Source organism: Salmo salar, chromosome ssa06, assembly GCF_905237065.1.
Source record: "Salmo salar chromosome ssa06, Ssal_v3.1, whole genome shotgun sequence".
NCBI lineage: Eukaryota > Metazoa > Chordata > Actinopteri > Salmoniformes > Salmonidae > Salmo > Salmo salar.
Genome location: NC_059447.1, coordinates 21,677,906 through 21,822,084, shown reverse-complemented (window position 1 = coordinate 21,822,084; position 144,179 = coordinate 21,677,906). Strand labels below are relative to the sequence as shown.

Below are 144,179 nucleotides of genomic sequence, written 5' to 3'. Positions count from 1 at the left end.
AGATACAAAGAAAAGGTTTTAATAAATCATAATGTGGTTCAAGTGGTGAGATCTATCTTTAAGAATCCAGAGACACTTAGCTAAGGGCCCATGTTGACTAAGCCAGGGGTCATCCACCACTAGTGGGTCCGTATTAGGACACCACTATTAATGTTTGAAGGAGACAGCACAGGCTTCGTAAGCACATATAAACCATATAACTAAGGACAGTTCAGCAGACCTGTGAATGGATTCCAGGAAATCATTATTATTCTGCCCGTACACATGAGAGATAGACGGGAACATTTAGATTTCAACAATAAAGTACATTGGAACACTGACGCTTTAAGTCGTGGAATCCTTCAGTTGCAGGTATATAATACATTTGTACCATGGTCTAGATTAGGGCATTAGAGGTGCTTCCCAAATGGCAGCCTTTTCCCTATGGGCCATGGTCAAAATTGGTGAACTATATTGGGAAAAGGGTTTCCATTTGGGACGCAGCCTAGGTGGTACAGTGGGAGAGATGGGGAATGTGTTATTGATTGGACACTGGTGAGAGGAGAGAGGCAATGGAAAGAGCCAAGTTTGGAATAGTGGGGGTGAGAGTCACTGTTTTAGTGTAAGTAATGAAAGGTATTCCAGGTTCTCTAACCCTTATGCTCGGCATATCCTCAGCAAAATGCCTGGGGGTTGAGGCAAGCTCTCTCCCTTTCATACATGGACATCTCACATATATGATCACAACATCTTAGAGGTACATGTGAATTGACACCATTGATCTTTTGAGCTTTCTGAGGAAGGGCCTTCTCTGTGATTGGATCATGGCATTTTGAGAAGGAGTCTCACAGAATTCAGACATCAGTTCGTGCTTGTGTGAAGTGTGTAAATTGGTGTCGGTACGTGGACAACATTCTCCGATTTCTTTCCTCATAACCATCAGTCTTTCTTTCTAGTGAAGTTTGGGAGACCGGAGACCCTTTGGGTGGTAACTCAGTGATGTGTTTAAAATGCATAATGTTTCACATTGATCTGTCATGATCAGATCGTATTTCCATTTTAGCTGGCCGTCTGCTGTGCTTTCCATCCGTTAAAATGGTGTGTTTTGGCATCAAGGCAGTAACTTGTTAGACTGCACAGCGGGCAACACAGTCTTGCTAGCTCTCTATTCCCTTACCCCAAAGACATCCAACATGTGATTCATATCAAAGCCACATTGATGGAGGGAATGTGATCCAGGTCTAATTACATTGTCTGCAAGGATAATGTTCTTACCCAAGTACATGATTGGTTTGGAAAATAGAGAGGAAGTGAGGAAAAGACACCAACTGTCGACCAACTAGGACATCCTCAGTCTCAGCAGGATTTGTAATACTAAATAGATAGAATGTCTGTGTACTTTGTGTACAATTACTGTGTTTTACAACTGAATGATTACCCTTTGTAGCTGTCTTATCAAGGTCAACGTTGGCATTGCAAAACCTATAGGAAAGCTGCATTGACTTCCTGTTATGCATTTTGTCCCCCTTGAAATCATTGGCCCATGGATATTGTCTGTCCCTAAGCAGTCCTAGAAGCAGGCTCCTTTATCAGGTATGGATAGGAAGTGGTGACAAACACCCCCCCCCGAACACTGAACACTGGAATAGTCAGCCTTGTCACTAGGATAGTGAGCCTGAACACTGGAATAGTCAGCCTTGTCACTAGAATAGTCAGCCTTGTCACTAGAATAGTCAGCCTGAACACTGGAATAGTCAGCCTTGTCACTAGGATAGTGAGCCTGAACACTGGAATAGTCAGCCTTGTCACTAGAATAGTCAGCCTGAACACTAGAATAGTCAGCCTTGTCACTAGAATAGTCAGCCTGAACACTGGAATAGTCAGCCTTGTCACTAGGATAGTCAGCCTGAACACTGGAATAGTCAGCCTTGTCACTAGCATAGTCAGCCTGAACACTGGAATAGTCAGCCTTGTCACTAGGATAGTCAGCCTGAACACTGGAATAGTCAGCCTTGTCACTAGGATAGTGAGCCTGAACACTGGAATAGTCAGCCTTGTCACTAGAATAGTCAGCCTGAACACTAGAATAGTCAGCCTTGTCACTAGAATAGTCAGCCTGAACACTGGAATAGTCAGCCTTGTCACTAGAATAGTCAGCCTGAACACTGGAATAGTCAGCCTTATCACTAGGATAGTCAGCCTGAACACTAGAATAGTCAGCCTTGTCACTAGAATAGTCAGCCTGAACACTGGAATAGTCAGCCTTGTCACTAGAATAGTCAGCCTGAACACTGGAATAGTCAGCCTTATCACTAGGATAGTCAGCCTGAACACTAGAATAGTCAGCCTTGTCACTAGAATAGTGAGCCTGAACACTGGAATAGTCAGCCTTGTCACTAGAATAGTCAGCCTGAACACTAGAATAGTCAGCCTTGTCACTAGAATAGTCAGCCTGAACACTGGAATAGTCAGCCTTGTCACTAGAATAGTCAGCCTGAACACTGGAATAGTCAGCCTTGTCACTAGGATAGTCAGCCTGAACACTGGAATAGTCAGCCTTGTCACTAGAATAGTCAGCCTGAACACTGGAATAGTCAGCCTTGTCACTAGAATAGTCAGCCTGAACACTGGAATAGTCAGCCTTGTCACTAGGATAGTCAGCCTGAACACTGGAATAGTCAGCCTTGTCACTAGAATAGTCAGCCTGAACACTGGAATAGTCAGCCTTGTCACTAGAATAGTCAGCCTGAACACTGGAATAGTCAGCCTTGTCACTAGAATAGTGAGCCTGAACACGAGAACCATCAGGAGGTTAGCATTAGCAAGTTCTCCACTGCAGCTTTCAGAGGGGAAAAACAATGGCACTGAAAAGCTGTCCTGGTCCCATAGAGGTAGGCTAAACTGCCCCTGCTGATGAGTTCTCCATGGCTGTTGCTCTAGATGTCCCCGTGTGTACATTACTTTGGGCTGAATCCAACTGGAGAAATTTTCGCTTAACTTCAGGTTTGTTGTAAATCCTGTTGTACATTGATGTGAATTAACGATTTATGCTTAAATTATGCTGGGATTACCATAAGGTATTTTATAGTAAAAGCCAAAGACAGCCTCTTATAGCATATGAGTTGCTTTGCTTCTGTGCATCTGCTAGAAAACTGACATGTGAAGAGTCCGTGCTGAAATGGGCAGTGTGCCTGGCTTTTGGCTATACAGGCTGAAGCATTTGATTTCACAGGCAGTTTTAGCCATTGCAACAACAAAAAACAAGCCACAAACACACAAGCCACAAGCAATAATAGATAAGCACAGAGAGTGAAGACCAACATAGAAGGGCTGTTTCAGTTGCAGGGAGCTCTATTTCAGTGTTCACAAGAGCACAAACCCGTCATAATGTGGCGGGGACTTGATGATGAGGTATTCTAGGTCTCTATTCGAAGTGAGATTGTATATAATCCATATATTCAGAGAGTGCACCATGTCAATATGAAGCTCAACGTATGAACACAGATAAAGCTGAAGGCTGATGCATGGATTTACCTGTCTATCAGTAACACAATAGAAGTCAGTAAGTTTACATACTGTTTAACCCATTTCATATGTGTATACTGTATTCTAGTCAAGACCTATCCTATTTAACTATTGCAGTAGATGTACTATTCTATCCACGTATTCTTCAGATATATTATATATTCTATTCACATACTGTCCATAATGTCTATACATCCCATCATACAAGCACACACACTCGTGTTAGCTTCCGTAGCTGAGATGGGGTGAAGTTGTATATTTGCATTTCCTCTGATGTGGGAAACCTGTTTGTGTAGGGAGCCTGGAGAGAGAGAGAGAGAGAGAGAGAGAGAGAGAGAGAGAGAGAGAGAGAGAGAGAGAGAGAGAGAGAGAGAGAGAGAGAGAGAGAGAGAGAGAGAGGAGGGGTTGATAGGGGAGTGAGGAGGAGTGGAGGGGTTGATAGGGGGAGTGAGGAGGAGTGGAGGGGTTGATAGGGGGAGTGAGGAGGAGTGGAGGGGTTGATAGGGGGAGTGAGGAGGAGTGGAGGGGTTGATAGGGGGAGTGAGGAGGAGTGGAGGGGTTGATAGGGGGAGTGAGGAGGAGTGGAGGGGTTGATAGGGGGAGTGAGGAGGAGTGGAGGGGTTGATAGGGGGGAGTGAGGAGGAGTGGAGGGGTTGATAGGGGGGGAGTGAGGAGGAGTGGAGGGGTTGATAGGGGGAGTGAGGGAGGAGTGGAGGGGTTGATAGGGGGAGTGAGGAGGAGTGGAGGGGTTGATAGGGGGGGAGTGAGGAGGAGTGGAGGGGTTGATAGGGGGAGTGAGGAGGAGTGGAGGGGTTGATAGGGGAGTGAGGAGGAGTGGAGGGGTTGATAGGGGGAGTGAGGAGGAGTGGAGGGGTTGATAGGGGAGTGAGGAGGAGTGGAGGGGTTGATAGGGGGAGTGAGGAGGAGTGGAGGGGTTGATAGGGGGGAGTGAGGAGGAGTGGAGGGGTTGATAGGGGGAGTGAGGAGGAGTGGAGGGGTTGATAGGGGGAGTGAGGAGGAGTGGAGGGGTTGATAGGGGGAGTGAGGAGGAGTGGAGGGGTTGATAGGGGGAGTGAGGAGGAGTGGAGGGGTTGATAGGGGGAGTGAGGAGGAGTGGAGGGGTTGATAGGGGGAGTGAGGAGGAGTGGAGGGGTTGATTGGGGGAGTGAGGAGGAGTGGAGGGGTTGATAGGGGGAGTGAGGAAGAGTGTGCTAGATGTACACACACCACCCCAGAGAGAAGATGGGGGATAATTGTCTTTGTGGAGGCTCATAAAGCTGCAGACATTAGCGTTAATCACGGCAGGCTGTCACCTGTGCAGCTGTGATTATCTCCCTGTTATTGTCACTGGCGCGCTGTCGGGACCGGCCTCTCAGGGCTCGCTCTCTATGCTGTATATCCTTCTCTTTCTCTATCCACCTCTCTCTCACTCAATTTCTCTATCTATCCCTTTCTCAGTCTCTTTGTATGTCTCTCTCTGGCCTTCTCTCTCACTCCATTTATTGCTTTCTCTATCTCTCGTCTATCTCTATCCATCTATCCGTGTCTCTCTCTCTATCTATCTGTCTCTCTCTATCTATCCGTCTCTCTCTATCTATCCATCTCTCTCTCTCACTCTCTCTCTTTCAGACGTGCTCCTCCATTGAAACAAACCTCTCACTGCCCTGCCTCTTCAACGAGCCACGTTCTCACCCTCCACCTCAGAGGAATCGACCAAAGGCTTCAAGTGCCCCGTACTCTGTGGACTTGCGTCACTGTGTCCATTGACCACGATTGATCACTCTTGAGCTAAGTAATGATAAGTGTTCCCAGGCTATTACTGTGCTGTGATTTGGTGCTATGATGTACGGTGTCCATATTAGGACAATCACATGTCCATGGACACAACTGCCATGAACATGTGACTTCCTTAATATGGACACCATATTGGGTGACGTTGAAACAAAACAAACTGTTGGGCCAAAACCTGAACACATAGTATTACATACTACAATACTACACAGCTGTATACAACTACAACAACAGCATTGCAATTCATATTTGGATGGCTTTGTTACTGCGTAAGCACTGCAAAATAACTGTATCATCATGGAGGATGACACATCCTGACCAGCCATTGCTCTGTTTCATCCAATCAGCCCTTTCCTATCATAGTCTGTCTATACTCACGAACATGTTGATTAGGTAAGCAGTAATCTAATGTCTGGTCCTGACGAGAAACAAAACACTTTTTGGGGAGGTTCTCTTCTGCACTGTTGAATCAATCCAAGAGGATTTAAGATTGAGTGTCGCCTTGTTAACATCCAAAAGCAGAAGTTGAGTCGCAGGCTCTCTTTCCATTTCCTGGCAGAGGGTGGGTAAGCAGAGACAAGGCATGCCTGCTCGGCTAGCTGCTCCAACTGAACAATACCCTTCTCTTCCTCCCAGTCCTCTCCAGCGAAGATGAGAGAGAGAGAGCTAAGCTGCAGACAATGGAGTTAACAGGATTATTAAGGGCATCGTATAGTGCCATGAGGAGCACAAAGCTACAGCAATACACTCCACTCACAGGACAGGGAGAGAAGGAAGCACACAATCAGCATCACCATAGATAAGTCTGAGGGCTGTACTATACCGTGCTGCACTGTGCTGCACTGTGCTGCACTGTGCTGCACTGTGCTGCACTGTGCTGCACTGTGCTGCACTGTGCTGTGTGCTCGTCCATCCCATAATTTGCTGACCAGACTTTCTGACATCCCGATATCCATCCAGTCTGGCTGGCGTAAGCAGCTCGGGGACTTAGGGGCCTGTATTAGGGGTCGGGGAGACAGTCAGGGTCCATGTTCCTAGTTGGCTGAACTAAAAACTCAATTATCCAGGCATTTCAGTCAGGCTTAATTAGGCTTGTCTGATGTACGGCAGATTCATTATGTTTCTAATTAAGGACCCTATCAGCACCAGTGAAATAATGGGTTTATGGCACATCAAAACCCGCCATTACCACCCTGACAAGATTACGCAACTATCTCATCATTGCGATCTTCCCACCGCCTACTGCCATGCAGGTTGGCGCGTTGGATGTTGTCACGTCCTTCAAGCGTGGTTTGAATGGGTGAAGTGTGTGTGTGTGTGTGTGGGGGGGGGGGGGTACGAGTGTGCGTGCGTGCGTGCGTGCGTGTGTGTGTGTTTGTGTGAGTGGACGACTTCACACGCCCAGGATTGAGTGGGGACTTATCTTCAGAGCACAGAAACAGGACCCCATCACTCTCGTCTCTCGTCTCAGAGATAGTAAAGACAGGACGTGTTTGTCGGCACGCTTTTACCACTGAGAAGTACATGTCCAATTTGATGCGCAGTGCCAGTTGGCTTCGGAGGGGAATATTGTCAGTGACTCTCTCTCTCTCTCTCTCTCTCTCTCTCTCTCTCTCTCTCTCTTAGCCTCTCTCTCTCTCTCTCTTAGCCTCTCTCCCTCTCGCTCTCTCTCTCTCTCTCTCTCTCTCTTAGCCTTTCTCCCTCTCGCTCTCTCTCCAAGCCTCTCTCCCTCTCTCTCTCTCTCTTAGCCTCTCTCCCTCTCTCTCTCTCTCTTAGCCTCTCTCTCTCTTAGCCTCTCTCTCTCTCTCTTAGCCTCTCTCTCTCTCTCTCTCTCTCTCTCTCTCTCTCTTAGCCTCTCTCTCTCTCTTAGCCTCTCTCTATCTCTCTCTCTCTTTCTCAATTCAATTCAATTCAATTTAAGGGCTTTATTGGCATGGGAAACGTGTTTACATTGCCAAAGCAAGTAAAATAGATAATGAACAAAAGTGAAATAAACAATAAAAAATGTTCAGTAAACGTTACACTTACCTTCTCTCTCTCTTAGCCTCTCTCTCTCTCTATTTCTCAAATGTCTACCCGGGGGTGGAGTAGTAATCCATTGGCCACATAGTGAAACAGAGGGAAAGCTTGAGAACATATGAGTACTTGGTATTGTCAGAAGGAAGGTACAAGAAACTATTTGTTTTATTGGACTGCACAATATCTATTCCATCAAGACTCCATGGGTGGGTTTCAGATTGCAAATTCATACACAGTGGCTGCAATAGCTTCAACAATGCTTTGTCAATGGGGTCCAGGACCACCTTACAAAGGTGATACAGTAATGTAGAGAAATCCGCTGTCATGGTATTATATTGTAGCTATGTTGCAGCAGATCTCCTGTTCGCTCGTGTGTTCATAGCACAATGTGAGCTCTGCTTTAAGATATAGCTACAGCAACTCTGTGAACACACACAAACATGTCACAACCACTCAAGAAAACATGGCAGCCGGCATGGGCCTTTGGCCTGTGTCTTCCTCATTCATTTCCGGGTCTTACTGTAAACAAAACAGTGGAGAGACACATTGACTTAGTTCAGGGCTTCAAGTAAAAGCAAAAAATCCTTCTCTGGTTGAATGAGTACGAGCTGATACTGATTTAAATAACCCAGAGGAGAGGCAGATCTTGCCCTAGAGGATATGAGAGAGGGAAGAGCGTCAGATAGTGTGCAACACAACATGTATGAAAGGGTTGGCTCACCAACAGAGAGAGAGCAGACTCCTATAGGGCGGAAGGAACCATCTGACAACCCAGAACAAATCACATCCACCACCATGCTTCAAATTGACACTGAAACCAGTCAACATAACATATTATGTAAACACAGAATGATAAAATGGGATTTATTCCATAAACAGTATGTTTTTGTTGAAAATAGGTGACACATTCATATTCATTTGAATAATTTTGAATATTTTCTATAGTGCACTATTATATAAATCATATCAGAATTGGAGTCCAATGATAGGACCATACTGTTATGTAGGTCAGGATAAATGTTTCCTTTGAGTTACAACAATAAACTGGTCCAAGGCAAACCAAACAACACACTGCACAGTAGAACCGTACATGTAAACAGTGAGGCCAGAAATGATTGATGCCCTTGAACTGTGACCTCCCAACTACTCTGACTGTCTTCATCCAATGTTCCCAACCACTACCACAGCTGAGGAAACTGGATCTATGGCCATATGGAATGAGAGGAGCTCAACTACACTGTTACTTGATAAAGGAAAGACTTCACCAATGAGGCTATCATCTTGACCCTACTGTTATGTACAGTATCGAATGAATGATGTTTTTTGTATCAAATCGCCAATTGGCAACCCATCCCTAATGGGATTAATTGACACAAACAAACGTTGCAATAATTCACTATGGTAATTTAATGATTCTTCTTCCGGTGTTCTCTGCAGTGCGCATTAAAGAGTAAAAAAAAAAAAATGAAAGAAAAGTAAGGGAAAAATCAATACATAATTGTCAATTACATCCCTGGAGCTGTAAAATAATGTACATACACACTGTATCAAGGCACAAGGCGAAACCCAGATGCAGACACAGGAGGCAGATGGTTGGAGTCTTACAATGTTTAATAATCCAAAGGGGTAGGCAAGAGAATGGTCGTGGACAGGAGTCCAAAAACAGGCAAGGGTCAAAACCGGGAGGACTAGAAAAAAGGAGAATAGCAAAAGGAGTATGGGAAAAAACACGCTGGTTGACTTGACTAAAGATACAAGACGAACTGGCACAGAGAGACAGGAAACACAGGGATAAATAGACTGGGGAAAATAATCGACACCTGGAGGCGGTGGAGACAATCACAGGAACAGGTGAAACAGATCAGGGCGTGATACACTGTATATATACACACACATATAACATATACAGATTGTCACACGGAGTGGGACAGGTGAACCCAAGAGCAGACCCAGACTGGGATGAGGTAACCAAGGTATTTATTGAAACACGGGGGAGAGATTGAGTGCAGACCAGGGGAAGCACGGGCATGTTGCCGGAAACCAGGTGCGGCAGCTGAGGCTGGAGCGAGAGGTGTTGGGACAGGGTGAGCAGGTCCAGAGGGGAATCCAAGGGAGCATAGAGTGGGGAATCCAGGACAGAGTAGCAGGACTGACGAGAAGTCGGACTGGAGACAGGGACCAGAGTCAGAGCGGGCAGAACTGTAGCAGAGAGGTAAACAGCATCAGGCAAGGGAAAACAGGCACAACAGGAACAAACGGCTAGAAACATGGACTGACTGAGCAGATATTACTATCCGGCAGTGTGGAAGTGGCAGGACTGAGTATTTGTAGAGGTCTTGATTATGGAACAGATTGCAGCTGGTGGGGATCTGCTCTGACTCCAGCACACCTGTTTCCACCCACCCACACAGACAGACAGACAGACAGACAGACAGACAGACAGACAGACAGGACAGACAGACGGCAGGTCATGGAAACACAGGATGAGCACTAGGGGGCGTGGCAGGAGCAGATGTGACAGATAAATAAATACAGAAAAAAAAGAAACCAAAGTCATTTCCACCCAGTCTGGCACAAAGAGAAGATTCATATGGAAGACAAGCCTATACACAATCTATATACACACGCCATTAACCACATAGAAGCTAAATAATTTTACAATGTAATTATAGGTCAAAATTGGACACATGGAATCATGTAGTAACCAAAAAAGCGTTAAACAAATCAAGATATATTTTGTATTTGAGATTCCTCAAAGTAGCCACCCTTTTACTTGATGACAGCTTTGCTCAGTCTTGGCATTCTCTCAACCAGGTTCATGAGGTAGTCACCTGGAATGCATTTCAATTAACAGGTGTGCCTTGTTAAAAGTTAATTTGTGGAATTTCTTTCCTTCTTAATTCTTTGAGTCAATCAGTTGTGTTGTGACAAGGTAGGGGTGGTATACAGAAGATAGCCCTATTTGGTAAAAGACCAAGTCCATATTATGGCAAGAACAGCTCAAATAAGCAAAGAGAAATGACAGTCCATTATGTGAGCGGACCAAGTAATTTGGTGTCACTCTAAAGCGGAAAGGTGGAATAAACGAGTCAAGAGTAGGTTTTCTTGATTGAACACAGTTCTCTATTGAGAGATTTCTGACAATACAAACACTCCGACACAGTCAATGAGAATCTCCAAAGGAACAACATACATCTTCTTTAGATGACACAGGATCACATTACTATTATTTTCAAACTATAACAACAATCACATATTCGTCACCGTCTTAATGGATCTTCTTGGATAGCACCTCTCTCCTGTAGCCATTCTCCAGAGATAGTTTATCTTCCCCCCTTCTTGCTGGTTCCATCCTCCCTCTTGTAGGGGAAAGAGAATATCTCATTAGTACCGTCAGCTGTGCTTAATTGTCTCTGGTTACCTTGTCTCACATGCCTTGTTGGGCTACTATCTGTGAGCCCAGCCTGCCCTCTGGTGGTCCTTCCACAATTATTACTTTAAGACGTGAAGGTCAGTCAATGCGGAACACTTCAAGAACAAACACCATCAAGTGCTATGATGAAACTGGCTCTCATGAGGACCACCACAGGAAAGGAAGACCCAGAGTTACCTCTGCTGCAGAGGATGAGTTCATTAGAGTTAACTCCACCTCAGATTGCAGCCCAAATAAATGTTTCGAAGAGTTTAAGTAACAGACACATCTCAACATCAACTGTTCAGAGGAGACGTAAATCAGGCCTTCATGGTCAAAGTGCTGAAAAGAAACCCTTACTAAAGGACACCAATAAGAAGAAGAGACTTGCTTTGGCCAAGAAACACAAGCAATAGACATTAGACCGGAGGAAATCTGTCCTTTGGTCTGATGAGCCCAAATTCTAGATTTTTGGTTCCAACCGCCTTGTCTTTGTGAGACACAGAGTAGATTAGTGGATTATCTCCGCGTGTGTGGTTCCCACCGTGAAGCATGGAGGAGGAAGTGTGATGGTGTGGGGGTGCTTTGCTGGTGACACATTCAGTGATTTATTTAGAATTCAAGGCACACTGAACCAGCATGGCTACCACAGCATTCTGCAGCTTAGTGAGACTATAATAATGACCCAAAACACAACTCCAGGCTGTGTAAGGGCTATTTGACAAAGAAGGAGAGTGATGGAGTGCTGCATCAGATGTCCTGGACTCCACAATCAACCGACCTCAACCAAATTCAGATGGTTTGGGATGAGTTGGACCGCAGAGTGAAGGAAAAGCAGCTAACAAGTACTCAGCATATGTGGGAACTCCTTCAAGACTGTTGGAGCTGGTTGAATTATATTATTTTATACTAATACAATTGTTCAGAAAAATAGATTTTGTTAAACAAGTCATATTTTATTCTCTCAAAGGTAGGTGTCAAACTTATTGAAACCCTCTAAAGATTCTTCTAAATAAAGTAGTGAAATGTTTCGTATTTGGTCCCATATTCCTAGCATGTAATGACTCCATATGGCTCTTGTGAATCTACAAACTTGTTGGATCTATTTGCAGTTCGTTTTAGTTGTGTTTCAGTTTATTTTGTGCTCAATAGAAAGGAATGATCAATTCTGTATTGTGTCATTTTGGAGTCACTTTTATTGTAAATAAGAATAGAATATGTTTCTGAACACTTCTACATGAATGTGGATGCTACCATGATTACAGATAATCATGAATGAATTGTGAATAATGATGAGTGATAAAGTTACAGTGGGTCAAAGATCATATCCCCAAACCATCCTAACCTCTTACCAATAACATGGGTGGTTAGCATGTCTTCGGGGTATTATCTTTGACCATCTGTAACTTTGTCACTCAACATTATTCACGATTCATTCAGGATTATGCGTAACCATGGTAGCATCCACATTTAGCTGAACTAATTCTAGTTTCAATCAGAGGACCTTACCTCTCTCAAACAGTGACACATTCGGCCACATAATTATATTCTAATCCCCCCTGCTCCACCTGAATCAGTGTTGTACTTACCTAGCATTCAGTGTTGACAAGAGCAGTGCATGTCACTGTGGCAGGTAATTGATCACTCCAAGACTCTGCTTAGCAGTCAGCATGTCCTCAATTGTAAAGCCTTGCGGTGTGTGTTATACCTGTAGAATGTTACACCCTAGCCTGCAGAGCGGGGCTGAAAGCACTTCATGTGGGGCTGGCAGGATATCTATTTAACCTTCCACTGGAGCAGAAACATGGGCGCCAATGTGAACCAGTTAGAGGCCTAGGCTCTGCCTCAGAGTGACATTATGTTGAGCAGCAGGGGTGCTGTGTGGGGGCTGGGGGGTTGTGGCTGAGGGGACTCCCTGGGGGTGAGAGGAGCTGGGTGACGGGTGACGGGTGAGATGGGTGACAGGTGGGGAGGTGCACTCCTGGGTGACTCGACACACGGATCACGTCCCGATACTCCTAAATGGCATCCTTTTCTGGTGTAATGTTATTCAAGAATAGGAAAGGATTTTTTTTTTCTCATTGTTTGGCCGTAGCCCCTAGTTTACAGTTTTTTTTAAGCAACTGTCATAGCGACAACAATATACCTGATAGAATAGAATAACAAACACTGTGACTTCCATGTGTACTTCATAACGTCCTTGGATGCAGTAATTCAAAGCTAGCTGTCAATGTCAACATATTTTCCACTTAAAAAATGTATCAAAACAAGGCCAAACTACACATTGGCATTGGTATCACATTATTCTAAACTCTCAAAACACATTATGCACAGCAAATTCTCCTCATCCCTGAAAATCAGGATACAAGCTTTTTACTACAGTGAAAGGGGCAAAATACAATATGTCAGCCCACTCCTTTATGCAGTGCATAAAACATTCTCATCCAGTCTTTTTTCTATTCATTTTTATTCAACACGTGTTGTTCTCTGCTATCTTGGGTCCCACTCTCTGACTCTCTGACTCAGTGCATGCATCATTCATGACTACATCTAACACTATCGTACCCCAAGTAGATTTCAAGATAAAACATGCTCATCAAGTTTACAACAACTGCTTGCAAGACCTGTCCTTTTCTTTCTAATTGAAGGAGAGCAGAGGTCCACGTTTTGTTGTACCAAGCTGGCCGGATTTACCGTTGCTTCTTCTGTTAGGAACAAGGTACTAGCTATATGTCTCAGGTGAAAAGCCAGTTGGTTTGTTTTCACGTGTCATTGCCCTACATTGGCAATTCACTGTAACCTTTCCCTCTCTGCCAGGAAATCAAGTCTTGTAAACCGTAAAGGGTGTTATCAAGACATTTCTCATGTTTTTCAGAGGCGAAAGGCTGCCAGACAGACTCTGGCGTGGGAAGATACAGAGATGGAAGAATCATATTTCTTCGGTATTGACCGCCTCGTCCCTCATCTGACATGTGCGTTAAACATTATTACAAATACATCGGCCTCAAAACCTGGCCCGGTTAACTGATGGCTTTTCAATAGCAGCAATTGTACACCTCACCTCGTGCACTTGCCCTTTAAGTTATTGATTGTGATAATAGGACGTTCTGGTTTCAAAGCTTTTGAAAGCATATGAGACTGGATCTCGGAGCAAGACAGGCCTTGCTATTTAAAATGGTCAACTACATGAAATATCAGCTAGAATATGATATTATATGGTATCAATGAACATTTACAAAGTAAATCAAGTTGTGAGGCATGACCTCACGATGCATTTACTGTCCCTGCTGTAAAACGGGAACGAAACATGACAATGTCACATAGAAATAACAATTCCCCACAGGGATATTCCCAGTTGCCTGATCCAGCACTATCCCTTTACGTCGCTCATTGAAGTGAATTGTGATTAACTCGAGTCAATAGCAGAGTTCACCCATAGAAACGACGTTCATTTTGATTTATTAAACCAGCATGGCCACCTTTTACTTAAAGGCCAAGTGCATTCAAAAACATGATGTTCCTGTGTTTTAGATACATTTCCATACTATGAAGTTGGAATAATACTGTGAACTTGTGAAAATGATGATAATGCCCTTTTAGTGTGAGAGCTGTTTGAAAAGACCACCATGTCTGCCTGTTTAGTTGGGTGGAGTTTTGCCTTTCCATGGTAACATGGCTACATTTCAGTTTTCCCTCCCAACTCAGACCATTCCCAGACAGTTCTAGCTAAATTCTTGTTTTACCATTTTTAATTCAAAACAATCACAGTAAGGTTACTTAATTGTTACCCAGAAATGATTTGAACCTTCATTTACAATGTATCTTATTTCGGTTTGTGTGTTTGTTTGTTTAGCTTTCTCTAACTTTGTAGCAGGTATGGTCTGCATGTGTAGGTGCTTATTGCATCGTGATTTCAAGGTGTCCCAATATCTTTTCCAACTGTCCCCTTATATGGTTTTAATGCCCGTTCTAGAATGCCCTTCTAGCCAATCAGAAACTAGTACTCAACAATTCTGTGGTATAATTAATCAATAAGGCACGAGGGGGTCTGGTATATGACCAATATACCACGGCTAAGGGCTATTCTTAGGCACAAATAATGCAGAATGCCTGGATACAGCCCTGAGCCATTGGGCGGCAGGTAGCCTGGCGGGTAGGAGCATTGGGCCAGCAACCAAAAGGTTGCTGGATCGAATCTCCAAGCTGACAATGTAAAAATCTGTTGTTTTGCCCGTGAGCAAGGCAGTTAACCCACTGTTCCCCAGGCATCGATGACGTAGATGTCGATGAAGGCAGACCCCCCGCACCTCTCTGATTCAGAGGGGTTGGGGTAAATGCAAAAGACACATTTCAGTTGAATGCATTCAGCTGTACAACTGACTAGGTATCCCCCTTTCCCAATATTGGCCACAAACCCCTGAGGTGCCTTATTGCTATTATAAACTGCTTACCAAAGTAATTAGAGCAGTAAAAAGTAATGTTTTGTCATACCTGTGGTATTCGGTCTCATTTACCATGGCTTTCAGCCAATCAGCATTCAGGGCTCGACCCACCCAGTTTATAATTGATATCGAATACTGTAAAAACAGCTGCATTCGACCTTTAAAGTATAGCTGCAAGTATGGAAAACAAATCATGTGCCATTTAATTTAACACTTCATTTAGCAGGCTAAGCAGATAACCCATGATTTCTTTGTGGCAGAAGGCTGGCTGCCTCCGAAGAGAATGTTGCCTCTTTAATGGTGACGGAGTTAACAGAGCTAAGTGTTTCACACTCCGAAGGTCAGGGGCTTACAGTGATGGAATATTAGCTTGTGTTTCATTTGATGAAATCAATTATCTCTGTGCTCATAAAGGGAGATTATTGGGGACTATGAGTAAGAAAGAGGGAGAGAAAAACCTGAATGTTGCTGGACATGTTTGCCTCAGAAAAAGCAGAGGCGTTTTGGGGTTGTTGGAATGTACCACCTCACACGCCGGGGTTGTACCGGGTTGGATCGGACCATCATAGCCCACCAAGTATTTATCAAATGAATTTGTATACAAATGAGTATACAACTTAATTACACTAGAGCCTAAGTATATCACTACAGTAAGTAGCTCTGGGTAAGACCGTCTGATAAATCACTAAAATACAAATAAAAAGTGTACCCACTGAAACAGAATGAGCTTAAAACAAACAATGGAACAAAACATAAAATACATCCTCGTAATGGGATGTTTCAGACCCTGTTTCCTTAGTATCCTTTATACAATGTACAACTGGAATGCAATACAAAGAAATCCCAGTAACTGCCCACATCGTTAACAATTTGTGGTGTGACTATAGCCGTAGCTAGCTGCGTGGGCCCTATGCACTCAGCAGGATGCCACTCCAGGAAGGCCATTAAGCATCAGTAGTCAAGACCCTACTTCCTCTTCAATCAGAGGAGTGATTTTGTGTGGCAGTCTCTAACCTTCCCTCCAGCTAGTGAGAGACTGGGAGTGACACAGCTGATCAGAGCATCAGAGCCCATTACCTGACAGTCAGTGTCTGGCCATACACTCCACACTGCCTTGTATTTGTTCTGTTCTGTGTTCCTGTACATCAAGCCCCTCTTTAGGTACAATTCATCACAATTGAATTGAAATGAATTGCATTTGCTCAATGAGTTGGGTTTGAACTATATATGAATTTGTGTTTGCGGTCAAATGGAAATTAGATGGGTTTTTAAGACTGTCACAAGGTGGTTTTTTTGGGTGTGACCTAATTCAGCACAATCAGAGCCATGTATATATATCTCTAAACACATGGCTCTGAGCACAACTAACCTAACGTTGCAGGCCTAAAAAGACTCATGAGCGGAGTCCCCACATTCGTTTTTCAGGGGAAACAGGAGTTAGGTTGAAAATATTGTATCCCTGAAAACCAGAAGCATACGCTTTCTGCCCACTCAAAGGAGAGGAGAGCACAACCAGCAGCGATCTTGCTTTTCACTGGCCCTGCAACCAGGTGGGGGAAACTATACACAACATTAGGAACAAAACATTAGGAATATTGAGTTCCACCCCCTTTTGCCCTTTAGAACAGCCTCAATTCGTCAGGGCATGGACTCTATAAGGTGTCGAAAGCATTCCACAGGGATGCTGGCTCATGTTGACTCCATTGCTTCCAACAACTTGTGTCAAGTTGGCTGGATGTCCTTTGGGTGGTGGACCATTCTTGATACACACGGGAAACTGTTGAGCGTGAAAAACCAAGCAGCGTTTTTATTTTATTTAACCTTTAACTAGGCAAGAACAAATTCTTATTTACAATGATGGCCTACCAAAAGGTAAAAGGCCTCCTGCGTAAACGGGGGCTGGGATTAAAAATAAAAATATAAGACAAAACACACATCACGACAAGAGAGACCTAAGACAACAACATAGCGTGGCAGCAACACATGACAACAGAGCATTGTCGCAACACAACATGACAACAACATGGTAGCGACACAACATGGTGGCAGCACAACATGGTAGGAGCACAAAACATGGTACAAACATTATTGGGCACAGACAACAGCACAAAGGGCAAGAAGGTAGAGACAACAATACATCACACGAAGCAGCCACAACTGTCAGTAAGAGTGTCCATGATTGAATCTTTGAATGAAGAGATGGAGATAAAACGGTCCAGTTTGAGTGTTTGTTGCAGCTCGTTAAAGTCGCTAGCTGCAGCAAACTGAAAAGAGGAGCGACCCAGGGATGTGTGTGCTTTGGGGACCTTTAACAGAATGTGACTGGCAGAACGGGTGTTGTATGTGGAGGATGAGGGCTGCAGTAGATATCTCAGATAGGGGGGAGTTTTATAAATAAGCATCAACCAGTGGGTCTTGCGACGGGTATACAGAGATGACCAGTTTACAGAGGAGTATAGAGTGCAGTGATGTGTCCTATAAGGAGCATTGGTGGCAAATCTGATGGCCGAATGGTAAAGCACATCTAGCCACTCGAGCACCCTTTCCTGCCGATCTATAAAGTACGTCTCTGTAATCTAGCATGGGTAGGATGGTTACCTGAATTAGGGTTAGTTTGGCAGCTGGGGTGAAAGAGGAGCGATTACAATAGTGGAAACCAAGTCTAGATTTAACCTTATTTTGCAACTTTGATATGTGCTGACAGAAGGACAGTGTACCGTCTGCCATACTCCCAAGTACTGCGTTGCAGTTCTTCACACAAACCGTTGCGCCTGGCACTTACTACCACACCCCGTTCAAAGGCACTTAAATCTTGTGTCTTGCCCATTCACCCTCTGAATGGCACATATACACAATCCATGTCTCAATTGTCTCAAAGCTTAGAAATCCTTCTTTAACCTGTCTCCTCCCCTTCATCTACACTGATTGAGGTTAATTTAACAGGTGACATCACATAGCTTTCACCTGGATTCACCTGGTCAGTCTATGTCATGGAAAGAGTAGGTGTTCATAATGTTTCATACACTCAGTGTACAATGTAGGCTACACTCTTAGAAAAAAGGGTTCCAAAGACAGGAGATTCCCAACACCTCTGTATTAGGGTATAACTAGGCCCTCAAAGAAAGGCCTTGTGACATATGGACTGTTTTATCATAAATAATAACATTTTTAAGGCTAATAAGGCTGGTGGAACCCTTCAGAGAGGGTTCTACCCTGAACTCATATATAAACGCAGCATGTATATATTCCTGAGGACCACAGAGACAAATATACTGAGTAAAAAATATAAATGCAACATGTAAATTCTTAGTTCCATGTTTCATGAGCTGAAATAAAAGATCCCAAAAATGTCCTATATGCACATGAAGCTTATTTATCTCAATTTGTGCACAAAATTGTTTATATCGAAGTTAGTTAGCGTTTCTCCTTTGCCAAGATAATCCATCCACCTGACAGGCGTGGCATATCAAGAAGCTGATTAAACAGCATGATCATTACACAGGTGCACCTTGTGCTGGGGAAAATAAAAGGCCACTCTAAAATGTGAAGTTTTGTGTTCCCACTCGCCTCCGCCACCGATTCTAAGTTCAATTGCTTTCTAACTCCAACATTGGAGTCGTGTGAATGGACTGGAGTGAAACGAACACAACGTCATTTGACAGACGCCCCAAATACATACGTATATCTGATTCTCCAACCTGTCAGTCAAACCAGGATCCAGCCACTGAGCCTCTGCAGGCAGCGATGTTGCAATCTCTTCTCTAAGACAGACTAGTGAAAAAACAAGCATCAACAGAGAATTGTATTATAACAGACCTTGTATTGAAATGGAGTGACACAAGCCTGACAAACAAGCGTACTATCGCTACTTTTGAGGAGCATATTTGAAATTGTTCTGCGGCCGCATGCTCGTCTAGATGTAGTAGATTGAAAACAGTGTGTTTTCTTGTCCGGACATGACAGCTGTTTTCAAAGCAAGTCTGGTATCTGACAATAAACAAAGATGGAGACATTGAACCTGTTGCGATACGCAGTATCTTATAAACTCTTTCAAGATAGCAGTGTCCTATTGAGGTGACTTTAAATTACCAACAAATAAGAACTCCTGTATTTGGAAGGTAATTTTGTTTTGTTTTCTCATATAATTCACAGTGTAATATTAAATCACATATTGCACATCTGTCACGAATACAGGTATTCACTCTCATCTACAACGGGTCCAATACATCATACCTCACAATGTATTGAAAAGTTGCTCCATTGAACACAGTTAATGGAGATAGATATTCAAATCATGTTGTCCTGTACCCCATCCCAAATCATGTTGTCCTGTACCCCATCCCAAATCATGTTGTCCTGTACCCCATCCCAAATCATGTTGTCCTGTACCCCATCCCAAATCATGTTGTCCTGTACCCCATCCCAAATCATGTTGTCCTGTACCCCATCCCAAATCATGATATAGATACACTTTCTGTCCTTTAATCAGGAGTTATCCATTTTTATCTGTACCCTCGAAGGTGAAAGACACACTAATGTGCGGTAAGTCTTTTTATTGGCACATATCAGGGAAATGAATTCTATATGAAACGAATATAGGAGCTTAATCTGCTCTTAGACTGGCCTATAATGGGATGTTGCTGTAAATCTATACACACCTTTGCAGAAATGTAAGCAATAAAACTTTTTAATAGGACCATAACATTATCAAATTGTACCAATACCGCCATCACATCCCCTTGTGAGAACCATTTTTCTTCTCTGTTAGACCAGGGAGGGCTATGTACAAAAACACACACACACACACACACACACACACACACACACACACACACACACACACACACACACACACACACACACACACACACACACACACAAACACAAACAATGAAGAGCCAGATAACATTGCCACGACAAATAGAATGTCCTGTGATTTCACCCAAATCACACACTCTTAGAAAAAAGGGTTCCAAAAGGGTTCTTCGGCTGTCCCCATAGGAGAACCCTTTTTGGATCCAGGAAGAACCCTTCTTGGTTCCAAGTAGATCTCTTTTGGGTTCCATGTAGAACCCACTATGGAAACACAGAGTATTTAAAAGCATCCCAGAGATTTTCAGACACAGCTTGATATGGCATACACTTAGAGATAAATGGCTTTTCAGAATGTACTGTTTCATTTTCACCAGTCACACCTTGAGTCTAATTTCCATCATCAAACATCCCACTCTCCTTTCTTTGCGCGTCAACCACTGCAAAGTGAGTGGGCTTGTCAGCACTTGGTGTGCCCCAGCACATCACCTCTCTGGAGAAAAACACATAGTGACATTTGGGCCTGCCTGGTTCTGTAGGCCCAAAGCCAGAGGCCACGGTATACGGGCCAGGCAGACGGAGGCACTGCGCGTGGGATAGAAATGCCAGACTGCAGGGGTGAGGCACGTCACTCACTCTGCACTCCACTGTGTAATTAAGGAAAAGGCTATTGCCTGGGCAATGGACTGCATGGCTGCTGAGGCTGGGTGAATAAGATACTTTTCAGTAAGTACCTGACTCCTTTGATTGCCATTAAGTCTGGCACCAGTATGTTATTCCATTAACTCTGGCACCAGTATGTTATTCCATTAACTCTGGCACCAGTATGTTATTCTATTAACTCTGGCACCAGTATGTTATTCCATTAACTGTGGCACCAGTATGTTATTCCATTAACTCTGGCACCAGTATGTTATTCCATTAACTCTGGCACCGGCATGTTATTCCATTAACTCTGGCACCAGTATGTTATTCCATTAACCCTGGCACCAGTATGTTATTCCATTAACTCTGGCACCAGCATGCTATTCCATTAACTCTGGCACTGGCATGTTATTCCATTAACTCTGGCACCAGCATGTTATTCCATTAACTCTGGCACTGGCATGCTATTCCATTAACTCTGGCACCGGCATGTTATTCCATTAACTCTGGCACCAGTATGTTATTCCATTAACTGTGGCACCAGTATGTTATTCCATTAACTCTGGCACCAGTATGTTATTCCATTAACTCTGGCACCGGCATGTTATTCCATAAACTCTGGCACCAGTATGTTATTCCATTAACCCTGGCACCAGTATGTTATTCCATTAACTCTGGCACCAGCATGCTATTCCATTAACTCTGGCACTGGCATGTTATTCCATTAACTCTGGCACCAGCATGTTATTCCATTAACTCTGGCACTGGCATGCTATTCCATTAACTCTGGCACCGGCATGTTATTCCATTAACTCTGGCACCAGTATGTTATTCCATTAACTCTGGCACCGGCATGTTATTCCATTAACTCTGGCACCAGTATGTTATTCCATTAACTCTGGCACCAGTATGTTATTCCATTAACTCTGGCACCAGCATGCTATTCCATTAACTCTGGCACTGGCATGTTATTCCATTAACTCTGGCACCAGCATGTTATTCCATTAACTCTGGCACCGGCATGTTATTCCATTAGCTCTGGCACCGGCATGCTATTCCATTAACTCTGGCACCGGCATGTTATTCCATAAGCTTCTATAGGCTTCAGGGTTTCTGCAACAGGAAATGTTCTTGGTACAGTGGATTGTAAAGCCTATAAAATTTCATAAGGTACCAACCAAACCAGGCTGATCAATTTCCTGCCAGACATAATGAATGAAAAGCAAAAAGAAGGTGACTATAGTTCCTTGAGGGAGTGTTTGTTCTTTAGAGTGGCTACTGTCCAAGATAAATAAGAGTGGTTTGTGTAAAGCTCAGTTTGTCCATAACCATAGAGGGTAAATCCACCAAAGCTGACTGCTCACACCCACTCGTCTGCATTCCAGAGCACAACCTCAAACCTCCACAGCAAGTCAACATGACCCTGGGAGTACACATCACACATACTGTAACACACACACAATAACCTGCCTGCCACACATACACACACAGACACACACACAAACACTCACACACATACACAATGAGACATACCTGCCTGCCACACACACACACAGATGCACACACACACTCACACACACACACACACACACACACACACACACACACACACACACACACACACACACACACACACACACACACACACACACACACACACACACACACACACACACACACACACACACACACACACACACACACACACACACACACACACACACACACACACACACACACACACACACACACACTACCGTCCACCCCTCCCTCAGCTCCATAAAATACTTCATACAGATATACTCTTCTCTGGTTCTCATGAATACTGAAACATGCAGAAAACTCTCTGGACTGGGCACAAGTACACAAAGGCACAGTTGCACATCTTCATCCATATACAGTGAGGAGTACAACATGAAATATGCATGTTTTCGCATGTCCACATCCACTTACACATGCATGAATACATACTGTACATGGAGATTCACAGCATTCTCTCTCTGTCACACACACACACACACACACACACACACACACACACACACACACACGCACACATGCACACATGCACACACACAGACACACACACAAACACACATTCAAACACACACTGGTCACTAAGTCCCCTGACATCTGTCACCTCTCAAAGTTCAAAGTCAGCACTTTCTACAGTGAGTACAAACCACTGGGGGAATACAGGGGTCTCTATCATGGCCTTACGTTATGTATGAATGAGCATACATTTGGACATTGGGTGTAGGCTCATACATAGAGATAGGTCTATCCTGGTCAGGTAAAGCTCTGGGCCCTTGCTATAGCCTACAGCTGGGACCCAGAGTGGTTCCTGCATGGCTAGGTGACTTGGTCAGGAAAAACTACTAGCCATACTTGTACCCAATGATCGACACATCTCAAGAAGTTGAGAAAGATACACACTTCTCAAGTTTCAGGATTCGATCTCAAACTTTGATTGGTGCATTGTGCAGTATTGTCAAAGTTATTACTTGTAATGGGTTTATAATGGGTTTGGAAGGAAGTTGGGAGTTCTTTTCTGGTTCTGGAGTTCTGCTCTATTTCTCATTGGTTTGTGTTGTGCGTGTCCAGCCCTCCGTGACTGAGTGGCCTGCCTGTGATGTCGGCCTTCTCACCCATGGGATTCACACCTTCTACACACAACAACATCTTTTCCGCCTTACTGAAGAAGCTAATGGCTTTTATCACAGCTCAGGTGTTTTCTCCTCTCTCTTTAATACCCCCCTCGCTCTCTCTCTCTCTCTGTTTCTCTCTTTAATACCCCCCTCGCTCTCTCTCTCTCTGTTTCTCTCTTTAATACCCCCCTCGCTCTCTCTCTCTCTCTGTTTCTCTCTTTTTATACCCCCCCTCGCTCTCTCTCTCTGTCTCTCTCTCACTCACACACTCTCTCATCATCTCTCTCTCTTTGTCCTCCTCACTCTCCCTCTTCCTCCATCTTTTGAGGAGATGTGAGAGATTCTCTGATGCCTGCATGCGGGTGAGAGTAATTTGCACAAAAGGGCCTTTGAAAACGTGTTTGAGGCGGCGAGGAGTGGGGAGGAGCTGGGAGGAGTGTCAGACCCGATGCAGTCAGTCTAATGCACATGATTTCCATTGAGTAACACGTTGCCTGGCGGAGCCACTGGACCCCATAGCCAGGGTAATGGCTTGACAAATCAGATCTGTCAGATCTGTACTTACCTTTCTCATTTGTCCTCCAGATAAAGAGCTAACTGGACAGACTTCTGGGGGATCGTGTGTGATTTACTGTACCAAGAACTGTACCAAGAACTGTACCGAGTCAGCCACAACAGAGCTGGAGATATTCTGTGATATCGTCTTGGAGGGGAGCGTATTAACCATATAATTAAACATTTAGTGGTTTTAACTGGGTAGCTTGTAATAAGGGTCCGTATTCATAAAGCGCCTCAGAGTAGCAGTACTGATCTGTGATCAGGTCCTCCCTATTATTCATTATTATCGACTACAGTCTTGGAAAAATAGGTTCCACCTGGAACCAAAAAGGGTTCTCCTATGGGGACAGCCGAAGAGCCGTTTTGGAAACCTTTTTTTCAAGAGTGTAGGCAAAACAGATCCCAAATCAGAGATCCTACACTAAGATGCTTTGTAAATACGGTCGTATCACAATGGACTCCCTCTGTCTTTAAGTCACACTTCCTTTGGATCGTCCCATATAGATACTCTACAGATGGTTATACTATCAACAAACTATCTGTTGATCAGCAACTGCATGGTAAGGCTACGGTTAGGGTTAGGTTTAGAATTAGGGTAAGGGTTAAGGTTAGGGTTAGGGCTAGGGTTAGGGTAGGGGTTAAGTTTAGATTTAGGATAAGGGTTAAGGTTAAGGTTAGAGCTAGGGTTAGTGTTAGTAGATAGTTCAAATCTTACTGATAGTCTGTAGAGCATCTACAAATGGACTATCCAAATAAAGTTTTACCTGTCTTTCTCTAAAAGTGTGTCAGGGATTAGAGAAGCAACTCTGCTGCTGAGAGGGGGGGGGCTGCCATGGAAGAAGAGAGGGAGGGAGGCTGTCATTGAAGAAGAGAGGGAGGGAGGCTGCCATGGAAGAAGAGAGGGAGGGAGGCTGCCATGGAAGAAGAGAGGGAGGGAGGCTGCCATGGAAGAAGAGAGGGAGGGAGGCTGCCATGGAAGAAGAGAGGGAGGGAGGCTGCCATGGAAGAAGAGAGGGAGGGAGGCTGCCATGGAAGAAGAGAGGGAGGGAGGCTGCCATGGAAGAAGAGAGGGAGGGAGGCTGCCATGGAAGAAGAGAGGGAGGGAGGCTGCCATGGAAGAAGAGAGGGAGGGAGGCTGCCATGGAAGAAGAGAGGGAGGGAGGCTGCCATGGAAGAAGAGAGGGAGGGAGGCTGCCATGGAAGAAGAGAGGGAGGGAGGCTGCCATGGAAGAACTAAGGCTGGTGAACAAGCGGAGCTCCTGGAACAGTGGAGCATACAGGGTTAGCCGTGTTAGCTTAACTCGCTATCGCCAGCCGTGTTTACTAGCTATCTATGTGCTGTGTTAGCAAGGCAGCTCCAACCATACTAACTAGCTGCTGTTACGCTGTGCTAGATAGGCAGCTCCAGCTGTATTAACCAGCTCCAGCTGTTTTACAGTTTTTTACGATTGCTTACACACTAAAATTTTACTTTTCCCACAATTAGCAAAACCTTACACTCAAGGAGCAAAACACAAGGCTAGATTTGCACAACTGTAAGCATATTGTCAGCTTCACACTATTTACAAAACATTACACACAGTGATTTGCAAAACACTAAACACACTTGTATACATCAGACACAGAAGTATATCATGATGTCACTTCCTTGCAATTCCAAAGCACTGACTGTCAAATTACCACACCTATGAGCCAATCTGTTAAACACAGCCATCAGGTGCACAAACACATGATTGCTAAATTGTAGACACACCAATCAGGTTTAAGCACTATAAAAATGCAGCAGGTAGGTTCACCTGCCTTCAACCAAAATGGAAGGAGTCAGAAGAAGAGTGAGGGTGAGAGGAGGAGTACACAGAGGAGGAGAAGGAGGTAGATGAAGAGGCAGAGGCCGAGCCAGAGGTCGAGGAAGACCTGAAGCAGGAGGAGAACGTGCACAAAGAAGAAGAGGACCAAACTTATCAAATGACATTCGTGCAACACTAGTGGACCATGTTGTGAACCACGGATTGATGCTGAGGGAGGCTGGACTGAGAGTTCAGCCAAATCTTAGCAGATATACAGTGGCATCTGTCATGAGGACTTTTCAACAGGAAAACAGGTAAAATATCTGCCTAGAGTTACAGTAATCAGCCGCTTATTGTATGCACCATATCAGCACTTGTGATACCCCTTCCTGTGACATTGTACAGTCAGATACATGTATTATTCTCTACATAGGATTGAGGGTCGGGAACGACAAGGAGGAAGGGGGCCCATATTCACGCAAGAACAAGAGAGAGAGATAATAAACATGATTTTGGCCAATAATGCTATCAGGCTCAGAGAACTACAAGCCAACATTATCTGTGACCTGCCATTTTCAATAATGTCCATCAGGTCTCAGTCAACACTGGCACGCATTCTGAAAAGACATCAGGTTCAAATGAAACAACTTTATCGAGTGCCTTTTGAGCGGAATTCAGAGAGGGTCAAACGGCTACGGCATGAGTATGTGGAGGTTTGTATTGTTCACTTTAGCACTGTGATGTTGCATACTGCACACATGACTTTTTTACATTGACTGTATACTAGACCTATCCTGAACTACACAATCTTGTCTTTCACTGTATTTCAGGGAGTTTTGCAGATGGATGCTGAGGAAATCCTGCATGAATTCATATATATTGATGAGGCAGGGTTCAACCTCACAAAAGCAAGAAGGAGAGGGAGAAATATCATTGGCCACAGGGCTATAATCAATGTCCCAGGGCGACGTGGGGGGTAACATCACCCTTTGCGCTGCCATTTCACAGCATGGGGTTCTCCTCCGTCATGCCAAAATGGGCCCTTACAACACACCTCACATTCTCGCATTTTTGGACCGATTGCACCACATCGTCACAGCAGGTAATGAAATGCACCAGATGCAATACACTGTCATCTGGGACAATGTGTGATTCCACCGCTCTGCTTTGGTCCAGAACTGGTTTCAACACCCTCCAGTTGACAATACTATACCTTCCACCATAGTCTCCGTTTCTAAACCCTATCAAAGAGTTTTTCTCTGCATGGCGGTGGAAGGTTTGCGATCTCCAGCCACAGGCTCAGGTACCCCTCATTCAGGCCATGGAGGACGCCTGTGACCAATCCGACGCCGCAGCTGTGCAAAAGTGGATGGATATGACATTCAAGACGGTTCTTCCCGCGTTGTCTTGCTAATGAGGATATTGCTTGTGATGTTGATGAAATTCTCTGGCCAGATCCAGCTAGGCGAAGAGATAATGTATAGTATGTTTACTGTAGTATTTTCTGTACAATATTGTCCGTTTTTTTCAGATTATTTTTAATGTTTGTTGTTGTTATTATTTACTGTAATTGCAACCTGTACTGGATACAGTATTTTACGTTTGTCTGTTTGCTGAGCTAACAGTGTTATGCACACTACTGTAGTAGCATGAAAACTGGGACATGTTTTGTTGTGATTCTCCATGTTGACATGTTGACTGATTTGGGTATATGGAGAGAAATAAATGATATTTTCCTCAGTCTGCAGCATTGGTCTTGTGTAGTGTTTGTATAGTTGCACTTTCTCTGTGTACTTCATTTACAGTACTCTAATCACTGACAATTAGACTTGCTTAAAGTGTTTTAGGTTAGCAACAGCAGTGTGTAACTGGTTCAAAAAGATTGAAGTCATATGAAATGTGTGTGTTTCGTATGGTAACAAAATATTGTTTTTATGAAGTCGTGTATAGTTTTGACAAAAGTGTTCCATTTTGCAAATGATCTGAAGTGTTGTGCTACTTTGGTGTAGGGTTGTGCTAATTGTGTGTAGTGTTTTGACAAACCGGGCCCTGTTTTCAAAATTGTGCTTAAACAATTGAAAAAAACTGTAACTAGCTTTGGCAGTGTGAGCTAGCTAGCTCCAGCAGCCCATATGGAGCTAGGGAAAACTGAAACATAGCTAGTGATGTGACAGGTCAGTTACAAAACAGATTATATATGGCTGGTTAGCGTTGCATTTCCAGGGCACAGATATATTATTTATACCCTCCCATGCGTGTCCCTGACTCTATTACGGGCCTTAAATTCCAGGGATAAAGGAACCATTCTCATGCGAGGAGTGTGTGTGTGTGTGTGTGTGAGAGAGAGAGAGAGAGAGAGAAAGAGAGAATGAGAGAGAGAGAGATTGAGTTAGGCAGGATTACAGAAGCATTTACTGGTGTGTCCATGTTAGAGAGAGAGAGAGGCCCATTTATAGAAAAAAGGGGCTGTGAGAAAGAGAAAGAGAGGGAGGGATAAAATAGAGAGTACATCAGAGGGAGAGGTGGAAGAATATGGAAAAGAGGAGAGCAGAGGGTGAATTAGTAAAATAAAGTCGAAGACAGCAGGAAGAGATAAATAAAGAAGGATATAGTGGGTAGAGGAGAGCAGGAAGAGATAAAGTATATAGTGGGTAGAGGAGAGCAGGAAGAGATAAAGGATATAGTGGGTAGAGGAGAGCAGGAAGAGATAAAGAAGGATATAGTGGGTAGAGGAGAGCAGGAAGAGATAAAGAAGGATATAGTGGGTAGAGGAGAGCAGGAAGAGATAAAGAAGGATATAGTGGGTAGAGGAGAGCAGGAAGAGAAAGAAGGATATAGTGGGTAGAGGAGAGCAGGAAGAGATAAAGAAGGATATAGTGGGTAGAGGAGAGCAGGAAGAGATAAATAAAGAAGGATATGGTGGGTAGAGGAGAGCAGGAAGAGATAAATAAAGAAGGATATAGTGGGTAGAGGAGAGCAGGAAGAGATAAATAAAGAAGGATATAGTAGGTAGAGGAGAGCAGGAAGAGATAAATAAAGAAGGATATAGTGGGTAGAGAAGAGCAGGAAGAGATAAATAAAGAAGGATATAGTGGGTAGAGGAGAGCAGGAAGAGATAAATAAAGACGGATATAGTGGGTAGAGGAGAGCAGGAAGAGATAAATAAAGAAGGATATAGTGGGTAGAGGAGAGCAGGAAGAGATAAATAAAGAAGGATATAGTGGGTAGAGGAGAACAGAGCAGATGGCAGGTAATGCTGCTTTGCTCTCATTACTTTTCTCTCCAGCATTATTGTTTAGAAAATTGATATTACTGGGGACATAATAGCCTTTACTGGCAATTTCCTCTCATTTAATTCCCCTAGTCCTGCAGTTTCAATCAGCTTCAAAGCCAGATGAAACGCTTTGCTGGGTCGGGGAAGGTAGCATCTATGTTTCGTCTAGAAGAAAAATAGCACGCCTTGGCAGTCACTGAGCGTGGTTTATTCTCCAAGCAGTGTGCAATGCATACAAAATCAATAGAGCAGTGTAAAAATGCATGAGGGGTAAAACTGTACACTGTTTAATGATGTACTGTAATAAAAACAAATCTGTCATTGAGGGCGATGTTTCATTTCCAGTTAGAGCAGGTAGGACAGAAGTTTGTCAGTGTATCTGTTATGGGCTACTTGTAAGACCCCATCTTAACCATATGATACGGTGCTTACGGTGTAATGTATCTTTGAGTATAGATCTCCTCAGATGTAGAGGCTATAGTGAAAGCCTGTTTTCAACCTGTTTACCATCCGTCCCTGAGCGTGGCAGGATCAATCCCCTAGAGCCACTTCCCTTTAATGTCGTCAATCCACTGGAGATTTACCTTCCAATGTATTTCTTAATCCTGGCCAACCGGTAGTGCTTACAACACGTTTCATTTTTCTCTTAAGGAAGGATGATAGGCTAGGTTCACACTTTCATCAGCAGACTGCTACAAACAGTACACCGCTGCAGGCTTAATTGGAATAATTCAACACTGTACTTTGAAGTTAAAAATATGTGTGCTAGCTGCATGGGGTTCCAGGGAGGTCACAGTGCTTGAGGTAGTTGCTGGTAGGGAGCCGAGAGAAACTAGGCCTATGATGACATCACTATTCCCAGCTATTGTTTACAGAGTGTTGTGGTGGTAAGCAGCAGTTTAGGACTGCAACATTTCAGCAATTCAGATGTCCTGCTCATTCCCTCCTCCAACCGAGATTCCTCCACCCGAGATTACTGGAAAAAACTGCACATTTTGGTAAAGTTACAGGAGTTTTGCAACCTTACAGCAGCTCCATGTGTTTTTCACTACTGGTCTTGAAATGCCCTTGTCTATGCTGATTTTAGTGTCTTCTGTATACCACCACCCTATCCGTTTCCACTTGTTACACCGTTGAAACTGAGTACATGTGTTGTAAGTAACATCTCAGGAGATTATTACATTGGTTGAAATACATGGGGAAAGCATGAGAAAGGCCCTACATAACATAGCTAGAAGAACTGAGGCAAAGATCTTCAATGTGCTGTCGCTTCTCTGGCTTCATTTCATAGGTTTAATACCAATACAGGGGTGAACCTTCAGTGTGACACCAGATGATAATAACACATGTGGGCTGAAAATATACAGTATATAAGCATGCTTTGATTTGTATTTTTCCAACATGACTTTCGAGAGTAGGCATTGCAATTCAGGACACATCAGCACAGTATTCCTCAAAGGCATGTCATTTTTGCATTTGTCCTTGAATGCTGACTCTGGACATTGTCACCTCTTCGCAAACAACAACAAAAAAGCATTCTACTGGTATCTGCAACATTTAATTTCCCAGAATGCCAGAGGAAGAGTAGAGTGGAACGTTACTCTGTGTTGACAAGTTAGAGAGCGAGGCCCTGACATTTCAAATGCTTACACGTTTTGTACGCTATTGAACTTCTCTTTGCCTACAGAAATGTTGAATAAATCACCAAATAAGTCAAGGCAAACAACACAACATATTTATTCATTCACTTTGTGTCCTGCGGTGGATTCAGAGACAAGAATAATGGCAACAATTGTGTTGTGTTTAAAACCTGAGCTGAATGATAGAGACAGAGACTAGCAGATAGAAACAGAGTGGGCTGGTTTTCATCACATGCTTCTCATGACGGGCAGACAGTACGAACCAACCATTGCAACAAACACCAACTGCCACATTTCCAGATGGCCGGAATTCAATGGCCCGGGATTCAATCACAGGCACATTGTGGTCCTCTGTGGCTCAGTTGGTAGAGCATTAAGCTTGCAATGCCAGGATGGTGGGTTTGATTCTCATTGGGGAAGCCTATATGAAAACTGTACGTCTCTTTGTGTAAAAGTGTCTGCTCAATGGCATGTGTAATGTGACAAGGGCCCTGCATTTCCGTGACGTTCATGAAGATGGTATTCACAGTAAATGCTGTGGATGTAAGCATCATTTACAAGTCAAAGCTATGTTCTACATCCCATAATAAACAAACCATCTGTTATTGGTAGAAGGTAAAACAGCTTCAGTTTTGTAACTATAGGATCCCACACGTTCTAAGTGGAATGTTTGCAAAGAGCATCGTTATTATGTGCTCAAGTCTCCAATCTGGGGTATGAGTTTGTACTGTATGTTGTATTTTTCTACAGGGTTGTGTAGGTAGAACAAGAAAACCCTGCAGACAGATATTTTATCCTGTTTGTTGTGAATTTTGTGAACTCCTTGAGGAAAACACCTATTCTGGTCCAAAGCAGGGAACCATATAGGGAATAGGGTGCCATTTGGGAAGTATGCCATGTCAGCAAAGTCAGGGTAAAACGCCAGACATGGTCAGTATCAAAACCCCTCTTATAAATTTGGCTCAACGTCGTCCGGGTTAGGGGAGGGTTTAGCCGGCCGGGATGTCTTTGACCCATGCGCTCTAGCGACTCCCGTGGCAGGCCAGGCGCATGCACGCTGACACGGTCGCCAGTTGTACGGTGTTTCCTCTGATACATTGGTGGGGCTGGCGAGCAGTGTGTCAAAGCGCAGTGCGGATTGGCAGGGTCGTGTTTCGGAGGACGCATGGCTCTCAACCTTCGCCTCTCCCGAGTCCGTACGGGAGTTGTAGCGATGAGACAAGACTGTAACTACCAATTGGATATCCCGAAATTGGAGAGAAAAAGGGGTAAAAGGTATTTTTTCAGGAACAACTACTGTAATCTGAATCATTCTAAAATATCAGATGCCACACCAAGGATCCGTACCTGAGTAGTACTGTATGTTGGAATGACAATGAATGAAAAGCAGTCGAATTGGAAGAACAATGAAAGAAGTGATAAACAATTTAAAAACTGTAGAAGGAATAGAAGGAATATTATGGGAGTCTGATAGCATTGATGCATCATTGGGGAAACTCTTTCTCTCTTTCCCCCCTCCACTTTTCTCCCCCTCTCTCCCTGTTTCAACTATTTCTCTCTTTCCACCCTCCCCTTTTCTCTCCCTCTCTCCCTGTTTCAACTCTTTCTCTCTTCCCCCCTCCCCTTTTCTCTCCCTCTCTCCCTATTTCAACTCTTTCTTTAACTCTCACTCTTTCCCATCCCCTCTCTTTCTCACTCTTTCTCTCTCTCTCACTCTTTCTCCCCAATCCCCCCCACACCCTCCTCTCTCTCTCTCTCTCTATTCCCACTGTGTGGTAGAACCTTACCGAGGGCAGGCCTGACTCATAGTGGGGGTTTACCCTGTAAAACAGCAGTTAAAAGCAGCTATGATGAATCAAGACTTCTCAGTACATCGGAGAGAGGAGAGGAGAGGGAAAGGGAAAGGGGGATACCTAGTCAGTTGTACAACTGAATGCCTTCAACTGAACTGTGTCTTCCGAATTTAACCCAACCCCTCTGAATCAGAGAGGTTCGGAGGGCTGCCTTAAGAGAGCTTCACTCATTATGGACAGCTACTAAGCGCTTCAGCACTCGGCGGTCCTGTTCTGTGAGCTTGTGTGGCCTACCACTTCGCAGCTGAGCTGTTATTGCTCCAAGACGTTTCCACTTCACAATAACAGCACTTACAGTTGACCGGGGCAGCTCTAGCAGGGCAGACATTTGACAAACTAACTTGTTGGAAAGGTGGCGTCCTATGATGGTGCCACGTTGAAAGTCAGTGAGCTCTTCAGTAAGGCCATTCTATTGCCAATGTTTGTCTATTGAGATTGCATGGCTGTGTGCTCGATTTTATACATCTGTCAGCAATGGGTGTGGCTGAAATAGCCCAATCGAATATTTTGATAGGGTGTCCACATACTTGTGTGTATATAGTGTAAATAGAATGGAAATGATGGGGGAATGAATAGGAGGTGCATCCTCCCAGCCTCCCGGATCCTCCCAGCATTCAGTCTGATTGCACTCTCGCTGTCAGACATAGCTTGAAAGTAGATTTTTTTATCCTCTGACATTTGCACTGACTTAAAAAAAAATTGATGTTGTAAAGGCTTCTTGTTTGGTGGCCAAATATTGACAGATCTTCCTGAAATGAGCTCATTTCAAACAGACCCTCCATCACCTCAGGGCATGCAGCTGTAACTACAGACAGAGCTAGCTAACTCAGCTAACTCCAATAGGCACACAAACTGTAAACCAACCGCACAGAAGACATGTTGTATATGGATAGGATATGTTATCGTGGCTTGTCTAGGATGTCAGAGGTTTGAATCCTGTGGTGGATGAATCAGAATTAGTTTGGTAACATAGATAATTAAGATGTTTTATTTGCATAATATGCTTATGTGAGATACTTGTCATATGTGAATGTATTGTTAAACCATGTGAAGGGATGGCGTGATTAATGGGGAACAAATTATTTGTCTCCACAATGTCTGTGCGCAAGTCACTCCCCTCAGTGAGCTTGTCCAGGAGTGGAGTCAAGAGGGAGTTTTCTTGAGATGGGAGTATCTAGAGTTGTCAATTGATTTATGCCATTGGATGAGCTAATGGTTTTGTTTTATACCGTACCAGGGAGAGACGGTTCCAGTTTGGGGTAGGAGGACCAGATACTGGTCTATACAATGAAAACTGTTGATACAGCAGTTGCTGTCTGCTATGTTTTATAGATATCTTTCACACAAAACTTAACCTTTGTGAACTGTTCCTACGATCTGTTGTTCGTCATGTACGTTGAGAGGGGTGGATCTTGAGTATAAATGATCTTTGTACTTTTGTGTAATCACTTTTTCAATGGTTCATTAGAGATAGCGCATCATTGAAGGTCAAGTGCTTTTGCAAAAGATGTAGTTTTAAGTATAACTCTGACTGGTGTGTGAAGTTTGTAACTCTCCTCATTTGGTAATGCAGAAATTAGCCACCACAATCCGGCCTACTGGCCTACTGACACAACCTCTCTGTATCTTTCCCCACTGTCGTCCTCTATCTCTATCTGTTCAGTCAAATCAGAAAATACATTCAAAACAGGATGTTGCAGGCACAGTACTCTGCATCCTAGGTGTTGTTTGAGCTTCGAAGAGGTGAAAACTAGTCATGTGGAGTCATTGTCAGAATTTTGTCCTTTCTCTGAACAAAATGCTGTTTGTCACTTGTCAGTGTTTTTAATGACAACATTTCCACCTTCCACTAGTTCTTTTCCTCTTTTATGTTCCTCCCTCACTAGAGCAATTTGGCGTGTTCTCACTTCTTCCTCTCCCGGGTTGCATTGCCTCATATGTGACAAGTCATTCTCTGTATCCACCGAGCTGTCAATCATACATTCAGGTTGCATCCCAAATAACACACTGTTCCCAATATAGTGCACTGCTTTTGACCAGGCTATGATCAGAAGCAGTGCACTATATAGGGAAAAGGGTGCCATTTCAGAAGTAGTGCACTATATAGGGAAAAGGGTACCATTTTGGGCCCACACACTCAATCAATCATTCAACGCTGTGTTTTTTCCATCTATCACATAGGAAGAAGGCAATGAGGGGGCTGCAGTACGTTGGCATGGCCAAACACGGTGTGGAATTAGAGTTTCAGGCATTAAGCTGCACAGGTATGTACATATTAATATACTCATTACCTTGCCTTTGGTGGGCAAGTGGGAGGTAGAGGGGGTATGTGACCTGTATGTACAGAGGACACTGGAGGAACTAGAGAGGCCAGAAAAACCTCCAGACATAGGTTGTATCCAAAATGGCACCCTGTTCCCCATGTAGTGCACTACTTTTGACCAGGGCCAATAGGGTATGGTCAAAAACTAGTGCACAATGTAGGGAATAGTGTGCCTTTTGGGATCACTATGAACTGGGATCAGTCTAATGGAGTGAGTCTGTTTTCTTTTCTTGTAGATGTTTTCCCTTGCCCATTTGCCATCGACTCTCTTTTTATCAATAACAGCATCTCAGCATCTCAACACCTCCCACCCCACCACCCACCACCCCTCTCCCCCAGGAACACCCAAAATACACAAGAACCCGTTTTAATCATGTTCCATTTTATTAATTCTCACAGCCGACGGAGAGCGACAGCCTTATTAATCATGTTCTGCCCTCACCGAAAAAAAGGCGGGTGAAACGACCGCGGGAAACATATTGTCGCTTGTTTATGCACCAAATTAATTTCTCTCACAACCACGTCTTGTTTCAGAATTAGATGAAATCCGCCCCAGGTTAAGGAATATTCATGGTTTGAGTGTTAATCCTTGTTTCGTCTTACTCCTCTGTGTATTTCTGTAACGGTTGGTAGCAGCAGGCCAGATCCAGATATGGTGATGAACACACTCCATGCAACATTGGTTGAACACAACATGTGTTAGGAGAGTAGAGGAAAATCTAGCAAATTATAGTACAGAAGAGAATAGAATAAATCAGAACAGAATAGAATTTGATAGAATAGAAAAGAATAGGACAGAATATAATAGGATAGAATATGATATAATAGAATACGATAAAATGTAATAGGATATAATTGAATAGAATAGGATAGATAATAATATGATAGAATAGAACAGGATAGAATAGGAACAGAATAGAACAGGAACAGAATAGAATAGAACAAACTAGAATAGTATACAATAGAATACAATGACTTTATCTTCCTTCTTAGAGTGTATAGTTGTCACAGGTTTTCAAACAAAGAAACAGCACAACAATAGCCATTGTTGTGGTACAAATGAACTTGGAATGTACTATGTGGTTTGCCTTTCAGCATTTGTAGATTATGTACAAATATAGATCCTATTTAAATGCATTTGTGCAGTGTTCAGTATAGTTTTCAATGTAATTGTGCATTTCAAGTCATTAGCAGTGCCAGTGTTTTTTTGTTGTTGATAGGTATGACATGTATTTTTTCAGCAATATGCTTTCCTGTTAATTGTGTAGTCAGTGGTAGTGCATTCTTGGTCAGTTATTCACACACACACATGCACATACGCGCATGCGCGCACACACACACACACACACACACACACACACACACACACACACACACACACACACACACACACACACACACACACACACACACACACACACACACACACACACACACACACACACACCTCCTGCAGCCTACACAGAGGACTCTTCTAGCTGGGTCAGGTCACTGGGCAGCACCATGCCCATTCAGCCCTGGCAGGACTGTTATCAGGCAGCCTGTAAAGCTTTGAGCTCAGAGGTTAATGAGTTACTCTTGACCATACCTGGGCCTAGGGAGACGCTGGGGCACAGCCAGACTGGCATAGACTTGCACGGTGAAGTGGCATGGGGAGTCTGTGGCACCAAGAGTATTTGTTATTTCCCTGGTGCATCATCTCAGGGATCTCACTATCGATGAACAGCATCATTGTAGGCTGAGAGAATATAAGAATATGCATTTAAAGGGCGTGGAGTAGGTTTAATGACCACCTAAGCTGATTGACCACTTGAAATACCATATTTAAATGCCTCTGTATTCAAGTTGTTTCTAAACCTGTGATTTTTGTATGCTTCCCAGTGGAAGTTTTGTCATTGGAGTCTCTCTACAATACAGTGGATGCCAGGTAACTAGGGACAGGTGACAACTCTAGCAGGATATTCCTATGTTCTCTCTGGCTCTGTATCTCTCTCTTTCTCTCTCTGTTTTAGCACGGCCTCTCCCTCAACTGGTTGGCATCCTACTATGGCTGTATGACAGTTATCTCCATAATTACAGTCATTGTCAAATCATTAAGAATACACATTGTGCTCAACATGACTCACTTTGCGTTAAATCAGAGGCTGTCCCTTGGGCACCACACAATAAGGATTGGGACAGCTCACTCAGTTAAGCAGTAAGGATAGGACAGCTCATCTACATGGTGCTGGAGGGGACGGCATACATGGGGAGAGCAGGGTGGTGGACACAGGGGACCACCACAGGGGCTGAGGATAGAGGGAAAGAGGGGACGAGGGAGGGATTGTCTCTCTCTGGTCAATCACCAAGGGAAGGAAGAACAACTTTATTAGGGCCTATCCAGAGCCATATATAGAGGATGTTGTATAGTATGGTATGGCATATCATAATATAATATAGTATAGCATAGTATAATACAGTATATTACAGTATAGTACAGTATAATATAGAATGGTAAAATCTAGTATATTATAATATAGTTTAGCATAGTATAATATAGTATAGCATTGGTTAATATAGTATAGTACATTATAGTATAACATAGTATAATATAGTTAATACAGTATATTATAGTATAGTACAGTAGAATATAGTTTTTTATAATATAGTATAGCATAGAATAATATAGCATAGTATAATATAGTATATAAAATAATAGTATATTATAGTATATTGCAGTGTTGTACAGTATAATAGATTATAGTATAGTAGAATATAGTAGAATTTAGTATAATATAGTGTGGTATAATATAGTATGATATAGCATAATATAGTATAGTAGAATATAGTATAGTAGAAAATAGTATAGTATATTACAGTATAGTAGAGTAGAGGATAGTATAGTATAATATTGTTTAATATAGTATAGAATAGTGTGTTATAGTATATTACAGTGTAGTAGAGTATAATATAGTACAGTATAGTAGAATATAGTATACTTTAGTATACTATAGTATAGCATATTATAGTAGAGTATAGTATAGTATATTATAGTATAATATAGTATAGTATAATATAATATGATATAGTATAATATAATATAGTAGATAATAGTATAGTATAGTATAGTATATTACAGTATAGTAGAGTACAGTAGAGTAGAGTATAGTATGGTATAGTATAATATAGTTTAATATAATATAGAATACTATATTATAGTCTAGTCAAGTCTAGTCTAGTATAATAACAACCTCAATGTGTGAGTTTGTTCTCAACATTAACCTCCATTTGACGGTGGGTCATATACCGTATCTGACATTGACTCTGGGCTTATCCATCCATTCTCATTGCTGCTGCTCTTCCCAACCCTACAGCAGCAGTCAAAGTGGGACCATCACACAGTCATACATGTAGCGCAGCATATCATTACAATAACGGACCAGGGCATACATAGTTCATCATCACCATTGGCGTTGTGAGTGTGAGTGGATGAGACATGACATGGCCTAATGTTGTCATGTTCATTTGGTGTGATTGTTTTTGCATGTGTGCTAAATCATGTTCGATCTAAATCAGATCGTCATCAATCAAAATGATTCCATGTAACTATGTTTGAGAAGTCACGTCATTCAAATCAACTCATCGTCATTCCATAACTTGTAACTGTCAAGTACATTACATCAAGCTAATGATGTCTCTTTTCACTGTTATTATGTGTGGTCATAAGTATGCTAGCCTGGTTAAATGAGACCGAACGCTGTGCTCGCCATTGAGGAAAGCATTCAGTCTGGTTTAATCAGGCTATAGCCACGCAGGGTGGACAGTCAGATGTAACGCAATATAATTCCATCCAACGGGACACAAGTGCAAGCCCATCGTCAATCTAAAAACAAAAACGAGATATGTTTTTACAGTTGTTCCTGTACTATAGACAGCAGAATAGTCCAAGATACATTTTTAACTAGAACAAACAGAGGATCTTCTAAGTAAAATGATTTGACCAGTGGAGGCTGGTGAGGGGAGGAGGGCTCATAATAAAGGCTGGAATGGAGTCAATAGAATGGTAACGACCACATGGAAACCAGGTGTTTGATGTGTTTGATACCATTCCATTCACTCCATTTCAGCCATTATTATGAGCCGTCCTCCCCTCGCCAGCCTCCTAAACAACACAAGAATCAGTCAGCAGCAGTCTGAAAGGCTTGAGGAGTTAGCCTGCAGTGGGCCTTTCCAAAGCTCCCCATGCCCACATACAGACAGGCTGACATACTGGCTGACCTAGCCTAACCTAACCCTCGAAGTGTGGGGTGAATCCTCTGAGGAACCGCCCTCTGACTAAAACCACTTGTTTACCCTGCACTCCCATGTTGACATCCAGGCCACAGTGACCCAAGACCAGGTTGACATTCAGAGCCTTACCCACCATGACAATACTGTTCCCTGGTCAGGGATGAAAGGAGGGCTGGTCTTTCTGGAGAGAGAACCAAGAGGCGGGGACAGGGACAAGAGCTCCATTGGGAGGTATGAAGGGAGGCAATGTATGTTGGCAAAGAGGGAGAGAGGGAGGGAGGGGTTTGGTTAGTGTAAAGCTGAATATAGTCTAGCGTATAATGATATATAGAGGTAAAATGCAGTCAGCAAATACAGGCATGCATACCTATTGTTCTACTGTAGTTGACATGATGTATTGTGTAAATATTGTGCATACATCCCTTAATAATGATACACATATACATTATTCCTCTAGGGGTGAGTAGAAGACGGGTTGACTCCATGGTCCGTATAGAATGCCACCGGCCCAGCACACACAGACGGCAAAACCCCAACACCTATCTATGCACGGAGGTTGTCCATTGTGACATAAGGTTGACATGAATTGGCTTGTATTGGCAAAGCTGTAGGTGCTGTAAGTACTGGGATCGACTGGCGCAGGAACTAACTTCAGCATGGACAATAGGAGAGACAAACTCATCAGAGATGGGTTAGGTCAAGATGTGTTTATATTATATTGCCTGGTCCCAGATCGGTTTGTGCTGTCTTGCCAACCCTGGTCCCAGATCTGTTTGTGCTGTCCTACTAACTCGGCAAGGCAGTACCAACAGATCTGGGGCTAGGCTAGATGATATATCGTGGGTGTCTTTTTTCCTGCATTTTGAATGAGGGCCAGTGTTTTCATCAAAGCTGATAGGAGATTAGTGAGGGTGTCACACAGGGAGACAGAGGAGGGCCATCTGCATACCTCACACCTTTCAGCGACAACACACAGAATCACGTCTGTAGTGTCGCTCAGACAGGGGTGGAAACATCTGCAAAAACCAACACAAACACCACACATATATGCACACATACAAAAACACACATACACACACATACACGTAAACACAAACACACTTGTATTACTTCCTGGAAGCCACTCATGACGAAAGAGCCACCTTAAGAAAACACACGAGATTGATTTCATTAAACGGGTAGTTAATGTTTTTCACAACTCATTAAAGATAATTGCAATCCTTTTCTCTTTGAGTGACACTAGTTATTGACTATCAGGCAGAAATAGCGGTTGATGTTATTGACATGCTTTACCGCTTCTCTGCAGGGACGCTACCAGACTCTTCAATCATCAATGTTGAATTATTCAAATGTAATTACACTGAAATTCACATCTCTTCCCCGCAGGATCAATAATGATCAGTTCCTTTAATCAGAGGAAATGTATAATTTGGTCCAATGGGGGTGTCATCTGCCCTAATCTGCTCTCATCGGCCTACAAATGTCGTCATCCTCATGGTAACAAAACCACAGAGCAAACAGAACGATAGCTCACAAATGCACGCAGACACACACTTACACACACACACACATCCTTAACCATATCCTCCTAGTGTGTCGTCATCCAGTCATCCGGCCAGCAGGCCTACTTATGGTCTTTCAGGAAGGAGAGTCAGAGCCAAACACAACACCAGGCAGAGAGAGGCAGAGTCACAGCCACACAGACTGCTCCTGTTCCTGGGTCAAACACACAGCCTTTCCCCCTGGCTGGCTGTTTCTCTTTCAACTTCCAGACTGAGCTGTAACATGCAGTGTATGTCAGTGGAGGCTGGTAGGAGCAGCTATAGGAGGACGGGCTCATAGTAATGGCTGGAATGGAATAAATGGAACGGTATCAAACACATCAAACATATGGAAACCACATTTGACTCCGTTCCAACATTCCATTCCAGCCACTACAATGAGTCTGTCCTCCTATAGCTCCTCCCACCAGGCTCCACTGGTGTGTGTGTGTGTGTGTGTGTGTGTGTGTGTGTGTGTGTGTGTGTGTGTGTGTGTGTGTGTGTGTGTGTGTGTGTGTGTGTGTGTGTGTGTGTGTGTGTGTGTGCGTGTGTGTGTAGCTGCCCTAAACCTTAACAAGACAGGGGACCAGGCATGAACAGCCTACGAGAGACACAGCTGACCATGACTGTTACGCAATATGACCGCTCTTTACATGACCCAGAGGTGAAGGGAGGAAGTCAGGCTGGTTTCATCACACTGCTATGTGCCCCATCCCTGTTAGGAGTTTTATTAGTCGTATGTATGGTATACACCGGCAAATGGAATGCTTACTTGCAGGTTCCTTCTCAACAATGCAACAACAATAAGAAATAATAAAAGATAAGAATATGAACATAAAGGAAATGGCTCAGTAGAATAAACATTTTATACAAGTATAATACAAGAAGGCACAATTTATGGTCCAATGTTTACACGGGTATTGGGGAAAGGTCTGATAGCAGCAGTTGTGATGTGTGTGTAGCATGAATGTATATGTGCGTATGTCTGTGTGGGTGTGTGAGGGAGTGCATGTGTGCTAAGGTGTGGAGAGTCAGTGGAGGTGGTCAGCACAGTTCAAGTGTTCAGCACTCTAATGGCTTGTAGATAGAACTGTCTCTGAGCCTGTTAGTATCAGACCTCATGCTCTGATAACGTCTGCCCGACGGTAAGTGAGATAACAGCTCGTGGCTGAGGTGTGTTGGGTTCTTGATGATGCTGCATGCCTTCCTCAGGCACTGTTTTGAGTGGATGTCCTGGAGGGGTGGAAGCACGGTCCCATGGATGTACTGGGCCATCTTCACCACCCGCTGGATGGCCTTGCGGTCGTGGACAAAACCATTCCCGTGCCAGGCCGTGGTGCAACCGGTCAGGACGCTCTCGATGGTGCAGCGGTTCAACCAATCCAGTAAATGTGGAGTAGGAGTTAAGACGGAGTGTCAGCTTGTTTAACGTCCAAAAGCAGAAGTCGCATCACAGGCTCTCTTTTCATTCCCCCTGAAAACCAAAACGTGTGTGTGTGTGTGTGTGTGTGTGAGACTCTCCATGACTGCTTTTGGGACATTGGGGACATTATTTCAGCTAGTCTGTCCCACGAGCCTTGATATTGCAGGAGCGTGTGACCTTATTTCCATGACCTTTGATTAGAGTGCGACCTTAGTCTCAGTGGCATGGCTATATGAGATGGAGTAGGAAGACGTTGCCCCTAGAGGCTGATCTTGGGTCAGTTTTGCATTTCCCCACTAATGGTTGAGGTTAGGATAAGGGAAAGCACCCAGGAGCTATGTGAGATAGTGTTGTGACGCTCAAGGACCCATTCACTGCCCTTATACTCTGACCATTGATTAGCTATAGATTGATATACTTATTGATTAATTATTGGCTTTTTTTATGCATAGCAATAGTAGCCTGGTCCTAGATCTAGTTGTGCTGTCTTGCCAACTCCTATGGTCATTGCCATTGTTTGGCATGTCATGACAATAACCTTACGAGTTGGCAAGATAGCACAAACAGATCTGGGACAAGGCTATAGAAATGCATCTCTTTACCACATCCACACACACCATGGTAGGAATACTATTATCAAATACAGTGTGTTGAAGCCTCAGGGCAATATCGCAAGTATCTATTACAGTACATACTGTATGATAGCTTACTGGCAATATCACCCATCTGTCTGCACACGTTACTTTTGTTCGGGTGCACATTGATCCAATATCCCTCTTGCTGGAGAAACGGCTCAGAGACTGTGTCCCAAATGGCACTCTTTTCTCTATAAAGTTCACTACTTTTGACCAGAGCCCATAGGAAATAGGGTGCCATTTGGGACACACATCAGTCGCCTCCCTGGATAGCAGCAGATCTAGGATGACATCCAGGGAAGGCTAATGAGACAGAGAACCACAGGGCTTCCCAATAACCCTCCTCATGACAGCGTATTAACAGCAGAACCATAGGGCTTCCCAATAACTCTCCTCATGACAGCGTATTAACAGCAGAACCACAGGGCTTCCCAATAACCCTCCTCATGACAGTGTATTAACAGCAGAACCACAGGGCTTCCCAATAACCCTCCTCATGACAGCCTATTAACAGCAGAACCACAGGGCTTCCCAATAACCCTCCTCATTCTCAGACTCAACCCTAGTGAACTGAAAGGACCCACCCCTCCACCCTGTGTTATTGTAGCTTTACTTTGACTGTCTGACATTTTAACCCTCACTGTTGACAAGCTGGCAATTGAACCCTCTGTAAGCCCATTGGTTCAATGGGGATATCTTCAGCTCCACTTCGATGATGATAATAGAGCAACACGGTCTCATTTGAATATGTCAAAATTGTGACATTCAAGCCTTGTAGATATATGCACGTGACTATTTTTCCCCCCTACAAGCACAGACTTTTCTGATAGATACTTTATTAAGAAAAAAATGTACCTACAATAACTGAGATACGGTGCATTCAGAAAGTATTTAGACTTCTTGACTTTTTCCACATTTTGTTACGTTACAGCCTTATTCTGAAATGAATTGAATAGTTTTTTTCCCCTCATCAATCTACACACAATACCCAATAATGACAAAGCAAAAACAGGTTTTTGACATTTTAGCAAATTTATAAAAAATGCTAAACTGCAATATCACATTTAAATAAGTATTCAGACCCTTCACTCAGTACTTTGTTGAAGTACCCTTGGCAGCGATTACAGCCTCAAGTCTTCTTGGGTATGACGCTACAAGCTTGGCACACCTGTATTTGGGGAGTTTCTCCCATTGTCTACTAGCCACTCAAGCTCTGTCAGGTTGGATGGGGAGCATCACTGCACAGCTATTTTCAGGTCTCTCCAGAGATGTTCGATCGGGTTCATGTCCGGGCTTTGGTTGGGCCACTCAAGGACATTCAGAGACTTGTCCCGAAGGTTTCCATCAAGGATCTCTCTGTACTTTACTCCGTTCATTTTTCCCTCGATCCTGACTAATCTCCCAGTCCCTGCCACTGAAAAACATCCCCACAGCATGATGCTGCCACTACCATGCTTCACCGTAGGGATGGTCCCAGATTTCTATCTGTATCTATTCCAGAGATAGCACACCTGATTCAACTTGTCAACTAATCCTCAAGCTCTTCAATAGCTAGTTCAGAGCTAGAGAAAAATTGTGAAATGACTGGAGTATGCCGAGGAGAGGTTTGAGAACCACTGCAGTAGAGCACAGCAGAGTGCAGTACATTACAGTAAAAAAAAGTATAGAAAGTTTTTTCAACATTCATTCAGAACCGAAAATGAACCTGATTTCAACGTCTGGAAAATGTGGATTTTCAACTTCCGGAAAATACCAATTTTCAATGTCCTAAAAAAAAAACATGTTTTCAACATCCAGAAAATACATATTTCAAACTTCCTGAAAATATGTATTTTCACCTTCCATTCAGAACCTAAAATGAAGCCAACTTCAACATAATTTTGCTTACTGGAAACACACTGAAATGTAACTTGACACTGTTGCTCAATCAGTCAAATTTGGATTAAAATGGCATGAAGTAAATTGCATTGACAGAGGAGGGTGTACTGAATTAATGCAAAATAAGGTAAGGGCTAGAATTTGTTCTAGTGTGTTGATCTAGCTAATTAGCTAATTAGGTAGCTAGCTAGCATGTGTTGCAATGCACAGCTACTTGCATGTGCATTGGCCGGGTTTAGATTTAACATAGCTAACTGTTTCTTAGCAAGACGATTAGTTTGACCAGCTACAGTTTGTTTGGTGAGAGGCTGATCTTGGTTGAGTTAATGTAGGCTAGCGGTGTTTGTGCTGAAATTGACATCTGGCTGCACACATAGCTACCTGGCCAGTTTGACAGTCATGCCAGAGTAAGTAACTGAGCAATGCCCATTGAATATATTATAAGTTAGCAGCATGGCAGTTTCCCAAAGTTTGATGTTGACTATGCACTTTACATAGCTAGCTATGCTTTATGGAAGAATGTAGCTAGCTATCCAGGATATATTGTCAACAATGGTACAGTCAGTCTCCTTGGCTTGATGCTAACTGGCTATAATAGCAGCCAAGTACTCTGTGATTCGGCTGAAAATATGTTAACATTGTCAGAAATGCTATAAAAAAGGTAGAACATCGTTGGTTCTTAATGGACAGAAATTACCTGGGGAGAGCGATAAATTATACATTTTTTTAAAACTGTTTTACCTATAAAACTCAGTCAATATGGCATTTCTTAAATCCAATGGTCAATTTATGGATGCGATAACCTCGTTTTAATCCGACATCTAGAATATGTGCTAGGAAGGCGCAGAGAATCCCCTTAAAACTTAATTGCTAACGACCCTGTTAAAAAAATCTGGTATGTGGTTCTCGGTAACGGCCCAATGGCTCATGACGAGAGGCGGGGAGTGTGTTGTGTACCTCCAATTAAGTTGATTTGTGAATTTTCATTGAGATTGGTGTCATTGGTTTAGATATGATGATAGGGAGATTTGAATTTAACACTGAGCTTCAACCAATGCCTATACTATTGTGGAGGCCACGTATCATGTCATGTGTAATTTACTAAGAGTGAAAGGAAACACTGGTTGATGAGGGATTGGTTGATGAGAGATTGGTTGATGAGGGATTGTCACCAAAGAGAAAAGAAGAACAAATCATTAGAGTTGTGGGTGTGATTGGACCAGTGTTTGTTGACCAGAGTGGTTCTGTTAGTTTTCTTTTCCCACTGAGGTACACACACACACGATCAAACCACCCTCAGTGCTCCATTATCTCTATTGGCCATTGACGTCAGCCACTGATACGGACGCCGTGTGAGACGACCAGATCTTGTCAGAAGGAGGAGGGGGCCTCTCTCTTTCTCTTTTTCTCTTTCTCTCTCTCTGATAGCGCTGTGACAGCCGAGGATTTGTTCTGTTCCAATATCACTGTGGCTACAGCTTAAAGTAGGTAGGGGCTGGCTGTAGATAAGCCTGGTGTTGTGTAAAAATGTGCATCTGTCCCCGCTCAGGGGTGTCTCTTTCAGGGATTAGGAAGAGGCTGAGAGCCTGGGTCAGACAGTATCTCCTCTGGTCCTTCAGATTTACATGGCAGAGATGGAGGGGTGGAAGAGGGTCACTGTCACTCACAGGGAGAGGGGTGGTGGGAGAGGGTGAGAAAGGGGGCTGGGGAGAGGGAGGAAGGGGGATGGTGAAAGTGCAGTAGATCAGTCGACGAGAAGGACTTTTGACCTCAATTAACCAGCTCGATCGCTCGTTAGCGGCAAATGAGAACCGGGGGTGAAACTGAGAAGTAGTGTTTTTAATTGGGATTATTGGCCTTAGTCTTTCAGCTTGGAATGGGGAATTGGTATCTGTGTGGGAGGTGACCAAGAACCCGATGGTCACTCTGACAGAGCTCCAGAGTTCCTCTGTGGAGATGGGAGAACCTTCCAGAAGGACAAACCATCTCTGCAACACTCAGGCCTTCATGGTAGAGTGGCCAGATGGAAGCCACTCCTCAGTAAAAGGCACATGACAGCCCACTTGGAGTTTGCCAAAAGTCACCTAAATTACTCTCAGACCATGAGAAACAAGATTCTCTGGTCTGATGAAACCAAGATTGAACTCTTTAGCCTGAATGCCAAGTGTCACGTCTGGAGAAGATCAGGCACCGCTCATCACCTGGCCAATACCATCCCTACGGTGAAGCATGGTGGTGGCAGCATTATCCTGTTGGGATGTTTTTCAGCGGCAGGGACTGGGAGACTAGTCAGGATCAAGGGAAAGATGAGCGGAGCAAAGTACAGAGAGATCCTTAATGAAAACCTGCTCCAGAGCGCTCAGAACCTCATACTGGGGCGAAGGTTCACCTTCCAACAGGACAACAACCATAAGCACACAGCCAAGACAATGCAGGAGTGGCTTCAGGACAAGTCTCTGAATGTCCTTGAGTGGCCCAGCCAGATTCCGGACATGAACCCGATCGAACATCTCTGGAGAGACCTGGAAATTGCTGTGCAGTGATGCTCCCCATCCAACCTGACAGAGCTTGAGAAGATCTGCAGAGAAGAATGGTAGAAACTCCCCAAATACAGGTGTGCCAAGCTTGTAGTGTCATACCCAAGATGATTCAAGGCTGTAATTGCTGCCAAAGGTGCTTCAACAAAGTACTGACTAAAGGGTCTGAATCCTTATGTAAATCTGATATTGCAGTTTTTTTATATACATTTGCTAACATTTCAAAAAAACGTTTTTCTTTGTCATTATGGGGTATTGTGTGTAGATTGATGAGGGGGAAAAACTATTGAATACATTTCAGAATAAGGCTGTATACATTTGCAAACATTCCTAAGAACTTGCTTTTGCTTTGTCATTATGGTGTATTGTGTGTACATTTTTACATTTACATTTTTGTTGACGCTCTTATCCAGAGCGACTTGCAGCAGTGAATGCATACATTTTTTCTCCATACAGGTCCCCCGTGGGAATCTAACCCACAACCCTGGTGTTGCAAACACCATGCTCTACCAACTGAGCCACACGGTGTAGATTGATGATGGGGAAAAAATGATTTAATACATTTTAGAATAATGCTGTAACATAACAAAAAGTGAAGGGGTCTGAATACTAATAGGTAGAGCATTGGAATTGTAACCGAAAGGTTGCAAGCTCGAATCCTCAAACTGCCAAGATAAATATATTTCGTTCTGCCCCTGAATAAGGCAATTAACCCACTGTTCCTAGGCTCTCATTGAAAATAAGGATTTGTTCTTAACTGACTTGCCTAGTTAATTAAAGGTTAAAACAACAATTATTTTAGCGTCATCTTTATTGCAAAAATAGATAGAAATGCACACACAACTTTCAGTTACATATTCATTTGACAGAGGTAATGAACTGCCCGTTGATCAACACAGCAATTGATAAAACAGGACCATGTTTGCAAGTGTTTCCGATCTTATATGAATATTACACAGGTAAGCCAATGGTTACAGAAATTAGGAATAGGGAGAGGCTCTATAGACCTCTATGTACAGTGTGAGTGTCTGTATCCAACGCACCACCACCTGTTGTTATACTGGGCACCTACTGACCAAAAAAATATGTTATGAAATATATTTTTTCTCAATGACATGTATTGCTAACATAAAGGTATTAAGGAAATACAGGCAGGCATCACATTATTACAAGAAAAAACAGCTCGCTCAATCAAGCATGATGGTCTTGTAAGTATATAAGCAAAGCTTGCTTTCATATAATTAAAAAAGGTAGAAAATGATTTGTGGAATGGGATTAGTGTGGTGTGTGAAGAATCAAATACTTTAACCTGTATGTGGTACAAATCACATTATTGTGGGAGCACCTCCTCTAAGAGTATGAATTAGAATGTTTGAGAAGGTTTGAATCCTAAGAAACCTGCATACACATTCTTTAAAGTACAATATACCAACATAACTACTTTAGTAGGTCAAAGCTGTGTGCTGGAAAACCTTGGTAAAGCATGGGTGGAGTAGGCATTGTGGTGCTGGAAAACCTTGGTAGAGCATGGGTGGAGTAGGCATTGTGGTGCTGGAAAACCTTGGTAGAGCATGGGTGGAGTAGGCCTTGTGGTGCTGGAAAACCTTGGTAGAGCATGGGTGGAGTAGGCATTGTGGTGTTCATGTGAGTTTTCTTTCTTTTTTTTCTTTCTTCAGACCAATGCCTACTTCTCACTTTAAACGTAGGAGTTTTTCTATAGATCAATTCATTTGTCTGCACTGTACATTACTTTGGGAATGTTGTGTGCATCCCAAATGGCACCCTATTCCCTATGTTTTGAGCAGGGCCCATAAGGCTCTGGTCAAAAGTAATGCATTTTATTTTATAGGGAATAGGGTGCCATTTGGGATGCAGACCTTCTATGTATCAGCCCACATTCTCACAGCACCAAGAGCATTAAAACCTGTTACGGCTAGACGTTTCGCTAGCGAAATTGCAGAGCGCGAAATTCAAATTAAATTATTAGAAATATTTAACTTTCATAAAATCACAAGTGCAATACACCAAAATAAACGTAACTTCTTGTTAATCCAGCCACCATGTCTGATTTCAAAAAGGCTTTACGGCGAAAGCAAACCAATGTGATTATCTGAGGACAACACCCCACCATACAAACACATGAAAATCATATTTCAACCAAGCAGGTGCGACACGAAAGTCAGAAATAACGATATAATTCATACCTTACCTTTGAAGATCTTCTTCTGTTGGCACTCCAATATGTCCCAGAAACATCACAAATGGTCCTTTTGTTCGATAAACTCCTTTTTTATATCCCCAAAATGTCAATTTATTTGGCGCATTTGATTCAGAAAGACACCGGTACCAACTCGCCCAACATGACCACAATTGATCTAATAAGTTACCTGTAAACTTTGGGCACGCTTACTTTGGGCACGCTTTTCATCCGGACGTGAAAATACCGCCCCCTATCCCAAAGAGGTTTTAATTGAATGTATGTCAGATTAACTGGTATGCAACTATAGGTAAAGACAACTGCTCTCTGGGTTATGTTTTTTGTATTGATAGAATTGCTGTGAATATTGCATGATGTGCACGGTTAGTATGTGAGGGGGAACTAGGGTGTGATGTCCTTGGTTCTCTTCAAGCATGTGCAAGGTGTTGGTTCCTACAGGGAGAGTGACATAGCTCAAATCAATGCACACACACACCTACACACAAACACACACATGCACACGCAGGCACAGACACACACACTTTGACACACACACGCACGCATGCACGCAGAGACACACACACACACAAAACACACAAGACAACACATGCCAATAACACATCACTTATATCATCCGTCCAGATCTATCTATCATCTCTAGCTGAGAGCTGGAGTGATGATGCCTCATGCATCCATCATACCCACAATGCCCTGGTTAGCAGACAGACACTGTCGTCCTCACTCCTCCAAGGTCTCCTTCAGACTGCTATCAGAAGACACATAATAGATGAACTCTGTCTGTCTTTCTGTCTTTTCTTTACCGACCTCTTTGAGTATTGCAATATGCATCATATTTACCTCAGACACTGCTTGTGATGTAGACTTGTTTTGTGTAATTTCTTATAAATGATTTCATATTGCAGTGAATGCTCTACAGACACGTGTGCAGACTGATGTGTTCAGTTTGTTGAATGGGAGCTGTTTCAGAGGTTAGCAGAAGGAACAGAATACACCACCTATCATCGACCCACAGTAAAGCAGACAGTAAAACGGACGGGCGGACAGACATACCCCTATGCAAGCACACACACACACACACCACACACACAAACAAACTTGGTTTAGCAAACTATATAAGTACACTCGCAAAGAACCTCGCACTCAGTCAAATCTTTTAAAACACTCTAATTAATTAACCCTTCTATTGAGCCAAAGAGGTCCAGTTCAACATTCTACAGTGAGTATCCATGTAATCGTATCCCCTTCAGTCAGTTTACAACAGTCCAGCTCAGCCCTCGGGGCAAGATGAGCACTGCTGCCTCAGTCACACCCACACTCCTTTGTGTATACAGTGGGGGGGAAAAGTATTTGATCCCCTGCTGATTTTGTATGTTTGCCCACTTACAAAGAAATGATCAGTCTATAATTTTAATGGTAGGTTTATATGAACAGTGAGAGACAGAATAACAACAAAAAAATCAAGAAAAACGCATGTCATAAATGTTATGAAATGATTTGCATTTTAATGAGGGAAATAAGTATTTGACCCCTCTGCAAAACATGACTTAGTACTTGGTGGCATAACCCTTGTTGGCAATCACCAGGTTTGCACACATCTCAGGAGGGATTTTGTCCCACTCCTCTTTGCAGATCTTCTTCAAGACATTAAGGTTTCGAGGCTGACGTTTAGCAACTCGATCCTTCAGCTTCCTCCACAGATTTTCTATGGGATTAAGGTCTGGAGACTGGCTAGGCCACTCCAGGACCTTAATGTGCTTCTTCTTGAGCCACTCCTTTGTTGCCTTGGCCTTGTGTTTTTGGTCATTGTCATGCTGGAATACCCATCCACGACCCATTTTCAATGCCCTGGCTGAGGGAAGGATATTCTCAGCCAAGATTTGACGCTACATGGCCCTGTCCATCAAACCTTTGATGCGGTGAAGTTGTCCTGTCCCCTTAGCAGAAAAACACCCCCAAAGCATAATGTTTCCACCTCCATGTTTGACGGTGGGGATGGTGTTCTTGGGGTCATAGGCAGCATTCCTCCTCCTCCAAACACGGCGAGTTGAGTTGATGCCAAAGAGCTCCATTTTGGTCTCATCTGACCACAACACTTTCACCAGTTGTCCTCTGAATCATTCAGATGTTCATTGCCAAACGTCAGACGGGCATGTATATGTATTCTTGAGCAGGGGACCTTGCGGGCGCTGCAGGATTTCAGTCCTTCACGGCGTAGTGTGTTACCAATTGTTTTCTTGGTGACTATGGTCCCAGCTGCCTTGATATCATAGTTCTGGGCTGATTCCTCACCGTTCTCATGATCATTGCAACCCCACGAGGTGAGATCTTGCATGGAGCCCCAGGCCGAGGGATATTGACAGTTCTTTTGTGTTTTTTCCATTTGCGAATAATCACACCAAATGTTGTCACCTTCTCACCAAGCTGCTTGGCGATGGTCATGTAGCCCATTCCAGCCTTGTGTAGGTCTACAATCTTGTCCCTGACATCCTTGGAGAGCTCTTTGGTCTTGGCCATGGTGGAGAGTTTGGAATCTGATTGATTGATTGCTTCTGTGGACAGGTGTCTTTTTTACAGGTAACAAGCTGCGGTTAGGAGCACTCCCTTTAAGAGTGTGCTCCTAATCTCAGCTCGTTACCTGTATAAAAGACACCTGGGAGCCAGAAATCTTTCTGATTGAGAGGGGGTCAAATTCTTATTTCCCTCATTAAAATGCAAATCAATTTATAACATTTTTGACATGCGTTTTTCTGGATATTTTTGTTGTTATTCTGTCTCTCACTGTTCAAATAAACCTACCATTAAAATTATAGACTGATCCTTTCTTTATCAGTGGGTAAACTTACAAAATCAGCAGGGGATCAAATACTTTTCCCCCCCACTGCATATCCAAAGTTGGACAGACCAATGTCTAGAATCCGGAATATGCATTGATTTCTCCCTTCTTCCATTTTCCATTTTCTATAGAAAAAGAGTGTGTTTGTGTGTGTTCCCTCCTTTATTCTTTTATTTTTTACAGAAACTGAGAGGGATTGAATCCTCCAGCTCTTCAGCTCCAACCAATCAATGGTGGGAATAATTCCAGTCCCGCCGAGGGTAACTACTCCTGTCTGAGGTCACCCCATCTCTTAGGAGTTAAAGGCCACCAACCTAGGGCAACGTACATAAGTATTCACACCACTGAGTCAATACTTTGTAGATGCACCTTTGGCAGCAATTACAGCTGTGAGTTCTCTGGATGAGTATCTAAGAGTTTTCCACACCTGGATTTGCAACATTTAACCATTATTCTTTTCAAAATTCTTCAAGCTGTCAAATTGGTTGTTGATCATTGATAGACAACCATTTTCAGGTCTTGCCATAGATTTTCAAGCGTATTTAAGTCAAAACTGTAACTTGGCCACTCAGGAACATTCACTGTCTTCTTGGTAAGCAACACAAGTGTAGATTTGGCCTTGTGTTTTAGGTTATTGTCCTGCTGAAAGGAGAATTCATCTCTCAGTGTCTGTTGGAAAGCAGACTGAACTAGGTTTCCCTCTAGGATTTTTCCTGTGCTTAGCTCCATTCCGTTTATTTTTTATTCTGAAAAATTCCCCAGTCCTTAACGGTTACAAGCATACACATAACATGATGCAGCCACCACCATGCTTGAAAATATAGAGAGTGGTACTAGGTAATGTGTTGTGTTGGATTTGCCTCAAACATAACACTTTGTATTCAGGACAAAAATTACTTTGCCTTGTTGCAAACATGATGCATGCTTTGTAATATCTTTCTTCTGTACTGGCATATTTCTTTTCACTCTGTCAATTAGGTTAGTATTGTGGAGTAACTACAATGTTGTTGATCCACTCTCAGTTTTTTCCAATCACAGCCATTAAACTCTGTAACTGTTTTAAAGTCACCATTGGCCTCATGGTGAAATCCCTGAGTGGTTTCTTTCCTCTCTGGCAACTGAGTTAGGAAGGACGCCTGTGTCTTTGTAGTGACTGGGTGTATTGAAACACCATCCAAAGTGCAATTAATAACTTCTCCATACATTTTAAATTCAGGCTGTAATGATAGCCACTCCAATACCTTGACTTTGTTGTCCTTACGCCATTTTGCCAGAACTTTGGAAGTATGCTTGGGGTCATTGTCCATTTGGAAGACACATTTGTGACTAAGCTTTAACTTCCTGACTGGTGTCTTGAGATGTTGCTTCAATATATCCACATAATTTTCCATCCTCATAATGCCATCTATTTTGTGAAGTCCACCAGTCCCTCCTGTAGCAAAGCACCCCCACAACATGACGCTGCCACCCCCATGCTTCACGGTTGGGATGGTGTTCTTTGGCTTGCAAGCCTCCCCCTATTTCCTCCAAACATAATGATGGTCATTATGGCCAAACAGTTCTATTTTTGTTTCATCAGACCAGAGGACATTTCTCCAATAAGTACGATCTTTGTCCCCATGTGCAGTTGCAACCGTAGTCTGGCTTTTTTATGGCGGTTTTGGAGCAGTGGCTTCTTCCTTGCTGAGTGGCCTTTCAGGTTATGTCTATATGGTGCTTGTTGTATTGTGGTTACTGATACTTTTGTTCCTGTTTCCTTCAGCATCTTCACAAGGTCCTTTGCTGTTGTTCTGGGATTGATTTGCACTTTAGGCACTAAAGTATGTTCATCTCTAGGAGACAGAACGCGTCTCCTTCCTGAGCGGTATGACGGCTGCGTGGTCCCATGGCGTTTGGAAATTGCTCCCAAGGATGAACCAGACTTGTGGAGGTCTACAATTTATTTCTGAGGTCTTGGCTGATTTATTTTGATATTTCCATGATGTCAAGCAAAGAGGCACTGAGTTTGAGGGTAGGCCTTGAAATACATCCACAGGTACACCTCCAATTGACTCAAATGATGTAAATTAGCCAATCAGAAGCTTCTAAAGCCATGACATAGTTTTCTGGAATTTTCCAAGCTGTTTAAAGGCACAGTCAACTTAGTGTATGTAAACTTCTGAACCAGTGGAATTGTGATACAGTGAATTATAAGTGAAATAATCTGTAAACAATTGTTGGAAAAATGACTTGTGTCATGCACAAAGTAGATGTCCTAACCAACTTGCCAAAACAATAGTTTGTTTACAAGAAATTTGTGGAGTGACTCCAACCTAAGTGTATGTAAACTTCCAACTTCAACTGTATATTACGCATAATGCATAATGCATTATAACTTACAACATAGGCTTTAATAACTGCTGATAACCCTGTAACTACATGCATAAAGCATAATGAGCAGGCTGTGTAAGGCCAAATTAAGCATTATAAAGTATTATAATGCCCTTTATTCTTGAAATTGTATTTTCTCTTCCATTTGTATGCAGAAAGTGTACAGGGCTGAAATCCACTATGTATGTCCTCAAACACATGTTCAGACTGGTTCCTACTGCTTTGAAATGAGCATTGTTTCTCAGATGTAATAAAACATACATATTTCCCTCTCTCTCTCTTTCTGTCAGTCAGAACCAATTGCATATTGATGCGAGCTGGGGCAATGACTACCTTTACACTTAGAGCTTAGCATCAGTGGATTCTCAGACGTCTGTTCATGCCAAATTGTTTTGTCTGGAAACACAAGATGAATTGGGACAGCAGGCTCGCCTTTGGGGAGAACAATTTGTTTACTTGTTAGCTTTAAGATTATATTTTATTTATTTAGATGTGCAAATCTGGCAGGGGCATGAACTTGAACACAAATGCCTTTGGGACAAGCGACAGAAGCCAAGTGAAACTCTTCAATTCTGTCCCAGTTAGTGGTGCCTTTAGAAGCACAGTGTACACACACACAAACACACACACACACACATGCACAAACACACACAAACACACACACACAAACCCCTCCCCCCCTCCATTTCACATCATATTTATTACCCCATCATTTCCATTCTATTTATTTTACAGTAATGTTTTAAGCGGTAGACATTGTTGCCCATAGATAGTACATGTTTATTGCTCCACATTGCTCTGCATCCCACACGGTTGAACCTGTGTGGCACATGACGAGGTAAATAGATTTTCTGCATGAGGAGTGTGTTGTATATTTAGCCAGTCAAAAGGCCTATAATTGGCAGATTGAATAAACTCCAAGGCACTTAAGCGGTTATTCATTTAATCCTCTTCCTCTGCTTGCATCCCAAATGGCACTCTATTCCCTACATAGTGCACTACTTTTGACCAGAGCCCTATGGAAGTAGTGCACGAGCAAATAGGGTGCCATTTGGGGTGGAAATGCGAGTGCTTTAGGTGCCAGGCTAGCTCTTGCTGCAGCATGTAATAATTGCATGTCTTTTTTGCTGTCATAATGAAATGTTTGTCTCATTTTCTCACAACAGATAGTTATTGTTATCATTCACTTTCAGAAGGAGGTATTCAAGTTGTTGATGCATAACAGCCATCACAACACATTCATATGCATTAATGAGATCCTTATGGACAGTATTGAAATCTTTAGGTTAAGTACAGAGATTAGGTATAGTGCCTATCATAGCCCATCATCTTCAGACAGTTAATCACACACACACACAGACAGACAGACAGGGGCAGACTGGCCATCTGGCATTTTGGGCAAATGCCATGTGAGCTGGTCCATTTTAATCCAGTGGGCCTGTCTAACTTGGTTTTTTTTCACAAAATGATCTTTATTTGACTAATAATGGTGTATAGGATGATGTATTAAAAATGCTAGGGCTGATTTCTGGTCCTAGTCCGTCCCTGCAGACAGACAGACAGACAGACAGACAGACAGACAGACAGACAGACAGACAGACAGACAGACAGACAGACAGACAGACAGACAGACAGACAGACAGACAGACAGACAGACAGACAGACAGACAGACAGACAGACAGACAGACAGACAGACAGACAGACAGACAGACACAGAGGGGAGTGGGGACATGGGCTTGCCATTCCCAAAAAGGTATCTTGAAACTTAAAGGGTTCTTCGGCTGTCCCCATAGGAGAACACTTTGAAGAACTGTTTTTGTTTCCAGGTAGAACCCTTTTGGTTCCAGGTAGAACACTTTTCTGTTCCATGTAGAACTCTTTCCACAGAGGAACCCAAAAGGGTTCTACCTGGAAACAAAAAGGGTTCACCTGTTGGGACAGCTGAAGATGCCTTTTGGAACCCTTTTCTCTAAGAGTGTAGCTTCATGTCATGGAGTATGGGTATGTGCAATTGCGGTCAAGTGTATCCACCAAGTTGGACCAGCATGCTCCAGTGGTGTCTAGGCCTGCAGTTGATGTAGCCTAATGGACCAAGTCCACAACGTTTCCTATATTATTGGCTTCAGAGCATCAGTGTTGACTGTGGGCCCAGCTCCACGAGGGGGAAAAGGGGGGCTTAGCCCCCTCATTTGAAACTTGAGCCCCCTCAGTTTTAGTTTTATGTCATTATATAAAAATAGCTAAAAAGTTCAAATAATTGATTGACAGGTTGGCGCAAAATCTGTATCTCCGCTGCACTGTGTCAGCACAATGGACAGAGGGGCTGTGTGTAGGGGATAGGTTATGGAAAGCCACTGGGCTGGTTTGGTATGACTTCTTTGGGTTTCCATAAAAAGTGGGAAAAAACGCTTCTCATCTGTGGTAGGCTACTGTAAGTGAATAACGTGATACACCTATGCCTGTAATATTTGACATTGATTCATAAGGGCGGGGTCAAGTTTACCGTTGAAGCTGCTTCACCAAAGACAGTACAGTATGAAGATAGGCTCAAACTGCTTCTCCAATAGAAATCCCTGATCACACTAGTAGTTGATGCCATGGTGACGTTGGATAGCTAAGCTTATGCGCAAAAATACATAATCGGGCCTAACAATCATCCCGCGCCGAACTGCACATTTTATAGGCCGTCAAATCAAAGGCATCAAACCACAGAGGCCACTGCCAAGCCCAGCAGCTATGATGCTGCCTAGCTCCATCTAGCTCCCCATGCAGAGCCCACCCATCCTTCCACAAGTACCGCCAGGATACTGGCTCCACAGCCCCCTCCGCCTCCGACTGTTCCTGACAATCTTGGAACAGAGGAGCCAGCCCAAGTTAGCCTAGAATCCTACCCTAGTGGCCTAGCCACCGGGTTTCTGTCCAAAAACGTTAATTTAATAGCAACGGGTTCATAGGATGAGGGTGTCTGGAATATTCAGTTACTGCAGAATTCGATATAATTCCAATGCAAGAACCCAAATGACGCTCCTGCGTAGAGCTACATATTGGTGTTACATCATAGAAATAGATACATTCTATTATGGTTTTCTTGGTAGCCTATTGGTTTTCATTATTGTAAACTCTACCTGTTGGAAGCGTGTTTATGGTAGGCTGGCATTGCTTAATTGATTACATGGGTTGAATTTGATCCACAGAAGTGTATTGTGCCATATCAAACGCGTAGCTTTACTCATGAGCAGCATGGTTTTCCATGTTTGAAGCTGGCCTATAGGCCTATTTGTTTGGCAAGACAGCTGTACATGGCTGCATGTCACTAGGCTGTAGGCTATGTTTTTGTTATGTGGATCTCCATTTGCCTTTTGTTTACTGTTAATGTAACTAGGCAAAATATATATTGAACAACAATATGAACAACAACAAACGCAACACGCAACAATTTTAATAATTTCACTGAGTTACAGTTCATATGAGGAAATCAGTCAATTGAAATAAATTCATTAGGCTCTAATCTATGGATTTCACATGACTGAGAATACAGATATGCGTCGTTTGGTTACAGATTCCTTAAACAATGGGCATGTTTGTCATAGGTGATTTACCCTATCTATCTTGCAGCCTATTCATTACCAAAACGGCCTTGCTTTAGTGTGCAGGGCGCTGTCCATTGTACTGATACAGCGCAGCAGAGATAGGCTACATATTTCTCTCCAACCCGGCACTTCAAGTAAGCACTCAATCAATGATCTCGGATTCTCGAAATTTGAACTTTATGTTTATTGTAGTATAGCGTGAAATATGAATTTAATAGAATTCAAATGCAAGAACACCCCAAAAGTGTGCCCCTTCACCGATTTCAACTTCCCCCTTTATCCTGGCGCAGGGTCTGGTCGACTGCACAGTGCTACATAGCAGTATTGCGCTTAGAAATAGAAGACGCCCTCTTCTTGCGCTGTGGAGAGTTGCAGCCAGGTTTACAGTATATCGTTCCAACACGCTTTCTGAAGCTCTCTCTCTTTTTATGTCACTATCGCTGTTTGCATGTAGACGCAGCCAATCTCTTCCCTATGACGCCGGCGAGGCTGGGCTCAGAAGGGTTTGATCATAATATTTAACACACCCACCCAGTAAGAGCACCATACTAGTTCGACTGAGAAGTATAACAGCCACGGGACAAGTGGAAGCCAAAATCTCTGCACCTGCCAAGCGGTGTAGCCTACTCGCTCTGCTGTTCCTTGACCCTAAAGACGGTGACGGGAGATGTATATTTTTGACAGGATCTGGCCTAGGCTCGCATCTAGGTATCTTCAGCTGACAGTGCATCACATGTTTTTTAAATCTCGTCGATTTTTTTGCGTTGCTTTTCTTTAACGTATTTTTGTGTGCCTGTTGCTATTTCCTACAAGGACTGTGGCTACATTTTTAAATCTGAAATTGAATAAAGACTGTCCCAACGACTTTTAACAAAAATGACGATTGGACAGCATTGACACGTTTTTATGCTCAGCATTGCATGTTCTGAGGATGGAACAGTGCTTTCGAGACGCAATTGTGCTAAAACACGTTTAATTAAAATTCCCTAAACTATTCACTGCTATTACGATTAGATATCGTTTTGTCCCGTATTCAGAATAGCCACAGACCGATTTGCTTTAAGGTGCCTGCAATCCGCAATGAGTCGGCATGTCCATCTGGCTGAATATGAATAATTCAGTTTTTTCTAAAAGACCAGCGCTCTGTGCGTAAACATGGAGTTTCTGATATAACACGGATTATGTTTGGAATGACCAGAAAAAATCTCTTAATGGTCTACATTGGGTTTTTGCTCCATATTTCACATTGACTATCATTTTAATATATATCGGTGTTGTGCGCTGCTTTTATGGTTTAGTGATATAACAACACTACTTAGAAGTAAATCCTGTACAAAATGATCAAGATGATACTGTTTCGTAAATTTCGAGTTTTGATACTCATGGTGTTTTTGGTGGCGTGTACCATGCACATTATGATAGACTTGCTCCCAAAACTAGAGAAGCGAGCGGCGGGACCGGAAACCGGCAACGGTGGCTGCCAGTGCACTCACAACCCGAGCGAGGAGGCCGGGAGCTGGGGGAAGCAACGCGCTAGGTCGGTGGCGGAACAGGGCTGGCCTAACAAACACACGCTGAGAATCCTGCAAGATTTTAGCAACGAGCCGAGCTCAAACCTCACGTCCCATTCCCTGGAAAAAATCCCTGCCGCCGGGGAGAGAGCCGAGTCTTTCAAACGAATGAAACAGTACGACGGGGCAGCGGATAACCAGAAGCCGCTCATCAGAGACGCCAGCGGGGGTAAGACCGTTGCTGCGCCCGGTATCTTCCGGCTGCCGGCTCTGTTCGAGCATCCTTTATACAAGACGGACCTGCCGACCCTCACAGACGACGACACCTTGTTCAACGTCAATACTGACATCAGGTTCTATCCGAAAGCAGCGGGGAATCAAGAATGGTAAGCTGGGGATAAAAGGCAGCAGGCGTATCACCTTATAAGAAATCAAGGTGACAGGTGTATAGTGCCATAAATTGATTATTACCCTCAAGCAATAGTTACTTAAATTGACTTCCTCCCTGGCTTTCACTGTTTTAATTAAATGAATACAAAAGTGATATGAATAACTAATGGTCCACTTGTCCAGATACTTGCTGAGCATCGGTCAGTGTATTTCTGCTTGCTATCCACAATACCCCGTAGCTTACAGGCTACATGACTATATACATGACTTATTGTCCATACACTATTCATTGCACCTACTGCAAAGTGGTACTCCTGCATGCAAACCCATTCTTTATTCTCTACTGCTGTCTATCTCTCTATCCATCTATATATCATCATTTCTCCTCACACTCTCTCCATTCTATGGGGATATCATTAACTGGAAGACAATCCAATCTATCTATTCAACTCTTCCTCTCCACCTCTACCGTTGTGTAGTGAATAAACTATCTATCCATCCACACTCAAACGATGGCCTTTTTTTAAATCTGAACTGTGGTGGTCTTCTGAGCACCCACCTGCCCTTTGCACCTGTAGGCTACTTACCTATCTAATTCTGCCGTGGTTTACTGTAATATCTAATGATCTTCTAAGCATGTGGGTGTAGACATACTATTTTCATACTTATTTTGTTATTACAATGTAACAAATGAATTAAGAATAGAATGTTTGGCCACAGAAATGTGTCCTGTATTCAACCAACACTGTAGGCATACAGATGTTAGGTTATTTGATTTGATTGTAGCCTATGTACGACTTCACTAACGATGCTGTTAATCTTCAATCATGTGTAAACAACATATTGATTGAATTTCAAGGGTGAGTCTCTCCAATATATTTTATGATGATGTGATTGCCATATATGGTGGTTACATCATAAACATTGGCTTTAGGTTGCTTATCAAGATAGTGTTGTTTATTACTACACTATTTTACACCTTCATTAAACGTCAGCTTCCTTGATATTGCATGTAGGACTCTACTTTGACGTCCAGTGTGATATTTGATTTAATTCGTGTCATTTGATTAGACTTAATGACATTTCTAAGGAAACCTTTTGATAACCTGGATACCATCATAAAAATCTGAAATCCATCCAATCCCAAAGCAGACCTTGTAAAACACCCATTAATCCAGGAGAATACTGTGAGCCTTCTGAACACACCTGAGGCTGGTGGGAGGAGCTACAGTATAGGAGGTTGGGCTCATTGTAACGTCTGGAATGGAATCAATGGAACGGAGTCCAACACGTTGTTTCCATGTGTCTGATGTGTTTGGTACCATTCCATGGATTCCATTCCAGCCATTATAATGAGCCCAACCTCCTATAGCTACCCCCACCAGCCTCCTCTGCTGTAGCAGTCATCTTCATTACCAAATCTGTAGCAGTGAATTAGACAATGCACTGACAGTTGAGCTCCTCTTCTCTTCTCCTACAACTCATCCGTCGCTTCTGTTCTCCATCCACCAGGCACAATGAAGCCAATGTGGAAGAGGAGGAGTACCCCCCTACAGGGGAGGTGACAGCCGAGTCCTACCCTAACTGGCTTCGCTTCCACATCGGTATCAACCGCTACGAACTCTACTCCAGACACAACCCTGTCCTGGACTCCCTGCTCAAGGACCTGGTCACCCAGAGGATCACCAGTGTGGGTGAGTCTGGGAAGAACTGGAATACCAAGAATACTGTGCAGTGCATCTCTGTGAGACTGTTGTGTGTATTGGATGGAGAGATGGATGGAGAGAGAGAGAGAGAGAAAGAGAGACAGAGAGAGGGAAAGAGAGAGAGAAACTATGATACACACATAGACACTTAAGTAAAGGCATTTTATAGAAAGCCAAGTTTAATCAACATCCGGTGCTTTTGTCCCAATCCTGAGTTTCAATTAAACCCCCCTTCATTTTAACCTGAGGTCCTTGTTACAGATAGCAAATACATTCAGAGGAAGTGGAAAATATATGAAAAACCATCAATGCGTCTGTGTCAAACAGTTTGGCTATGGAAAATAATCTGTCAGACCTCAAAGCAATCATACAGAGTGTTTAGGTGACATTATGTGGCTGTCGCAGGCTAAATGGGTCCACCTCAGTGACTGCTTCTGTTCCCACTGGAGAGCTACTGCTGCTATGAAGTTCTGCCTCCCTCGCTCAACAGTCTGAGGTCTGCCATATCATAGACCTGTGTGTGTGTAAGGGGGGCGGGGTGGCTGTTTGGTGTGTGTGTGTGTGTGTGTGTGTGTGTGTGTGTGTGTGTGTGTGTGTGTGTGTGTGTGTGTGTGTGTGTGTGTGTGTGTGTGTGTGTGTGTGTGTGTCTGCTTGCGTGTGTGCGTGGATGCGAGGGATACATACGTACACAGTCTTGTGTTTCTGCTGATGTTTGTGTCCATGCAAAGACGAGGGCTAAAATAAGAACCGCTGCACCACGCCATTAAAGTTCCCTCCAGCATTGATATTAGTTCCTCAATCACTCCTGGACAGGATGTAATCACTGGTGCTCCATGGCACCTCTTGTTCTAGGTGTGTGTCACCCACTGTTTCCATTGCTCTGCCCATCAATCAACTGCATCTGTACTCAGAGATGGCCATATAAAATGCTGTGTGGGGGGAGGAATGTGGGGGTTGTGGAGGAGTGTGTGTGTGTGTGTGTGTGTGTATACTGTACCTCCACACAGACAGCAGTCTTCCCAATCAGTCCAGCCTGGATCAGGGCGAGAGACAACACAGGGTGCAGATATTGAGGAAAGTTTCCACTTCAGCATTTTTCCTGCTGATAATGTTTGGTTGAGCCTGTCTCTCTGTAAAGATATTACCTTTTTCTCAGTGTGCAGAACATCTCATAACTCATACATATACAGCTGCCAGGTGTGTGTGTGTGTGTGTGTGTTTGTGTGTGTGTGTATGTGTGCGCGCGCACGTGCGTGTGTGTAATCTGTTTGTTGACTTGGCTTTCGAAGACTTTAGAGAGGCAGGGTAGGATAGATATAGGTCTGTAGCAGTTTGGGTCAAGAGTGTCCCCCCCTTTGAAGAGAGGGATGACCGCAGCTGCTTTCCAATCTTTGGGAATCTCAGACGACACGAAAGAGAGGTTGAACAGGCTAGTAATAGGGGTTGCAACAATTTCGGCAGATCATTTTAGGAAGAAAGGGTCCAGATTGTCTAGCCTGGCTGATTTGTAGCCCGGCTGATTTGTAGGGGTCCAGATTTTGCAGCTCTTTCAGAACATCAGCTGACTGGATTTGGGAGAAGGAGAAATGGGGAAGGCTTGGGCGAGTTGCTGTGGGGGGTGCAGTGCTGTTGACCGGGGTAGGGGTAGCCAGGTGGAAAGCATGGCCAGTCGTATAAAAATGCTTATTGAAATTCTCAATTATAGTGGATTTATTGGTGGTGACAGAGTTTCCTATCCTCAGTGCAGTGGGCAGCTGAGAGGAGGTGCTCTTATTCTCCAAGGACTTTACAGCGTTGTGACGCCCGTCGTAGAGAGTAGACCAAGGTGCAGCGTGTTTAGTGCTCATGATAAATATTTCTTTTTTACTCAGAACACTATACAAAACAATAAACAAAAACCACGAATGTCACATTCTGCCGGCTTTACAGAGCTGTGCAAAAACAAGATCCCACAAGTCAAGGAGGGAAAAAGGGCTGCCTAAGTATGGTTCCCAATCAGAGACAACGATGGACAGCTGCCTCTGATTGGAAACCACACTCAGCCAAAACAAGGCTGTTCGATGCTAATGCAGAACGCCACAGGATGTTTTTGTGTTGGTTAAGGGCAGTCAGGTCTGGAGAGAACCAAGGGCTATATCTGTTCCTGGTTCTACATTTATTGAATGGGGCATGCTTATTTAAGATGGTGAGGAAGGCATTTAAAAAAAATAACCAGGCATCCTCTACTGAAGGGATGAGGTCAATATCCTTCCAGGATACCCGGGCCAGGTCGATTAGAAAGGCCTGCTCGCTGAAGTGTTTCAGGGAGCATTTGACAGTGATGAGTGGAGGTTGTTTGACCGCTGACCCATTACGGATGCAGGCAATGAGGCAGTGATCGCTGAGATCTTGGTTGAAAACAGCAGAGGTGTATTTAGAGGGCAAGTTGGTTAGGATGATATCCATGAGGGTGCCCGTGTTTACGGCGTTGGGGTGGTACCTGGTAGGTTCATTGATAATTTGTGTGAGATTGAGGGCATCAAGCTTAGATTGTAGGATGGCTGGGGTGTTAAGCATGTCCCAGTTTAGGTCACCTGGCAGCACGAGCTCTGAAGATAGATGGGGGGCAATCAGTTCACATATGGTGTCCAGAGCACAGCTGATGATACAGAAGTGTTCCACTGAGTTGGAGCTTTTGTAAAAAAAAACAAAAAAACATTGTTATTCATGAATTCAGGCATGCTCAGATAGAGAGAGCACTATGGATGGCCATCATAACCGTTGTGAAATGCATAGCAGTGCTTCTACTACAGGTGGCCGTGACTCACACTGTAGGCTACTCTACACTAACACTGGCCTAGATTCAATCCACTTGAACCATGAATCTCATTTCAATGTTTCATCAGGGATGACCTTTTTGGGTTTTGTCGATTAGATCAGCGCTTCCCAGCTGGTTAATCTCATCCAGTTCCTTTTGTATAACGGGTCGCGGCTCATTATCAGTGTCCTAGTTACAAACAATGGTTTTGTTTGTGGGGGCGGGTCACAAGCAGTTTTCGAAAGCTTTATATATAGGCAGGTCACGGTGGCAAAGTGTTTAGGACAACTAAAGGATTAATGTTAGATTATCTGATAGCACTATCAATATGACCCAGCAACCGGAAAATCTAATACATCTTGCCCTATATCAAAAGAGAGAAATGGTAAGAGAGAGAGACCTAGCTGGGAGAGAGAGAGAGAGAGTTTAAGAAAGACAGAGAGTTTAAGAGAGAAATACAGAGAAATAAAGAGAGTGAGAGAGAAAGACAGAGAAATAGAAATAAAGTGAGTGTTAGAGCAAAGGAGAAAGAAAGAGTGAAAGAGGAGACTGCAGGGCTTGTTTACATTGTGGTTAGGCAGAGCTGCAGGGTTGTGTAATATGCTCAAGATAATGCTCTGTAATATATGGACAAATCCCCTGAAAGCCTGTCCATTATGACAGAAACACAAGCCATTTAGACAGCCCCTCTCAGGCCTTTTGTTAGACAGATAATCAGGCAGAGTCTGGAGCGTGTCTGATTTAGCCTGGCCCACTCCCTCCGTGTGAAACGGAGCGACGGCCAGATCTGAAGGGAAAGATGGGCGTAGGTAATTGTACTGCTCTTTTACACGGGCGGAGAGAGTTTTGGAGTTAGAAGACTTCTAGCCTCCTGGGTAGTCTGGAGTTTTCCAGTTACTGTACAGCCTAACCAGGTCCAACTCTAACAGGGTTATTGAGTCTTCTCTTTGCAATAAAGGAGGAGATCCATGCATGGATTCAGCTAAACGTGTAGTAGCTACTGTTTCCTGCATAATAGTGTATTTGTACATCACTGGAATATGATCACTGAAAAGAACTGAAGGCAATAGTTTGGTAGAACCTCCTATGAATACACATATTACTGTAAGTGCATTCACAACACTTCAAAATGCTTATGAAGAGGGTGAAGAGGGTTTTCATACAAAGTGTTACCGATCATTTTTCTTTAGGTACCGTATGTCTATGTTAAGAAAACACACAGACACACACGGAAAAAGGTGTCACCCAGGTTAGGTTTCGTCAACATCAAAGAGAGGATTGCATTGATGTTTCTCTAAAAGTAGGGTTTTTCTGCTTGCATGAACGCGCACGCACACACACACACACACACACATAGAAATCAGAACCATGAACAGCCGCATCATATTTAGATTACGTTGATTGGACTAAATTGTTTTCGGTATGTTTTAGTTGTCACTGTATTAGACTAAGCAGAGGCGATTTGATTTTGTTGAAATGTTGAAGTTGAAATGGTTCTGGAATAGTGGAAGCAGCTTCTGTTTTCTTTGTGACTTGCGGTAACTCTCTGTGGTTCTAAATCAACAGGTATTTAATAGTCCGAAAATGTTGGAAACATTCACTTTCTTGACTATGCTGTAGGTTATGTAACTGTCTGTTACATGCAATATGCTTTGTGGACTTCACTGGACAGAGGTTGTTATCTGGTTTTGTGATGAAACAAAGGTGTGGTTGAGTTTATTCTGCCTCTGTGTCTTCTTATTGTCTCTGCCTTTAGGCCTGTATCAGTCAAGGCATATGAACTAAAGGCTAGAGCAAAAAAATAAACACCAGGTTGATGGCATTTTGGGGGGGGCTTGGCTTCCCCAGTGATTTTACCTACACACTGCTACTGGACAGGTCGAGGAAGACAATGCTTGCAAATTGATTTATATTTTTGGAATATTGATAAGTGTCAGTTGGGACATCGAGTACGCATCGTCTCAATGCTCATTTTGGCCAAAACACCTTCGGACTCTAATTATCAATATCGAACACAACAGCAAGTGGCCACTCGATAAAGGGCCTAATCCAAGTGTTCGGTTTGAGATTCAGTCTACTGCGGTACATAGAACTTCATTGCCCCCTAGCGCTCATACACAATAGGAACATATTCTGCGTTGTGAATTAATGTGGAATTTTATACTTTTTCTTAGAGTTTTAATGTAAAACCGGCTGTTTAATAGTTAGGAAAATGTTTAAATTTGTCACATCCCTAGGGGGGGAAGGGGGGGTCATTGGTGCGTGTGTGTGACTACGTGTGTGTGTGCGTGTGTATGGTCGTGTGCATGTCTCTGTGTCTCTATACCTCAAGATGGTACAGTAAATTCACCTTTGACCTCTTTGTCTCTTCCCTAAACAGTCATGAAGTCAGGAGGAACTCAACTGAAGCTCATCATGACCTTCCATAACTACGGACAGGCGCTGTTCAAGCCCATGAAGTAAGTACCAATCGTTTGTATAAAATGTACAAGAAGGATCAAGGATGACATCTACCTGACATCTACCTGACATCTCTTCAAGTAGTGTCTGTAGTGTCTGTAATGTCTGTAGTGTCTGTAGTGCCTGTAGTGTATGTGGTGTCGGTGGTGTCTGTGGTGCCGGTGGCGTCTGTAACGTATGTGGTGTCGGTGGTGTCTGTAGTGTCTGTGGTGTATGTGGTGTCTGTGGTGCCGGTGGAGTCTGTAGTGTCTGGTGCCTGTGGCGTCTGTAGTGTCTATGGCGTCTGAAGTGTATGTGGTGCCTGTGGTGCATGTAGTGTCTGTGGTGGCTGTAGTGTCGGTGGTGTCTGTGGCGTATGTAGTGTCTGTAGTGTCTGTGGTGTCTGTGGTGGCTGTAGTGTCGGTGGTGTCTGTGGCGTATGTAGTGTCTGTAGTGTCTGTGGTGTCTGTAGTGTCTGTAGTGTCTGTGGTGTCTGTAGTGTCTGTGGCAGATTAAATACGTTGACAAAGTAAAAGACCTTAAAGCCTCCGTTCTATAATCCATTTATGAACGTTCATGATATCATAATATATCACGTTTGCCTATTTATGCCCTATGTATGTCCTAATGATGCCCTATCTATGTCCAATATAATACTATTTATGTCCTTTTTATGCCCTATTATGTCCTATTTATGCCCTATTTATGTCCAATTTAATCCTATTTATGCCCTATTTATGTCCTGTTTATGCCTATTTATACCCTATTTAATCCTATTTATGCCCTATTATGTCCTATTTATGTCCTATTTATACCCTATTTAATCCTATTTATGCCCTATTATGTCCTATTTATGTCCTATTTATGTCCTATTTATACCGTATTTGTGCTAAGAAAGGCCACCATTTACTTTGCTTCTTTTACTCTTTACTCTTTTAACACCAAAATACTATATCGTACTCCCTGATGTGCTAGATCAACTAAAGGAATTAACAAAGTGCTACCTAAAAATCAAACATTTTATTTCAGGGAAAAACAACCAGAATAAATGCTAGACTTTTCAACTGCTGCGCTCATGACTGGTTAGGATCCATCATTTATTTTCTGTCTGATCTTTTCTAGTGGGGAATGATCAGTCTGTTTTCAATGAATTAATGAATTAACATCAACAGGCTTGCGTGTTAATTAAAAAGATAACCCAGAGCCGTCACACCAAGCTCTTGGGGGAGACATTTTGCCAGCATAAGCACGGCACATAAAAACCATCCAGCTGAGATATTATGCCCAGTGAATTCCCCCACCGTTAAAACAGACAGTGTGTGTGTGTGTGTGTGTGTGTGTGTGTGTGTGTGTGTGTGTGTGTGTGTGTGTGTGTGTGTGTGTGTGTGTTGTGTCTTGGCTAACTCGCCTGTGATCAAACAGTAATTGCTCAAGAGCCCACTTTGACATATTGGATGCTGGCGTTTCCGACTGAATTGAACCACAGTGGAGAGAGAGAGAGAGAGAGAGAGAGAGAGAGAGAGAGAGAGAGAGAGAGAGAGAGAGAGAGAGAGAGAGAGAGAGCAAGCGAGCTGCCTCTTCTTCATTGCAGGTGCGATGTTGTGGTGACCCATAGAGGTTTAATAAGTTATCACACTTTTCTGTTAGCTAAACTCCAATGCTTACTTTGAAGTTGAATAAATACAAATAAAGACTACAACAAAGGCTATGGTTTAATATTATGTGGTACTTTGTAACAAAGTGAGCTTGCATACTCCAAGTCCACTTACCCACATTAAAATTAAGCCGATTCACGACTCAGGCTTTTCCCTCTGTGTTTAGTTCCTATTTCTGAAAGCCTCTAAATGAGACAATGTCTAGAATTCATCTGTCAGAGGTTCCAATAGTGTTTGCAGAAATATGTATGATTCTGTGATGTATGATTCTGTGATGTCCCTGAGCCCCACAGACAGCTGGGGAGGCAGGACAGACTGAGGCTGTCTCGCTGTGTGTGTGTGTGTGTGTGTGTGTGTGTGTGTGTGTGTGTGTGTGTGTGTGTGTGTGTGTGTGTGTGTGTGTGTGTGTGTGTGTGTGTGTGTGTGTGTGTGTGTGTGTTGACTGGCAGTTGTGCCTCAGCACGTGTCAATGTTCACACTGTTAACATGCAGTGTTACTGCCCTGGCTGTCTCCTCATATCATTCAGCAAGTCCAGCCGAGCATACAGCTAATTTGGCCTGGTTAGATTTGGGATAGCTTTGCGTTAGCTTAAGGGTTAACTATGGGTTAGCTTTGGGCTAGCTTTAGGCTGGCTTTAGGTTAGCTTTGGGCTGGCATTAGGCTGATTATGGGCTAGCTTTGAGCTAGACCTGCTTGGCTGGCTTTGGGCAACCTATGGTCATTAGATTGGCAGGTTAGCATCATGCACCTCAACCAAACCCGGGTGTTTCTTGCATGTGAGAAAATAATGTGAAATAGTAGAAAGCCAGCTGCACTTGGGGTGTTTGAAATACAGTATATTGAATGATGATAGTCATTGGGGTGTTTGAAATACAGTATATTGAATGATGATAGTCATTGGGGTGTTTGAAATACAGTATATTGAATGATGATAGTCATTGGGGTGTTTGAAATACAGTATATTGAATGATGATAGTCATTGGGGTGTTTGAAATACAGTATATTGAATGATGATAGTCATTGGCCATAGCAGCTCATGTAGAAAAACACAATTGAGTGTCACACCACAGTAACATCTTGTTTTTCATCAGATACGATTGGACGTTTTTCATCAGATACGTAGTCTTTAGTCTAGCTATGAGATGAGACATAGTTTTCAGTTGTCTTTCATTTAATGATATGTTATTAACCTGAAATCTCCTAATGACATGTCTGAGATTGCACTAGACTTCTTATTAGTCTGAGGGATGAACTTGAGTGGAATGATGGGTGTCTGTGGTGCAACAGGTACCGTTTAAAGTTCCTCATAGGACAGATGGTTACTGATGATACTGAAAGACGGAGTAAGAATGTAGAATGTACAGGTAACTGCCCATGTAAAGGAAGCACCACCATAAAGTGTTTTAATAGGGCGTTGGGCCACCACGAGCCGCCAGAAGAGCTTCAATGATTGCATTTGTTGATGATGGTAAAACATGCTCCAGAATCTCCCATAAGTGTTCATTTGCGTTGAGATCTGGTAACTGAGACACACACACACACACACACACACACACACACACACACACACACACACACACACACACACACACACACACACACACCCTTTAAACCCCCTGTGCTTCTTTGAGACCCCTCTTTCAAAGTCACAGAGATCTCTTCTTCTAGCCGGGGTAGCCAAAATAAAGGCCATTTTTATACATGACCCTAAGCATGATGGGATGTTAATTGCTTAGTTAACTCAGGAACCACACCTGTGTGGAACTACCTGCTTTCAATATACTTCGTATCCTTCAATTACTCAAGTGCTTCCTTTATTTTGGCTATGTCTATGCTAGATATAATGTAACATGCCTGGAGTGTGTTTTGTTGGGGGGTGATCACTGATCTTATAGGCAGGGCCAGTTTTTGCTGTATGAGCTCTCAGGAAAGCTCTGAGCTCTAGTTATATGCTATAATTATCTTTTATAACCCGACTGTATGCTACAGATATGTTCCTTTAATTAGAGTAGGCTTGCCATGGCAGCAACACGATCATGCCACTGCAGCATTTTGAAAGGCTGATAATTTGAATTCAAAGTCTAACTAACTAGCTATATGCTATAACTACATGCTACGACTATGGCCCGGAGTTTCCCTGTTCATATGACCGGACCCAGGAAAAACTCCTGGTCCTGTTCATAGGTTCCAATGACATTGACGTGTCTTTGATTCTAAGCTGGACCCCGGGTGCTGTAGCTTCAGAGTGTTAGCTAGCTACTGAGCTGTGTGTTGGTCCTCCCCCACCTGTCCTGTTGTGCATCTGGATGTTCACCAGGCATCAAAGCAGCTTCCATGTTGTGTTCCTTTGAGCTTGATTTAAATGTGTCTACCAGCGTGAGGTAGGAGCGAGGTCGGACACGCCAGAACTCTGACACTTTGCCAAACCGCCCACTGCTCCATTTGTAGGGCCTCATAAAAAAGTTAGGAGAGCTAAAATATGTGTGTGTATGGATTTAGATTTTGCGGCGAAGGGTTGAGAACCTCAACAGCTAATGCAGCTCACCGCTCAGTGTACGTGGAATGGAGTTCATAAAACCTATAGAGATATCAACTGAATCGATCTCAGCAGTGAGGCCTAGGATGGTCTGGGACACACTTGGAAGACTAAGTGGAGGAATGTTGTTGTGTTCAGATTTCCGATGCCTCGAGAAAAGATTTTCAATGAGTCTTCCAGAGGCGTGACGGTGGGAGAGATAAGCAAGGGGTCTAAGGGGAGTTCATGCTCACACCCTTGGTAGAGAGCCAACAAGTAGGCCTGCAGGGTGGTTCAGTCAAGGGCTTCATTATCCCACAGACTCACTGTGAAGAGTCCTGGCTCACATAATACAGAGGAGGAGATCAGATCAGGGAAGGAGAGAGTGAAAGAGAGAGGTATGTCTGTAGGAAGGAGGGAGGTGGGAGGTGGGCAAGGCCAGGCAGGGCAGAAGGGGTCAGAGATAGATAGATGGAGGGACACCACATAGGAAAAGGAGGTAGACTAGAGGAGACAGGAACAGAGCTGAAGCCTGATCAGACAGTTGGCTCTGCCCTGGGTCTGTAAGTTGGCAAGAAGAGGGGAAGTGGGTGAGAGCATGGAAGGGCAGAAGGGTTGATTGAAGGGGTATGGAGTGAGGGTATGTAAGGGAGGTCAGAGAAGACGAAGAGACAGAACAGTGATTGTGGCATAGACAGAAAGCAGAGAGGAGCGATGCAGCAGTTGGCACTGGCCACATCTGTGAGCTGGCAGTGCCAGCCGTGGAGGAGGTTTGAGCGCACTATCTATCGCTGCAGAACAGACGCAGTATGCCAGGGCCCTTCCACAAGGGTGCCCATCTGCCACGCTGCCTCCCTGCCCTGCCCTGCCCCGAGCCTGGCATCCATCCTGGGCAGTGGGCAGTGGGCACCCATCCTGCTCCAACCGAAGCTGGCATCACAGATTTGGGCATGGTATACACGCGCTGTAATGTCAAGTTAATTGGATTTGTCAATAGGGAGGAAAGGGAACAACATTGGCGCAGAGAAATGCGATGACAGAATGCAGCTCATCCTCATAGAGGAAACAACAAGCCCTGTGTTTCTTTCTCTTCTATGATTTTCCACAAATAGATATCCGCTCGGTGCTAGGTCAAAATGGTTGACGCACCGAGTGCTGAATAAACAACTCGGGAAACGCTTTGATTTATTGGTTACGGAAAGGCAAAGAAGTGTTTGTTTGGCTTTCGGGCTAGAATCTCGGTGCACAGGGGTGGTTTACACACGTGTCCCGTGTATATATATAGGACCCGTGTGTGTTTGTCCCTTCGCGCTACGCCCATGTATGTATGCGCCTGAGGGAGGTGAGGTAGGAACTCGCTTACAGTATATCTAGTCCACATGAACTCAATGAGAAATAACAAGGCTTCATCTCTCAGCCCTGTGAGGACCCTAATGTGTGTTGGGCAGTGGCCTCTTTACTGCCTGCACTAAAAGGCTGCTGTGTTTTCATCAGCTCAGGCTGTTAATACTTATTTTCCAACCATTAGCTCATACATATAGGACCCCCCCTCTCTCTCTCTTTCTGTCACTCTCTTGTTCTCTCTGTCTGTGTTTTGTCAATCTCTGACTCTGCCCATTGCAACTCACCATAGAGAAGAGGGAGTGGGATGGAGGAAAGAGAGAGAGAGTGAGAGAGCGAGAGAGAGAGAGATGGAATCCAATTTGATACTCCATCCATCACCCGTAAAGTCTCTGCCCACAGAGAGACAGATTCATCTGGTTGTTTTCCTATGGCCTGATAACATGAGATTGATTATATCAAGTTGATTTCTCTTTGTATTGATCTCTGCACATTTTACTACAGAATATCGATCACATTCAATCTTCGTCTTGGTAGTTTCGTGTGGCTGGAATATTTGTACGCTATGTCTGAGTGGATTTTGGTCGTGTTGCATCACGGATCGTAAATCCAACTCCACAGATTGAGCTTGATCCAAATGGCTAAATCCAGAAGTTAAAACATGCACGACTGCTCCCAATCCGCTGTGGGAAAAGTGGAGGGGAAATTTCTCTCTTTCATGGACAAAAGCCATGAACAATCTACAATTCCCTCTTCTGTTTTCAAACCCCCAGCTTAACACAGAGCTGTCCTCTCTGTCTCACGCCCGACATTTTGCGATCCATGTAAAAAGGACAAAAAGAAGGAGGGAGGACCGAGTGTTGAAATGCAGTCCGTTATGTTTTCTCTTTCTTTTCTCTGGAAGTCAAATGAGATGACATGGTTCATTTAACAGGGCCAATGGAGGACTATAAAAATGCCATTAGTTCACATGAAATGGAGGAGCATTGAGGTGTGTGTGTGTGTGTGGGCGTGTGTGTGCGCACATGCACGTGTATGTGTGTGGTTGCACGGACGTGTCTGAGCGGATGGAGCCAGTTACCACGGACAGCTGTCTGCACAGCTGCAGTTCATACAGCGCACACACACACACACACACACACACACACACACACACACACACACACACACACACACACACACACACACACACACACACACACACACACACACACACACACACACACACACACAAAAACTTTACAAGTGCTGCACCACATGCAGTATTTCACACTATAGGAAATAACCCTCAATCTATAAATCCTAAGAAATCAGCACATTGGGTAGGTCAATATGACTTCTGGTTATGATTGTACAGACGTATCCTATGTGGTGTGAAATGCTACATTAGTTTGTTTTACGCTCAGATTGATCAACTTTCTGCACCTGATTAGCAGTTAGCAGTTAGCGGTTAGCGGTTAGCAGTTAGCGTTAGCAAACCCTTGGCCGCTCTGTACCTGAATACCAGTTAGGGGTTTGCATTAACCTGATCCTCAGTTAGTTACGGCTACTAGGTTAGCGCTAGCTAACCCTTGGCACGGAGAGGTTCCTGAGCCTCAGCGTCTGATCGTGCAACGCTAGTTACAGTTGGACCTCGCTTGTCACTTTTACTCAATGTATACATCAGGATCCGTCCCCTCGCACTGACAAGTGTGCCTGTTCTCCTCCAGGGAAGCGAGCTGATCATGATGCTGTGTCCATGTGCATCAGGCATCAATTTGTTAGCCCTGGCGCTTCTGATCATGGCTCGGAGAATAGATGAGATCCACATAAATATGTAATTATGAATAAAATAGACAAACATAGATTAATAAGCCTGGAAGCACAGAGGCAAACTGCCAGACATTTGAGTTGGAAATTGTAGAAATGACACAATTCCTGCCTAGAGATAATGAAGAGCTTGGTTGATTCATAATGTAGTCTGTCATGAGCAATAACAGGCTCTCACTGTCTCATATGTCAACTGGTGACATGTGTCACCTCTGCTTACTACTCAGAGAGATAGGGGGGAGAGAGATAGAAAGGGAGGGAGACATAGAGAGAGGGAGGAGAGAGAGAGAAATGGAGGGAGACAGTGAGAGAGGGGGGGAGAGGGAGAAAGAGAGACAGAGAGAGACTGAAAGAGAGAGAGAGCGAAAGAGAGAGAGAAAGAGGGAACAGAGAGTGAGAACAGAGAAAAATACCAAAAGAGAGACAGATTTATTGCCACGATGAAGCCAAGAAGTAGAATTAATGTGAGTTGACTTTCTGTTTTTAACACGTTGGCTGGGAAAGTTGTTATTCTGTTCCTGGTTTCCTGGACAATGTGTTGGAGATCACTCGTCCAATGCGATGAGTGAGTTTGACGTGGTAAGCTGCAGATGATGCAGAGGGCAGTGAAATTCCTTCCAACACACACACACATGTACACACACACGTCCGCACATGCAAATACACACAAACACACACACACACACACACACACAATCTCCATGGCACCGGCCCTGTGTAACGCTTGGAAGACATCTGTTCCACAGCTCAGCTTGAAGTGGGCCAGGCCTAGTTATTCTGCTCGTAGCGAGCAGGTTGAATCCCAAATTGAAACCTATTCCCTATATAGCGCACTACTTTTGATCAGAACCATATGGGCCTTGGTCAAAAGTAGTGCACTATATAGGGAGTAGGGTGCCAATTGGTAAGCAGCTTCAGTGTCCAGGATCTCGCTAAAGCCTTCTTTAATTTGACTCTGAAGCTGCTGATCTGATGGAGATGAGGATTGCTCATCTGAAATGATTTCTCTGCCTTCCTACCTCCCTCTCTTCTTTCATTTTATCTTTCCTCTCTCCTCATCCCTGCTGGCCTCTGTGTTACTGTCTGGGAAGTCAGAACACGGACTGATAACAATTTTGCATTCTCAAACCGACTTAAGCTTTCTGTTTTAGTATGAATACAATACAATTCTCTCTCTCACCTCTATGAAAATGCCTGCATGAGTTGTGTGTGTGCATGCCTCCTTGTGTATGTGTGCATGCGTGTGTTTGCGCCCCGTGCGTGTGCTGGTGTTGACAGGAAGTGCGTGTCAAGACCAATCACGGTGAATTGTTCAGCTGGGGGAGATCTGAGTGGAAGTGCATAGCTACCCATGCATTAGAACAGTAATGGCCAGCAGTCGGACATTTAGAACATGTCATAATGAGACAGTCATCATCAACCCACATTCAGTATTTAAGTTACTGTTCAGCACGGCTGAACACAACGGCTTCACACCATTTGATATCTCACTCAAATAAAAACGCAGTGGATTTTTTTCACTGATATTGTCAAAAACCTAAGGATTTGGTCTTTTTACAACCATGATCTGAATGAATTGTCGGTAGTGTATTTTAGATTCATGCGTATGTGTCGCTCTATAAGAGTTGTAGTGGTCATACTTCTCACTGTTTGTTCTGTGATGCTGGTCTATGTGAGGCTGCGTGTGTTCACACAAATCTGTGTTACTGTGACACATTTCCATTTCATTTGTCACAAGTGTTCAAATGAGAAGATACGATGTCTGTCTGTGTTGTTATTCATCTCACTGTTATTTTCTATCTGTTTCTCTATCCATCTGTCTATCTATTTTCTCTCCTCTCTCTCCTGTCTCCTCTCTCTCCTCACTCTCCTCTCTCTCCTGTCTCCTCTCTCCTCACTTTCCTCTCTCTCCTGTCTCCTCTCTCTCCTCACTCTCCTCTCTCTCCTGTTTCCTCTCTCTCCTCACTCTCCTCTCTCTCCTGTCTCCTCTCTCTCCTCACTCTCCTCTCTCTCGTTTCCTCTCTCTCCTCACTCTCCTCTCTCTCCTGTTTCCTCTCTCTCCTCACTCTCCTCTCTCTCCTGTCTCCTCTCTCTCCTCACTCTCCTCTCTCTCCTGTTTCCTCTCTCTCCTCACTCTCCTCTCTCTTCTGTCTCCTCTCTCTCCTCACTTTCCTCTCTCTCCTGTCTCCTCTCTCTCCTCACTCTCCTCTCTCTTCTGTCTCCTCTCTCTCCTCACTTTCCTCTCTCTCCTGTTTCCTCTCTCTCCTATCTCTCCTCTCTCTCCTGTCTCCTCTCTCTCCTCACTCTCCTCTCTCTCCTGTCTCCTCTCTCTCCTCACTTTCCTCTCTCTCCTGTTTCCTCTCTCTCCTATCTCTCCTCACTCTCCTCTCTCTCCTGTCTCCTCTCTCTCCTCACTCTCCTCTCTCTCCTGTCTCCTCTCTCTCCTCTCATTCCTCACTCTCCTCTCTCTCCTGTCTCTCCTGTCTCCTTTCTCTCATCTCTCTCCTGTCACCTCTCTCTCCTCTCTCCCTGTCTGTCTCACCTATCTCCTCTGTCTTTATATCTCCCTCTTTCCCTCTTCTTTCTCTCTCTTATGTGACCCCCCCCCCCCCCATGTCTCTGAGCGAGGAGGTAGTGGTCTATCCTCAAACATTCCTTTCCTCGCTGATCTCATCTGTCTGGCTTGGAACATGTGCCTGCCGCTATGCCCGTGTGTCACCCCCAATCTGACAAAACTTCTCTGACATACAGACAGACACGTCTTATTTTAGATTCACGAACCGAAGCCCGGCATTACCCCTCATACACACACACACACACACACACACACACACACACACACACACACACACACACACACACACACACACACACACACACACACACACACACACACACACACACACACACACACACATTAGCCTCCTCAGACAGCTCTTCTAAATGTTTTACTAGGTCAGCTCCAGTGGCAGCTACAAGCTCCACGCACTGCCTTCCCAGAATGCTCTCTTGTTGGACTTGTTTATTAGATTTGTTTATAAGGCTATGAGTGGCAGGAGTATGAGTGGGTCTCTTATGTAATACACTGATCTGGACACAGTCAGGGAAGGCAGGGCTCTCAGCCTGGGTCACTGGATTGTGACATTTCTTGTTCATTACAGTGTGATTTTCAAATTTTACAGTTTTAGGCTATAAATAGCCTGATCCCAGATCTGTTTATGCTGTCTTGTAAACAATTATCATATGAGTTGGCTAGACAGCATATACAGATAAGGGACCAGGCTACATACAGTTGAAGTCGGAAGTTTACATACACCTTAGCCAAATACATTTAATCTCAGTTTTTCACAATTCCTGACATTTAATCCTAGTAAAAATTTCCTGTTTTAGGTCAGTTAGGATCACCACTTTATTTTAAGAATGTGAAATGTCAGAATAATAGAAGAGAGAATGATTTATTTCAGCTTTTATTTCTTTCATCACATTCCCTGTGGGTCAGAAGTTTACATACACTCAATTCGTGTTTGGTAGCATTGCCTTCAAATTGTTTAACTTGGGTCAATCGTTTCGGGTAACCTTCCACAAGCTTCCCACATTAAGTTCGGCGAATTTTGGCCCATACCTCCTGACAGAGCTGGTGTAACTGAGTCAGGTTTTTAGGCCTCCTCGCTCACACATGCTTCTTCAGTTCTTCCCACAAATGTTCTATAGGATTGAGGTCAGGGCTTTGTGATGGCCACTCCAATACCTTCACTTTGTTGTCCTTAAGCCATTTTGCCACAACTTTGGAAGTATGCTTGGGGTCATTGTCCATTTGGACTTCCTGACTGATGTCTTGAGATGTTGCTTCAATATATCCACATAATTTCATCCCTCATGATGCCATCTATTTTGTGAAGTGCACCAGTCCTTCCTGCAGCCAAGAACCCCCACAACATGATGCTGCCACCATCGTGCTTCACGGTTGGGATGGTGTTCTTTGGCTTGCAAGCTTCCCCCTTTTTCCTCCAAACATAACAATGGTCATTATGGCCAAACAGTTCTATTTTTGTTTCATCAGACCAGTGGACATTTCTCCAAAAAGTATGATCTTTGTCCCCATGTGCAGTTGCAACCGTAGTTTGCTTTTTTATGGCTTCTTCCTTTCTGAGCGGCCTTTCAGGTTATGTCGATATAGGACTCGTTTTACTGTGGATATAGATACGCTTGTACCTGTTTCCTCCAGCATCTTCACAAGGTCTTTTGCTGTTGTTCTGGGATTGATTTGCACTTTTCGCATCAAAGTACGTTCATCTCTAGGAGACAGAACGCGTCTCCTTCCTGAGTGGTATGACGGCTGCGTTGTCCCATGGTGCTTACACTTGCGTACTATTGTTTGTACAGATGAACGTAGTACCTTCAGGCGTTTGGAAATAGCTCCCAAGGATGAACCAGACTAGAATACAATAGCACCAGCTGGCTTGCCTGTGTTCAGCTCTGTTTATTAGAGAATTCTGCATTCCTGTCACACTTGTCGTTGGAAATGGAGGACCAAAACGCAGCAGGTATGTGTATGCTCATCTTGATTTTTAATTATCTTCAAAAATGAACATACAAAATAACAAAGAACGAACAATCGACAAAAAACAGTCTCGTAAGGCACAAGGCTATACACAGAATAATCACCCACCAATCACACACACAAACACACCCTAATATTTGGGACTCTCAATCAAAGGCAGATAGACAACACCTGCCTTCAACTGAGAGTCCCAACCCCAATTAACCAAACATAGAAACACACACACTAGACTAACCATAGAATACAAACACATAGACCATCAACCAAAAACCCGGAAATACTAAATCAAACACCCTTTACACAAACACACCACCCCGAACCACATAAAACAAATACGCTCTGCCACGTCCTGACCAAACTACAAAAACAATTAACCTTATACTGGCCAGGACGTGACAGTACCCCCCCCTTAAAGGTGCTACCCCAGAAGCACCTTAACAAAAAAATAACCCCAAGCAACACCAAAAAAAATTCCCCTTTTCTAAAGGGAGGGAAGGGAGGGTGGCTGCCGTCAACGACGGCACTGTGCTACACCCCCCCTCCCCAACCCACCTATTTCTGGAGGTGGCTCCGGCTCAGGCCGTTCCAGGCTGTCGGGGCAGTCTGGCAGCTCGGGACAGTCTGGGCAGTCTGGCAGCTCGGGACAGTCTGGCAACTCGGGACAGTCTGGGCAGTCTGGCAACTCGGGACAGTCTGGACCGTCTGGCAACTCGGGACAGTCTGGGCAGTCTGGCAACTCGGGACAGTCTGGGCAGTCTGGCAACTCGGGACAGTCTGGGCAGTCTGGCAACTCGGGACAGTCTGGGCAGTCTGGCAACTCGGGACAGTCTGGCAACTCGGGACAGTCTGGGCAGTCTGGCAACTCGGGACAGTCTGGGCAGTCTGGCCACTCCGGCAGTTTAGCGCAGTCTGGCCACTCCGGCAGTTCAGAGCAGTCTGGCCACTCCGGCAGTTCAGCGCAGTCTGGCCACTCCGGCAGTTCAGCGCAGTCTGGCCACTCCGGCAGTTCAGCGCAGTCTGACCTCTCTGGCGACTGTTGACTGGCGGGCAGCTCTGACGACTGTTGACTGGCGGGCAGCTCTGACGACTGTTGACTGGCGGGCAGCTCTGACGACTGTTGACTGGCGGGCAGCTCTGATGACGACTGTTGACTGGCGGGCAGCTCTGATGACGACTGTTGACTGGCGGGCAGCTCTGATGACGACTGTTGACTGGCGGGCAGCTCTGATGACGACTGTTGACTGGCGGGCAGCTCTGATGACGACTGTTGACTGTCGTGGCTGGGTTGACGCACTTGTAGCCTGGTGCGTGGTGCTGGTACTGGGCTTACCAGATTATGAACACGCACCTCCAGGCTAGTGCGGGGAGCGGGAACAGGACGAGTCGGACTGGGTTGACGCACTTCCGGGTCCGCACGAGAGACAGGAGCTGGAAACCCAGGGCTATGGAGGTGCACAGTCGGTCTAGATCTTACCTCCTGCACAACCCGCCTTGGCTGGATGGAACTAGTAGCCCTGTACGAGCGGGGTACTCGTACAGGGCAGACTGGGCTGTGCAGGGGCCTGATGGTAGCCGTGCGTAGAGCGGGAGTTGGGTAGCCTGGTCCTCGGAGGCGTACCGGCGACCAGATGCGCTGCGCAGGCATCCTCCTACCAGGCTGGATGCCCGCTCTAGCACGGCACCTGCGGGGGGCTGGAATAATGCGCACCGGACTGTGCGTGCGTATGGGTGAGATAGTGCGCTCCTCAGCGAAACATAGCGCTCTCCACCCCATACGCTCCTCCATATAACCACGGGTAGCTGGCTTCCGGCTCTTCTTACGCCTAGCGAAACTACCCGTGTGCCCCCCCAAAATGTTTTCTTGGGGGTGCCTCTCGTGCTTCTCCCTCAGCGCGTCCATGGCCTCGTACCTACGCCTCTCTGCCTTGGCTGCCTCAATTTCCCACTGCGGGCGGCGATACTCCCCAGCCTGGTGCCAAGGTCCGGCCCCGTCCAGAACTTCCTCCCAGGTCCACTTCTCCCGCCAGTCCAACTCGAAGTCCCTCTGCTCCTTCTTCTGCTGCTTGGTCCATAGTTGGTGGGTGATTCTGTCACACTTGTCGTTGGAAATGGAGGACCAAAACGCAGCAGGTATGTGTATAATCATCTTGATTTTTAATTATCTTCAAAAATGAACATACAAAATAACAAAGAACGAACAATCGACAAAAAACAGTCTGGTAAGGCACAAGGCTATACACAGAATAATCACCCACCAATCACACACACAAACACACCCTAATATATGGGACTCTCAATCAAAGGCAGATAGACAACACCTGCCTTCAACTGAGAGTCCCAACCCCAATTAACCAAACATAGAAACACACACACTAGACTAACCATAGTATACAAACACATAGACCATCAACCAAAAACCCGGAAATACTAAATCAAACACCCTTTACACAAACACACCACCCCGAACCACATAAAACAAATACGCTCTGCCACGTCCTGACCAAACTACAATAACAATTAACCTTATACTGGCCAGGACGTGACAATTCCTTATCTTTACACAACCTTGTTCTATCTCATTTGCTTGGAATGTTACTATTAGGTTGTCACCACAGATGAATAAGGGACATTTGTGAACGTTTGCATCCTGAAAGCCAACTGCCATGTTCTCAATCTCTGGAATGCTGAAAGTCCTGTTTCTCTGTGACTGCATCTCAAATTGCACCCTATTCCCTACATAGTGCATCACTTTTGACCAGGGCCCATATGGCTCTACTAAGTAGGAAATAGGGTGTCATTTGGGATGCAGACTATAATGCAGTGAGGAATATTGGAGATTCCGGAGAGCTTGTTTTAAGAACAAAGCAAACCAAGAAACCTAAACTCCAGAGTATTCTTCCAACCCGTCGATGTCCACTGAGTTAGGTTATTAAGTACCTTTTTACTGAAAAATGTGTTTTGCTTTTTGTGTATTAATGTGAATATTGATATGTATATTGATGTGTATATTGTATATTGATGTGTATACAGGGCTCGTCTGTGAAAGAGGCCTTGGTCTCAGCATGGATGCCTATCAAAATGAAGGTTAAATAAAACATGCCTTTTAAGAACAGTCAAACCTAAAGTTATGAGGAGCCACAGTGTCTGTCTGCTCAAAGCAGGTGGTGAAACAAAAAGTTCAACCCTGCAAGTCTCTTTTTTAACAGTGAGGAATTTCAAAAACGAATTGGCATCTGATTGGTTTGGTGAATCTAACATCTATGATTAAGACACACTCTTTTTGCAATGTATTTCACCTCGGTGGAAAACAACTTAGCCCATGCAAGTCAAATCTTGCCAATGGCCCCGCATTTTCCAAATTCCTCCCTGTCTGTATCCGTATAATCACGTTAATTGTGTTTTTGGCTGCGCATTCAGATTTAGAAAAAACTTTATTTCAAGGCGGTGTTGGGAGAAATCCCACAGTTGTATTTCTTTCGTTTCCTTTAGTGGTGGTGTTTCTTCCTCACAACCTAGCAGGAGGTCTAGGCCCACCCTCCACCAACCCACTCTACAAGACTACATATCATTAAGAAACTACATTTCCCTGTAGGCATCCATTTTGAACGTTTTAGTCATTTAGCAGACACTCTTATCCAGAGAAACTAGGGTTCAGTGCCTTGCTCAAGGGCACATCGACTGATTTTTCGTGGTTTCAAACCAGTGACCTTTTCGGTTACTGGCCCAACGCTCTAACCGCTAGGCTACCTGCCACCCCTTTCACAAACTAAAAATAATGGTTCTTTAATAGTCCAGCTCTGGTGAGACAGACATTTCTCTATTGATCTGCTACCAAAACAACTAGTAATCTATATGACTAACCAACACTTTGCAATGAACAAACAGCACTTTGTCAGAGAGCATTGTGGACAATGAACATGTATACTATAGCATGGGCTTTGTGACAAAAGACAAAGGTTTAAAAGCTTCCATTGTGGGAGCTGGGAACGCTTCACCTCCCTTAGTCTCACTGAGTTCACTCCTTGAACACCACATGACTCCCTGTTCTCTTAAGTCCCCGAACCAGGGGAAGGGAGTAGAAACACGACACAAGAATAGAAGTCATTGTCTCCCAATTAAACCAGAGTCTGTTGCTGGTCCGCTGGGTTCTTTGTGTGTCCAGGATGTAGCAGGGGCCATTGTGAGCAGGTCTGGTATCGGCTAGGTCAGGGAGGCACCTGAAGGATAGGAACCTGATCCGTGGAGGTTGGGCACCTGGAGGATGGGAACCTGATCCATGGAGGTTGCCTTGCCTTTCCCACCCATTTCCTTTCCACCCCCGCTCTCCCTCCCCTCTGGCTGGGCAGCGGTTCAAACAGAGGAGCCCCTGTGTGCTGGAGGTGGATTCTGGAGGTGGTCTCGCTCTCTCTCTCTCGTCCTTTCTCTCTCTCTCGTTCTCTTTCTCTCTCGTTCGCTCTCTCATTCTCTCGCTTGTTCTCTCTCTCCCCCCCCTCTCTCTTTGGTCATGCTGGGTATTGTCCGCAGTGGGACAGGGCCCCGATTCGAGAGATAGGCATGGATAGATATAGCCATGGGGGGTTGAGAATGGGAAAGGGAAGCGAAAGGGGATACCTAGTCAGTTGTATAACTGAATGCTTTCATCTGAAATGTGTCTTTCTCATTTAACCCAACCCCTCTGAATCAGAAAGGTGTGGGGGGCTGCCATAATCGACATCCACATCTTCGGCGCCCGGGCAACTGCCTTGCTCAGGGGCAGAACTACAGATTTTTACCTTCCCAGCTCGGGGATTAGATCCAGCAACCTTTGGTACGGTCTCTCTGTGTCCTTGCTCTGATGGGATGTGTAGGACTAGTTCTTCTATACCATGATGCATCACACTGTAATGGTGTTACGGGATGATACATTGACCATGGTATTCATCTCATCTACATCAATAACACTGGAAAGCATAAGGCTGATCCACTGGCTCTCATCACCAGCAGCACATATCCTCAGGGTGCAGTGAGAATGCTATAGGGACCAAGCTATTACAATGCTATACAGGCCAGTGAATTGTGTACTGTCTTTGGTCTCATTATAATAGGTCTGGTAGCATGTACACAGTGGGTAGTTATTATCAGTGGTGTAAAGTATTTATGTAAAAATGTAAGTCGTTTTTTGGGGTATCTGTACTTTACTTTACTATTTATATTTTTGACAACTTTTACTTCACTACATTCCTAAAGAAAACATTCCTTACTCCATACATTTTCCCTGACACCCAAAAATATTTGTTACATTTTGAATGCTTTGCAGGACAGGAAAATGGTTCAATTCACACACTCAAGAGAACATCCCTGGTCATCCCTACTGGCTCTTATCTGGTGGACTCACTAAATACAAATGCTTCATTTGTAAATTATGTCTGAGTGTTGGAGTGTGCCCCTAGTTATCAGTAAATAAATAAAAAACAAGACAATTGTGCCGTCTGATTTGCTTAATATAAGGAATTCTAAATAATTTATACTTTTACTTTTACTTTTGATACTTAAGTACATTTTAGCAATTACATTTACTTTTGATACTTAAGTATATTTAAAACCAAATACTTTTAGACTTTTACTCAAGTAGTATTTTACTGAGTGACTTTCACTTTTACTTGAGTCATTTTCTATTAAGGTATCTTTACTTACAAAGTATGATAGTTGGGTACTTTTTCCACCACTGGTTATTACCATCCATCCACTGTACAGTCAAAATAACCTGGAGCACACAAAAGAAAAGCAGATCTTGGGGATTTGTTTTTAGATGTGCACCCTGCTCTCACCTACAGTAGGCAGATAGAAATCAAGGAATGTCCTTGTCTGCATCCCATATAGCATCCTGTTCCCTCCATGACATGCCCTTGTCTGCATCCCATATAGCATCCTGTTCCCTACATGAAATGTCCTTGTCTGCATCCCATATATCATCCTGTTCCCTACATGACATGTCCTTGTCTGCATCCCATATAGCATCCTGTTCCCTACATGAAATGTCCTTGTCTGCATCCCAAATAGCATCCTGTTCCCTCCATGAAATGTCCATGTCTGCATCCCATATAGCATCCTGTTCCCTACATGAAATGTCCTTGTCTGCATCCCATATAGCATCCTGTTCCCTACATGACATGTCCTTGTCTGCATCCCATATAGCATCCTGTTCCCTACATGAAATGTCATTGTCTGCATCCCATATATCATCCTGTTCCCTACATGACATGTCCTTGTCTGCATCCCATATAGCATCCTGTTCCCTACATGAAATGTCCTTGTCTGCATCCCATATAGCATCCTGTTCCCTACATGAAATGTCCTTGTCTGCATCCCATAAAGCATCCTGTTCCCTACATGGCGTATTAGTTTTGAACAGGGCCCATAGTACAACATTTGTGACACATCCCTTGAGTGTGGTGATGCTGGACTATGGCCAGTATGCTCAACCCTTACACAGGAATAAACACAGCCCCCAAGGTGTTTTTCCAACTGCTTCCCCACTTCCACCACCACCATCGCCCACTCTCTGACCACAATGACATCTTGAACCCGCCATTTAGCAGTTGATGCATGTGTTCCATTTAGGACTTGTCCTTATAAACCACTTTCAGAATAACAAGGATGTTGACAGATCTAAATCAGAAAACTGAAAGTTGGGGAAAAACACAGTACAAACACAAACACTCTTGATTTGAGACCTCAAACTCAAATCCATTTACAAAAATACTTTTAGCAAAATGGTGTTATGAGTTGCAGAATTTTGCTAATTTTCCCCAAATTCACAGGTTTTCCAGAAATCCTGTTTGGAGGATTCCAGTTTCTCTAGTAATCAGTAGGGAACCCTTGAGTTGAATGTAGTTTCACACTGGAGCTGAGGCTGTGCAGTCTATTTATTAGGACGCTAAATAAAAGACAGAGCTCTTAAATCACCACAATTCTGTCATCACTCATGCACCGCCGGTAAATGGCATTTTAATGAGTCTCACTTTGGATTAATTAAAGGGAAAATGGCAGACGTGTCTATAAACCCCACGGAGCAGCACTCACGGGATGCTGTTGTTGTTTTGGGAGAGGGAGCGAGAGTCCAAAATAAACTGCCACTGCTGAGTGCCAAGCCCTTCGCTCACTGCTACTGCCATTGTTGTGGATGTTTATCTGTTTGACTGTTTTTGTGGTACGTCCAGGTCCTTTAAGTAGAAACAGAGAGGAGAGAGAAGGAGAGAAGAGAGAAGGAGAAGAGAGAAGGAGAGGAGAGAGGAGAGAGAAGGAAAGGAGAGAAGGAGAGAGGAGAGGAGAGGAAAGAGAAGGAGAAGAGAGGAGAGAGAAGGAGAGGAGAGAGAAGGAAAGGAGAGAGAAGGAGAGGAGAGGCGAGGCGAGAGAGGAGAGAGAAGGAGAGTAGAGTGAAGGAGAGAGAAGGAGAGGAGAGAGAAGGAGAGGAGAGGAAATGAGAGGAGAGGGAAGTAGAGCATAGAGAAGGAGAAGAGAGGAAAAGAGGAGAGAAGAAGCAGGAGGGCCAGTGGTACTCCTTTGTCTAAGGAGAGGGAGACAGAGAGGGAGAGCGATTAGGGTCATGGAGAGCTGGGCTCCTACCTAGTGACCCTAGCTGACCGACCAGGCTTTGGAATTGCCAGCCAGAGCCCACACATGCCAGACAGCTGGGACTCTAGAACAAATGGAGAAACAGTTAAGAGAGCTGAGAGAACTGTGGAAAGAAAGAGAAGAGAGAGATACATTTGAACTCTTTAAGATAGAAAGAGCAGAGATATACAAATCACATTTTAGTTGTCATAATGCCTTGTAAATAACAGGTGTAGACTAACAATGAAATGCTTACATACATGTCATTTCCAACAATGCAGAGTTAAAGATAAAGATGAAAAAATAAAAAATAAAAAAGATTGAAATAATGACACAAGGAATAAATACACAGCGAATAACAAATAACAATAATGAGTAAAAAAAACATGGCTATATACAGGGAGTTCTGGAGGCGAAAGAGGTGCTGGCTAGCAGAGTAGAACACTTGAAAAAGAAAAGGAGTGCCACACTAGGAGAACGTTTCGACAGACAAGCTGTCTTCATCAGGGTATAATGACAAACACAGCGGGTCACTAGAATATATAGTGTCAAAGGACATGTACAGGTGTCTGTAATCATGACCCGGGTGTTGCTTGCTATCAATCAAATCAATAAAATGTGTTTATAAAGCTCTTTTTCATTGATATCATTGGTTAATTTACAGATATAAGTAGAACATATAAAAAACAGAAATGGACAGCATACGATCATAGATACAATTTGGCTACATAGGCCTACAAATACAATGCAATATACATTGAGTACCAGTACAGAGTCAATGAACATGGGTCCAAGGTAATTGAGGTGGCTATGGACATACTGTATAGGTAGGGGTAAAGTGGCAAGGAAACAGTTAGGTAGGCTGTAGGTAGTCCTGTACTCTAGGCTATTATCTCTGTTTTCAGAGAGAGAGAGAGGCAGAGAGGGTGAGAGAGAGAGAGAGTGAGTGAGTGAGTGAGTGAGTGAGTGAGTGAGTGAGTGAGTGAGTGAGTGAGTGAGTGAGTGAGTGAGTGAGTGAGTGAGTGAGTGAGTGAGTGAGTGAGTGAGTGAGTGAGTGAGTGAGTGAGTGAGTGAGTGAGTGAGTGAGTGAGAGGGGGAAAGAGATAGAGATAGAGAGACAGACGGTAAATTGGAGGAACCAAACTTCTCATTAGGTCAAACTAATGGATGACACGTCTTCTCCAGATATGAACCCACACAGATGGAGGATAATAATGAAGGCTCAAATGTTTAGTCACGACCCAATTAATTGCACTAAGTTGACACACACACACACACACACACACACACACACACACACACACACACACACACACACACACACACACACACACACACACACACACACACACACACACACACATAAATGGTCTCAATCTTCTGCTTAGTCATGGAAATAATTGCCTGCCTGAAATGAACATATTTGCTCAAATTTAGTACTGCACTGTTGTCGGACAAATGCTTTGACCATCATTGAATACATTCTTAATGATCACTGGACTCTACACCAGAGGCTCTGCTCAGTGGGTTTCAAGAGGCCCTTTCGAAGAACCTTTTCACAGAAATGTTTGATCGCACTCCAACACTGGGCCTTATTGGATCTTGGCATGTCTTCCCACAACCCTCCCCTTCCCTCTTAGCGGCTCACTTTCTATCGGACCTGCCTGCCAAGTTCCACCGTGAGACCTGCCTTGAGTTGTCGGAAGAACGAGAACCTGATATTAGATTTAAAAACATTAAAAACCCACGTTTGTTTTCCCTGGTTGGAGATTGGAGATCTTGCGACCCCAATATAACGTAATTAGGGTCGAGGGTTAGTTACCAGTGCAGTCTTGACGCATGTATATCCTTAGCAACTTTGTCAGTTGGCCAAAGAAAAAGTGCTCTCCCCCACACTTTGTATCCAGAAGTACATTGTAAGTGTTTTTTTTCTACGTTTCTTTCAACCTTGCTTAAACACAGATGCCAGAGAGAGAGAGAGAGAGAGAGAGAGAGAGAGAGTTGTATTCCAACTTTTTTGTTTACCCACTGACAAGCTCAAGCCAGGGAGGAGCGTTCTGCTAACCCTGCAGTTTCATGACACGTTCACATACACTTTTTCTCTTCAGCTTCTAGCTCACAGACCTACAGTATTTGGTGCTGCTGAATACTAGGAGGCTCAATATATAAAAAGGAGCAGACTGCATCCCAAATGGTACCCTATTCCCTACTTTTGCCCAGGGCCCATAGGGCATTTACAGTGCATTCGGAAAGTATTGAGATCCCTTGACTTTTTCCACATTTTGTTACATTACAGTCTTATTCTAAAATGGATTGAATTGTTTTTTCCCTCACCAATCTACACACAATACCACATAATGACAAAACCAAAATAGGTTTTTAGAATTTTTAAATAAAAATAAAATAAAATAATGAAATATTACATTTACATAAGTATTCAGACCCTTTACTCAGCTATTTTCAGGTCTCTCCAGAGATGTTTGATCAGGTTCAAGTCCGGGCTCTGACTGGGCCACTCAAGGACATTCAGAGACTCGTTCCGAAGCCACTCCTGCGTTGTTGGGTTGTTGTCCTGTTGGAAGGTGAACCTCCGGAGCAGGTTTTCATCAAGGATCTCTCTGTACTTTGCTCTGTTCATCTTTCCGACAATCCCGACAATCCTGTCTCCTAGTCCCTGCCGCTGAAAAACATCCCCACAGCATGATGCTGCCGCCACCATGCTTCACCGTAGGGATGGTGCCAGGTTTCCTCCAGACATGACGTTCAATCTTGGTTTCATCAGACCAGAGAATCTTGTTTCTCATGGTCTGAGTTTTTAGGTGCCTTTTGTCAAACTCCAAGCGGGCTGTCATGTGCCTTTTACTGAGGAGTGGCTTCCGTCTGGCCACTCTACCATATAGGCCTAATTGGTGGAGTGCGGCAGAAGTGGTTTGTCCTTCTGGAAGGTTCTCCCATCTCCACAGTGAAACTCTGGAGCTCTGTCAGAGTGACCATTGGGTTCTTGGACACCTCCATTACCAAGGTCCTTCTCCCTCGATTGCTCAGTTTGGCCGGGCAACCAGGTCTAGGAAGAGTCTTGGTGGTTCCAAACTTCTTCCATTAAAAAATGGAGGCCACTGTGTTCTTGGGGACCTTTAATGCTACAGAATTGTTTTGGTATCCTTCCCCAGACCTGTGCCTCGACACAATCCTGTCTCTGAGCTCTACGGACAATTCCTTCGACCTCATGGCTTGGTTTTTGCTCTGACATGCACTGTGGAACCTTATATAGACAGGTGTGTGCCTTTCCAAATCATGTCCAATCAATTGAATTTACCACAGGTGGAATCCAATCAAGTTGTAGAAACATCTCAAGGATGATCAATGGAAACAGGATGCACTTGAGCTCAATAGCAAAGGGTCTGAATACTTATATAAATAAGGCATTTCTGTTAAAATAAATATATAAATTAGCAAAAAATTCTTAAAACCTGTTTTCACTTTCTCATTATGGGGTATTGTGTTTAGATTGATGAGGAAAAAGTTTATGTAATCCATTTTAGAATAAGGCTGTAAAATAACAAAATGTGGAAAAAGGGAAGGTGTCTGAATATTTTCCGAATGCACACATACCATGGCCCATAGGGCTCTTGTCAATAGTGCAATATATGGTAGGTATAGTAGGGGGTCATTTGGGACACTCGTTCTGGTAAATACCCATTGATTTTGTGTTCAGGCTGAGGGCTGAGACACAGGGACAAGCAGTGGAAAGTGCTTACGATCCCTATCAGCACTAAGAGGCTGAAAGCCATACAGCTTGTCCTCATTACCATAGCGACAGGCCTTTGTGCCACTTTCTGATCCTTTGTTGACGCTTTTAGGGCTAGTGTTACGGAAGATGGGGACATATTTTTGCATTCAACATTTTATTACATTTTTTATAATATTACATTTGTAAATCTGTAGGCATTACTTTCCCTCTGTCTCCTCTTACGTTCTTTATTTCTTCCCTCTCTGTGTCCCCATCTCTCTCTCTCTCTCTCTCTCTCTCTCTCTCTCTCTCTCTCTCTCTCTCTCTCTAAACCTGTGAAGGATTGAAACAACTGGCTGCTCTTCTCTAGGGAACATGAATTCCTGACTTTTCTCCCACTTCACATGATTCCTTTATATCTGCCCAGAGTGCCGGGCCAGACGCAACTTTATGAGAGGAAATAACTCTCAGACAGCATGTGGCATTCCCAACATACCCGGCTTGCATCACTGTTCTGTCACAGTGCTGTACTGTACCGATGTAGATACCTCATCAGGATAGCTGAAGGATCCAGTGTGATGGGTGGATTTTAGTCTTGCTACCAAGACTATAATTAAATAAAGGTTAAATAAAAATAAATAAATAAAAAATACCAGTTACAGTATTGTATCCTCTTTCTCATAGGACAGTTTTTAACCCTACAACAGAGGGGTGTATTCACTAGGAACCAAACGGAAGAAAATGGGTTGAAACAGGAAGGGATTAACCTGAACTTGTCTAAAAAGGAAAGCTAGTTTTTGTTGCAAAAAGTGTTCCATTGAAAATACTTTTGCTTCGGTTTTCTGCAGTGTGCATGAATTAATAGACCCCATATCTTTGGGGGTATTTTAGGCTAAACTATAAGCTCTAACTGCTAGAGGAACTGTGATTGTATGCTTGTATTCCCTTCACACGACCAAATCTATGGGAGTATTCATTGTTCAATATAGTCCCCCGGCCTTGTGTATTTTGATATTTAACCGTCACATTGACACGAGAATGTCCTCCTCTGCCATGTTTGCTTACTCTGTAATTCAGAATCGGCCACAAAGTCTATCATGAATTTATTTTCATCCCTAAAAGTCTAAGAAAGGATCACCTCCTTTCAGAGTTCATTCCATCGCTGCCACATTGAAAACCGCTAATCCCCTTGTAGGTAAGCTTAACAGAATATACAGTATCTCAGTATTAGAAGAGAGAGAGAGAGAGAGAGAGAGAGATGAGAGAGAGAGAGAGAGAGAGAGAGAGAGAGAGAGAGAGAGAGAGAGAGAGAGAGAGAGATCACTTCTCAGTCCTCATCGTTCTTGTTTCCTGGTGTTGTTTTCCATTGGCTGTGACATCGTAACTTAGCTACAGTAGCTGAGCATCCAGCTATGGATGGAGGTTGGAGTAGTTAGAGGAGAGACAGGAGACACCATGAGGCTAGCCGGGTTCCACATCTGTGCTGTCTTGCCAACTCCTATGGTCATTGCCAGCCAAAGGAGTTAGCAAGACAGCTCAAACAGAGCTGGAACCAGGCTAGCCTCAGGGTGTCTCCTGCCTCTCCTCTAACTGCTAGCACGAAACCCGTTGCAGCCTGGGAAGAGTTCATCCCTGGAGAAGCATCACTCAGGTTCAGCCTACTGAAGTGTAACCCCCCCCCCGAGTTCCACCTCCAACTCAGGGGATAATCATAATCCCAATATTGGATACGGAGCACAACGCAGGCTTCCTCAACAAACCTGGTCTCAAATGACAGCCTATTCCCAATGGGCCCTGGTCAAAAGTAGCACCCTATATAGTGAATAGGGTGCCAATTGGGACACACCTCTAGAATCAACCTAATGTGACCTATTCTTGTTTGCGTGAACCTTGAACTGTAATTTGTAAAGTCGCTGTGTTTTTGTGTTGCCGACTACGCCACCATTATTTATAACATAGTAAATTGCAGATTTAGAGATTAGCAGAGCTGGTGATGAGAATTAATCTCTGTGTCATTGCTTATTCAGCTATACCACCTCGTCTCGCCTCTTCTCCTCCCTTCTTCCCTTCCTTCTCTTCACGACCCACCACATGCTCTTGATGAGGAAAATAATGGCCATGCATTTCCCAACTAATGCCCTCCAAGAAATCTAGTCTAAAATGGTGGATTATGAATGATGTAAAGACTGATGGTGGACATATACATGGAACATGGTTTCCTCAGAAAGAGAGAGAGAGGGGGAGAGAGGGGGAGAGAGAGAGAGAGAGAGATGCTGAGCAGTGTTCGTTCTGTGGTATTGTTTTTACCCTGTAGACACCCTGACTGACACAAAAAAAGGCCATAGGAAGATAGGAAGCCACTGAGCCAATAGCCTTCACAGGACCTGAGGCTAATACTGGATATGTGGCCGACAGTTCAATTCACCCCATAACTTTGTCCCACTAGGAGATACTGTATATATTGGGTTGTATCCCAAATGGCACCCTATTCCCTGTGTAGTGCACTACTTCGGTCAAAAGTAGTGCACTAAATAGGGAATACAAAGTAGTGCACTAAATAGGAAATTGTTTGCCATTTGGGACGCACAATTGTCTCCACAGTCTGGCACATCCCCAGCTGATATATTCAAAATGAAGACATTTTAATAACCTTTTACTGCAGTGGGCTATGTCAGGGTCACAAATAGTAGTTCTTGGTAGTCTTAAACAAAAGTATACACCTCATACACATGGTTATGGACTTTAAAAAGAGAAGACACATGTACCATGTCATATATAGAGTTTAAATATATTACATTTTGAGTTTGCGTCACAGTATTACACTTTATATACATCGCAGAAGACTGAAATATAACAAAAAACGTTTTCATAAAAACACCAGAAATGTAAAAAAAATTAAAATGAAATGATGAAAAATATGAATAGCGTTCCACCCATGAGGCCACTAGGTCATTTGACTGCAGGAAAGAGCTACACCTGTTCTAAAATGCACATCTGTTAGTAAAGAGCACATCAGTAATCAGATCAGAACAGATGATGGCATAGTTATTGCTAGTGCTGTAGCTGCAGGAGAAAAAGACTAGTGCTTACAAAGCTGGGTTTTAGTAGCCTACATTCATCTATTACGTGGCCTTGTGGAAAATAGTAGTGACATTATTAAATCATTGTGAATTATTTAAAGCAAGGCAGTCAAATTATTTCATCAATGTTAAATTTGTATTCAACTCATTGTAAAACCAAACATATTTTACATACACAATATAGTAGCCTAGCTAGGGTTGCAAAGCTACCAGTAATTTACTAAAGTTACTGGAATCTTCAATAAATTTGATAATTAACAGAAAATCTATAGCAATCTATCATAACTTTGGTTTTTAAAAAACATATTCATACATAATATTGTTTTTGTTATATCTGTGTCCATATTGCTCATGAGTGTCTTGTAGATAGAACATATGGTTCAAGAGAAAATAGCCTAGTTAATGGGAAAAGTATCTAATCAACAATTACATTATTTTCAATTAACTCTGCAACTCGTCTAACTATTGAATTTTTTCACAATGGCCAACAGTTTGACGCCAAATATTGACAACAAATACATATTGACATAGTAAAATAAATAAAAGTGTGAAAGAAAATAGAGATATTTCATGCTGAAACCATCATATTAAACATCATATTAAACACCAATGGTATTCACTAAGTTAATGGTTTATATTTAGGATAATGTTTTACAGCTTTGTCATTAAATGTTTTAAAATCATCTTATTGAATTATTTCATATATTTTACATGTGGTAAGGCCAGAGAGAGGGCCAGCGATAACTACAGACACCTGTGATACCAAAAATGGCCACTAGATGTATTGTGATAGATTACATACAATTATTGAAAGATAGCAAAATTCAGGTAGTTTACTGGTAGACTTCAAACGTTTCCAGTTATATACCCACCCTTTGCCACCCTAAGCCTAGCGAGCAGTGAAAACAGCATACAGTAGAGCTAGCTACTGGAATTCATGGAAGTAAATGGATTCATGGAAATATAAATAATATGCAGTACGTTACTTACATACTCCAACTGAACTTGTGATTCCAGGAAGCCCACTAAGACGATTGTGTGAAGGATCCCAAAAGCCCAGTATAATTCTGCAGCTTTACGGCAGGTCTTCACAGCGATCCCAGCTCTTTTGTTCTGAGCCATCATTGACTGAGCACCAGTCTGTCTGTGGAGAGTTAAACTCTGGAGATCTTGGCTGAATATGCTCCGACTGCCAGTCAATTAAGGATAAAGAATAGCAGAGATGGTTCTAAACAGCTGTGGGCCTACGGAACAAACTAGAGAATATACTGTAGCCATAGTAACAAAGCTTTCATAGATGTTAATTCACACTTTGTGGGTCAATGTTCTGCTGTTTGTCACAAATGTATGAAGATATACTAAACATTAAACACATACAGTAACACAGGATATGAATAGAGGAATGAACCCCTTTCAACAACAAGTTGTGTCTGTCGATGCTCAAAGACCTATCAATCGGGACATTGGGTTTAGAGTGTGTATTGTGGTAACTACACTGTAGTGGTACAGTGATATTCCTGTCTAGGAAGTAGACCATGATCCTTTGTGGTGTTGTGTTATTATGTGTTAACCTTATGTTGATTTGTGCCCTACACCAGCATAGAGTGTAAATGGCCAAGCCCTGGGTGGTTACCCAGAAGTAGAGGACCCATATGTCAGGCCCTGAATACCCCTCTCAGACAGGACCACCCACAGGGTGGCTGGAGCACTGGGACACACAGGCAGCACACACACATACAGTACATACAGAGACTTGCACAAGTATGAACACACACTCACATACACATCAATATATACAGTATATGAGAGAGAGAGACAGTGAGAGAGAGAGAGAGAGAGAGAGAGAGAGAGAGAGAGAGAGAGAGAGAGAGAGAGAGAGTGAGAGTGTAGACAGAGTTCTCTCCCTGGTCTGAAATGTGCCTTGACAGAAACTCGGTCTGAGTGCAAGACAGACAGCCTGCATGGTGCCTGGGGTACACTTTCATCCACAGCATAGGAGGGGAGGAGAGGAGGGAGGACATCCCAGGAGGGGAAGGAATATGATAATGGGAGGAGAATGGAGATGAGAGAGGGGGAGGTGAGAGGATGTGAGAAGAGAGGGAGTGAGTAGAGGAGGAGATGATGGGAGGAGAGAGGATAAGATAGGAGAGAGAGGAGGAGTTGGGAGAGGAGGATGGGAGACGTAGATGAGAGGAGATGGGAGGAGGAGAGGATAGAAGAGATGAGATGAAGAGGATATAGGAGTCTGGAGGAGCGGACAGCAGAGGAGAGAAGTGTAGAAGAGAGAAAAGAGGAGGAGAGGATGGTGCTGCAGAGCAAAGATTCTCAGTAAACCTCATCAGGAACCACCAGGAGCAAGTCTAATTAAAAAACACAATGACCCCTAATTCTCCAAGCCCTGGAATATATGAATATTCTATCTATTATTATTATTATCCAAGTCGTTCAACGCTACTGTTTCCATTCAACTTATGTTATTCAGATGTATACAGGACGAATGTTTAAGCTATAATGATGACTTTTAAAGAATACGTGATTTGTGTCTGTGGTTGTTCTTTGGTATGGGCATAATCACTTTCAGATACCTGGGTTTTGCTTAGGTCTGTCGTGACCAATATGATGTGGCTGTCAGGTGTGTGCGTACTGGTGGAGAAGTCAGGTGCAGGAGAGCAGAGAGTTGTGAACAGGCGCACACTTTATTGAGGCAGGAGAAACCCACAGACGGACGCAACTGCGTCAAAACCTCCAGCCAAAAGGCAAAAGTGCAAAACGCGCAAAACAGTCACAATAATATATGTTTAACAATAAACATCTTCGTGAACAACACGGTATAATCAAACCAGTATGGCGCGTCAACAATAAACACGTAACACAAACAATTTCACACAAAGACATGAGGGGGAACAGAGGAATAAATACATGCAGTGTGATAGGGGAATGAAAACCAGGTGTGCAGGGAACAAGACAAAACAAATGGATCAATGAAAAATGGAGCAGCAGGTGACGTCGACCGCCGAACGCCGCCCGAACAAGGAGAGGAGCCGACTTCAGCTGAAGTCGTGACGGTGGCATATAACTACAATGGTTAAATGTCATTCTTTTCTATTCTGATGAGAACGTATTGCAAGTGAACAGCGCTTCGAATGTACTATAAAGGCAGCTATATATTTTTGTTGTAGATCAGAGAATATTTCTCCCTCCATACCTCAACATCCAGCTCAGTCTTGCATTCATTTCAAACCTCATCAGCATCTAGCGACGGTGATAACCGAAGCACCTGCCTTCTGATCGTCATTAGTATTTTCCTATAAGCATATAGCCTGGTTAAAATGGACTAAAGCTGTGAAACAGTGGTGAGCGTGATTCAGTCGGTTTTATCCAGGCTAGTATGCATGTATATGCAACTTTATCAATATGTAGTCTATTTCAGTACAGTATGTTGCATCTCAAGTAGGGAATATTTCTGTTTCCTTCTGGCTGTTTCTCACCCGGTGTGCCAAAAATATCAGAGGCCAGAACGAGTTGTGTAACATTGATTTGAAATTCAGTCTAGTGAGCTGCTTCAGCTCTGCCCTGTGTGTGTTCTGAGATTCCCGCTGATAGATACGCGAGGGACTATTGGTTATCTGTGGAAGAAGAGGAAAACACATCTCCCATCTCACCAGTGCAAGCATTCACCCAAAGCTTACATATACTCACCCACTACACTTAATTTCAATTTACTATGCTCCTTCAGGCTTTATTGAATCTGTACTCCCCTGTCAACCACATAGTGGCGGATCCTCCTCGAAAATTAGAAATGTGAAGGGAGGAAAAAAAGTATATTTTTGTGCAAAAATCTGTTTGTAAGCGACATAATCCTATAATACATTTTTCAGTGAGTGAACACGTGACTAGTCACGTTGAAGTGTGTCTGGTCTGGTTATTGCGAAATGAGAGCGAGAGAGAGGTTGTGCTAAATTGAGTTGGTGCCAAGTGAGAAAGTTTAAGTACGCGACACAATATCCAAATAGATTTGGAAAATCCAAGCAGGTTGGGACCCTCTTAGCAGTAGCGTAGAGGTATATAATATTCTTACCACTGGCTTATGGAGCCTCTCACTGAGCTGAACTCCTACTAGGCATGGGCTGCTTCTCTCTCTCTCTCTAACCATTCCTCTCAGTCTTTCTCCCCCCATTTCTCTTTGTCTCTCTCCCTCTCTATCTACCTCTATCTCTCTCTGTTCCTCTCTCAGTGTGGGCATACAGGAAGCAATTACTTAGTGAACCTCATTGTTTGTCGTTGGCCCGGTATGGTGGCTCCCGAGTGGCGCGCTGGTCTAAGGCACTGCATCTCAGTGCTAGAAGCATCACTACAGACACCCTGGTTTGATTCCAGGCTGTATCACAACTGGATGTGATTGGGAGTCGCATAGGGCGGTGCTCTATGTCATGGACGTTGTTGTAAGAATTGGACCAAAATGCAGTGTGGTTTAGGTTCATCATCTTTAATATTATTTTATATTTTTCTTATAAACTCAGCAAAAAAAGAAACGTACCATTTTCAGGTCCCTGTCTTTCAAAGATAATTAGTAAAAATCCAAATAACTTCACAGATCTTCATTGTAAAGGGTTTAAACACTGTTTCTCATGATTGTTCAATGAACCATAAACAATTAATGAACATGCACCTGTGGAACGGTCGTTAAGACACTAACAGCTTACAGACGGTAGGCAATTAAGGTCACAGTTATGAAAACTTAGGACACTAAAGAGGCCTTTCTTCTAACTCTGAAAAACACCAAAAGAAAGATGCCCAGGGTCCCTGCTCATCTGCGTGAACGTGCCGTAGGCATGCTGCAAGGAGGCATGAGGACTGCAGATGTGGCCAGGGAAATACATTGCAATGTCCGTACTGTGAGACGCCTAAGACAGCGCTACAGGGAGACAGGACGGACAGCTGATCGTCCTCGCAGTGGCAGACTACGTGTAATAACACCTGCACAGGATCGGTACATCTGAACATCACACCTGCGGGACAGGTACAGCATGGCAACAACAACTGCCTGAGTTACACCAGGAACTCATAATCCCTCTATCAGTGCTCAGACTGTCCGCAATAGGCTGAGAGAGGCTAGACTGGGGGCTGTAGGCCTGTCGTAAGGCAGGTCCTCACCAGACAACAACGTCGCCTATGGGCATAAACCCACCGTTGCTGGACCAGACAGGACTGGCAAAAAGTGCTCTTCACTGACGAGTCACGGTTTTGTCTCACCAGGGGTGATGGTCGGATTCGCGTTTGTCGTCGAAGGAATGAGCATTACACCGAGGCCTGTACTCTGGAGCGGGATCGATTTGGGGGTGGAGGGCGGTGTGTCACAGCATCATCAGACTGATCTTGTTGTCATTACAGGCAATCTCAACACTGTGCGTTACAGGGAAGACATCCTCCTCCCTCATGTGGTACCCTTCCTGCAGGCTCATCCTGACATAGCCCTCCAGCATGACAATGCCACCAGCCATACTGCTAGTTCTGTGTGTGATTTCCTGCAAGACAGGAATGTCAATGTTCTGCCATGGCCAGCAAAGAGCCCGGATCTCAATCCCATTGAGCATGTCTGGGACCTGTTGGATTGGAGGGTGAGGGCTAGAGCCATTCCCCCCAGAAATGTCTGGGAACTTGTAGGTGCCTTGGTGGAAGAGTGAGGTAACATCTCACAGCAAGGCGATGCACTGCAGTACTTAATGCAGCTGGTGGCCACACCAGATACTGTATGTTACTTTTGATTTTGTCCCCCCCTTTATTCCATTTCTGTTAGTCACATGTCTGTGGAACTTGTTCAGTTTATGTCTCAGTTGTTGAATCTTGTTATGTTCCTAGAAATATGTACACATTTTAAGTTTGCTGAAAATAAATGGAGTTGACAGTGAGAGGACGTTTCTTTTTTTGCTGAGTTTATATATATTTTTTATTTCACCTTTATTTAACTAGGCAAGTCAGTTAAGAACAAACTCTTATTTACAATGACGGCCTCTCCCCCACTCTTCACCCTCCCTTCCTTCCTCCCTCCCTCATATGATCCTATCACAGGCCCAGACAAAGATGCCTGTTAGATGGGGGTCTTACATTTGCTGTGGATTACATATAGATGATGGATCTCCCCCAGTGCTCCAGCCCTCCAGCCCTCCCTCCTTAACTCCTTCCCACCCTCCTTTCCTCCCCTTACAGTAGCTGGCTGGAGGTGCAGCAGAAATTAAATGTCATTACAAGGTCACTCAGAGCCTTGTGGTACACTGCTGCAGTGGGGGGGCAGAGTATGTTATCCTGCAGCCTTATCATTGTTTGCACCATGCACTAGCCAGCTGAGCTAACCATACAGGACTACCTCTAGATCCCGTATGGAGGGGAACACACACAGGAACCTCAATGCACCTCACCATGGCTTCAGGGCTGTTCAGCAGGTGCAGTCCTATACTGTACATGTACGCTTTACAGCTGGCAGAGACTGGCTGGAACACACAGGAAACCACTGACGTTATACTGACCAGTCTGTCTGTCTGTATGGATGTCACTCATCCCTCACGCCCAGTGGGCTCACATCGCCGCCAACAACAGAAGGAAAGAAGGGAAATTTGTCGACTTGTGGGCCAACCAATCAGCTACACCCACTGGGATGTGGGCAAACCCCATAATATAAAAAACGGAGAGGAATGTGTATCCATGAACCAGCACAGGTCTGGTCCAATGTCTCAAAAAACAAGTCATCATATGTGAGACCAAAAGTCAAACAGGCTCAGGCCTGTTTGACAAGCCAGCCAAGCTTCGCAAACATCAAGAGGGTTGTAATGGAGACGTTTGTGAGAAAATCTGTTAAATCATTGTAAAGAATACTACGTGGATAATCAGCTAAATGTATCTGGTCTCATAACAAAATTAAGGCTGTTGGATGAAAATATGAGTTATTTTTGCCTTTTGTTTCTGTGATTCTATGCCCATCATTCCTTAGTAAAAGCTTTATAATAAGCCTCATGATTAATTAGTCTACATTTTTCATTGACTAAGTGGTGGCCTTTGTCCCCTTTTTTTCTGTCATAAAATATTTCTGTTGAGTGTGTGTAAGCGACAGCCTGCAGACTGCACATCAACAGCATCTCACACACTTCTATTGCCGTTGCATAGAAAAAGACACTAGGACCATTGTATTCTATCAGAAGCGTTCAACCTTTGCCCACATATGAAAGCAGCATACCTTGCCTCTTCCACTGAATCAGAGTTCAGTCATTTTTTTTCCTTTTACCTCTGCATTGTCAAAGTTGTCTACACACAGGTCCAATTGTGCTTGTCCAGCACGGTCGAAACTGGCGTCTGTGACTTACGTAATCCTAGCTGTCTGCCTTGTTTTGTGCTGTTTTATAGGACAGGGTGAGAAAGGAAAAATAACTAATCCCTCAGAAATAAAATGAGGGATTCCAGAAATCCAACCGATAGCTCTGCAACTTCCGTATCAGCTTGATGAAGTGCTAGAGTTTTGTACAGGGTCAACAAACTGCTAGAAACAACTAGTGTGCTAGAAAACTCCCCGGAAACTTCCCAGTTTATTCACTTGATCTGTTTTATTTTTTCGCTTCATACATTGAGTATAAATGGAGTTACAAATATTTTACCACTACCGTATCCATATAAGGAAGTACCTCAGTTGCCATTACCGTTTGACTCGTTCTATGTGGTCATACTGATGCTAAAGTGTTCTCTCTTTTTTACTGTGTGACATCTCTGCTGCCCTCTCCCTGTCAACAAGATCACTGTCACTAAGAGGGAGGGAGGGAGGGAGGGAGGGAGGGAGGGAGGGAGGGAGGGAGGGAGGGAGGGAGGGAGGGAGGGAGGGAGGGAGGGAGGGAGAAAGAAAGAAAGAAAGGGAATGGGAGAAAGAGAAAGGGTGAGAACGAGGAAGGTAGAGATATAGAGGGAGAGAGAAAGAGAGGGACAGGATATGAATGAATCAGCAAAGCCTGTGTCTTAGCTGGTAGTGCTAGCCCTCCCTCCCTCCATCTCTCTCTCTCTCTCTCTCTCTCTCTCTCTCTCTCCATCTCTCTCTCTCTCTCTCTCCATCTCTCTTTCTCTCTCTCTCTCTCTCTCCCTCCATCTCTCTCTCTCTCTCTCTCTCTCTCTCTCTCTCTCTCTCTCTCTCCCTCCATCTCTCTTTCTCTCTCTCTCTCTCTCTCTCTCTCCCTCCATCTCTCTCTCTCTCCCTCCATCTCTCTCTCCCTCTCTCCCTCCAGACAGATATATTAATAAAGTACACTGAGTACAGCACTGGCCTGGCTAGATCTCGTAAGCACAAGCAGGACCATGGAAAAGTTTCAGTCAGCACATCTCCTACACAAAGCAGGCTTTTCAGCCTCATTCCCCTGATACAACTGGTCCACAGATGGAGACTCAGAGAAGGATACGTGTTTTCTCAACGGCGCTCGTCCTCAAGTGACTGTATGGCTGGTTGTTTGTGTCAGTTAAGTGCAATACTGTTTAAGTCTGTGTAAAATGTATTTCACTACATCTAAAACGGTGAATATACAGTACAGAGTGTACAAATCATTACGAACACCTTCAAAATATTGAGTTGCACCCCCAGTTTGCTCTCAGAACAGCCTCAATTCGTCGGGCATGAACTCCACAGGGTGTCGAAAGCGTTCCAAAGTTGTGCCAAGTTGTCTGGATGTCCATTGGGTGGTGGGGACCATTTCCCTTGATACACATGGGAAACTGTTGAGCGTGAAAAATCCTGCAGCGTTGCAGTTCTTGACACAAACCAGTGCACCTGGCACCTACAACCATTCCCTGGTCAAAGGCAATTACATGTTTTGTCTTGCCCATTCACCCTCTGAGTGGCAAACATACACAATCCATATCTGAATTGTCTCAAGGCTTAAAAATCCTTCTTTTAACTTGTCTCCTCCTTTTCATCTACGCTTATTGAAGTGGATTTAACAAGTGACATCAATAGACATCAGTCAGACAGACAGTATCAGCAGCCCCAAGCAGCACCAGCAACAGCAGCTGAGACAGACCATGTTCCATGTCTCCTGTCTGTCCTGTCTGTCCTGTCTGTCCTAACTGTCTGCCTGAGGGGCTGAAGGAGCTGCTACAGGATATGAACAGGAAACTCAAGCAGCCGTGTGGCTCACTGTACTCTACTGCTGGGTCCCGCTGTCTTAAACTGTCTGTGTCCCAAATGGCACCCTAGTCCCTTTATGGTGTGCTATGGAAAAGGGGGACAATTCAGACATGCACATCTGGGCAGCCTGAATGTTAGCTATAGATATGCAGATAGATCCTAATGCAGTCACTTGGGGGAAATCTTGGTTACTCACATTCATAAATGATTTCAAATGATTTCATATTCATTTGCACTTTAGGAAAATGTTCACTACATTGTCCTACTGTATCTTTTCAGTGCAGGAGAACTCTGGTGCTCGTGGCCTTAAATGTTCAATCAATCAACCAAATGTATTTTATAAAGCCCTTTTTACACCAGCAGTTGTGCTTTACAGATACCAAGCCTAAAACCACAAAGAGCAACCAATGCAGATGCAGAAGCACAGTGGTTAGAACAACTCTCTAGTAGGCTGGAAGCTAGGAAGAATCCTAGAGAGGAACCAGGCTCCGAGAGGCCAGTCCTCTTCTGGTTGTGCCCAGTGGAGGGTACATGTGGCCGGTGGAGGGTACATGTGCCCGGTGGAGGGTACATGTGGCCGGTGGAGGGTACATGTGGCCGGTGGATGGTACATGTGGCCGGTGGATGGTACATGTGGCCGGTGGAGGGTACATGTGGCCGGTGGAGGGTACATGTGGCCGGTGGATGGTACATGTGGCCGGTGGATGGTACATGTGGCCGGTGGAGGGTACATGTGGCCGGTGGAGGGTACATGTGGCCATTAAGGCTACAGTAGATGACCAGCAGGGTCAAATAAAGACAGACAGTTGTGCTTCATACTGAACAGGATTTTGTTAATGCTAACATTCTTCTAACGTTGCCTCGACCTTTGTGTCTTCCAGGCAGACCAGGGAACAGGAGACACCCCCGGACTTCTTCTACTTCTCTGATCTGGAGAGACACAACGCTGAGATCGCTGCCTTTCATTTGGACAGGTGTGTGTGTGTGTGTGTGTGTCTGTGTGTGTGTCAGTGTGTACATTATGTGTGGAGTTGGAGACATTTCCGGCATGACTAACACACACCACAAATGTTTTTTTGTTTTTTGTTTTTTTTGGGGGGGGGCAGATCAGCTTTAATACTGCAGATAGATTGTGGGTTTGTCAATGTAATTATCTGCATAATTTCCAATCCCCCACATATATTTTTTTATATATTTTCCTTTATTATTTTCCCCTAACCCTACCACCTCTTCACTAATTGGAGTAAACTAATGGACAACAACACTTAGGCTTCTACTTCCTGCTTATACATACTATAAACATTTTATGGACATGGTATATTTTACATAAGTTATCTTTTATTTATTTTTATCCCACCCTACCAACAACTCCTCCCATCTATCTTTAAAAACCATCCAGTATTGACTTCTACTTGAAATGTTTCACAAAAGTTCTGAACCTTTCTATTCTCATAGTTTGCACTGATTTTAAATTAAAGATGAAAACCTTTACAAAAGTACTATTATTTTATTGATCGACTGACCATGACTTTTCAATTCACCCAGCAGTGCTATTTGCAAAGATAGCTTTAATTAAATGCTGTGATGTTTCAGCCATTCCTGAACCTGCGACCAAAAACAATCTTCATATGGACAGTACCAAAACAAGTGATCTAATGACTCTGTCTGTCACAGCAAAATCTGCACAGCTGGGATGGTTGTATCCCCCATATATATAACATTCTATTGGTTGCAAGAATTTTGTATCATAATTTATATTTAAAAGCTCTATGTTTTGAATCCAGCGTTGTTTTGTGTAGCAGTTCATAAACCATGTGCCATGGAATCGGTTCATCAAAAATCTCTTCGCAACTATTTTGCAACCTGTATGGCACAGGTGTCCATTTTTTGGTCCTTAAATGGAACTGGTTTACTTTTTACATTTTTTTTAACCAATTTTGGTCTTTAATAATAGGGATAGGCGTCCCGTTAACGGGACAGTTGTAAATCATTTAGCGCCTTGTGTCACGATCGCAGATTTTAGAGAAACAACAAATGTCGGTACTAATAAGTGTCTTATATCGGCTGAAAGCTTCAATTCTTGTTAATATAACTGCACTGTTCAATTTACAGTAGCTATTTTCTGCAAAAAATGCCATGCTATTGTTTGATGAGAGCTCCTAACAACAAAACATTTTTTTCACCGCGATAGGTTTGATAAATTCACCTCTGAAGGTGAAATGTGTACATTCTGAAATCTTGCTCTGATTTATCATCCAAAGGCTCCCAGAGATAATATGAAGTGTCGGTTTGTTAGATAAAAACCTTTTTCATATCCTAAAAAGGTCCATATAGCATGCACGATCGATTTTGTATTTCCACTCGTTCAATTTGCAAAGAAAGGAATCTGTGAAAATCTAACCCTAAGTGTTGTTTCAACCAGTCAAATCACATTTGCATGTATTCCTCAGAGATCCTAGAATGTAATCAGACTTCATTATATCATTAGGGGTGTAGTATATCCTATAGGACACCAAATTTGGTCAGAGAGCGACGCCTTCATGGCACGCCGATGACGCGGCCGGTCTTCACTTGATCGCCTGGAACTTTGTCAAAAAAGCTCCAATCGGGGTCACACAGGCTAGCTAGATAGCCAATGAGCTACGGCAGTGTTGGGAAACCCCGTATATGTCGCAAAGTGTCACTGCTAACCTTGTGAGACAGCAAACCTTTTCCTTTTGGACAACAATTATAAGAATACGGAGAGTTATGAAGTTATGTTGAACTTATAAATGTTGAACTTATAAAATGGCTACTAATACTGGAAAAGCTAAATCAAAGTCCAAGTATACAGATTTGATGATATTCTTGCAGAAAAATGTAATGTAAATATGAATGTCTCCTTCACGATTTGCCCAAATGTACCTGGGTGACTTCACACTAAAAGTAATGTGGTTTGCTCATACTTCAAGTTATCCATCTGAAACCTTTCACACAGACATGTCTCTGGTTTTTTAAGGAAATTTGAGTTTTCTTCCAACAAGTCTGCCAGTTTTAAGCTGTGATAACTGTAGTAGTAAGTTATCAGCTCTTCCATTCATCATTATACTATGGTATACATAATGGTATGGTCCAATATATAATGGTCTGGTCCAATACATAATGATATGGTCCAATACATAATGGTATGGTCCAATATATAATGGTCTGGTCCAATACATAATGATATGGTCCAATACATAATGGTATGGTCCAATATATAATGGTCTGGTCCAATACATAATGGTATGGTCCAATACATAATGGTCTGGTCCAATACATAATGGTATGGTCCAATATATAATGGTCTGGCCCAATACATAATGGTCTGGTCCAATACATAATGGTATGGTCCAATACATAATGGTCTGGCCCAATACATAATGGAATGGCCCAATACATAATGGTATGGTCCAATACATAATGGTCTGGTCCAATACATAATAGTCTGGTCCAATATGTAATGGTCTGGTCCAATACATAATGGTCTGGTCCAATACATTAGGATCTGGTCCAATACATAATGGTATGGTCCAATACGTAATAGTCTGGTCCAATATGTAATGGTCTGGTCCAATACATAATGGTCTGGTCCAATACATAAGGGTATGGTCCAATATGTAATGGTCTGGTCCAATACATAAGGGTATGGTCCAATACATAAGGGTCTGATCCAATACATAAGGGTCTGGTCCAATACATAATGGTATGGTCCAATACGTAATAGTCTGGTCCAATATGTAATGGTCTGGTCCAATATGTAATGGTCTGGTCCAATGTATAATGGTCTGGTCCAAGTTTGGGTTAGAGTTAGCTTCTTGCATTAGATAACACTTACTGATGAATGGAATAATGTCAGGACCTGTTCTAACCACCACAGTGAGTCTACATTCTCTATGTCATCCTTATCAGACCAGGTGTAAGAACATCAACACTTATCAACCCTAAGGTTACACACACACACACACACACACACACACACACACACACACACACACACACACACACACACACACACACACACACACACACACACACACACACACAGAGAGAGAGAGAGACACACAGCCCAGTGGAATGCCAAGCCAGGGCCAAAGGCATGTGTTTGTGTGGGCACAGTGAGCTGAGGAGAGGAAACCAAGGGACATGCCAATGCTAGCTGGGCATCATTTAAGGCAGGGAGGAGGTAACTGTGCTAGCCCCTAAAGACTAGCTTGTATTTAGGTTGTTGTTAGGTTGTGTATGCCAAGCGGAGGCTGGCTATATGAATTACGGCCTTGTTGTTTGGCCCAGGGCCGCACCATCTTCTGGACAGCAGCCTGTGGAACTCTGCGTTTGTGTCCCAAAAGGCACCCTATTCACATTGTAGTGCACTACTTTTTACCAAGTAGTGCACTGCAAAGGGAATGGGGTACCTTTTGGGATGCGGTCTCTCAATCTGATCTAGATGTATATAGCAGTGTGTTTAAAGCAGTCTGGAATAGCTAGAGGAATGTGTAGAAAGAGGAGAACAGGAGGAAATGAGTAGCCTCTTCTCTTCACTCCCTCTATGGTTGGACAGTGGACACTGTTGATACAACATTGTGTTATCGTTATACTGTGTAAGGGTTAACTCAAAGCCTTTCCACTTCCACACATTGTACCATGTTAACCTACACTGTGCAGTACTCTACACTCTCTGTATGCAGTACTCTACCCATGACAAGAGTGGGGTACAGAGAGAGAGAGAGAGAGAGAGAGAGAGAGAGAGAGAGAGAGAGAGAGAGAGCCTGGCTCCATACAGGAGTTCCTTTGTCATCTGGTTCATGGTGACTGTGCACTTTGAGCAGCTATAGCTCCTGAAAGCTTTCATCTGGTGGCTAGGGTTTCATCCTTGCAGCCCCACGCCCTGTCTCCCTGTCTCTCTCCCTGAGGGCTAAGACCTCAAGGTTACACACATACACACCATACACACACACAAACCCACGCTCACACACTCCACTCCCAGGAGTCTAAGCCTTAGAGAGGTCATGCTGCAGGAAGCAACGACAAGGATGGTTAAAGAGGTATGGAATGAGTGGGAGGCCTGGCCCAGCTAGTGTGGCATAGACAGAAATAAGGTCAGTTGGAAGAGAGGAAGGAAAAGAGAGAAGTTAAAGCAAGAAAAGGATGCACAGAGAGAAGTAGAGGGGTAGAGTAAAGGGATGAGAGTGAGGAGAGGGGTAGAGTAAAGGGATGAGAGTGAGGAGAGGGGTAGAGTAAAGGGATGAGAGTGAGGAGAGGGGTAGAGTAAAGGGATGTTAGTGGGGAGAGAGAAGGAGAGGGGTAGAGTAAAGGGATGAGAGTGGGGAGAAAGAAAGAGAGGGGTAGTGTAAAGGGATGAGAGTGGGGAGAGAGAAGGACAGGGGTAGAGTAAAGGGATGAGAGTGAAAAGAGGGGTAGAGTAAAGGGATGAGAGTGAGGAGAGGGGTAGAGTAAAGGGATGAGAGTGGGGAGAGAGAAGGAGAGGGGTAGAGTAAAGGGATGTTAGTGGGGAGAGAGAAGGACAGGGGTAGAGTAAAGGGATGTTAGTGGGGAGAGAGAAGGACAGGGGTAGAGTAAAGGGATGTTAGTGGGGAGAGAGAAGGAGAGGGGTAGAGTAAAGGGATGTTAGTGGGGAGAGAGAAGGAGAGGGGTAGAGTAAAGGGATGTTAGTGGAGAGAGAGAAGAACAGGAGTAGAGTAAAGGGATGAGAGTGGGGAGAGAGAAGGGCAGGGGTAAAGTAAAGGGATGTTAGTGGGGAGAGAGAAGGAGAGGGGTAGAGTAAAGGGATGTTAGTGGGGAGAGAGAAGGAGAGGGGTAGAGTAAAGGGATGAGAGTGGGGAGAGAGAAGGACTGGGGTAGAGTAAAGGGATGAGAGTGGGGAGAGAGAAGGGCAGGGGTAAAGTAAAGGGATGTTAGTGGGGAGAGAGAAGGAGAGGGGTAGAGTAAAGGGATGTTAGTGGGGAGAGAGAAGGAGAGGGGTAGAGTAAAGGGATGTTAGTGGAGAGAGAGAAGGAGAGGGGTAGAGTAAAGGGATGTTAGTGGGGAGAGAGAAGGACTGGGGTAGAGTAAAGGGATGTTAGTGGAGAGAGAGAAGGAGAGGGGTAGAGTAAAGGGATGTTAGTGGGGAGAGAGAAGGACAGGGGTAGAGTAAAGGGATGTTAGTGGAGAGAGAGAAGGAGAGGGGTAGAGTAAAGGGATGTTAGTGGAGAGAGAGAAGGAGAGGGGTAGAGTAAAGGGATGTTAGTGGGGAGAGAGAAGGAGAGGGGTAGAGTAAAGGGATGTTAGTGGAGAGAGAGAAGGAGAGGGGTAGAGTAAAGGGATGTTAGTGGAGAGAGAGAAGGAGAGGGGTAGAGTAAAGGGATGTTAGTGGGGAGAGAGAAGGACTGGGGTAGAGTAAAGGGATGTTAGTGGGGAGAGAGAAGGAGAGGGGTAGAGTAAAGGGATGTTAGTGGAGAGAGAGAAGGAGAGGGGTAGAGTAAAGGGATGTTAGTGGAGAGAGAGAAGGAGAGGGGTAGAGTAAAGGGATGTTAGTGGAGAGAGAGAAGGAGAGGGGTAGAGTAAAGGGATGTTAGTGGAGAGAGAGAAGGAGAGGGGTAGAGTAATGGGATGTTAGTGGAGAGAGAGAAGGAGAGGGGTAGAGTAATGGGATGTTAGTGGGGGGAGAGAAGAACAGGAGTAGAGTAAATGGCTGAGAGTGAGAAGTTCAATAAACAGCACTTTAAAAGCCAACGAAAGGAGCTAAGAGATTATACTGTAAAATAGATGAATTATTAATAATTTTTCACACACACTAGCAGGAAGAAAGAGGCCCGTACACACACACACTCCACCGTTGACACTTTGGATTGAAAATCATTCCTTGCTTCTCCCTCGAGCAGGAAATTGTGTCCTGGTTTTTATGGCATATCATTTACAGATGTTTATTTGTGATAATAGTTATTGATGATGTAGTGAGGAAGAGTATTCCATCATGAAGCCCTTATAGAAGAAATATAATAAGGTATGAAAGGCCCTAAAACTATTCTCTCTCATCAGCATGTGGTTCCATACACAGTGTGTTTATGACAACACAATGGCTTGTAGAAAAACGGTGTCATATGTGTTATCCCTTGTGGGATCAATAAAGTCTTATTGAATTGACTTCTTCTCCTGGGTTTTCTAATGGGATAATTCCAGACATCTACGTTATGTTTCACACTGATCTTGATGTATGTAAATCTTTGGTCTCTTCCCTCAGGATCCTAGACTTCCGGAGAGTGCCCCCGGTGGCGGGAAGACTGGTCAACATGACCAGGGAGATACGGGATGTGACCAGGGACAAAAAGCTCTGGAGGACTTTCTTCATCTCCCCAGGTAAACACACTGCTACTACGTTCTGACAACAATCCCACAGACTACCTACGGATTCCGGAAAACTCAAAACGTAGATGAGATATTTCTTTGTCTGTTTCTTTGTCTGATAACTTATTCCCACTATGGTTAGCGTTACTATGTGATCCAGGCTACAGCAGTAGTTGAGGATAGTTTCCATACTTGTGACCAGGGAAAACTCTGGTTCCTAGCTACTGTGTAGGTGTCATGACTGTCAAAATGATCGGACCAAAGCGCAGCGTGTTCGTAGTTCCACATATTTTATTTAACCGTGAAACGTAATGCAAAACACCAAAACAACAAACCGTGACGCAGAGAGGAAAACACACTACTCAAAATTATAATCACCCACAAACACAGGTGGGACAAACATCAACATAAATATGACCTCCAGTCAGAGGTAACGAGGATCAGCTGCCTCCAATTGGAGATCAACACCATCATAGAAATACAAAACTAGAAACTGAACATAGAAATACAAAAACAGACAAACACCCCCTGTCACGTCCTGACCTACTCTACCATAGAAAATAACAACTTACTATGGTCAGGACGTGACAGTACCCCCCCCCCCCAAAGGTGCGGACTCCGACCGCACCTAAAAAATGTTTACCCCCCCCCCAACAACAAACCCCCCACACAACAAACCCCCCCCAACAACAAAACACAAAGGGAGGGTAGGGTGGGCGACTAATGTCTATGGCGGCTCATATGCAGTACCCAGAACCTTCTTATCTAGCGCCTCCCCCCATGGAGGCGGCTTGGGTTCGGGGCGTAACCTCCACTCCACCCACTGATCCCTATGCTTCTTTACCACCTGACCGTGGATCGTCGTCGAAAGAACCGGACTGTAGATCATTGCTAGAGGTTCTGGGCTGTAGGCCGCCGCTGGAGGCTCTGGGCTGCAGGCCGTTGCTGGAGGCTCCGGACTGGGGAGCGTCGCTGGAGGCTCGGGACTGGGGATGCGCACTGGAGGCCTGATGCGTGGGGCTGGCATAGGAGGTGCCAGACTAGTAACACACACCTCAGGGCGAGTGCGGGGAGCAGGAACAGGACACCCCTGACTGGGCAGGCTCACTGGAGGCCTGATGCGTGGGGCTGGCATAGGAGGCGCCAGACTAGTAACACGCACCTCAGGGCGAGTGCGGGGAGCAGGAACAGGATATACTGGGCCGTGGAGGCCCACTGGAGATCTCGAGCGTAGAGCTGGCACAACCCGTTCTGGCTGGATGCTCAACCTAGCTCGAATAATGCAGGGCGTGGGCACAGATCGCACCGGCCTGTGAGTGCGCCCTGACGACACGGTGCGCATCACCGCATAACACGGTGCTTTCCCCGTTACTCGCTCTCCACGGTAAGCACGGGGAGTTGGCTCAGATCTCCATCCTGACTCTGCCAAACTTCCCATGTGCCCCCCCCCATTTTTGGGGGGGGGATGCCTCTCGTGCTTCCTTCGTTGGGCTAGCTCCTCGTAATGTTGCCGTTCCTCCCTCGCTGTCTCCACCTGCTTCCATGGCAGGGTCTTGTCCCCTGCCATTACCTCCTCCCATGTCCAGGACGTCCTCCATTCTCTCCTTTCCCTGGCCCAGGATCCCTGCTCCTCCTGGGCACGCTGCTTGGTCCTTTTTTGGTGGGTGATTCTGTCACGACTGCCAAAATCATTGGACCAAAGCGCAGCGTGTTCGTAGTTCCACATATTTTATTTAACCGTGAAACGTAATGCAAAACACCAAAACTTGAAATAACGAAAACAACAAACCGTGACGCAGAAAGGAAAACACACTACTCAAAATTATAATCCCCCACAAACACAGGTGGGACAAACATCAACATAAATATGACCTCCAATCAGAGGTAACGAGGATCAGCTGCCTCCAATTGGAGATCAACCCAAACAACACCAACATAGAAATACAAAACTAGAAACTGAACATAGAAATACAAAAACAGACAAACACCCCGTCACGCCCTGACCTTCTCTACCATCAGGACGTGACGTTAAGGCCTGTAGAGGAATCATACTGGCTACTTAGATTAAAACTCTGGTTCCTAGCTACTGTGTAGGCCTGTAGAGGAATCATACTGGCTACTTAGATTAAAACTCTGGTTCCTAGCTACTGTGTAGGCCTGTAGAGGAATCAGACTGGCTACTTAGATTAAAACTGTGGTTCCTAGCTACTGTGTAGACCTGTAGAGGAATCAGACTGGCTACTTAGATTAAAACTGTGGTTCCTAGCTACTGTGCAGACCAGTAGAGGAATCAGACTGGCTACTTAGATTAAAACACTGGCTCCTAACTACTGTGTAGGCCTGTAGAGGAATCAGACTGGACATTTATATTTACCTCTAGTCAACAGTAGTGTATTGTGTATTCACTATGCCGTATACAGCTTAGTTGAGTTTATTTGCAGGAACGACACAGAAAAACACAGAATCTCCAGGGAGTCCCCCAAAACACACACACACACACTTCAAAAACCTTTCTGAAAACAAGCAAACTGCAAAGCACAATAATTCACTAGAAAAACTCCTATTTAGAAGCTGGATCCAAGTCCTCCCCTAACAAGGAGTCCCATAAATAATTCCCTTTAGCTTAGTGCTTCAGTGCTGGGCCAGTGGTGGCGAGGAACACAGACAGACTGCTTCAGTGCTGGGCCAGTGGTGGCGAGGAACACAGACAGACAGACAGACAGACAGACAGACAGACAGACAGACAGACAGACAGACAGACAGACAGACAGACAGACAGACAGACAGACAGACAGACAGACAGACAGACAGACAGACAGACAGACAGACAGACAGACAGACAGACAGACAGACAGACAGACAGACAGACAGACAGACAGACAGACAGACAGACAGACAGACAGACAGACAGACACTGAACACACATCTGTCAAAGGTAACCTAATCATCCTCATAGATGAGTTGTTAAAGCTCTTGTCCAACAGACGGACAGAACAATCTCAAGCTCTCTGTCTGTTACTTGTCCTTCATTCAGTCCTTTCAATCCCACTACAGGCATGTAACATGTAGACTGGTTTTAAAGGGATTTAGCAAAGAGGCCCTTTACATGAAATTGGAAGTTCAGTATGTTACAAAATAATGTTTGATGGTTCCCCACCCAGACATGAGGTGGTGGCTAAAGTCAGTTACATTTTGTAGTGGCTCTTTCATGAAAACCCAACAACTTATTCCAGTTTCTCCTGACCCATAGGCTAAGTAACAATGTGAGAAACCATCTAGGATTAAGTTGGAAAATAGTGAGCTTCCCCTTTAATGTAAAGGGCCGTTGCTGAGTTCTGAACTTCTAAAACCTGTCTTCAGACTGTCTGTTAGATCCCCATGCAGCCCAGTGAACAGCTATGTGGAATAACAGAGACCATTCTATCTGACAGGAGATTACTGCTACACTCAGACAGTTTGCTGGCTCAGCACTCGCCTCCCTACCTCCCTGAACCCAAGATTAAGAAACCAATACCAGTCTGGCTCTACAACACCCTGCCAGCTTCCTCTCCTTACCTCTCTGTCTGTCTATCTGTCTCTCTGTCTGACTCTCTGTCTGTCTGTCTGTCTCTCACTCTTTCCCACTCCCCCTCTCTCTTTCTCTCTCTCTCTCACCTTTCAACTTTCTCTCTCTCGCCTCTCTCCCACACACACACACACACACACACACACACACACACACACACACACACACACACACACACACACACACACACACACACACACACACACACACACACACACACACACACACACACACACACACACACACAGACACAGACACACACACTGTCCCCCTCTCCTCTTCCCATGCTCCCCTGCTGCCATCTAAAACCCAGTGTTTTCCTCTCTCCCCAGCCAATAACATATGTTTCTACGGCGAGTGCTCCTACTACTGCTCTACTGAGCATGCTCTGTGTGGGAAGCCGGACCAGATCGAGGGTTCTCTGGCTGCCTTCCTGCCAGACCTGGCCCTGGCCAAACGCAAGACCTGGAGGAACCCTTGGAGACGATCCTACCACAAACGCAAGAAAGCAGAGTAAGAAACAGACACTCCTTCCACAAATGCAAGAACATGCATATACCCTTATAGAGAACAAGGAAGCAGAGTAAAACACACAGCATATACCCTTATAGAGAACAAGGAAGCAGAGTAAAACACACAGCATATACCCTTATAGAGAACAAGGAAGCAGAGTAAAACACACAGCATATACCCTTATAGAGAACAAGGAAGCAGAGTAAAACACACAGCCTTTATCCTTATAGAGAACAAGGAAGCAGAGTAAAACACACAGCCTTTATCCTTATAGAGAACAAGGAAGCAGAGTAAAACACACAGCCTTTATCCTTATAGAGAACAAGGAAGCAGTAAAACACACAGCCTTTATCCTTATAGAGAACAAGGAAGCAGAGTAAAACACACAGCCTTTATCCTTATAGAGAACAAGGAAGCAGAGTAAAACACACAGCCTTTATCCTTATAGAGAACAAGGAAGCAGTAAAACACACAGCCTTTATCCTTATAGAGAACAAGGAAGCAGAGTAAAACACACAGCCTATATCCTTATAGAGAACAAGGAAGCAGAGTAAAACACACAGCCTTTATCCTTATAGAGAACAAGGAAGCAGAGTAAAACACACAGCCTTTATCCTTATAGAGAACAAGGAAGCAGAGTAAAACACACAGCCTTTATCCTTATAGAGAACAAGGAAGCAGAGTAAAACACACAGCATATACCCTTATAGAGAACAAGGAAGCAGAGTAAAACACACAGCATATACCCTTATAGAGAACAAGGAAGCAGAGTAAAACACACAGCCTTTATCCTTATAGAGAACAAGGAAGCAGAGTAAAAGACACAGCCTTTATCCTTATAGAGAACAAGGAAGCAGAGTAAAACACACAGCCTTTATCCTTATAGAGAACAAGGAAGCAGTAAAACACACAGCCTTTATCCTTATAGAGAACAAGGAAGCAGAGTAAAACACACAGCCTTTATCCTTATAGAGAACAAGGAAGCAGAGTAAAACACACAGCCTTTATCCTTATAGAGAACAAGGAAGCAGAGTAAAACACACAGCCTTTACCCTTATAGAGAACAAGGAAGCAGAGTAAAACACACAGCATATACCCTTATAGAGAACAAGGAAGCAGAGTAAAACACACAGCATATACCCTTATAGAGAACAAGGAAGCAGAGTAAAACACACAGCCTTTATCCTTATAGAGAACAAGGAAGCAGAGTAAAACACACAGCCATTATCCTTATAGAGAACAAGGAAGCAGAGTAAAACACACAGCCTTTATCCTTATAGAGAACAAGGAAGGAGTAAAACACACAGCCTTTATCCTTATAGAGAACAAGGAAGCAGAGTAAAACACACAGCCTTTATCCTTATAGAGAACAAGGAAGCAGAGTAAAACACACAGCCTTTTGTCCTTATAGAGAACAAGGAAGCAGTAAAACACACAGCCTTTATCCTTATAGAGAACAAGGAAGCAGAGTAAAACACACAGCCTTTATCCTTATAGAGAACAAGGAAGCAGAGTAAAACACACAGCCTTTATCCTTATAGAGAACAAGGAAGCAGAGTAAAACACACAGCCTTTATCCTTATAGAGAACAAGGAAGCAGAGTAAAACACACAGCCTTTATCCTTATAGAGAACAAGGAAGCAGAGTAAAACACACAGCCTTTATCCTTATAGAGAACAAGGAAGCAGAGTAAAACACACAGCCTTTATCCTTATAGAGAACAAGGAAGCAGAGTAAAACACACAGCCTTTATCCTTATAGAGAACAAGGAAGCAGAGTAAAACACACAGCCTTTATCCTTATAGAGAACAAGGAAGCAGTAAAACACACAGCCTTTATCCTTATAGAGAACAAGGAAACAGAGTAAAACACACAGCCTTTATCCTTATAGAGAACAAGGAAGCAGAGTAAAACACACAGCCTTTATCCTTATAGAGAACAAGGAAGCAGAGTAAAACACACAGCCTTTATCCTTATAGAGAACAAGGAAGCAGTAAAACACACAGCCTTTATCCTTATAGAGAACAAGGAAGCAGAGTAAAACACACAGCCTTTATCCTTATAGAGAACAAGGAAACAGAGTAAAACACACAGCCTTTATCCTTATAGAGAACAAGGAAGCAGAGTGAAACACACAGCCTTTATCCTTATAGAGAACAAGGAAGCAGAGTAAAACACACAGCCTTTATCCTTATAGAGAACAAGGAAGCAGAGTAAAACACACAGCCTTTATCCTTATAGAGAACAAGGAAGCAGAGTAAAACACACAGCCTTTATCCTTATAGAGAACAAGGAAGCAGAGTAAAACACACAGCCTTTATCCTTATAGAGAACAAGGAAGCAGAGTAAAACACACAGCCTTTATCCTTATAGAGAACAAGGAAGCAGAGTAAAACACACAGCCTTTATCCTTATAGAGAACAAGGAAGCAGAGTAAAACACACAGCCTTTATCCTTATAGAGAACAAGGAAGCAGTAAAACACACAGCCTTTATCCTTATAGAGAACAAGGAAGCAGAGTAAAACACACAGCCTTTATCCTTATAGAGAACAAGGAAGCAGAGTAAAACACACAGCCTTTATCCTTATAGAGAACAAGGAAGCAGAGTAAAACACACAGCCTTTATCCTTATAGAGAACAAGGAAGCAGAGTAAAACACACAGCCTTTATCCTTATAGAGAACAAGGAAGCAGAGTAAAACACACAGCCTTTATCCTTATAGAGAACAAGGAAGCAGAGTAAAACACACAGCATATACCCTTATAGAGAACAAGGAAGCAGAGTAAAACACACAGCATATACCCTTATAGAGAACAAGGAAGCAGAGTAAAACACACAGCCTTTATCCTTATAGAGAACAAGGAAGCAGAGTAAAACACACAGCCTTTATCCTTATAGAGAACAAGGAAGCAGTAAAACACACAGCCTTTATCCTTATAGAGAACAAGGAAGCAGAGTAAAACACACAGCCTTTATCCTTATAGAGAACAAGGAAGCAGAGTAAAACACACAGCCTTTATCCTTATAGAGAACAAGGAAGCAGTAAAACACACAGCCTTTATCCTTATAGAGAACAAGGAAGCAGAGTAAAACACACAGCCTTTATCCTTATAGAGAACAAGGAAGCAGAGTAAAACACACAGCCTTTATCCTTATAGAGAACAAGGAAGCAGAGTAAAACACACAGCCTTTATCCTTATAGAGAACAAGGAAGCAGAGTAAAACACACAGCCTTTATCCTTATAGAGAACAAGGAAGCAGAGTAAAACACACAGCCTTTATCCTTATAGAGAACAAGGAAGCAGAGTAAAACACACAGCCTTTATCCTTATAGAGAACAAGGAAGCAGAGTAAAACACACAGCCTTTATCCTTATAGAGAACAAGGAAGCAGTAAAACACACAGCCTTTATCCTTATAGAGAACAAGGAAGCAGAGTAAAACACACAGCCTTTATCCTTATAGAGAACAAGGAAGCAGAGTAAAACACACAGCCTTTATCCTTATAGAGAACAAGGAAGCAGAGTGAAACACACAGCCTTTATCCTTATAGAGAACAAGGAAGCAGAGTAAAACACACAGCCTTTATCCTTATAGAGAACAAGGAAGCAGAGTAAAACACACAGCCTTTATCCTTATAGAGAACAAGGAAGCAGAGTAAAACACACAGCCTTTATCCTTATAGAGAACAAGGAAGCAGAGTAAAACACACAGCCTTTATCCTTATAGAGAACAAGGAAGCAGAGTAAAACACACAGCCTTTATCCTTATAGAGAACAAGGAAGCAGAGTAAAACACACAGCCTTTATCCTTATAGAGAACAAGGAAGCGAGTAAAACACACAGCCTTTATCCTTTTAGAGAACATGGAAACAGAGTAAAACACACAGCCTTTATCCTTATAGAGAACAAGGAAACAGAGTAAAACACACAGCCTCTATCCTTATAGAGAACAAGGAAGCAGAGTAAAACACACAGCCTTTATCCTTATAGAGAACAAGGAAGCAGTAAAACACACAGCCTTTATCCTTATAGAGAACAAGGAAGCAGAGTAAAACACACAGCCTTTATCCTTATAGAGAACAAGGAAACAGAGTAAAACACACAGCCTCTATCCTTTTAGAGAACAAGGAAGCAGAGTGAAACACACAGCCTTTATCCTTATAGAGAACAAGGAAGCAGAGTAAAACACACAGCCTCTATCCTTATAGAGAACAAGGAAGCAGTAAAACACACAGCCTTTATCCTTATAGAGAACAAGGAAACAGAGTAAAACACACAGCCTTTATCCTTTTAGAGAACATGGAAACAGAGTAAAACACACAGCCTTTACCCTTTTAGAGAACATGGAATCAGAGTGAAACACACAGCCTTCCATAACTGTGTACCCTTTATATATAAGGTCACCTCACACCCCCTGATTACCCCAGTTCACTGGGGTTCACCAGATGACACCTCACTACACAAGGTGCCATGGCATGCCTTATCAGGAAGTGACTCAGCAGGAACAGCCAGTTCTCTAAGGAAAACACATTCTCCAGATCCCCACCTCTGATAAAAATAGGTAGATTGGTGTTGCAGGAGAAGTAGCAGCTCATTATAAACTGAGTTAGTTGCCCCGGGAGACAGGGTCTTCTCTCACTTCCATTTTCCTGTGTTCCCTGATTACGTCAACAGAGTGCAAAGAGAGAACATGGAATGACTCAATCTACTTTCTTTGATACTTTCACTGTCTATCTATCTGTCCATCTCTGCCTTTCTCTGTGTCACTGTGACTTCATCTCTTTCACTTGATTTGTCACTGTGACTTTCTTACTCATACTCTCCTTTTTTACTTGTCACACTTTGTCTCCTCCCCTTCTCTCTCTCTCTTTCACTTTCCCCAGCACCTTCCCTCTCTCACTCTCTCTCTACCCCTCTCTCTCTTTTTCACTCTCCCTCCCATTCACTCCCATCCGACCCCTCTCTCCCTCTCTCCTTCTCTTGTCAAGTTGCTGTGTGCCTCCCTGCTTTCGAGCAGCAGGGGTCTGTCCTTAACAACACACACAAAGCACACACAGGCATGCAGGCAAGCAAACACACACACATACCCACACATCATGGCTCGACAGGAAGGGAGGGGAGCTGCCAAAAGGAACTGGACCAAACAAAGCCTCTCTCTGTGTGTGTGTGTGTGTGTGTGTGTGTGTGTGTGTGTGTGTGTGTGTGTGTGTGTGTGTGTGTGTGTGTGTGTGTGTGTGTGTGTGTGTGTGTGTGTGTGTGTGTGTCCATGTGATTGGTTGTGTGGTCAGGTGGGAGGTGGACCCAGACTACTGTGACGAGGTGAAGCAGACTCCTCCCTTTGACCGTGGTTCTCGTCTGCTGGACATCATGGACATGACCATCTTTGACTTCCTCATGGGTGAGGACAGAAGCTCCATTACACGCTATTCCCTCCACTGCACTCTATTCCCTATATAGATATTCTTGGTGAATAGGGGTCCTCTTTTCCTATGTATATTAATGTTGTTTTCCTCTGTATCCAGGTAACATGGACCGGCACCATTACGAGACTTTTGAGAAGTTTGGAAACGAGACCTTCATCATCCATCTGGACAATGGAAGAGGGTGAGGAGGAAACACAACACATCTCAACTCTTTTTATCTGTTCTCTAGACGGCTGGTAATGTTGATTTGTCACATAGCCTTCTAAAACTCTCTTTCATTAACTTCAGTTCTGAGTTGTTACACTAAGCAACAGCACATAGCAAAGGCATAACAAATGTTTTAAAGGTATTTCTAAGGTCTGGGGTACGCGGTGCATTTCAGAATCAAGCTACAAAGGCATGTGGCAAACTCTCAGTCCCTGACTGTCACACTCAATGGGAAGGGAATGTGAGTGGAATGTTCAATGAGAATAGAATGTTCAGGACTCTGGAGCTTAGCTTTCAGTCTGATGGCTTCTTCACTGATCCTGAGAGAGGTACTGCTGTTGGTGACTGTGAGACAGACTGTGAGAAACACAGACCAAGGTGTTGTATTATCAGCCAGTGAGTGGTGTTGCTTGGCTCACCTCGCTCCTCTCCTCTCTTTTCTGCTCCTCTCTTCTCTTCTTTGCAGGTTTGGGAAACACTCCCACGACGAGCTCTCCATCCTGGTGCCTCTGAGCCAATGCTGCAGGTCAGTATCTGTTACTTTACCTCTCTCTCTCGCTCTCTCTCTCCATCATAACACACCCTCCTGTGTAATCTGCTTGCTTGCACAGTTTCACTTTGTCATTACTAAGTATAATTAGTTTCCCTTTATATTCCTAGTATCCTTACTAGATTTACAAGTGCATCCCTTTTTAAGAAGTCCATTTGTAAAGTAAGACCTCTTGCCTCTCCCCCTTCTTCCCTTTACCCACACTTCTACTTCCCTCTCCCCCTTCCTCCCTTTACTCGCACTTCCACCTCCACTCCCTCCCTCTCTCCCCTCCTCACCCCTTCCTCCCTTCCCCCTCACTCTCTCCCCTCCTCCACGCCCCACAGAGTGAGGAAGTCGACCCACTTGCGTCTGCAGCTGCTTGCCAAGGAGGAGTACCAGCTGAGCCGTCTGATGGAGGAGTCCCTGCTGCATGACCGCCTCCACCCCGTCCTCATCCAGCCCCACCTGGAGGCCATGGACCGGAGGCTGCGCCTGGTGCTCCAGGTCCTGGCTGTCTGCGTGGAGAAGGAGGGCTACAGTAAAGTGGTGGAGGTGGACGACCACCACTGGGCCAGAGAAGCCAGAGGGGGCAGGGACACAGCCACCCACAGGAACCCAGGGCACAGGTAGTGAGGCCTGGCTAGGAAGAGAGGGAGATGGGGGGTGGAGGGGTGGTACCCTTGGTTCTCCCGCTTCTCCCCATCCTGGACCTCCAAAGAAACTACCGCTGATGGTGAACCAACCATGGGTGTCTGGTCTCACGGAGAGACTGACTGGATCCTGTGACTGTGCGGGAGCCGCCATTTTGAATTCAGTGAATTCCGAGACTTGCCGTCAATGCCTCTATGGAACCTCCCATGTACGTGTGTTTATATATAGGTACTGTTGGTCCACAGATATAGCAGTGAGCTGAGGAGAGAAGAGGCCTGGTCTTTGCTAAGTACCAATGTTTCATGACTTCTCTTGGACATGATAAATAGGGACCATTTTGATTTTACTTTGTTGGTTTTCTTATTTTATGTTTTTTGGGTTGTTTGAATGCGAAGGCTATCATTGTTTGCTCGGGTTAACACTAAGCTAGCTACAGTATATTTGTGTTACACAACCAAATGAGATTTTACTTTAACAAGTTAAAATGTGGTTTGAGCTTTATTTATGCACAGTAACTGGAGGAATGGAATAGAAGGTTTATAAAGCTTTAATTTTAAAGGGCGAGAATGAAAAGAATATAGTATATTATTTATGATGAATGTCAGTATGACCGTTATTTATTAGTTGCCTCCATTTTCAACCCATCACTATCTATGACTATGCTATAGGCCTCCATTACTGAGACATTATACAAGAGGCTATTTACAGTACAGAAATTACCTGCTATTTACAAAGAAATTACATGGTAAAATGGTAATTGTACAGTAATACCCTATTAATTACTACATAAAGTACTCATTTGGTACGTTGGGATTCAAACTAGCATTTATATATACACCATTTTGATCCAGGTAGTTCCCAATTGTGGTGAATTTTAAGCATAAAGTATAGTGAAAGCCCCAGTTAGAACTCAGCGATGCCACATAGTTTCCTAATAAGCACCACCTAAATACCAGTCGAAGCAGTACACCATTAAAGAAAGTGCTACCGGTTTCCTTTTCAATAAAGCTTTCAGTTCAACTTAAATTCAGTGTTCAAAGCCTGGATGGAAGCAGCTCTCTTAAACAAGGGCTCTTATAGAAGCACCTCTCAGCAGCCCAGAAGTTGACTAGTGTTGAGTGCCCTTGCCCTCATCCATTAAAATGAGATATCATTCAATCTTTCCATTTCTTTTCATCAAAGCCTTCCATCAAAATGTGTCACTCGTTCATGGTTGGCACTTAAGATAATTGCTGCCCCATTTATTCAGAAATTCAGCATTTTTGACTGAGGAACTTCTAAATCAATGCTTTGCTGGAATGGCTGGAATGAAAACATGCTGCGTGGTATACTAGGACATGTTTTTCAAGGACATGAGAATGGCCTTTACAGGAAGTTGTGATAGATGATGACAGTGTGACTGACATGGCTGACATGTTTGTTTTTGCTGAGATCTCACGTTAGCTGAGCCTATCTGTTCTGGTCTCAGCTGGCATGGCAGCCCTGGCTTACAGGATGTGGAGATTCATACAAATAATAATAATACAGGACTATGTAAATACTGCCATGAGAGAATATTTACATTTACATTTACATTTTAGTCATTTAGCAGACGCTCTTATCCAGAGCGACTTACAGTAGTATCAATCTGACACTATTCATTTAATTGGCCTTTGAGGTCTTGGTAAAAATCCCCATATAGCTGCACATATCATGTAACAAATGAGAGATTTTTGTTGTTTTTCCCCCAAAATACATTATCTCTTTGCTTTATCCCCACGTGAGATTGTTTTATTACCAACAATCTCTCACCAGTTTTGCTCACACTTCACGCAGCCTCAAGTTGACGTCAGTAACACTGAAATTATTATTTTGGAGATCGAAATAGTCTAGTCTCTATCCATGTGGCTGTAAAGATGGGTTGGAACTGTGATTACAGTGTATACCAGTATTCAAGTCAGATGCACTACCCCGTTGTCATGCCATTCATCTTTCATACCAACTAAAGTTACCATTACAACACCAAACAAATGTAAAATGCCGTTTTCTGTTACAGTCCAGGCTACACAGTAACTTCTGTTGTATTGTTCAATGCTTTTCCAAATGAAAATAGGATTTATTGACGTGTCAACATTTAAAAATGGATGTGGAAATAAGGGGTATGTTCTAAGGTTTTTCATTTTTTTGAAACATTCCTCATTATGTTTTGATACTAATTATGTTTTGGTACTATTTAATGTTATGTCCATTTTATGATCTGAAAAGCTGTGTTTGATTGCTGGAAGTGTTGAGCTCAATACAGGCATTCTATATTCCACCAATAGCCCCTAGAATCTGTCTACGTATGGCTAACCTGGTGCCTGTGCAACGTTGGGTATACTTGAATGTTTCGGGTGGCCATACGACCAGGACTACAACTACATAGAGTTCACACTACAGCCTGTGTGACCTGGATCCTCAGACTAAGTTGAAAGAGTTAACATTATACATTTACGTTTGAGTCATTTAGCAGACGCTCTTATCCAGAGCGACTTACAGTAGTGAGTGCATACATTTTTGCATACTTTTTTGTACTGGTCCTCCGTGGGAATCGAACCCACAACCCTGGAGTTGCTCTACCAACTCAGCCTTCTCCTCCCTTCATACAGCAGCAGTTAAAGGGTTAACTCAGCCCTGGGCGATTTTCATATTGTCACTGTAAATATCTATAAATATATTGGAAGACCTAAGAGGCTGCAGTGCTGCAGCGATACGCTTCTGTTCTGTTTTCTCCTATTGCGTTGTTGCTGTGAACATCTGTTTGCTAAATGATAAAGGTGTGCAATAAAAAAAATGTACAACAAAGAGTGTGTGTGTGTGTGTGTGTGTGTGTGTGTGTGTGTGTGTGTGTGTGTGTGTGTGTGTGTGTGTGTGTGTGTGTGTGTGTGTGTGTGTGTGTGTGTGCGTGTGTGTGTGTGCGTCCGTCAGTCTGAGTGCATGAGTGTTTGTGCATGTGTATGTGTTTGAGCATGTGTGTGTGTGCACGAGTGTGTGTGTGTGTATCTATCCATGGAAGGGGGTCAGAATATGAAATAAGAATTAAAGAGATATTTTAACATCTGACTAGAGGATGACGTCTTCAGGTGCACTCTGACCCCTGACGTCTTCAGGTGCACTCTGACCCCTGACGTCATCAGCTGCACTCTGACCCCTGACGTCTTCAGCTGCAGTCTGACCCCAGACGTCTTCAGCTGCACTCTGACTCCCTGACGTCTTCAGCTGCACTCTGACCCCAGACGTCTTCAGGTGCACTCTGACCCCTGACGTCTTCAGGGGTCAGAGCTGCACTCAGGTGCTGCACTCAGCTGCACTCAGGTGCACTCTGACCCCTGATGTCTTCAGGTGCACTCTGACCCCTGACGTCTTCAGCTGCACTCTGACCCCTGACGTCTTCAGGTGCACTCTGACCCCTGAGACTCGACCCAGCTTCCCCCCTTAAACTGATACCTCAGCTGCCTCCTGCAGAATCACACATAGACACACATAGGACACTTACACACACTCTCTCACACACACACACACACACACACACAATCATTCACACACACACACATAGACTTAGACACAGACTTACACACACGCTCTCATACACACACACAAGCACTCACACACCCTCTCATACACACACACAAGCATTCGCACACACACATAGACTTAGACACACTAAAACACACTCTCTCTCTCTTACACGCAGACACACACTCTCTCACACACAGTCACACAGTAATCTGAAGACTGCAGTGTAATCTTTTCGCTGAGTGTTAATCTCTAAGCTTCTCTCCTTAAAGGTATTATCAGCATCATCTTGTTCTTCCGGGAACTTGGAGCTCCTCTACCTACAGCTGTTTGGATCACTGGCTGATCAACTTGTACTTTCAGCAACAGCAGCTGTTGCGTAATGGCATAACCCCAATACTCATGGTTCAATAGAGGGTTCAGGATGATAATGCATTTGGCCACTAGAAGGAGAACAGCAATAGTCTTTCTGGTTGATTTTACTGGCTTGAAAGCATATATGCATAATCAACACCCTATAACTTCTCCCTGTCCCCATCGCAGACCATCCTTCACCAACCCTGACCTGGCTATGATCACACAAAATAGATGGTACGCTAACAAGCCCTCTACAAGGTCCTGAAACCTAAAGAGTAGATATTGTCGTCATGTCCTATCATGAACAGGATATCACTTATGATGTGAATGTCTGCTCTGATGTCATGTCTGATGTCATGTCTAATGTCATGTCTAATGTCATGTCTGATATCATGTCTGATGTCATGTCTAATGTCATGTATAATGTCATGTCTGACATCATGTCTAATGTCATGTCTGATATCATGTCTGAGGTCATGTCTAATGTCATGTCTGTCATGAGTGTCTTGTGGCTATTAACATGCCTTGGTTCTGAACAAACAGTATTCTATTGAGAGGTCTAGTCCTGAGTATCCTGTATTTGTCTATGTTTGATTGTGAAGCCTAGTCTTGGTGTCCTTTATTATCTGTGTTTGATTGTGAGGCCTAGTCTTGGTGTCCTTTATTATCTGTGTTTGATTGTGAGGCCAAGTCTTGGTGTCCTTTATTATCTGTGTTTACTGAGTGACCTTGGTATCCTGTATAAACTGTCACTCTCCACTCTCCAGGTTCCCTGGATGCAGGAAGAGGTGGACAGCCCATCGGCGTTGCTAGGCAACACAGTGTGAGACCATAGTGACGGCTGTGGTGTTCAGCAAACAGACAACAGATCCTTAATGTGAGGATCAGCCGGCTAATACCAAGCTCTACAGCCTGGTGCCCAAAAAAAGCAGTTTTAGTTAAAATACTTGTACGGTGTCCATATTAGGACAGTCAGTCTCAGCATGACAGTCTTATAAAGGAGGTTTAACTCACCTTTCTTTGACTTCATTGACATAGCCTTCTAAAGGATGGAGCAATGGTACTGTACAAGGGGATCTACCAGGGTTCAATTAAAACAATTATGGATAGGATTTATGCAGTGCTTTTCCAGAGGTTCAAAGTGTTTTACATTGTATGGATGAGGGAATTCACATCATCCACCCCTAATGGTGTCTTCCATGGTAAGCATAAGACATCAAGCATGTGAAGAAAGTCCACCAAAGAGCATAGCCAAGCCACAATGAGCCCTCCATTCTTGCTGTACGTGTATCTTCATTGAACACCAACATCACTAAATGAAAGTCAAGGATGTTGGGACAACAGCAATTGAATGACTTGAATGGGAAAGTCCATTCCAGTAATTGTATGTCTGTGGTGGAGACTCCTAACGTGAAAGCATCTGAATTGATTATGTCTTCTATGACTAGACAGTAGAGGAGACCCTGTAGTGAGGATGGCATTTGGTTCTGTTTAGCATCTGTGCAGCAGAGTAGGCGGATGGGAGCTATAGGAGGACGGGCTCATTGAAATGGCTGGAATGAATGGAACGGAGTCAAACATGTGGTTTCAATATGTTTGATGTGTTTGATACCGTTCCATTTACTGCCTTTCCAGTCTCAAATAGGGTCCGTCCTCAAATAGGTCCTACCACCAGCCTCCTCTGGTGTGCACTTACTGCAAAGCTGCCCTTTGAGACTTTGTTTGATAGGGAGGATGTGGAGACAACTAGGAAGCATGAGGAGACTGCTAGGGAGCGTGAGGAGAATGCTGGGGAGCGTGAGGAGACTGCTGGGGAGGATGAGGAGACTTCTAGGGAGGATGAGGAGACTGCTAGGGAGGATGAGGAGACTTCTAGGGAGGATGAGGAGACTGCTAGGGAGGATGAGGAGACTTCTAGGGAGGATGAGGAGACTGCTAGGGAGATTGATGAGACTGTTAGGGAGGATGGGGAGACTGCTAGGGAGCATGAGGAGACTGCTGGGGAGGATGAGGAGACTTCCAGGGAGGATGAGGAGACTGCTAGGGAGGATGAGGAGACTGCTAGTGAGGATGAGGAGACTGCTAGGGAGTGTGAGGAGACTGCTAGGGAGGATGAGGAGACTGCAAGGGGGGATGAGGAGACTGCTAGGGAGGATGAGGAGACTAATAGGGAGGATGAGGAGACTGTTAGGGAGCGTGATGAGACTGTTAGGGAGGATGAGGAGATTGCTAGGGAGGAGGAGGAGGAGACTGCTAGGGAGCGTGAGGAGACTGCTAGGGAAAATGATGAGACAGATAGGGAGGATGAGGAGACTGCTAGGGAGGGTGAAGAGACTGTTAGGGAGCGTGAGGAGACTGCTAGGGAGGAGGAGGAGACTGTTAGGGAGCGTGATGAGACAGCTAGGGAAGATGAGGAGACTGCTAGGGAGGATGAGGAGACTGCTAGGGAGGATGAGGAGACTGCTAGGGAGAATGATGAGACAGCTAGGGAGGATGAGGAGACTGCTAGGGAGGATGAAGAGACTGTTTGGGAGCGTGAGGAGACAGCTAGGGAGGATGAGGAGACTGCTCAGGAGGATGAGGAGACTTCTAGGGAGGATGAGGAGACTGCTAGGGAGGATGAGGAGACTAATAGGGAGGATGAGGAGACTGTTAGGGAGCGTGATGAGACTGTTAGGGAGGATGAGGAGATTGCTAGGGAGGAGGAGGAGACTGCTAGGGAGCGTGAGGAGACTGCTAGGGAAAATGATGAGACAGATAGGGAGGATGAGGAGACTGCTAGGGAGGGTGAAGAGACTGTTAGGGAGCGTGAGGAGACTGCTAGGGAGGAGGAGGAGACTGTTAGGGAGCGTGATGAGACAGCTAGGGAAGATGAGGAGACTGCTAGGGAGGATGAGGAGACTGCTAGGGAGGATGAGGAGACTGCTAGGGAGAATGATGAGACAGCTAGGGAGGATGAGGAGACTGCTAGGGAGGATGAAGAGACTGTTTGGGAGCGTGAGGAGACAGCTAGGGAGGATGAGGAGACTGCTCAGGAGGATGAGGAGACTGCTAGGGAGCGTGAGGAGACTGCTGGGGAGGATGAGGAGACTTCTAGGGATGATGAGGAGACTGCTAGTGAGGATGAGGAGGCTGCTAGGGAGGATGTGGAGACTTTTAGGGAGGATGAGGAGACTGTAAGGGGGGATGAGGAGACTGCAAGGGGGGGTGAGGAGACTGCTAGGGAGGATGAGGAGACTTCTAGGGTGTGTGAGGAGACTGCTAGGGAGGATGAGGAGACTGCTAGGGAGCGTGATGAGACTGTTAGGGAGGATGATGAGACTGCTAGGGAGGATGAGGAGACTGCTAGGGAGGAGGAGGAGACTGCTAGGGAGGATGAGGAGACTGTTAGGGAGCGTGAGGAGACTGCTAGGGAGCGTGATGAGACTGCTAGGGAGGATGATGAGACTGCTAGGGAGGATGAGGAGACTGCTAGGGAGGAGGAGGAGACTGTTAGGGAGCGTGATGAGACTGCTAGGGAGGATGAGGAGACTGCTAGGGAGCGTGATGAGACTGCTAGGGAGGATGAGGAGACTGCTAGGGAGGATGAGGAGACTGCTAGGGAGCCTGATGAGACTGCTAGGGAGGATGGGAGACTGCTAGGGAGCGTGAGGAGTCTGCTAGGGAGGATGGGAGACTGCTAGGGAGCGTGATGAGACTGCTAGGGAGCGTGATGAGACTGCTAGGGAGCGTTATGAGACAGCTAGGGAAGATGAGGAGACTGCTAGGGAGGATGAGGAGACTGCTAGGGAGCGTGATGAGACTGCTAGGGAGGATGCGGAGACTGCTAGGGAGCGTGATGAGACTGCTAGGGAGGATGAGGAGACTGCTAGGGAGGATGAGGAGACTGCTAGGGAGCCTGATGAGACTGCTAGGGAGGATGGGAGACTGCTAGGGAGCGTGAGGAGACTGCTAGGGAGGATGTGGAGACAGCTAGGGAGGATGAGGAGACTGCTAGGGAGCGTGATGAGACTGCTAGGGAGGATGCGGAGACTGCTAGGGAGCGTGATGAGACTGCTAGGGAGGATGGGAGACTGCTAGGGAGCGTGATGAGACTGCTAGGGAGCGTGATGAGACTGCTAGGGAGCGTTATGAGACAGCTAGGGAAGATGAGGAGACTGCTAGGGAGGATGAGGAGACTGCTAGGGAGCGTGATGAGACTGCTAGGGAGGATGCGGAGACTGCTAGGGAGCGTGATGAGACTGCTAGGGAGGATGGGAGACTGCTAGGGAGCGTGATGAGACTGCTAGGGAGCGTGATGAGACTGCTAGGGAGCGTTATGAGACTGCTAGGGAGCGTTATGAGACTGCTAGGGAAGATGAGGAGACTGCTAGGGAGGATGAGGAGACTGCTACGGGAGGATGAGGAGACTGCTACGGAGGATGAGGAGACTGTTAGGGAGCGTGATGTGACTGTTAGGGAGGATGAGGAGACTGCTAGGGAAAATGATGAGACAGCTAGGGAGGATGAGGAGACTGCTAGGGAAAATGATGAGACAGCTAGGGAGGATGAGGAGACTGCTAGGGAGGATGAAGAGACTGTTAGGGAGCGTGAGGAGACTGCTAGGGAGGAGGAGGAGACTGTTAGGGAGCGTGATGAGACAGCTAGTGAGGATGAGGAGACTGCTAGGGAGGATGAGGAGACTGCTAGGGAGCGTGATGAGACTGCTAGGGAGGATGAGGAGACTGCTAGGGATCGTCATGATACTGCTAGGGAGAATGTGGAGACAGCTAGGGAGGATGAGGAGACTGCTAGGGAGCGTGATGAGACTGCTAGGTAGGATGCGGAGACTGCTAGGGAGCGTGATGAGACTGCTAGGGAGGATGGGAGACTGCTAGGGAGGATGAGGAGACTGCTAGGGAGCGTGATGAGACTGCTAGTGAGGATGAGGAGACTGCTAGGGAGCGTCATGAGACTGCTAGGGAGAATGTGGAGACAGCTAGGGAGGATGAGGAGACTGCTAGGGAGCGTGATGAGACTGCTAGGGAGGATGAAGAGACTGTTAGGGAGCGTGAGGAGACTGCTAGGGAGCGTGATGAGACAGCTAGGGAGGATGAGGAGACTGCTAGGGAGCGTGATGAGACTGCTAGGGAGGATGCGGAGACTGCTAGGGAGCGTGATGAGACTGCTAGGGAGGATGGGAGACAGCTAGGGAGAGTGATGAGACTGCTAGGGAGGATGTGGAGACAGCTAGGGAGGATGAGGAGACTGCTAGGGAGCGTGATGAGACCGCTAGGGAGGATGCAGAGACTGCTAGGGAGCGTGATGAGACTGCTAAGGAGGATGGGAGCTTGCTAGGGAGAGTGATGAGACTGCTAGGGAGCATGATGAGACTGCTAGGGAGCGTTATGAGACTGCTAGGGAAGATGAGGAGACTGCTAGGGAGGATGAGGAGACTGCTACGGAGGATGAGGAGACTGCTAGGGAAAATGATGAGACAGCTAGGGAGGATGAGGAGACTGTTAGGGAGCGTGATGAGCCTGTTAGGGAGGATGAGGAGACTGCTAGGGAGGATGAGGAGACTGCTAGGGAAAATGATGAGACAGCTAGTGAGAATGTGGAGACAGCTAGGGAGGATGAGGAGACTGCTAGGGAGCGTGATGAGACTGCTAGGGAGGATGCGGAGACTGCTAGGGAGCGTGATGAGACTGCTAGGGAGGATGGGAGACAGCTAGGGAGAGTGATGAGACTGCTAGGGAGGATGTGGAGACAGCTAGGGAGGATGAGGAGACTGCTAGGGAGCGTGATGAGACCGCTAGGGAGGATGCAGAGACTGCTAGGGAGCGTGATGAGACTGCTAAGGAGGATGGGAGCTTGCTAGGGAGAGTGATGAGACTGCTAGGGAGCATGATGAGACTGCTAGGGAGCGTTATGAGACTGCTAGGGAAGATGAGGAGACTGCTAGGGAGGATGAGGAGACTGCTACGGAGGATGAGGAGACTGCTAGGGAAAATGATGAGACAGCTAGGGAGGATGAGGAGACTGTTAGGGAGCGTGATGAGCCTGTTAGGGAGGATGAGGAGACTGCTAGGGAGGATGAGGAGACTGCTAGGGAAAATGATGAGACAGCTAGGGAGGATGAGGAGACTGCTCAGGAGGATGAGGAGACTTCTAGGGAGGATGAGGAGACTGCTAGGGAGGATGATGAGACTGTTAGGGAGGATGAGGAGACTGCTAGGGAGAGTGAGGAGACTGCAGGGGAGTATGAGGAGACTGCTAGGGAGGATGAGGAGACTGCTAGAGAGGATGAGGAGACTGCTAGGGAGAATGATGAGACAGCTAGGGAGGATGAGGAGACTGCTAGGGAGGAGGAGGAGACTGCTAGAGAGCATGATGAGACTGCTAGGGAGGATGAGGAGACTGCGAGGGAGGATGAGGAGACTGCTAGGGAGGAGGAGGAGACTGCTAGGGAGCGTGATGAGACTGCTAGGGAGGATGTGGAGACTGTTAGGGAGGATGAGGAGACTGCTAGGGAGCGTGATGAGACAGCTAGGGAGGATGTGGAGACTGTTAGGGAGCGTGAGGAGACTGCTAGGGAGCGTGATGAGACTGCTAGGGAGGATGTGGAGACTGTTAGGGAGGATGAGGAGACTGCTAGGGAGCATGATGAGACTGCTAGGGAGGATGTGGAGACTGCTAGGGAGCGTGATGAGACTGCTAGGGAGGATGTGGAGACTGTTAGGGAGGATGAGGAGACTGCTAGGGAGCGTGATGAGACAGCTAGGGAGGATGTGGAGACTGTTAGGGAGCGTGAGGAGACTGCTAGGGAGCGTGATGAGACTGCTAGGGAGGATGTGGAGACTGTTAGGGAGGATGAGGAGACTGCTAGGGAGCATGATGAGACTGCTAGGGAGGATGTGGAGACTGCTAGGGAGCGTGATGAGACTGCTAAGGAGGATGGGAGACTGCTAGGGAGAGTGATGAGACTGCTAGGGAGCGTGATGAGACTCCTAGGGAGCGTTATGAGACTGCTAGGGAAGATGAGGAGACTGCTAGGGAGGATGAGGAGACTGCTACGGAGGATGAGGAGACTGCTAGGGAAAATGATGAGACAGCTAGGGAGGATGAGGAGACTGTTAGGGAGCGTGATGAGACTGTTAGGGAGGATGAGGAGACTGCTAGGGAGGATGAGGAGACTGCTAGGGAAAATGATGAGACAGCTAGGGAGGATGAGGAGACTGCTCAGGAGGATGAGGAGACTTCTAGCGAGGATGAGGAGACTGCTAGGGAGGATGATGAGACTGTTAGGGAGGATGAGGAGACTGCTAGGGAGAGTGAGGAGACTGCAGGGGAGGATGAAGAGACTGCTAGGGAGGATGAGGAGACTGCTAGAGAGGATGAGGAGACTGCTAGGGAGAATGATGAGACAGCTAGGGAGGATGAGGAGACTGCTAGGGAGGATGAGGAGACTGCTAGGGAGGAGGAGGAGACTGCTAGGGAGCGTGATGAGACTGCTAGGGAGGATGTGGAGACTGTTAGGGAGGATGAGGAGACTGCTAGGGAGCGTGATGAGACAGCTAGGGAGGATGTGTAGACTGTTAGGGAGCGTGAGGAGACTGCTAGGGAGCGTGATGAGACTGCTAGGGAGGATGTGGAGACTGTTAGGGAGGTTGAGGAGACTGCTAGGGAGCATGATGAGACTGCGAGGAAGGATGTGGAGACAGCTAGGGAGGATGAGGAGACTGCTAGGGAGCGTGATGAGACTGCTAGGGAGGATGCGGAGACTGCTAGGGAGCGTGATGAGACTGCTATTGAGGATGGGAGACTGCTAGGGAGCGTGATGAGACTGCTAGGGAGCGTTATGAGACTGCTAGGGAAGATGAGGAGACTGCTAGGGAGGATGAGGAGACTGCTAGGGAGGATGACGAGACTGCTACGGAGGATGAGGAGACTGTTAGGGAGCGTGATGAGACTGTTAGGGAGGATGAGGAGACTGCTAGGGAAAATGATGAGACAGCTAGGGAGGATGAGGAGACTGCTAGGGAGGATGAGGAGACTGCTAGGGAGAATGATGAGACAGCTAGGGAGGATGAGGAGACTGCTAGGGAGAATTAAGAGACTGTTTGGGAGCGTGAGGAGACAGCTAGGGAGGATGAGGAGACTGCTCAGGAGGATGAGGAGACTTCTAGGGAGGATGAGGAGACTGCTAGGGAGGATGAGGAGACTAATAGGGAGGATGAGGAGTCTGTTAGGGAGCGTGATGAGACTGTTAGGGAGGATGAGGAGATTGCTAGGGAGGAGGAGGAGACTGCTAGGGAGAGTGAGGAGACTGCTAGGGAAAATGATGAGACAGATAGGGAGGATGAGGAGACTGCTAGGGAGGGTGAAGTGACTGTTAGGGAGCGTGAGGAGACTGCTAGGGAGGAGGAGGAGACTGTTAGGGAGCGTGATGAGACAGCTAGGGAAGATGAGGAGACTGCTAGGGAGGATGAGGAGACTGCTAGGGAGGATGTGGAGACTGTTAGGGAGGATGAGGAGACTGCTAGGGAGCATGATGAGACTGCTAGGGAGGATGTGGAGACAGCTAGGGAGGATGAGGAGACTGCTAGGGAGCGTGATGAGACTGTTAGGGAGGATGCGGAGACTGCTAGGGAGCGTGATGAGACTGCTAGGGAGGATGGGAGACTGCTAGGGAGCGTGATGAGACTGCTAGGGAGCGTGATGAGACTGCTAGGGAGCGTTATGAGACTGCTAGGGAAGATGAGGAGACTGCTAGGGAGGATGAGGAGACTGCTAGGGAGCGTGATGAGACTGCTAGGGAGGATGCGGAGACTGCTAGGGAGCGTGATGAGACTGCTAGGGAGGATGGGAGACTGCTAGGGAGCGTGATGAGACTGCTAGGGAGCGTGATGAGACTGCTAGGGAGCGTTATGAGACTGCTAGGGAAGATGAGGAGACTGCTAGGGAGGATGAGGAGACTGCTAGGGAGGATGAGGAGACTGCTAGGGAAAATGATGAGACAGCTAGGGAGGATGAGGAGACTGCTAGGGAAAATGATGAGACAGCTAGGGAGGATGAGGAGACTGCTAGGGAGGATGAAGAGACTGTTAGGGAGCGTGAGGAGACTGCTAGGGAGGAGGAGGAGACTGTTAGGGAGCGTGATGAGACAGCTAGGGAGGATGAGGAGACTGCTAGGGAGGATGAGGAGACTGCTAGGGAGCGTGATGAGACTGCTAGGGAGGATGAGGAGACTGCTAGGGAGCGTCATGAGACTGCTAGGGAGAATGTGGAGACAGCTAGGGAGGATGAGGAGACTGCTAGGGAGCGTGATGAGACTGCTAGGGAGGATGCGGAGACTGCTAGGGAGCGTGATGAGACTGCTAGGGAGGATGGGAGACTGCTAGGGAGCGTGATGAGACTGCTAGGGAGGATGAGGAGACTGCTAGGGAAAATGATGAGACAGCTAGGGAGGATGAGGAGACTGCTAGGGAGGATGAGGAGACTGCTAGGGAGAATGATGAGACAGCTAGGGAGGATGGGAGACTACTAGGGAGAGTGATGAGACTGCTAGGGAGCGTGATGAGACTGCTAGGGAGCGTTATGAGACTGCTAGGGAAGATGAGGAGACTGCTAGGGAGGATGAGGAGACTGCTACGGAGGATGAGGAGACTGCTAGGGAAAATGATGAGACAGCTAGGGAGGATGAGGAGACTGTTAGGGAGCGTGATGAGACTGTTAGGGAGGATGAGGAGACTGCTAGGGAGGATGAGGAGACTGCTAGGGAAAATGATGAGACAGCTAGGGAGGATGAGGAGACTGCTCAGGAGGATGAGGAGACTTCTAGGGAGGATGAGGAGACTGCTAGGGAGGATGATGAGACTGTTATGGAGGATGAGGAGATTGCTAGGGAGAGTGAGGAGACTGCAGGGGAGGATGAGGAGACTGCTAGGGAGGATGAGGAGACTGCTAGAGAGGATGAGGAGACTGCTAGGGAGAATGATGAGACAGCTAGGGAGGATGAGGAGACTGCTAGGGAGGAGGAGGAGACTGCTAGAGAGCATGATGAGACTGCTAGGGAGGATGAGGAGACTGCTAGGGAGGATGAGGAGACTGCTAGGGAGGAGGAGGAGACTGCTAGGGAGCGTGATGAGACTGCTAGGGAGGATGTGGAGACTGTTAGGGAGGATGAGGAGACTGCTAGGGAGCGTGATGAGACAGCTAGGGAGGATGTGGAGACTGTTAGGGAGTGTGAGGAGACTGCTAGGGAGCGTGATGAGACTGCTAGGGAGGATGTGGAGACTGTTAGGGAGGATGAGGAGACTGCTAGGGAGCATGATGAGACTGCTAGGGAGGATGTGGAGACTGCTAGGGAGCGTGATGAGACTGCTAAGGATGATGGGAGACTGCTAGGGAGAGTGATGAGACTGCTAGGGAGCGTGATGAGACTGCTAGGGAGCGTTATGAGACTGCTAGGGAAGATGAGGAGACTGCTAGGGAGGATGAGGAGACTGCTACGGAGGATGAGGAGACTGCTAGGGAAAATGATGAGACAGCTAGGGAGGATGAGGAGACTGTTAGGGAGCGTGATGAGACTGTTAGGGAGGATGAGGAGACTGCTAGGGAGGATGTGGAGACTGTTAGGGAGGATGAGGAGACTGCTAGGGAGCATGATGAGACTGCTAGGGAGGATGTGGAGACAGCTAGGGAGGATGAGGAGACTGCTAGGGAGCGTGATGAGACTGCTAGGGAGGATGCGGAGACTGCTAGGGAGCGTGATGAGACTGCTAGGGAGGATGTGAGACTGCTAGGGAGCGTGATGAGACTGCTAGGGAAAGTGATGAGACTGCTAGGGAGCGTTATGAGACTGCTAGGGAAGATGAGGAGACTGCTAGGGAGGATGAGGAGACTGCTAGGGAGCGTAATGAGACTGCTAGGGAGGATGCGGAGACTGCTAGGGAGCGTGATGAGACTGCTAGGGAGGATGGGAGACTGCTAGGGAGCGTGATGAGACTGCTAGGGAGCGTGATGAGACTGCTAGGGAGCGTTATGAGACTGCTAGGGAAGATGAGGAGACTGCTAGGGAGGATGAGGAGACTGCTAGGGAGGATGAGGAGACTGCTACGGAGGATGAGGAGACTGTTAGGGAGCGTGATGAGACTGTTAGGGAGGATGAGGAGACTGCTAGGGAAAATAATGAGACAGCTAGGGAGGATGAGGAGACTGCTAGGGAAAATGATGAGACAGCTAGGGAGGATGAGGAGACTGCTAGGGAGGATGAAGAGACTGTTAGGGAGCGTGAGGAGACTGCTAGGGAGGAGGAGGAGACTGTTAGGGAGCGTGATGAGACAGCTAGGGAAGATGAGGAGACTGCTAGGGAGGATGAGGAGACTGCTAGGGAGGATGAGGAGACTGCTAGGGAGGATGAGGAGACTGCTAGGGAGCGTGATGAGACTGCTAGGGAGGATGAGGAGACTGCTAGGGAGCGTCATGAGACTGCTAGGGAGAATGTGGAGACAGCTAGGGAGGATGAGGAGACTGCTAGGGAGCGTGATGAGACTGCTAGGGAGGATGCGGAGACTGCTAGGGAGCGTGATGAGACTGCTAGGGAGGATGGGAGACTGCTAGGGAGCGTGATGAGACTGCTAGGGAGGATGAGGAGACTGCTAGGGAGCGTGATGAGACTGCTAGGGAGGATGAGGAGACTGCTATGGAGCGTCATGAGACTGCTAGGGAGAATGTGGAGACAGCTAGGGAGGATGAGGAGACTGCTAGGGAGCGTGATGAGACTGCTAGGGAGGATGAAGAGACTGTTAGGGAGCGTGAGGAGACTGCTAGGGAGCGTGATGAGACAGCTAGGGAGGATGAGGAGACTGCTAGGGAGCGTGATGAGACTGCTAGGGAGGATGAGGAGACTGCTAGGGAGCGTCATGAGACTGCTAGGGAGAATGTGCAGACAGCTAGGGCGGATGAGGAGACTGCTAGGGAGCGTGATGAGACTGCTAGGGAGGATGCGGAGACTGCTAGGGAGCGTGATGAGACTGCTAGGGAGGATGGGAGACTGCTAGGGAGCGTGATGAGACTGCTAGGGAGGATGTGGAGACAGCTAGGGAGGATGAGGAGACTGCTAGGGAGCGTGATGAGACTGCTAGGGAGGATGCAGAGACTGTTAGGGAGCGTGATGAGACTGCTAAGGAGGATGGGAGACTGCTAGGGAGAGTGATGAGACTGCTAGGGAGCGTGATGAGACTGCTAGGGAGCGTTATGAGACTGCTAGGGAAGATGAGGAGACTGCTAGGGAGGATGAGGAGACTGCTACGGAGGATGAGGAGACTGCTAGGGAAAATGATGAGACAGCTAGGGAGGATGAGGAGACTGTTAGGGAGCGTGATGAGACTGTTTTAGGAGGATGTGGAGACTGCTAGGGAGGATGAGGAGACTCTTAGGGAAAATGATGAGACAGCTAGGGAGGATGAGGAGACTGCTCAGGAGGATGAGGAGACTTCTAGGGAGGATGAGGAGACTGCTAGGGAGGATGATGAGACTGTTAGGGAGGATGAGGAGATTGCTAGGGAGAGTGAGGAGACTGCAGGGGAGGATGAGGAGACTGCTAGGGAGGATGAGGAGACTGCTAGAGAGGATGAGGAGACTGCTAGGGAGAATGATGAGACAGCTAGGGAGGATGAGGAGACTGCTAGGGAGGAGGAGGAGACTGCTAGAGAGCATGATGAGACTGCTAGGGAGGATGAGGAGACTGCTAGGGAGGAGGAGGAGACTGCTAGGGAGCGTGATGAGACTGCTAGGGAGGATGTGGAGACTGTTAGGGAGGATGAGGAGACTGCTAGGGAGCGTGATGAGACAGCTAGGGAGGATGTGGAGACTGTTAGGGAGCGTGAGGAGACTGCTAGGGAGCGTGATGAGACTGCTAGGGAGGATGTGGAGACTTTTAGGGAGGATGAGGAGACTGCTAGGGAGCATGATGAGACTGCTAGGGAGGATGTGGAGACTGCTAGGGAGCGTGATGAGACTGCTAAGGAGGATGGGAGACTGCTAGGGAGAGTGATGAGACTGCTAGGGAGCGTGATGAGACTGCTAGGGAGCGTTATGAGACTGCTAGGGAAGATGAGGAGACTGCTAGGGAGGATGAGGAGACTGCTACGGAGGATGAGGAGACTGCTAGGGAAAATGATGAGACAGCTAGGGAGGATGAGGAGACTGTTAGGGAGCGTGATGAGACTGTTAGGGAGGATGAGGAGACTGCTAGGGAGGATGAGGAGACTGCTAGGGAAAATGATGAGACAGCTAGGGAGGATGAGGAGACTGCTAGGGAGAATGATGAGACAGCTAGGGAGGATGAGGAGACTGCTAGGGAGGAGGAGGAGACTGCTAGGGAGGATGAGGAGACTGCTAGGGAGGATGAGGAGACTGCGAGGGAGGATGAGGAGACTGCTAGGGAGGAGGAGGAGACTGCTAGGGAGCGTGATGAGACTGCTAGGGAGGATGTGGAGACTGCGAGGGAGGATGAGGAGACTGCTAGGGAGGAGGAGGAGACTGCTAGGGAGCGTGATGAGACTGCTAGGGAGGATGTGGAGACTGTTAGGGAGGATGAGGAGACTGCTAGGGAGCGTGATGAGACAGCTAGGGAGGATGTGGAGACTGTTAGGGAGCGTGAGGAGACTGCTAGGGAGCGTGATGAGACTGCTAGGGAGGATGTGGAGACTGTTAGGGAGGATGAGGAGACTGCTAGGGAGCATGATGAGACTGCTAGGGAGGATGTGGAGACAGCTAGGGAGGATGAGGAGACTGCTAGGGAGCGTGATGAGACTTTGTGTGGCGTCACATAAGTACCTACAGTCATGACTCAGTTTAACATTTACCACAACACATGCAAACGTATGTAAGCTTTATTCCATGTAGGTATGTGATGATGTGTGTTCATTTGTGTTTGTGTGTGGTCAAGTCTCCTCAATGACCCGAAGCCACTCTTGTGAGTAACCGACCATTTGGGAAACACATCTTGATGAGACTTGTCAGCAGTAGGCTGATCCCACTTCAGAATATAATGATGAGTGGAGACATGTGGGCTGACCAGCAGATGGAGCCAGTGTTACAGGGATGGAAAGGCAAGGCCAGAGCACCAGTATAAAGGCTCCTGTATGAAGATACTGTGACTTCATCTACAGGCTACAACTAGATGGCAGTTTTGTTGTGTGGACATGTGCTGATAGATTCCTTCAAAGTTTCATAAAACAGCATTCAATGATAATGGCTTTAGTGTTGGAAAAGGCATTTGAGACAAGAGTAGGCCTGTTCCGAGTTCAGAGTGATCTCATGAGCCATATTTGCAAGAGGCCTGAGTTTTTCCAAGTGTTGTCCATCACTCAAATGTAAATGCTAAAGATAAGGTGTCCATATTAGGACAGTCACAGTCTCAGGACAACTCTTCCTGAGAGAAACTGCTGATAAGACTGACACAAGTCCTGTTGACACTGAGACTGTTCTACTATGGACACCGTAAACAGCAGCTAAATCAGTGTTGAGGAGATGTGATAAAGCACTCCAACAACCGAGACTAGAATAACATCGAAGGGGGACAACGTTGGGGGCCAATTTTCTTATCATGCTGTTGTACTTGTTAAACTTGACCCCTAGGTAGTGCATCAGGCCTGTCTTCTGTGGACCACTGTTATAGACTAGACTCTGTTATAGACTCAGACTCAACTTATAGACTAGACTCTGTTATAGACTCAGACTCAACTTATAGACTAGACTCTGTTTACTATTGGCTTGTCAGTCATCAGCTAGGCAAGACTGCAAAGACCTTTGAATCCAAATGGATAAACACGCAAATCAGACTACCATTTTTTGTCACAATTGTTGAAATATGGTCATTTTGTCCATGTTTTACTATAGATAAGAATATACCACGGACAATGGACCCACATTAAATATAAGCATCATTTTCAAAAACATATTTACATGTGAGAGTTTTTTTTATTGCTTCTCTCTGACGTGGCCTACCGTTCAACCCATTCAGGTCTGTCTACAGATGTCTCGCGTGTGGCTCTCTCCTGCCTAGTAACAGTATCCTAGGACCTAGCCCAATGTCCTGTCGTCTCTATGGTAACAGAGAAACCCCCTTCTTGCCCTCCATATCCAGCCACTCACACCTCTGTCTATCCACAGATCATAGAGGGTGTGCATGGTGGTGTTGCTCTCACCAGAGTTGCTGACCCCTGCCTGCTCCCCCTCTCCCTTCTCTGAGTTGGTTCATCCCGTTATTTAACCTCTCCTTCATTGGGCTAATCTGATAAATTAGCAAACGAGATGTAAATACTACAACTAGACTTGATTAGTGAAACATCTGTTCACCTTATGTGTGTGTGTGTGTGTGTGTGTGTGTGTGTGTGTGTGTGTGTGTGTGTGTGTGTGTGTGTGTGTGTGTGTGTGTGTGTGTGTGTGTGTGTGTGTGTGTGTGTGTGTGTGTGTGTGTGTGTGTGTGTGTGTGTGTGTGTGTGTGTGTGTGTCTCTGTGTCTGTGTGTCTGTATGTTACCACGTGTAACTAACTCTGTGTTGTATGTGCCGAACTGCTTTGCTTTATCTTGGCCAGGTCACAGTTGTAAATGAGAACTTGTTCTCAACTGGCCTACCTGGTTAAATAAAGGGTGAAAATATATATATATATATTTAAATATGTGTGTGTTGTGTGTGTGTGTGTGTGTGTGTGTGTGTGTGTGTGTGTGTGTGTGTGTGTGTGTGTGTGTGTGTGTGTGTGTGTGTGTGTGTGTGTGTGTGTGTGTGTGTGTGTGTGTGTGTGTGTGTGTGTCTCTGTGTCTGTGTGTCTGTATGTTACCACGTGTAACTAACTCTGTGTTGTATGTGCCGAACTGCTTTGCTTTATCTTGGCCAGGTCACAGTTGTAAATGAGAACTTGTTCTCAACTGGCCTACCTGGTTAAATAAAGGGTGAAATATATATATATATTTAAATGTGTGTGTGTGTGTGTGTGTGTGTGTGTGTGTGTGTGTGTGTGTGTGTGTGTGTGTGTGTGTGTGTGTGTGTGTGTGTGTGTGTGTGTGTGTGTGTGTGTGTGTGTGGATCAGAATCCCCACAAGAATAGTAAACAAACAAAAAATTGACCAACTGGGGACATTTTGTTAGTCCCCATGAGGTCAAATGCTATTTCTAGGGGGTTTAGTGTTAGGGTTAGAATGACATTAAATGTTAGGGTTAGGAGCTAGGGTTAGATTTAGGATTAGGGTTACACATTATCCTATCCCCAACAAGATACGTCTGTTTTGATCAATGAGGATGTGAGTGAAACGTGACTTTGGCTACAGAGCTGACATCAGCTGGGATGGACTGGGTTTACATCTACCACTTTAGTAGATGCCTTTTAAAACACTCCATCTTTATTTCTCTGTTACTACACACACGCAGGCATGCACATATGAACACACACACACTACCCCCCCCCCCACCCAACACACACACACAGACACACACATACAAACACTCTCTTTCTCTCTCTCACACACACACACAAATAATATCCGCTGAGTTATGATAATATACAGCCTTGTTCCCACCCCTGACATTTAGTACTGTGTAGGGGAGTGTATTGGTGGGCTGGGTGGTGAGAGGGGCTTATAAGCAGACTGACAGCAACAATAACACCATGGAAATGCAGACTAGGTCCCACGGGCCAAAAGTAGTGCACTATATAGGGAATAGAGTGCTATTTGGGACGCAGTCCATGGAAATGCAGTGATTGACGATTCAGTCTTCCCATTTAATCTGCTTTCCTTTCAACAGAAAATGATAGGCGGGATTTAATATCCCCACTATATTTGAATGTGATGACGGATGGGTCCTGGTCAGCTCATATTGCATATCTCTAATATCACATATGCACATCTTGTGGGAATATTCAGGAAATATTCAGGGAATTTTGTGGGATATAGTGGGAATATTGGCTAAGGATATTCTCACAGCGGCCTATCTGACCCCAGTGATACAAAATATGGATAACTTACTGTCCATATGATTCATAACATGTTTGACATCTAAGAAAACTGAATTAGGTTTTATTTGAAAAATATTATAATGAATTGGGATCGTCAGACAGCCTTCTGCTTCTCGGAAAAAATGTACACCTTTTAAAAAGAGATATATTCCACGTGTGCTTGCAACACCAGGGTAATGGGTTTGATTCCCACGGGGGACCAGTATGAATCAAAAGTATGAACATGTATTTAGTCACTACTGTAAGTGGCTCTGGATCAGAGCGTCTGCTAAATGACTCAAATGTAAGAAATGTAAAGGGCCAATACGACAGCTCCAAGGTGAAATGTAGTATACAATGTATACAACAACACATTCAAGAAAACAAATAGAAATTGTTAATAGAAAATAGACAAAATATTGGGGCCTCCTGAGCGGCGCAGCGGTCTAAGGCATGCTAGAGGTGTCACTACAGACCCGGGTTACTGGGCTGTATCACAAATGGCTGTGATCGGGAGTCCCATAGGGCGGTGCACATTTGGCTCAGCGTCATCCGAGTTATGGGAGGGTTTGGCCGGGGGGCCTTTACTTGGCAAATCATGCTCTAGCGACTCCTTGTGGCAGGTCGGGTGCCTGCAGGCTGACCGCGGTCATCAGGTGAATGGAATGGGGTTTCCTCCGACACATTGGTGCGGCTGGCTCCCGGGTTAAGTGGGCGGGTGTTAAGAAGCGTGGTTTGGCGGGTCATGTTTCGGAGGACGCATTGACTCGACCTTCGCCTCCCGAGCACGTTGGGGAGTTGCAGCGATGAGACAATATTGAAATTAGGGAGAAAAAGGGGTAAGATATAAACAAATGATTAAAGTGAAGTAGGTAAAAATTATTAATATTTCTTGTGACACAAGGACCAGGCTACTACAGTGTTTTTGTGGCTCATGCAACGGTCGCAGACGGAGACAAAATCACTGTCTGTTGTCAAGGTCAGACAGAGGCACGTCCTTTCGCATCAAGAGCGCTGGAGAAAAATTTAACTCAAAATCAATCGCCCTTGAACCCCTTTGTGTGTGTGTGTGTGTGTGTGTGTGTGTGTGTGTGTGTGTGTGTGTGTGTGTGTGTGTGTGTGTGTGTGTGTGTGTGTGTGTGTGTGTGTGTGTGTGTGTGTGTGTGTGTGTGTGTGTGTGTGTGTGTGTGCATCTTCCTGTGAGTAGCGGGCTGCCGCTATAATTACCCAGCTCAAAATATATTCAGCGGAGGAGGAGGAGGGGGAGACAGACTACGTTTCCGCACTGAATGAAAATATCTCTGTTGCACAACAACAGTACCGCTGCGCAATGACCGAGATATGCTCGTGCAGGTCTGTGCTGTGCAGCCGCAACGAGCTGTGTTGCTCTTGCATGGCAGGGGGAATAAAGACAGGATGAGTGAAAGAGAGAGAGAGATAGAGAGAGAGAGAGAGAGAGAGAGAGAGAGAGAGAGAGAGAGAGAGAGAGAGAGAGAAAGAAAAGAAGAGAGGGAGATATGGACAGAGAGAGAGAGGGAGCGAAAGGGAGAGAGAGAGGGAGAGAGAGAGAAACAGAGAGAGAAACAGAGAGAGTGAGAGAGAGAACGGGAGAAACAGAGAGAGAAACAGAGAGAGAGGGAGAGAGAGAGGGAGAGAGAGAGAGAAACAGAGAGAGAGAGCGAGAGCGAGAGAGACAGAGAGACAGAGAAACAGAGAGAGAGAAACAGAGAGAGAAACAGAGAGAATGAGAGAGAAACAGAGAAACAGAGAACGAGAGAGAAACAGAAAGAGAAACAGAAAGAACAAGAGAGAAACAGAGAGAAACAGAGAGAGAAACAGAAAGAGAAACAGTAACAGAAACAGAAACAGAAACAGAAACAGAAACAGAGAGAGAAACACAGAGAGAAACACAGAGAGAAACAGAGAGAGAAACAGAGAGAGAAACAGAGAGAGAAACAGAGAGTAACAGAAACAGAAACAGAAAGAGAAACAGAGAGAGAAACAGAGAGAGAAACAGAAACAGAAAGAGAAACACAGAGAGAAACAGAGAGAGTAACAGAAACAGAAACAGAGAGAGAAACAGAGAGAGAAACAGAGAGATTAACAGAAACAGAAACAGAGAGAGAAACAGAAACAGAGAGAAACAGAGAGAAACAGAGAGAAACAGAAAGAGAAACAGAAACAGAGAGAGAAACAGAGAGAGAAACAGAGAGAGTAACAGAGAGAGTAACAGAAACAGAAACAGAGAGAGAAACAGAGAGAAACAGAAAGAAACAGAAAGAGAAACAGAAACAGAGAGAGAAACAGAGAGAGAAACAGAGAGAGTAACAGAGAGAAACAGAGAGAGAAACAGAGAGAGTAACAGAGAGAGAAACAGAAACAGAGAGAAACAGAGAGAAACAGAAAGAAACAGAAAGAGAAACAGAAACAGAGAGAGAAACAGAGAGAGAAACAGAAACAGAGAGAAACAGAGAGAAACAGAGAGAGAAACAGAGAGAGAAACAGAAACAGAAACAGAGAGAGAAACAGAGAGAGAAACAGAGAGTAACAGAAACAGAAACAGAGAGAGAAACAGAGAGAGAAACAGAGAGAAACAGAGAGAGAAACAGAGAGAGTAACAGAGAGAGAAACAGAAACAGAGAGAAACAGAGAGAAACAGAAAGAAACAGAGAGAGAAACAGAAACAGAGAGAAACAGAGAGAAACAGAGAGAAACAGAGAGAGAAACAGAGAGAGAAACAGAAACAGAGAGAAACAGAGAGAAACAGAA

General features: G+C 44.7%; 1 protein-coding gene across 1 annotated transcript; it reads left to right on the top strand.

Moving 5' to 3' along the window:
• The first annotated feature begins 58,424 nt into the window (after window positions 1-58,424).
• LOC106598296 (extracellular serine/threonine protein kinase FAM20C) lies at window positions 58,425-123,360 on the top strand. The gene is made up of 10 exons (XM_045719963.1): window positions 58,425-59,900; window positions 61,417-61,598; window positions 66,788-66,866; window positions 103,164-103,256; window positions 109,541-109,656; window positions 113,542-113,722; window positions 119,013-119,122; window positions 119,247-119,328; window positions 119,821-119,880; window positions 120,231-123,360. The coding sequence occupies exons 1-10, from the start codon at window positions 59,341-59,343 to the stop codon at window positions 120,514-120,516; spliced, it is 1,749 nt and encodes a 582-aa protein (XP_045575919.1). The 5' UTR covers window positions 58,425-59,340; the 3' UTR covers window positions 120,517-123,360.
• Window positions 123,361-144,179: the final 20,819 nt, after the last annotated feature.

What these genes read in the sequence shown, in the direction of transcription:
- LOC106598296 (XM_045719963.1), top strand. Translation starts at nt 59,341, where the DNA reads ATGATCAAGATGATACTGTTTCGTAAATTTCGAGTTTTGATACTCATG. An exon ending in GCAGCGGGGAATCAAGAATG is followed by an intron (nt 59,901 to 61,416) that starts GTAAGCTGGGGA and finishes TCCATCCACCAG; the next exon opens with GCACAATGAAGCCAATGTGG. An exon ending in CCTCTGAGCCAATGCTGCAG is followed by an intron (nt 119,881 to 120,230) that starts GTCAGTATCTGT and finishes CACGCCCCACAG; the next exon opens with AGTGAGGAAGTCGACCCACT.